This window comes from Littorina saxatilis, linkage group LG5, assembly GCF_037325665.1.
Source record: "Littorina saxatilis isolate snail1 linkage group LG5, US_GU_Lsax_2.0, whole genome shotgun sequence".
Lineage (NCBI taxonomy): Eukaryota > Metazoa > Mollusca > Gastropoda > Littorinimorpha > Littorinidae > Littorina > Littorina saxatilis.
In genome coordinates this window covers 26,180,690-26,295,394 of record NC_090249.1, presented here as the reverse complement: position 1 = coordinate 26,295,394, position 114,705 = coordinate 26,180,690, and the positions used below count along the sequence as shown (strand labels likewise).

Sequence of the window (114,705 nt, the reverse complement as noted above, 5' to 3'; positions counted from 1 at the left end):
TTATATTTTTTTCAAATTGCAAGCAACTTTTCAACAGGCATGCATAGTCTGTGAAAAAGTAGTCACTTTTCATTACTTGCTTTTCGTCATTATTTGAAAAAAAAGGAAAAGAAAAAAAGCTGTGGAATTATAAACATTACCATGACTTCAACTAAAACATCTTGGCCGAATAAGGAAGGGCTTCGCATTGGACACCTGAATATTAATCATTTATATAACAAAATGACTGATGTTTCAAATGTACTTTTTAATTCTGGAAAAAGTTTTCATATGTTTGGTTTTTCTGAATCCAGACTATCAGATAATGTGTTAGACTCTGACATCATTGTTCCAGGATATACTCTTATTCGTAATGATCCTGTTAAAACGAATGAAACAGGCATTACTGTTTACATAAGTGAATCAGTTACATATAAACGACTAGCTCATCTTGAGGTTCATGGAGTTGAATCAATATGGATTGAAGTTAAATTGAAAAGATCTCCGCCCTTACTATTAGGATTTATTTATAGAAACCCTTCTGAAAGAGTAAATTGGGCAGATAACTTTACTATTATGATGGACTCTGCAACACTGGATTCAAAAGAAATCTTGCTCTTAGGAGATTTTAATATTGATTTAATGAAGCCACATAAAAATTGGAATAATACAATTAATAGCTTTGATTTGCAACAAATGGTTCAGTTACCCACTAGGGTCATGGCTGTTTCTAAAACTCTTATTGATCATATTTATGTGTCAGAAAAACAAAATATTATTGAAACATGCGTTCCTATTTTATCCTGCAGTGATCATTATCCAGTTTGTCTTACCTGGTCAAGGAAAGGTATTAAAATCCCTAAAGCTGGACATAAAACTGTAACTTATCGTCGTTTCTCGCGTTTTAATAAAAATGATTTTCTCTCTGATTTAATTCACAGTCCTCTTTCTGAAGTCTATAGCTTTCAGAATCCTGATAAAGCTTTGGAGCATTGGTATAATATTTTTATTTCTATTTATGATAAACATGCACCATTAATTACGCACAGAGTTAGACATATTGAGAAACCAAAGTGGCTTGATCAAGAAACAGAAGATGCTGCAAACCACAGGGATTATTTGAAAGCAAAGGGTGATTTTGAAGGATATAAACGGCAAAGAAATAATGTAAGTTCCCTAAAAAGAACTAAAAAGAAAAACTATTTCACTGAACTAGTGTCATCTAAACAAGATTCAAAATCAATTTGGAAAGCCATTAATTTATTAACAAACAAGCGTTCTAATTCACACCCAACTGCCATGAAAAACATTTCTGCTGATAAACTTAATTTACATTTTTCTACAGTGGGAGAAAAAGTTATTCCTATTGATAGAACACAAGAAAATGATTTAAATACCTTAATAGATCATTGCAAATCAAAGAGAATAGAGGCAGAAATGCCGCTACAACACATGACTGTGTCTGAAGTTTACTTTGCACTTGTTCATCTCAAACAAACAGGAACCCGGGGTGTAGATAGAATAGACAGTAAAATATTGAAAATAGCTGCTCCTGTAATAACAGACACCTTGACATACATTTACAACTTATGCATTACCACTTCTTATTTTCCAACAGCATTTAAGCAAGCTAAGGTAATCCCTCTGTTTAAATCAGGTGATCCTTCTGATCCTTCTAATTACAGGCCTATTTCAATCCTGTCACCACTTTCAAAACCCTTGGAAAAACATATATATAAACATGCCTTAGCACATTTTGATAAAAACAATTTATTCCATCCAAAACAATCTGGTTTTCGCAAAAAGCACTCATGTCATACAGCTCTTATAAATCTAATTGATCAATGGCTAACCAACATAAATTCTAACAAATTTTCTGCAGCACTGTTTGTTGATTTTGCAAAGGCGTTCGATGTTATTGATCATTCTCTTCTCATTAGGAAATTGTCAATATATGGCATGCAATGCACCACCATTAATATTCTTAAATCTTTTCTTTTAAATAGAAAACAAATTACATTTACTAATGCATCATATTCAAATGAAAGTACTTTGAAATATGGGGTCCCACAGGGATCTGTTTTAGGCCCATTATTGTTCTCCATTTATGTCAATGATTTACCACTGTACATACATAATAACTGTGAGTTGTTTGCAGATGACACTACTATTCATTCTAGTCACCATTCCATAAATTATTTATCAAAAACTCTACAAGAAAGCATTGATGCACTCCTGAATTGGTCAGAGTTAAACCATATGTCTCTTAACCATACTAAAACAAAATTTATGCTAATAACCACAAGACAGAAACGACAAAATCTATTATCGAGCATTCCACCTCTTTATATTAAAAATCAAGTATTGGAAGAAGTGTCTCACCACAAAGTCCTTGGTGTAAAGATTGATAATAATTTATCATGGCATGATCACATTGATTACATCTGTAAGATTGCTTCCCAAAAAATATATCAGTTATCAAAAATAAAACATTTCTTGAATCTCCACTCGCGAAAGATTTTTTTTTACAATCACATCTTGTCAAATATTGATTATGCATCCACTGTGTGGGATTGTGCAAGTGCTAATGTTTTGAAACCTTTAGCCAGTCTTCACAGAAGAGCAGTTAAGCTTATTATGCTAAGAAATCACACTCCTTCAGAATCTGATTATACAAATTTGCAAGTATTACCATTTCAAAAAAGGTTAATGTATAATAAAGGTGTTATAATGCATAAAGTGATGTCAGGATATGCACCGGAGACATTACGTGATAATTTTATTTTGAACTATAACAGACTAAAAATCATCACACCGACTCCACGTATTGACCTTTTCAAATCAAGCCTTCTATATTCAGGTGCGGTCCTATGGAACTCACTTCCTATTTTTCTTAAGCATAAAACAAACACAGACAGCTTCAAAAAAAATTATATGTCGCACATAATGCAACTAAACATGTGCTGAATGGTTCAACAATTCATTTAAAATGTATGTGCATGTTAAACTAAATTATAATAATATGCAGATCTAAATTAAGATATGTTAAAAATTGACATATTTATTATTGGAAATTGTACTTAAAATGCAGCATGACAATTTTTTTATTTTTTTATTTTTTAAAATTTATATCTGTATATATATATAATGTATTATAAGTTTGATGTGATAGTTATTTGATTATATTGTTTTCTGTTCTTGTTGACCCTATATTAGGGCGAGGGCTGGATGTAAAAAAGCAATATTCTTGCTTATCTATTACCCTCGATAATAAAGATTTTGTCTTGTCTTGTCTTGTCTTGTCTCTCTCTCTCTCTCTCTCTCTCTCTCTCTCTCTCTCCCTCTCATAAGGCGATGTGGGAAGAAGATTAACCACGTTCAAGATGTTTCAAGCACTTATTTATTTTTTTTACAAAAACTGCCCACTCAAAATAAAATAAAAAGTTTTCCGTCCACAAATCCCTTCTCGACCCGCCGTACCAGATTTACGTGATAAGCCCATGAGTCCATGAAAACAACTGTCCAACAATCTTCCATCCGTTATCCCTCTTACGATCAGACAGCTACTTCCGTCGAAAGCCAAAATTAACTAGCGGATTAGCTTAGGACGGCTAGTCGATGTTTTTCGTACATTCAGTCTTTTTCTTGCTTGGAACCTGAATAGTTATTCCATGTACCCGTTGGTTACATAGAAGAACATTGATCCTGCTTTAATGAGACCTTTTTGATCGTTCTCTCACTAAAAGCCCACACCTTCCAACCCTGAGGGTTTTCTTTTAAATAATGGTGGATATTTGCTAGTTAAATACACTAAATTTAAGGATTTGGCTACTACCGTATCTTGGTATACAGAAGTGCTACCTGCCCCTACTTCCCATCATCCCTCTTCCTCCGCCTTTCTTTTTTTCACCGCCAAAAATCTGACTGAAAATTATATCAATAAATGGAGGTTTAATATACAGACATTATGAAAAGAAAATCTTGAATCGAGAGATCTCGAAAAAAAGAATTCGACTAACTAGCCAATGATGCCAATGATCCCACTGACGACGTTAACGCTCAAAATCGTTCACGATTGGGAAGGGTTTGATTCAAGATCCCAATGTAAGAACTTTGGCTTTTCCCCTCATGTCCATACGCCGCCAACCTCCGTACGAGGCAAAGAAGCTGTGAGAGACCAAGCCGTGGGCAAGACAAGCTACAAGAGAAAACGCCGTTTCAGCGCCGCATTGCCCAACAAATCAGTCCCTTTACAGTGTCACTTGGATCTCAAAGGAACATTTCCTTGTTTAGATGGCCAAACTTAAATAAACTAAATATAAAGAGTTGGCTACCAACGTACTATCTTGGTATACAGTGGAGCCCACCACCCTACTATGCCTCCATCCCCCCTCCCCTTGAAGAGTATTTGGCTCTTCAATGTGACATTTCCTATGATTTGAAATGAATAACATCATCCATGATTCGGAATTAAGACTGTTGGGCAATTTCCTTGGTAAAAGAGTATTTGGCAATTCAATGTGACATTTCCTATGATTTGAAATTATTAACATCATCCCAGATTCAAAATCAAGACTGTGAAACCACTTCCTTGGTGGAACCACTCTTGTTCTTGCTTGTGTGCGCGCCTCTCTATCTCTGCTACCATCAATTTCGTCGCGCACACATTGCAGCGGTTTCGGATCAATCTGAACATTTTCTTATTTAATAGCCAACTTTTAAGAGTATTCGGCTCTTCAGGGTTACTTTTCCTGTGATCTGAAATGTATAATATCATCCAAGAAATAAAATTATGACTGTGAAACCACTACCGCCTTGGTGGAACCACACTCATTTTTGCCTGTGTGCGCTCATCTCTTCTACCAACATTTTTTGTCGCGCACAGCTCGCGTTCTGTTCACAGTGCAATCTCAGCCGAGTCCATGAGATCAGTCTGCCCTCTCCAGTATAACTCTCCTGAATCACAGCTAATACCAGACGACAGTTCCATGATCGCCCGCGTGTCTGATTCACCCATGCGTGACCGTGACAAGTCAAACACGCCATAGAGCAAGAAAAAACAATGGGTACGGTCGTCTCTTTGTCGGCACGGAAAGAATAAATCCTCTCCAGCACCTTCACTGTTTTTGATAAAACGTGGTGTTTGGGCATTGAGTGTTTCTGGAGAAGTTGGTTGAGATTGGAAAGTCAGGTAGATATGTAACGTCATACAATTATAGCCCTGTGAAGGTACCCTCATGGAAATTCGGGTTGCTTTGGAGAAAGCGAGCTGCCATACAATAACGGTGGCGCTACCCATTTCTTGTCTCTCTTTTTTTCTGCATGCGTGTGTTCATGTTTTCCCAGGCGACTTTCGCTCGGTGAGGTCTTCATCGCCGTTTGCCTGGTACAGCAATTACCGTGATTTCTTCGGGGGGGGGGTGGGGGGTCACAGTGAAGGGTATTAGGGGCGTTTGTTGGTTTGATTTACATAGTACATATTATGATTTACATGGTTTGATTTATATAGTACATAGTATGATTTACATAGTATGCTACTGGAGTAAGGACCCTTGACTGTGATATTGCCGATATTTTAGTTTTGTTGAAATGTGAGTCTGGAATTCGTCTTTATAACTTCTGCAATGTGAGATTCCAGATTGTTTATTTTGTGTATCCATCTAAGAAACGAAGCAACGTAAGAGTTCTAGATATAGGAGACAAGTGCAACAAAACAGCGGTTAGGCCGTTATACGGAACAAATCTCCTGGCACCTGAGAGAATAACATGCATTTAAATGAACAAGCGACTATCATCCTCTGTTGTTTAATCTCTTGTGGTCTATTTTTTAAGACAATTACGCTTAAAAAATGTGCTTCTTGAACAATTACACAAAAACACCACACACACAGACACACACAAAAACAGTAACCTGGTTATGACTGCCAAGGTGACGCCGTCTTTTATGTTTGTAGATTTTCCTGTAAAAGTACACTAACCCCTGTGTGTTTGTGCGGGGTGAACATCAGGGATCACATCCTCAACTTAACGCCATGTGTTGTACATGTGTACCTTGTCAAGTTGTTGTCGTGTCATTAGCCTGTCCCGGGGAGAATAGGATTTATTTACCTGGTGACTTACTTTTTTCTGGTAGCAGGTTCATAGCTTGCGGTAATCACTTCTGGTAGCGAGGTAATGGATTGTGAATTCCTTTGTGGTACCACGTTGATTGCGGCATGGTTCGTAGAGTATACTGTGTTACAACTAAGGAGGAGGAAAAGACGCCGAGGTGTTTTGGGCTACAAGAACAAGGATACAGAGAAAGAATGGACATAGACCTATTGTCATCCTCGATCTTTTGACTATCGACCAAATTTCCTCGACCTTTTGGACCTCATCCCATTGGTCCTCTTTTGTTTCCGAGGAGATGTACGTTTGATTGTGTGTGCCAGAGACAAGAAAACTCTCCCCGACGGTATACCTCCTCCACCACATTCTCCTTTCCTCCTTTCATAACCTCAAAGGACGGGCGCTGTGGCGGGGTGGTAAGACGTCGGCCTCTTAATCGGAAGGTCGAGGGTTCGAATCCCGGCCGCGGCCGCCTAGTGGGTTAAGTGTGGAGATTTTTCCGATCTCCCAGGTCAACTTATGTGCAGACCTGCTAGTGGCTTATCCCCCTTCGTGTGTACACGTAAGCACAAAGACCAAGTGCGCCCGGAAAAGATCCTGTAATCCATGTCAGAGTTCGGTGGGTTATAGAAACACGAAAATATTCAGCATGCTTCCTCCGAAAACGGCGTATGGCTGCCTAAATGGCGGGGTAAAAACGGTCATACACGTAAAATTCCATGAACGAAGAAGAAGAAGAAGAATAACCTCAAAGAAAGACGTTGTCGTGTGTCTGTAACAGCATTGCAATAGTCTCATACTACACAACAAAGTTGTCTCCGGTCGCGTCAGCTGATCCTACAAGCAGATTCAGTTTCAGCCGGTCATTTTGTGCCAAAGCCTCGTGCCCCTCCTCGTAAAGTGTTTCCATACAATTCCCTAATGCCCCAGGATAAAGCGCACAGAACTGTTTCCATCTTCCCAGTTCATGGCTGTGGCAGTTTTAAGTGAATTCTGGGATGCCCCTTGGTCCTTGAAGTCAACGTCCAGCGGGTCGAGTTCCGACAGACGACGCCCGGAGATTTGTGGGTATGTGACAACGGACTTCACATCAGCACGCACAGGGATTTTGGTCTCAGGTTGAATCTGTAGCGGCGCCATGACTAACGTTCTGTACATTAGGAAAAAGCCCAGCCTTCAAAAAGAAAGCGAATTGAAGCTAGTACTTGAGAGTATCTTCCAAATAAGGATGAACTCTACAGAGATTTTCTTTGTGCATCCGCATGAAACTCAGTCTTCGGGGAAATAGCTCAGTTGGTAGCGGCGCTGGCTTCAAACCCAGTTGTTGCTATCGGCGTGGGTCAGAAGACTTGTGCGTGGGTTCGATCCCCACGTTCGGCTAGGGATTTATTTCCCAGAGTCAACTTTGTGCACACTCTCTTCGGTGTCCGAACACCCCCGTGTGCACGCATGCGCACGATAAAGAACCCAAGTTCACAGCGAAAGTCTCAGGGATGGAAACATGAATACACGCATGCAGGAGAAAGTAAGAAATGGGTAGCGCCGTATACTGTATGGCAGCTCGCTTTTCCCAGGGAGAAAGCAGCCCGAATTTCCACGAGGGTAACCTCACGGGACTATATAAATCTTATCCTGATCCTTATCCTTATCCTTCGTCCGCTGAAATTGTCGTAACATAGAACCTCCTTTTCGCCCTGTCATATTCATGTGTCGAAGGTCAGTTTCGTGGATTCTGAGATTAAATTGCAGCAGTGTTAGCAGCCTTCCTTTAAAACACGTGTCGAGTATCTAAACACGAAATGCATAAAAAGGAAAGATAGAGTAAACGCGAAAAATAGAAGATCGCTGTTACATGTATAGCTTTCAGGTTTTTTTCTCCATTAAAAAAAATAAATAACAGCAATGAGATAATTGCTCGGTGTATATAATGAAATATTTATCTTTTGTGTCCAAAAGTGGTATTTTCATTGTTACAACAGCAATGTGAATACGCCCATATCAATCAAAAGCGTGTAAAGATTCTAAGCTTATAATTAATTGTGTTGTATAAGATTGTTATCAGCATCGGCCATCGTGTAGGCTACAACATCGACTGGAAATCAGTTTAGGGAGAAGTGCAAAAGCCTAAAAAGACTTTCTCTTTCTCGAACATTTTGAGACAGTTGCCCGTCGTTAATTAAACGTCACTTGTTGCGCACAGTTCCAGTCATGCCGAAATGACGCAAAAACTCCAGTGAATTTTGCCCCCCTTAATGGTGTTAATATGTCCAAAAGACGGCGGGAAAACAGCCGTTCACGTAAAAGCTCACCGAATCGTGCTAAGACGAGTATTACGTTGGTGTTTCATCCCACGCACGCAGCCTTGATATAGTTTCTGATGTTTGGTAGTTTGTTTGTTTGTTTCAATGTTTGTTTGGTCATTTCTTTCGTTTTTATATTTAGTCAAGTTTTGACTAAATATTTTAACATCGAGGGGGAATCGAAACGAGGGTCGTGGTGTATGTGCGTGTGTGTGTGTGTGTGTGTCTGTCTGTCTGTGTGTGTGTGTGTGTAGAGCGATTCAGACTAAACTACTGGACCGATCTTTATGAAATTTGACATGAGAGTTCCTGGGTATGAAATCCCCGAACGTTTTTTTCATTTTTTTGATAAATGTCTTTGATGACGTCATATCCGGCTTTTCGTGAAAGTTGAGGCGGCACTGTCACGCCCTCATTTTTCAACCAAATTGGTTCAAATTTTGGTCAAGTAATCTTCGACGAAGCCCGGACTTCGGTATTGCATTTCAGCTTGGTGGCTTAAAAATTAATTAATGACTTTGGTCATTAAAAATCTGAAAATTGTAAAAAAAAATAAAAAGTTATAAAACGATCCAAATTTACGTTTATCTTATTCTCCATCATTTGCTGATTCCAAAAACATATAAATATGTTATATTCGGATTAAAAACAAGCTCTGAAAATTAAATATATAAAAATTATTATCAAAATTAAATTGTCGAAATCAATTTAAAAACACTTTCATCTTATTCCTTGTCGGTTCCTGATTCCAAAAACATATAGATATGATATGTTTGGATTAAAAACACGCTCAGAAAGTTAAAACAAAGAGAGGTACAGAAAAGCGTGCTATCCTTCTTAGCGCAACTACTACCCCGCTCTTCTTGTCAATTTCACTGCCTTTGCCATGAGCGGTGGACTGACGATGCTACGAGTATACGGTCTTGCTGAAAAATGGCATTGCGTTCAGTTTCATTCTGTGAGTTCGACAGCTACTTGACTAAATATTGTATTTTCGCCTTACGCGACTTGTTCTTAATTGTATTCCATTCGGGACCAATTCAGGCGTCCCACAAGAGCGCTCCATACGTACCACAACATCGCCAGGTTTTTCAAATCGCGGAAAAAAAGAAGCATGAATAATGTATGGCGAACAATGCTGATATCCGGACCACCAGCCTCGTTTATATCTCTACCATCAGTTCTCGAGGGCCGATAGCCTACCCGTTCAGACCCCTGCTTGTGGACCCGCTATGTGGTAGACCACCGACTACTCTGTCTGAGGAACAGGTGGCACCATTTTTCTTCGGCGGCGTTGTTCGTGTAATACAGACCGATTTTTGCCATTCTGAAGCGATAAGGCTGCGTGGCGATATCACGAAAAGCAGCAGGGAATGAGGAACGAAGTACTGATGGACACGAACGTTTGTGATAATGGTGATGACTGCTGGGGTATTGGGTCAGATACACGTTTTTAAGATTTAACTTTTATGTTGCACTGAATCAGTCATTGTCTTCCTTTTACACTATTAGCTGTGTCAGTTTCGGTATTGTAACAGTACTAGTGTTGCACTTTTTTTCCTATTCACTTGTTTTTGTTTCTGTCGGCTTGTTTGGTTATTTCATATTTACTTACAGGGGCGGACGAGGGGGGGGGGGGGGCACAGGGGGCACGTGCCCCCCCCCCCCCCCCGGAAAAAAAAAAAGAAGAAGAAAAAAAAAGATTTTTCTATGCTGATTCTATGACCATTTCTAAGTTCAAATGGCACCAGATGGCACCATTTTGCTTCTTTGGGCAAAAAAAATTTCCGGGGGGGCATGCCCCCGGACCCCCCTAGCAAATTCGGGCGCTTCGCGCCCATCACATTCACTTCAAAGTGCCCCCCCCCCCCTTACAAAGCAACGGATCCGCTCCTGACTTATATGTATTTATTGATGATCAGTTTACACACGTTCAATGGCCTATCAACCATAAAGTCTCACGCTAAGAAACTTCTGGTCAATGTAAACGTCAATGCAAAAACAAAAACTAATCTCATAACAGCTTCAAAACAAAATGCGTCATTGTTTCGATGGCTGTAGCCCCCCCCCCCCCCCCCCTCCCACGACTGTCGGACATAACTTGAATAAACGACAAGCCTCGCCAGCATCATCTAGGCACACGTCCTAATTTCAATACAAAAGATAATCAAATAAATAAATAAATGATCCGATTCGGACTTGTTATGTTCCTGCTGCAGCGTGGAAAGTTTCCATGTGTACTTCGCCTTGTTTATTCACCTCTCTCTCTCTCTCTCTCTCTCTCTCTGTTTTAAGCTTTCCGTGCAAGCAAAACTGAATTGTGACATTCTGGGAGGTTGGCAACGGAGAGACAAAAAATCTGTAAAATGCACCTGAAGCAGATATATACATTGTAGTGTCTTTGTCCCGAATGTGTCACTACCACTTCTGAACCACTGAACGAATAGATGTAAAATTCCACAGAGAAGCAGAAATGCTGTGCGTGTCGTCTTTGGGGTGTTGCACGCGGATGCAATTGTAACCATTGTCAAGGGAAGAAACTCCAGCGCGTTTGTGGTGGGGTGAGTGACGTGCCCCTCGTTCCTGTTTGAAAGGTCGATGTTGTAAATCAATACCGTGATTCAGAAACTGCTGACAGCGACTGAGTAGAAATGACAAGGCGGGGAAAAATGGAGAAAGAATGTTAGAGAGAGAAAGTGGGGGGGGGGGGTTCAAGAGGGGGTGGAGGTGGTGGAATGATGAGAACGGCAAGCCGGGTGGAAGGGGGGCCGGACTGGACTTGAGGGGGGGGCAGGCTGCGCAGGAGGTAGGGCTCTGATTGGAAAATCCATTCTGCCCAGATGTGTGGTTTAGCGCCAAGACAAATCGGGTCTGGACCAAGTTTCCCCACATAACCGTATCGTCTGAACATCGGCCCTTGGAACCGCTGTGACTCGGCCGAATGGTCCCCGCCGGCCATGTAAGCCGCCCCTTTTCTGATTCAAAAAGAATAGGGTCCCAAAACAAAGTCAAATTCGCGAGACATTCAGTCATCACAAAGTTAGTTTACTGTACCAGGCCCGGCCGGGAAGGGAGCACTGAGCAAAAAGTAATGCTACATTGTTTCTTGGAATTCAATCATGGAAAGCAACTAGGATAATAGTTTACGTGGGCCGTACGGTTCCTGTGTCAGTGTCAGTTGACATGTGAAAAGACAAGTCATACTCATCACCCAGTGAAAGTTCATGAGTCATCGAATCAGTGACAAACAGTCATGTCATCAAAAACACCACAAGCAAACAGCGGCTGACGGCCGAGAGAATAGTGATGATTACATGATGAAATTTAAATGTAATGTCCTCCTGTCAGTAGCAGTGGCCAATCAATCACAGGTCTTGTTAAATGATTACGCCATCAGTCAGCTAACCGTAAAACCTGTACAGTGGAACCCCCCTTTTAACTTGAGACCCCCCGATTCAAGTTAAGACTCCCTTCCTTTTAAGACCCTCTTTTCTCAGACTTTCTTTTCATAGGCCTTTCTAATAGATTTACCCCCATTTTAAGACGCCCTCCTTGTTTAAGACCTGATTTTCTCAGGTTTTTCGGGGGTTTCATTGTACTTTATTAAGACGTCAGCGCGTGGGAGTCGCCAGGGCGGATCAGGGTGGTCGACGTCCCAGAGGGGGGACCGCTCTACGGAGCAACGTGAGCGAGATAATGCTCTCCGTATGTTTCTTATGTGTGTGTCACATTCCTGCGCCCGTGTCCTCCCGGCCCGATGAATGGCATGGGAAGCAGGCTGTTCGCCTCCCCTGGCGTTGTAGATATGGGGGCGATGAAATAAGAACTGCTAGTGGAATAAAAGTACTTTAGACCCCCCCCCCCCCTCTTCTGAGAACCCCACCCATCAATTTAGACTCCCCCGGCAACCCCTTTTAAAGACCTTTTTACATTTAGTCAAGTTTTGACTAAATGTTTTAACACAGAGGGGGAATCGAGACGAGGGGTCGTGGTGTATGTGTGTCTGTGTATGTGTGTGTGTGTGTGTGTGTGTGTAGAGCGATTCAGAGTAAACTACTGGACCGATCTTTATGAAATTTTACATGAGAGTTCCTGGGTATGATATCCCCAGACGTTTTTTTCATTTTTTGGATAAATGTCTTTGATGACGTCATATCCGGCTTTTTGTAAAAGTTGAGGCGGCACTGTCACACCCTCATTTTTCAATCAAATTGATTGAAATTTTGGCCAAGCAATCTTCGACGAAGGCCGGACTTTGGTATTGCATTTCAGCTTGGAGGCTTACAAATTAATTAATGACTTTGGTCATTAAAAATCTGAAAATTGTAATTAGAATTGTTTTTTTATAAAACGATCCAAAATTACGTTCATTTTATTCTCCATCATGTTCGTGCGTGCGCATGTGTGTCGTATATAGTGTGCGTGTTCCGAGAAAACTGTTGAACAGATCGTGAAACTGTACATACGAGAAATTCTTCCAGATGATATCCCCTGATTTGTTTTTCATTTTTTCCAAAAACGTTTGATGATGTTCTATCCGGCATTTAGTGAAACTTGAGGCGGCACTGTGGCGATCTAATTTTTCAACCTCTGAAATAGATTGAAATGTTGGTCAAGGAATCTTTAACTCAGTCAGGACAATGGGATTGTTCACCACGAAAGCTTTTTTTTTTTTAAACAGTTGGTCATTAAAGTTGTCATTTAATTCGATTTGGAAGTGATTGCGATGTATTCGTTATCAAAAACAAAATAGAAACAAAATTTGTTTATGTGTGCGGAAGCAGGGTCAGGGTGGGGTTGCCGAGAATTAAAAAGTATTATTGCTTAGTCTAACTTTTTTTATGGGTGCGCCGGAAGCGGAGCCGAGGTGGGGTGGGGTGGGGTTAAGACTGAATTAAGTGGAGGTTAGGTGTGTGTGTGTGTGTGTCTGGGGGTGATGGTATGCTTGCTTTGTCTATGAATTGGAAAGTCCCGTCTTGACTTCATCGCTTATTTTCACCATCGTCTTTGCTCAGTTACCCGCAACTCGTATACTTTGAATGCGGTTATGTAGGGGTCATCAGTCTACACATGTGCACACACACTCTCTGTCTCTCTTTCTCTAACCTCATTCTAGCAATATCAAATGTAAAACAATGCAGGCTTTCTCTTATTACTTTTTGCATTTTTAACAAAAGTAAGTCATAGAAAAGTGTTTTGATTGGTACAGACTTAAACAAAAAATATTATATATGCACGTAAATGAACAAACAAACAAACAAATACTGCACGCAAATAATGAAGACTTTTGGAGTTTGCATAAAACAAGACTCTTAAAACGTCAAGTATTGACAAGATGACTGATATGTATTGTATGTGCAGTAATTGTTCCAAAGTTATCTGTTAAAAACAATACCCACACAGGCTGGGGAAAAGAACATACATGCACATCACTTGATTCCCTGGCATGGACCCATGCAGCAAAAAGAGACACAAGGATTCTATACACAGATATAAAGCAGCTAAGCTTGTTTCCACTTCATCCAATATTGTCTTTGGCCTTCTTTTTTTTTTTAATTGTTCTGCAAAATTCGTTTGTATACAACAGCAAGATTATTTTGGTAGCCACGCTTTGACTGATTGAATGGCGTTCTCTTCCAAAAAAAATATAAAAAAATTAAAAAAACACCTGTTTCTTAAATGTTGGTTGACTAGTTCTTTGGCAGTTTTAAAATCAGTCATCATATACCGAGAGGCCTGGTTGCTTAGTACGTAGAGCACTGGACTTGGGATCCTTGGGTTGTGGGTTTGAATCCAGCATACACTGGTCAACTTAGAGACAGTATCCATGCCTCCTCCCCCCCCCCCCCCCCCCACCCCCACCACTGTGGTATGTAAAAGACGTATGTCTCACGCTTTCTTTCTTTGCCGCTACTAAAACATGAGTAAAACTGAATGTACCAAGCTTCCGCCGGGTGCATGACAAGAACGATACATGGATAAGTTGATGTCTAGCTTAGCTTGACAGCTTTGTTAAACAATGAACATAATCTCGTGTGGAAGAAAACCGTCCCACGACAAATTCAAATAGCAGGAATCTTTCTTTCTTTATTTGGTGTTTAACGTCGTTTTCAACCACGAAGGTTATATCGCGACGGGGAAAGGGGGGAGATGGGATAGAGCCACTTGTCAATTGTCAATTGTTTCTTGTTCACAAAAGCACTAATCAAAAATTTGCTCCAGGGGCTTGCAATGTAGTACAATATATTACCTTACTGGGAGTATGCAAGTTTCCAGTACAAAGGACTTAACATTTCTTACATACTGCTTGACTAAAATCTTTACAAACATTGACTATATTCTATACAAGAAACACTTAACAAGGGTAAAAGGAGAAACAGAATCCGTTAGTCGCCTCTTACGACATGCTGGGGAGCATCGGGTAAATTCTTCCCCCTAACCCGCAGGGGGGGGGGGAGGAGGGGGGGGAGGAGGGGGGGGGAGGAGGGGGGGGGGAGGAGGGGGGGGGGAGGAGGGGGGGGGAGGAGGGGGGGAGGAGGGGGGGAGGAGGGGGGGGGGGAGGAGGGGGGGGGGGGGGAGGAGGGGGGGGGGGGGGGGTAATAGCAGGAATGTCATTCTGCCTTAAGTGCAGGTGGCTGATTACTCCTAAACATGCACACACACCTGGGTAGTGTAACTCTTCTGGCTGTTAGCTTTTCACTGGGAGGAAGCCACCTGAAATTCCCAGCAATGGGATCATACAATTATAAAAATGAAATCAAAATCAACAGTAATTTTTGTTCATACAACAGTAAGAACATTTATGCAGTTACACTGTATCACATATTTCATTGTCTCCTTTGCTAACAGAACAAAATGATGACAGTTTCAACGGTGATTGTACATTTGGATTTAAGAAAAATTTCAATTATAACACAAAGGGCATGTAATATAATTAAAGCATAATATGAAACGTTTTGGAATACCTGACATTAACAGTATTAGGTTAATACGTTAGGTTGATTTGATTTTATTCTAATTCATGATGAGCGTTCTACCACTTTTGTTGTTTGCAAACAGACGTCTCATAAATTGTCATCAAATAATGTAAAAATCAGTCAAAACCTCCTGGATACATTACATTTTACAAATTCACAATAGAAATAAGCATAAACATATGAAGACTGCATGTATAATTTTTTTCAGAGACAAATAATATCATCAACATAATGAAGACATGTATATTTTCACAGAACAAAAAATATCAATCTCATCCTCATCAGGTGCATGGCACAATCTTAAAATCTCAGGTTTGGAAAAGAAAATGGAAGTTGTACACTTTAAGATATAAACGTTTGTGAGTAGTAGTACCATGTGAGCTGTTTGCAAAAGGATTGCAAGGTAGTGTCCAACTGACATTTGGAAAAAAAAGAGAAAAAAATGAAAAATGAAAATCTGTCACACACAAAATTCAAAAATATATAAATACAAAAATACATGTACTGAAATGGTGACTAAGAAATTATGGGGTGGGGATACAAGAAACAACATCCGAGGGGAAAATATTCCAAGAAATGTGCGGATTGTACAGCAAGAAGTTATAATTATTTGCCAAGAAGTTCCTTAAAAAAAAAGTATGTACCAGGTACATATATATGGCCAAGATCATATCTCATTTTGGCAAGAATGGCTTGGGTCAACTCTTCTCCATGAATCTTTCATTTAACTTTCCTGATAACCTAAGGAATACACATTTGCGCTTAACAACTTCCAAACGACGAAAGAAAACACTTAGTGTACGAAAGTTCATTAAAAGATTCATACATGGAACAGCCGGCAGAAACTTAGAATTATATTTTCTTGGATACCAAAAGCACAGGTTTTGACATGAGTCTGGTTTATTTGCATATTGACTTCTGTTTTGGAATTTGAATTTCTGATCATCTCTCTATGATATGTAAATGACCTTTTTTTCCCCATGCTGTGCATGCATGTGTACAAGCAAGTAAGGTCACTGTGATAACACCACAGCACAGTCTAAAATCACATTGTGATTGTATTTCAATAATTGGTCAGGCAATTTACAGTGCGAGTGAAGAGTTTCAAGGAAAATAAAGCTGGGGTCTGGGGGGAAGCTGAGGAGTTTTATCAAATTAAATGCGACTTGTAAACCTTTCCTGAAAGACACTTTGCAAATATTGCACTATACATGCACAGAGTTACGTATTGTTTTACTGCAATGCACACAAGTATGTTTAGCACAGCGATATGACATAAAAAAAAATAGTGAGATTATGCCTGCGCCCCGTGTTCTTTCAGCAAATGTTGGGACAAATAATGGGCTTGAGTAGAATTCTGATCCACGGTGTGCTCATCTATCCGTTTACCAGACCTGTCAACTCTTGTAAACCCTCAAGTATAACAATTTGGACATTGTTTGTTTGTTTGTTTGTTTGTTTGTTTGCTTAACGCCCAGCCGACCACGAAGGGCCATATCAGGGTGGTGCTGCTTTGACATATAACGTGCGCCACACACAAGACAGAAGTCGCAGCACAGGCTTCATGTCTCACCCAGTCACATTATTCTGACACCGGACCAACCAGTCCTAGCACTAACCCCATAATGCCAGGCGGAGCAGCCACTAGATTGCCAATTTTAAAGTCTTTGGTATGACCCGGTCGGGGTTCGAACCCACGGCCTCCCGATCACGGGGCGGACGCGATATTGTTTGGATTTTCAGCTTAGCAAATGTTGTTTAAGAGTAGCATTGTCTTTCATTAAATCGGCCCCCTAGTCACGTTCATCACATTCACAAACACGGGAAGTAACTCAGTGAAAATAACCCAAACTAACCATCACAAAGATCGCTCTTTCTTTGTCTATTCTATGACATTTAATTAAGCTTTTAAAACACTTGAAGGCAGTCCTCCTGGGTAGGAGCATTATTTGTATCGCAGAATCTTATGGTATAACTTTAGAAGCGATCTGAGGGCCTTTTTCATTAGGTACTAGCAGTCAGGCCCGGCTTCGCCCGGGTGTTTCTGCTCTCCCCTCTCTCAGAAACCTCTCGAATCTTATTCCAATGTGGATAAGAAAAACGACAGTGTGAGCTCATACATTTGGATGTATAGGCAAGGCAAGTTTCTATTTGGTTCAACGTGTTCTTCGTGATTTGTTTACCCCTTCTCACACCCACTGTAGTTACCGTCTGATCAAAGCACGCATACCTCATGAGTGAGCGCGTCATACCTTTTTGAACAGGGGAGAGAAATCTGTAAATTCTCGTGATCTTTCACTGAGGCGATCGTTTCGTAAACATTATTCGCGATGATCTGGAAGGCAGGGAGGGGGAGCAGGGGGCAGGGTTAGTGTGTGTGTGTGTGTGGGGGGGGGGGGGGGGGGGCGGCGGGATGATAGCGGGCGGGGGGGTAACCCTTGAGAATGACACGGTATACCGGTTTGATGAGAGTTACCTCCCTTCCGTGGGTGACAAAGCATGACTTACCTCCCTTGCACTATATTGACTGTATTGATAGATGGGGAGGGTAATTATCCGAGGAAGGAAACAATGTCTGGAGAAACTAAAACCCAGGTGCACATTTGAGGGTCCAGGGCAGTGTGCATGCAAAATATCTTGTGCTTATCTTTTGCCATCTCTGAGGTATGGCGATCACCGACACACACACACACACACAGACAGACAGACACTCTCTTTTATTTATATGGATTTATATGGATTTGTATCCAGTTGGCCGCTGTCAGCGTGAGTTCGTCCCCACGTTCGGCGAGAGATTTATTTCTCAGAGTCAACTTTGTGTGCAGACTCTCCTCGGTGTCCGAACACCCCCGTGTGTACACGCAAGCACAAGACCAAGTGCGCACAAAAAAGATCCTGTAATCCATGTCAGAGTTCGGTGGGTTATAGAAACACGAAAATACCCAGCATGCTTCCTCCGAAAGCGGCGTATGGCTGCCTAAATGGCGGGGTAAAAACGGTCATACATGTAAAAGCCGTGGGAGTTTCAGCCCATGAACGAACAAACAATTAGGTATTATCCCTTTAAAACACACGCCCTCATTTTATCTAGCCTTTCATGCCATCACAGGGTAACACTGGGTTCAATATCAAATGTACACAGTTAATGCATTGACAAGAGCAAATTAATGCTCATCAGTCTTTCTGACAACAGCTAGTGAATTGAAAAAAAGCCATACGAATGGACGTTCTCTTGTTTCCCATACTTTCAGGGTAGAACCAAGATGTTGAATAGGGTACTGACAACATGACTTGTGATATACAATGCACTCTTCTTCATTGGCCCTTCATCATTTAAATAACACAAGGCCACACATGCACACAAAAAAAGGTGCTTCACACAACTGTGTACAAATTCAATGAAAACAAAGGGAAACAAATGCGCAGTAACTATAGCTTGGTCACTTTGTTGGATGATGTTCCTTGTTCATAGACAGCAGCCGGAATGAAGACAGTGCCGCCGCGAGGGGTGAAGAGAACATCATTACCAACGCTGTCTGAAATGGTGAATGGAGCATCATGGGCTTGACCTTGTGAGTGGTTGAGATCTTGTACCTGTGAGGTGAAAGGAGATAAGATATGATAAGATAAGATAAAAACATTTGTATTTTTAGACGGATCCAGATTACGCCTTAAAGGCACAGTAAGCCTCCCGTAAACCATCACAGATACTGTCAGGCTTTTACACACAGTACAAACACCCTTCCATTTGAACGCTCACCAAACGGGAACATCCTAGGTGCCCTACGTAAAGAGCGAGCAATTTTCAAAGAATTTATTTTTGCGTGGTTTATCTTACCCCTGAGCCATCGTGAACCCGTGTGATCCAGTTTCCCTTTTTCACAATGCAGTCGTCAGTTTGTAATTTGAATGCGGCTCGCTGTGAGCTTATCTGCAATAGCACGTTATTATGTACCTCTGACTTTTCACGAAACAAACGAATGTGGTTCATAAGAACTCGAGCGATGGCTTTTGACTGCCTATAAACCGTCGTCTGCTACGAAAACCACGACCTTGCGTGACCCTGCTTCCGGGCTTTTCTTTTTTCAAACTTTCAAAACTTCGAATTGTACTGATCTTGTCTTGATGAAAAAATAATTCTTTTATGATTTAAGAATGTTTGTGTAACAAGCTGTCAATTTATTATTTAGATTTTAAAAGTTAGGTCTAGCGCCAAAACGCACAATCATTGCTCCACGGCTATCGCCAGTTGAAGGGAAGTAACTCTTTTTTGACCTGAGTTTAGGATGGGTGCGATTGAGATGGTCTCAATCCGAAAAATTAATTCTTTGAAAATTGCTCGCTCTTTACGTAGGGCACCTAGGATGTTCCCGTTCGGTGAGTGTTCAAATGGAAGGGTGTTTGTACTGTGTGTAAAAGCCTGACAGTATCTGTGATGGTTTACAGGAGGCGTACTGTGCCTTTAACAATGAATACCCTTTTTTTTTTTAAAGAATGTCTTTGTTACAATGTATAACATAAGTTCTAATTATAAGATAACATATGAACAAAATTTATTAAAAAAAGTCTACAAATTTATATTGCTAAACTAGAAATAGTACATGCAACAATGAAAAGCAGTACATACATGTACAGGGAAATAAACTTAGCTAGCATGATGGATTTTTTTATTCTGTCATCATCATCATCCTGTCAATATCATCAGCAATGTCATCATCATCGCTTTAAATGCATATAATGTTGTTCCTTTTTGCCTTTTGGAATTTCATAGTCCAAGAGTTATGAACATTTTTTGTTATGGAAATTGTCATGCATATTCTTTACATATTTTTACATTTAGTCAAGTTTTGACTAAATGTTTTAACATAGAGGGGGAATCGAGACGAGGGTCGTGGTGTATGTGTGTGTGTCTGTCTGTCCGTGTGTGTGTGCAGAGCGATTCAGACCAAACTACTGGTTTATATATATTTTTTCTATATTTACAAAATTGTCAATTTTCAAAATCTAATTAATGCCATTGAAATGTGCTCCTTGTTCTCCTGAATTCCTGGACCATCATCCACTGTTTCTAACTTACCTGTTGAACCTTACCTGAAAATTCAATCCTTAAAAGGTATATTCCTTAAATTCTTGTGTAAGCAAGTGTGTTACTTGCCACAGATAAGCTCAGGCCTTTACATGGGATAAGAGCAGCCTTCAACTTAACTAAAAGCCACAAATCAACAGCATGGCTACTTTCTGAGCAAAGTGGGACTTGCTGTTGAATGTATTTCTTAAACGACACCTGTCTTCTTTCTTTTCTTCTTCGTTCATCATCATGGGCTGAAACTCCCACATTCACTCATGTTTTTGCACAAGTGGTCTGCACATAAGTTGATCTGGAAGATCGGAAAAATCTCCACCCTTAACCCACCAGGCGCGGCCGGGATTAAACACTCCACCTTCCGCTTAGGAGGCCGGCGTCTTATCCACTAGGCCATTGCACCCGACCCGGGCCCTGTGTCAATTTGCTATTTCAATTCAGCAAAATAGTCCCACTTCCACAAAATGCAGCCATAATCACATAAAACTGATTTTGTTGTACGTTTACAAACAAAAGGATGCTCTTATTCCATGTGAAAGCCTCAAATTATCTAAGGCAGTGAACACGACTGTGAACGCAGGAAGGAGGATAACTTTGTCTGCAGACACTCCCATCCCATGATAAAAAATAAAGAGAATAACTTTTTTTTTTAAATTGGAAAGTGTGCTGTTGGCAAGAATGCAAAATGTCTATGTACAAGAAAAAACACTGCTTAAAATCAAAATAATGTCAGAGTGTCAGAATATTCTAATTGCCTGAGTTGATTATATTTCACTCTAAATGATACACACCACATCATTGTTGTTTACACACCACATCATTGTTTAAAGAAACTCCACCGCCACTGTCTTTGCAATATAAACATTCATTCTATTAATAAAGCAAAGTGCCATAAAACAAAATGCCAAAAATAAAATACATAAAATAGCAATGCAAAAGGAAATCTAAAAGTGTAGGCATATGCAGGAGAAAACGTAAGAAATCTGAACTGAATAAGGTTGACATTCTAACATTGAATACACTTTTGGCATCAAGGAGAGTTAACAGGGTAATGTAAAACAACCTTGATTCATGTTTGGATAAACAAATCTTTGGTGTTGTTGTCGTCAAACAATAAATTACCATACCATATGACACAATGGCTAAATACTGCAACTTCATTCTCAGCTTTGTCATGTAAAGCATATCATTTATTTGATTCATGTGATAGATTATATTAAGGTTTTTTTTCTCTCTTAAGTTCTAGATCAAATGATAACAACCATTCGTAGCTGATGTAACTTAGGGAAAGACTCACAAGAAACTAGGGGGTGGCTGGTGCTGGTGGGGAGTGGTAGCAGGGGTTAAAAGACTTCAAAACATGTAAAATGGGAGTGGAGAATAGGAGAGGGTAGTTGGTCAGGGGAGAGGGGGGGGGGGTCAGACAGCTAGACACAGACTCTCCTGATCTTGTTCATAAATATTCATAAACTCATAGTCTCTGCAGCTTCTTTCTCTCTTCCACTCTGCCTGTGTATGCCCCGTGCTTGCATGCGCGTACCTGCGTGTGTGTGTGTGTTTGTGCGTGTGTGTACCTGCATGCTTGGGTGCACGCTAGCATGAGTATGTGCCTGCGTGTGTATGTGCATTTGTGTGTGTGTGTGTGTGTGTGTGTGTGTGTGTGTGTGTGCATGCGTGCGTGCATGCTTGCGTGTGTGCGTGCGTGTGTGTGTGGTCAGTACATGTATTTCTTTAAGTGGTTACCTTCCCACACTCAAAGACTTCTAAACTTTCGCTTTGCAGAACTTTGTTTACATCTTGGTGAAGGAGCCTCAAGTGTCCAAAATCAACTTAATATGAGAGGGAGAAAGTTGAGAAAATAGCAACAAGAAAGGGTGACATGGGATAGAACGGGATTGGATGGTGTGAAAAGAAGTTGGCTGAAGAGAAGGAAAAAAACAAGTCGCGTAAGGCGAAAATACAATATTTAGTCAAGTAGCTGCCATTTTTCAGCAAGACCGTATACTCGTAGCATCGTCAGTCCACCGCTCACGGCAAAGGCAGTGAAATTGACAAGAAGAGCGGGGTAGTAGTTGCGCTAAGAAGGATAGCACGCTTTTCTGTACCTCTCTTTGTTTTAACTTTCTGAGCGTGTTTTTAATCCAAACATATCACATCTATATGTTTTTGGAATCAGGAACCGACAAGGAATAAGATGAAAGTGTTTTTAAATTGATTTGGACAATTTAATTTTGATAATAATTTTTATATATTTAATTTTCAGAGCTTGTTTTTAATCCGAATATAACATATTTATATGTTTTTGGAATCAGCAAATGATGGAGAATAAGATAAACGTAAATTTGGATCGTTTTATAAATTTTTATTTTTTTTTACAATTTTCAGATTTTTAATGACCAAAGTCATTAATTAATTTTTAAGCCACCAAGCTGAAATGCAATACCGAACCCCGGGCTTTGTCGAAGATTACTTGACCAAAATTTCAACCAATTTGGTTGAAAAATGAGGGCGTGACAGTGCCGCCTCAACTTTCACGAAAAGCCGGATATGACGTCATCAAAGACATTTATCAAAAAAATGAAAAAAACGTATGGGGATATCAATCCCAGGAACTCTCATGTCAAATTTCATAAAGATCGGTCCAGTAGTTTGGTCTGAATCGCTCTACACGCACACACACACACACACACACACACACATACACACACACATACACACACACATACACCACGACCCTCGTTTCGATTCCCCCTCGATGTTAAAATATTTAGTCAAAACTTGACTAAATATAATTACACAGACAATTACCGGAGCAAAACACTTGACATTCAAGCATTCTTATGAACATTCTTGCATGCATGTATGTACATTCATGTGCATCCCAATGTGCATGCACACATGCATACATTCATACACATACATACAGCAGATACTTTCAAAGAGAATCAGTCACACACACACACACCTGAACCCCCCTCCCCCACACCGACCCCTTCACTTGTAAACCCTCTTTCTCGATTCCCCAAATTTACTTTCTCCTTCATTAGTTATTGAAGCAACGGCAATGGACGCAGTGGACCCTCCCCCTCCCCCCTTTTAAGACTCCCTCCTTTTTAAAACCTGATTTTCTCAGATTTTTGAGGTCCACTGTAAAATGGCAGTGCGAGAAAAAAATGAATTTGCAAAACAGGTGAATAAAAGCGCAAATAAAAACAATCTCCTATACCATTCCCAACATGAACATCCATTTCCACCGAGAAAATTGTCATGCTTGGTTCAACCACAATCACAATAACCATCCCTTTACATTCAGATATTGTCATGCTTGACACAACACTGACATCAGTTACCTCCTGGCGTCCATTCTATTGGTTAAAGTGTAGAAGTGGCTAGAAAGAAAAAAGATTCAGATGAGAGTGAAGTTGCAACAAGACAAAATCCAACACTGCAGGAGAGCTAAACAGAATAATAATGTCAGTATTCATGCTGGCCAGTTTCCAAACCAGTATTTTTTTTACAAGTGCGAATGTTAGCTCTCACAGAAAATGGTCACTCTGTTATGCCAAACCATGTCTTAACTACAGTGTAGTGATTACATTATATAGCTATTATGATGGACACGTGGGGGAATTCGGGAGCTGTGATTGGATGGTCTCTTCCGATCATCAAAGCATAATGCTACGGAAGTCGGCCATTTTTGCCAATATCCAAAAGCATATTGGCAATAACAAAGATGCATGGTTCCGGTTTACCCATCTGTACCACACGATGTTTCACTGATCGACAACAGCATACACTGACAACTTGAAATTCTTCTCGGGAATGTTTTTCAGCTTTACAAATGTCGATAGCATACCCTTTTCTGCTAACTTCCCGATGAAACAGGACTAAACCAATTATTTTCTGTCCCTAAACACCACAAAATGCCCAAAGTCGAAAGATGTAGTACAAACAGGGGAGTAAAACGGAACAGCCGTTTTTGTGTGCCTGTGTGAGCTCAGTTCACAGTTGCCGACTGACACAAACTTTCGCATTCGGCTTTTCTTATCTCGTAACTCCACACTAAATACCCCACTTCCCCTCTGAAGTATTGATGTACAACCCATGGCACTAACATTCATGTAGTCGTTTATAACTGAGGTTGAAAAATTCGCTTCATGACGAGACAAGTATAAATGCCATTCACCCAAACTGAAAACTTCGCTGCCGTCTGCTCGCGTTGTACGGATTAGCTGTTCTCTTCTCCTCCCCTTGTTGCATCCTAGTTCTTCAGTTGTTTCTAGTTTTCCGTTGATGTTGTGTTTTGGTCTTCTTCATAAGTAGTCTTGTTCAAAATTAAAAAAACTCAAACTTCTTTTTGTTGTATACGAATGAACTAATAAAAAGCTGTTTAACAGCTGTGTTGTCAAATCAAGTTTTTTTCCAAAGTCAGTGTGGCGCCTGCGCAAAATTAATGCGCATAAGAAACGGCGTCTGCTATCAAAACCTGAGATCAACGCATCGACGCAAAAACTGTCATTTTGTAAGTTTGGAACAACAAATAAAGGTCAGAACAGCTATATAATCGCTATTGTATTTTCAGCGTAGCAATAGGGTCCGATATTTAGACGAGACAAGTATAATGCCGACGAGTCGAAGACGAGTCGCATTATACTTGTTCGAGTCTAAATATTGGACCCTATTGCTACGCTGAAAACACAATAGCTGTTAATATTAGCAAGGAAGAAACTAACCAAGCAAAATACTGGTTGCCGACTTTATTCCGAATGTTTTGATTTTTTTAACAGGTAAAATACCAGAAATTTCGAGTTTTCAAAATTACATTGGAAACAAAACAGTGGAGTTAACATAAATTATGGATGTAAACTCTTCAGAAAAAAATATATTACGCAGTAGATTTACTTGAGGAAAAACTAATAGTTGTTCAATTCCAACCTGTAACCTGTAAAATGATTAATATCTAAAAAGAAGAATGAAAAAAATGCATAACAAAGAAAAGAAATACTGTACTAAATTCAGAAACGGAAAAAGATGCCTTAAATCAATCAAGATAATGCCACTGTAAGAAACTGAAGAAAAGCAGATGCAGAATTTCACTTTAAATCAGGACGTTTGCACAAACCTGCAATACAAAATCCGTTAGGACTGACAAATTTATAAGACTATAGTGCCATGACAAATTCATGGGACTTTCAACTGGTCTCTTAATTTAAGCCCAAAGAGTACATTCACTCTAACAAAGGGGATTGTGAACATAGATTAGGACGGCTTGACACTTGACAAAGAGAAAGAAGTTAAAAGATACAATGTCATTCATTCATTTCATTCATGCCTTTGACCCCGTCCGGGGCATAGGCCGCCAACAAGAGCTCGCCAGGCACTCCGATCCTGGGCCAATCTCTCCAGTTGTCTCCAGGTGTAGCCGATGTGTTTCACCTCTGCCTCCAAGTCACGACGCCAGGTGTTTCTCGGCCGGCCTCGTCTCCTCTTGCCCTGCGGGTTCCATGTGAGGGCCTGTCGCGTGATGCTGGTTGTCGTCTTGCCAATCCACCGGAAGCGTCTTTGCAGAATGTCCTGTTCTACGGATAACTGTTTTGTTCGCTGCCAAAGGTCTTTGTTGCTGATGGTGTCAGGCCAGCGAATTCGGAGGATTCTTCTGAGGCAGGTGTTAATGAAGGTCTGGATTTTTCTTGTGATGGCAACTGTAGTTCTCCAGGTTTCGGCTCCATACAGCAAGACTGACTTCACCGTGGTGTTGAAAATCCTGAGCTTGGTGTTGATGCTCAGGTCTGCTGATGCCCATACGTTCTTCAGTTGAAGGAAAGCTGCTCTTGCTTTGCCAATCCGGACTCTAACATCAACGTCCGTGCCACCCTGCTTGTCGACAATGCTTCCGAGATAGGTGAAATTGTCTACCTCTTGCAGTGCTTCACCATCCAGCGTGATGGGGGTCGTGTTGGCTGTTGCGTTGGTCCTAAGGACCTTGCTCTTCCCCTTGTGGATGTTGAGGCCAAATCGAGCGGAGTTGTTGGCCACAGTGCTGGTCTTCTCCTGCATTTGTTGTTGGGTATGGGAAAGAAGGGCCACGTCATCTGCAAAGTCCAGGTCATCCAACTGTGTCCAGAGTGTCCACTGGATTCCGTTCCGCTTCTGGGCTGTGGATGCCTTCATCACCCAGTCAATCACAAGTAGGAACAGGAAAGGCGATAGTAGACATCCTTGTCTCACGCCTGTTCTCACTTGGAAGGCATCTGTTATGATTTGAATACACAACTAAACTACATGCTAGCATTGAAAGCCCTTTTCCCCATTATTTTTCTTTGTTATTTGGTCACCCGTTACTACTGTCATGTTTTCTGTCAGATCAACCATAACTGGTAACAGTTTTTGTCATGAAAAGAATATATGCATATTTCCCACAAGCCCATAAAAACCACTTCTGATATTATGTTCCAGGATTCCCCAGGCTGGAATCCTCAGTAAAAGATCTGCTTTTCCAACAGATAACTTCACTTGAGTGTTAAATCTTGTACTTTAATTCAATCAGGAAAGACAATTAATTTGGTGACAAACAGGCTGTTAGAGTGCCAGTGAACATGTATTTTAATGAACTCGTTTTAAAAACCAAGTTAGGAGAGTAACAGTAAATGCCACACTCTCACAGATGTGGAACAACAATTCAAAGGTTTACTTAGTCTCACAAGAGTGGAAAAGAAGTCTTTGCAGTTGAATCTCCCTTTTAAGAATCATTCTGTTCATAACTTCTGTAAAGTTTTATTGATAACTCCATCCATTTTATGACATGATTTGTTCCAAATTTTGGTGGTCTTGAAAGGGAGTCCCACTGTGCAACAAAGAAACAACACTCGAACAAGGAACCCACCACTTCCACGCTCTCTTGAAGCTTTTCGAAAAGCTCTATCTGCTGCATCTGAACAGTACACATTTATGTTTTCTGAATCAATCATTAACACAGTCAATCTATGATAAAAATAGATCTTCGGTTTTGTTATGAAAAGATAAACAAATAATAATTCCTGCAGAAGAGCTTCCAAAAAAAGAACATAAGAACAACATCTGCACTATTAACGTATGATTAAAAAAGCCTTTCCTGCCTTTGTTTTCAACAGATGTCCAACAAATATATACTGGCTTAAAACTCTAACGTCTCAGCAGATTCAGTTAAAAGCATTTACTTAGAGCAATCAACCTCAAATGTAAAAGAAGTCCATACGAATTATTGTAGCTCGAAGGAATACACAAAATCTCACACAACAAATTCAGCTTGTGAGGCTAGGTATGATAAAGCTTGCTTATACCACTGCTGTTAAAGATACTGTCATTGCCATGTAAACTATTATGTGCACCAACACAGACTTGTCCAGGCTTTTACATGAGGTAAGAGCATCCTTCTTTTTTAGCAGATACCAAAAATCTTACGCCTGGCTGTTTCCTGTGTAGAATGGGAATTTGTTGTTGAATTCATTTCGCAGATTGACATATTAGTGTCATTAAACACTAATTTCTAAAAAAGCTCCCATCGTGCAACGAAATCAGCCAGGCTATGTACATGCCAAAGTGAAAGGATGCTCTTCTCTCATTCAAAATCCAGAATAATTTATTGTGGTGTGCCTGCTCGCTTACACACGGATAGTACCCTTAGCTATAACTTCTATAACTGCACGACTCTGAGGAAAAACCAAACATTTTCAAAACCAATGACTGAAAACCTACCTCTATATGGTGTGGTTCTCCATTTTGTACACTTTCTGCTGCAGAAGTTTCTTTTCCTGCACCGGGGTCCGGTCTGACGGTCAGCTCTCGTGACTTTGGTATGATGTCGGCATTCATGTATGCTGGAGGACCCACTATGCTCAACAGGACGGGCAGGAAAGCCAGACCATGAAAAAGTCCAAACAAGACCACTGTGGAGAATACCTGTCATGAAAATATACAAAAATGTGTCACTAATACAACCATCTTCTACTGCTATGTTTGTGGGCTGCAACCCCCACAAGCACTCGTGTGGGTTTGTTACACAATACAAATATGACCTCTTTTTTTCCCTGTCAGTTTCGGCGGTCATACTCAGCTTTTGGTTTTTGGATATTTGTTTGTTTAGGCATTTAGACACAGATTGAACAAAATTAATGGGTATTTAAAGGTTTCTTAAAAGGCAGTGGGTGGAAACAATGTAGCGCATATCACACAGGATGGAGTTCCATTTGGAGGTGGGGGACAGCATAGGAGAATGACCTGTGACTGAACGTTTCGTTCTTACATGGGGAATACGAAGAATCCTGGTATCTGCAGACGAGTAAGCTGTCTGGAGGGAGTATAAACAGTCAAATGATCAGAGAGATAGACAGAAGTTTGAGTAAAGAAACTATAACACAGAGTACAGCGCTTCCACAAAGCAATTTGCAATGATCAGTGAAAGAATTAAGTTTGGATAAAAAAAAATGTCAAACAGGTTCCAAAATACAATCTGTATTCAGCATACCCTGAAGAAGACGACAAAACCGTAGCTGGAACTGTTGGCTAGCAGAACAAAGGCCAAGAAAGTGCTGAACCCCCCGTTGAACACTGCTGGGCCTATGTTCCGTAGTGTGGCCACTGTCCTCTCTGTCACACAAAATGATGTAAATGTTATAGAAATAAAATGGCTATGTCCCGATGTAGCCCATTTAATTTAGATAATGATGACTTAATATTTCTATTTTCAGGGTTATACTGATTACTTTTACCCTCTCTGATTCTTTCTGCTCTCTTTGCACATCAGTAACCATGACGATTTCCCGCATTCACTCTGTGTCTGTGAACAGTTTCTCTACAGCTTATCCCCTTTTACATCATAGCACAAGTAAATGTACATAGATATACAGATTAACACATAACTAATGCTGAAATCCTTTCACAATGAAGTTGCAACTTCGACTTGAACCTTTTTCACAACAGAACACACAACTGACAAACAAAACTCTACAATTGACAGGTGTCTAGCCGGCGATGTAGAAGAAATGTTGTGCAACTATGAATAGCTCACGCTCTTTGCCGGCAGACAACTCTGCAGAGTGTGCTGTGAAGGGAGACTACTACATCTATCTATCCAACAAAGAATGCAAACCTTTCCGTGGTCCAGAAATGGTCATAAAGGTGTGACCGATGTGGGCAGAGTAATCCACTGCAAGCCCTACGGTCAGTGTGAGTAAGATACTGCTGGCCGTGTCAATTGACGTGCCCCAGAACTGCAACGTTCCTGCCACATCCACCTGCAAGCAAAATAACATCCTCCCTCGCTGTTATCATTCAATGTTAGATCAGATTCTTCATCATCATTGTTATCACCGTCTTCATGGTAGCCATCATCACTGCCATTGCCATCACAATCACCACAGGTCACTGTCATCTTTCTCGATCGTCAGCCTCATCCTTGACGTCTTCATGACTGTTGTTCCATCATCATCATCATTGTTATCACCGTCTTCATGGTAGCCATCATCACTGCCATTGCCATCACAATCACCACAGGTCACTGTCATCTTTCTCGATCGTCAGCCTCATCCTTGACGTCTTCATGACTGTTGTTCCGTCATCATCATTGTTATCACCGTCTTCATGGTAGCCATCATCACTGCCATTGCCATCACTGCCATTGCCATCACAATCACCACAGGTCACTGTCATCTTTCTCGACCGTCAGCCTCATCCTTGACGTCTTCACGACTGTTGTTCCGTCATCATCATTGTTATCAAAAGTCATCCTTCAACTTCCCTCATTTGATTCTACTTGTACAAGACCTTTCCTTCAGCATGCACATAACAGCATTCTCTCATCTTGTAATTCCTTTCACAATTCTCTCAGCCAACCTTAGTCATCATCATTGCCACTCTTGACACACACATTCCTAATCCTAGTTACTCCAAATGCACACCCTTACATTGGTGTACAGTGGAACCCCCCTTTTAAGAACCCCCAATTGGGCGGGGATGTAGCTCAGTCGGTAGCGCGCTGGATTTGTATCCAGTTGGCCGCTGTCAGCGTGAGTTCATCCCCACGTTCGGCGAGAGATTTATTTCTCAGAGTCAACTTTGTGTGCAGACTGTCCTCGGTGTCCGAACACCCCCCGTGTGTACACGCAAGCACAAGACCAAGTGCGCACGAAAAAGATCCTGTAATCCATGTCAGAATTCGGTGGGTTATAGAAACACGAAAATACCCAGCATGCTTCCTCCAAAAACGGCGTATGGCTGCCTAAATGGCGGGGTAAAAAACGGTCATACATGTAAAATTCCACTCCTGCAAAAAACACGAGTGTACGTGGGAGTTTCAGCCCACGAAGCAGAAGAAGAAGAAGAAGACCCCCCAATTTAAGACTCTCTCCTTTTTAACTCTTTCCGCCCTGCGCCCGACAGTTTGTCGGGCGCTCCTTAGCAGTGACACGCATCTTCTCTGACCTTGTTTCTGATCTAAATATAAAGGCAGGTCACGAGCAAGGGAGGTAAATCTGTTCCCACTTCCTTCTTCTTTGTTTGGAGCAATTTGGCGAACGAAAATCGTCCGATTGAGTGTTTTTTGAGCATTTTTCTTGCGAAATATGAGCAACCAACGCCGCTACTCGTTGAGGCAGGTTCTTGACGAGATTTTCCTCGACGATGACAGTGATTATGATGCCGAATGCGACGTTTCTTCGTCTCAATCGAGTGAAACAAGTGGTGATTTGAGTGCACAAGACCTGTGCGCGGGCTTCGATGCAAATATGAGACAGAAACATCCTGTGACTTGTTGGAACAACCCTGACAGAGTGGTGTGTTTACATACTTGTTGGTGTTGTGTTTGTGACTTGGAAGAAGGATTTCTTTGAACTTTACACACTTCAGAAGGTGCTGACTGCTACTCAACAGGTAAGAACATGCACTTATCATACAACACACAGAATTGTATGTGTCTACAACTATTAGTTGCAGAGTTAGAAGCGCTTTAGTGAAGTACCCATCAGATTTGCACTACAGTGCCAAAACCCTCCAGGCTGGAGAGGCTGCTGAGCCTGCACTGCAGTCAGGGCTGATAGGGTTAAGACCTGATTTCTTCAAATTTTTGGTTTTAAAAAGGGGGTTCCAGTGCATTTTTGGAACGAAACTCGATTAGTTTACAATGCCCACAGTATGCAGTCTTAACGATTCTGGGCATGGTTTCACGCTGTAGGTACTCTCTTAAACTTTCAACACAAAAGACATAAAATAGGAATACAAAAAATACTGCCCTAGGCTGACCACGCTGCAGCTTACCACAGTGAAGATGACACAAAAGAAGACGAGGAGGCTGGTCCACAGGTTGGCAATGAGAACACAGGTCACGATTAACACAGCTGCTCCCGCCAAGCCCAGGTTGCGATACAATTCAAGTAACAGTACCTGGAATTCAAAAAAAATAAATAGGATACTCAGCAAACTGTAACCGTTTACAAAATAGAATTTTTGATGCAGATCATTCATAAAATGTGCAGAACTGAGTAAATTCAATGAACTAATGGTTATCATGTTGGTCTTGTAAGTCAAGGGCGGGGATATAGCTCAGTTGGTAGCGCGCTGGATTTGTATTCAGTTGGCCGCTGTCAGCGTGAGTTCGATCCCAGGTTCGGCGGAAATTTATTTCACAGAGTCAACTTTGTGTGCAGACTCTCTTCGGTGTCCGAACCTCCCCCCGTGTACACTACATTGGGTGTGCACGTTAAAGATCCCACGATTGACAAAAGGGTCTTTCCTGGCAAAATTGCTTAGGCACAGTTAATAATTGTCTACCTATACCCGTGTGACTTGGAATAATAGGCCGTGAAAGGTAAATATGCGCCGAAATGGCTGCAATCTACTGGCCGTATAAAATTTCATCTCACACGGCATCACTGCAGAGCGCCTAGAACTGTACCCACGGAATATGCGCGATATAAGACTCATTGATTGATTGATTGATTTAAGAACTGAGTAACATCAAGTAATAAGTCAGTACCTGGTTGATCTTGTAAATCAAGTGATGTGAAAGGACTGAGTAACTTCCATGAATAAATCCTTACCTTTTTGGTCTTGTAACTCAAGAGATCTACAAAAACAGACTAACTTCATCTAACTTATGATTCTCCTTACCTTGTTGGTCTCGTACGTCAGGTAGCTGGGCGAGTATGCAAAACACTTGTGTGTAGGGAGGGCGTTACTTTCCTCATGCTGCGGCAGGCCTGACCCGTCCACTATGGATCTCAGACTCTCCATGGATTCTATCTCACTGGCAGAGTTTGACTCTCTCACGTGTCTCAGGGTCATGTATGAACCCTGCCACACACAAAGTTTATTTAAGTTATACACACCAGGGTTTGCTCTTAACTTCATGCCTGTCAAGTGGCCTAAATCACCAAGATTTCATCCTGTAGGTGGCATCAAATTCCACATAGAATTACATTTTCCACAACTCATGTCCTTTAAAGGCCTAATCTTGCCTGTGAATATGAATCTCTTAATCGTCATCATCATCATCATCATCATCATCATCATCATCATCATCATCATCATCAGATTATCATCATCCTCAGCAGCAGCAGCAAACAAATATTTATGACAAATCGTATTAGCCTTGTATCCCTCAAACTGATGGACTATAGCTCGGACAACAGATGACAATAAAGATGCATCAAGTGTTTCAGGGTTTCCTTGTGTGTGACATCAACAGGAAGCATTTGAGATGTAAGCTCACACACAAACACATAAAGGATTCATACAAACAAAACTTAAGAGATGTTAAATCATTGTTGTATGTTGTTGGATGTTGAGATATATGCATACACGACACATTAATTTCTCATTAAGATAATAAAGTTTTCTATGTTTACTCACAGTGATTGCAGTTGGGTTTGAGTTACTGTTGAATTTCACAAAACTTGTCAGACTGTTGCCAGAACCACTCAGAAATTGCTTCAAGTTGCTGGCATACTGACTTTCTGTTGCCACCACTCTGCCTGCAAATGATAAATAAGAAATATAAATCAAATCATTATGCCATTTAACATGAGGAAACAATAAACAGCTTTTATAAAATCAAGCTCTCTCTCTCTCTCTCTAAATTTTTCCTTTGCGGTCTGGCAGACAAAGACACTCAGGCACCGAAGAAAATTAAAAAAAAAATGAATGTGGAGAAATTGTGAACACTGCAGATGGGGAGGAGGGCAGACAGAGAGAGCGAGAACTCGAATTCAAAAACTTTATCACAGAAGGATAATAACAATAGCTCCATATGGTCCTTTCTTACAGCTAGTCTTTACAACACACACATTAAACGAAGAGCAAAACAAGAAGAGCAAACGCTCGATCGAGTCACTTTCGCAGTTCTGAATATTATATGAGGCATCAGATGGACAGGAAGAAATTGCTATTCACAACACAATGAGTCACGTTCACATAAAATTTGAGCCCGGTCACTTTTATAGTTTCCGAGAAAAGCCCAACGTTAAGTTGTGTGTTGCCAAACAGAAAAGGCTAGTTATCTCCCTTGTTTTTCTGATAACGTTCGTAAAAGGCTACAGATGTAAATACTTTGATGTAAAGAATAATCCTACAAAGTTTCAATCACATCCGATGAACTTTGTCAAAGATATAAAATGTCTAATTTTTCCTTTGACGCTGACCTGTGACCTTGAAAAAGGTCAAAGGTCAACGAAACCATCGTTAAAGTGTAGAGGTCATTGGAGGTCACGACTAAACAAAATATGAGCCCGATCGCTTTGATAGTTTCCGAGAAAAGTCCAACGTTAAGGTGGTGTCTACGGACGGCCGGCCGGACGGCCGGACGGCCGGCCGGACAGACTAACACTGACCGATTACATAGAGTCACTTTTTCTCAAGTGACTCAACAAATAATAAATAAACAAACGAGAGAGAGAGAGAGAACTTTGAACTTTGAACTTTATTACAGGAAAGATAGCATTAGGTCCGTAGGACCTTTCTTACAGCTAGTCCTGATCTAGGCAAACAAAATGGTTATAGAGAGAGAGAGACAGACAGACAGACAGACCAACAGACAAAGAGAGAGAAAGCAGTATGGGGAGAGAGAGAGAAAGACAGAAAGAGACAGAGAGAGAATGTGTATGTGTATAAGGGGAGCTAGGGAAGTACCTGTTTGATTAAGCCAGGTATGATAGTTAATAAACCAGGCATTGACAGTGCCGTTCTGTACGTAAGAGTTGACAGAAATATCGCGATGCATAGCCTCCAGCTGGGACCTGTATGCCTGGTAGTTAAAACCACCTGAAACCATGCCAACAAAACCATGATCAATATCGCATCAAAGATTCAAAGCTACCACAAATGAGATAAACTTTCTTTACCAACAGTTTCAGAAATTGGGAGGTCCAATACAAAGGGTTAAAAATGCTGATGAAGAAGTCAGTGGGTGAAGTCTTGCTGTGTGGTTACCAGATATCCTCACATAAATCCCTCAAACTTTTCTACCTCTGACACACAGCGCCAAGTTGCAGATCATCAAAAGGTATAAAAAGTTAAAAATGAGGTGTTTTTTTTATTATATATTTCTTTGTTTTTTGGAAGTTAACAATGAAAGTTTAGAAATGAAAAGATTATATTTGACTACTACAGCAAAAAGCAGTTTCAACTCTTCCTGGAGGCAAATTTTCTAGAGCTTGATAAAGATACACAGACCCGACCAGCTGTGCATGACAAAGCAAATTAGAAACTCCAAAGCAAGTGAAGGACATCGACTCACCACAGTACACAGCTGTATCAATTCCCTCTGTGTCAAACAGTCTCTCTTTGGCGTCAACAAACTGATATGCATAGGAGTCACTGGGTATGTATGTGGCCAGTTTGAACTCCTGTTTCAGCTGGGTGAAACTCCACACATTCACAGCAAAAATGATCAAGGTTACAATGACCACACATGTCTGGAATAAAAAAAACCACGAGTTTCAAAAATCAATTCAAAATCAACACAAGAGATTTCGAATCAAAAGAGAATTCCTCAGACATTAGTAGTAAAACAAACTCATCAAAAATTAGTTCTTTGAATTAAGCTGATCTGTCAAACGTACCAAGCAATCATACAAAAAGTCAGTTAATCAGTTGATCAGTTAAACAGCTGGTCAAACATCAATTGGTCAGTCCATCTACTTCCTATTCAGCTACCAATCATTATATCAGTCAATTGCTCTCAATGTGTAATCAATGAAATCGCAAACCGGACACCTTTTCTTGAGTAAAATAAAATGAGTATACTTCCTAAAAAGTTACTCTTTCGCAATTACTGCCTGGCTGGCATAAACTAACCTTTACCGGAAGTTTCATCAACACAGGTCCATAAAATTTGGCAAAAAACACTTGAAGTAGTGAAGAACCCTGGCTGCATTTGTTTGGCGTGTAGTCTTTGTGTTGATAACACAGAACACATGCGTCAAGATTGCGTCGCCTCCGACGCTCATCAAGACTGAGGCAGGCAGAGAAAAAAGTAGACACAAGAACAAAGAGAGCAAAGATTCCCAGCACAGCATACACACAGAAGGCACTGAGAGCTGGTATCACCTGAAAACAAAAAGAAGGATTGAGAGTGAAGTACAAAAACGACTGGAAGGGAGATAAGCTAATGCTCAACACTAAAGTATAGAGGGTTGTCTGCCTTTGGAAAACATTGTTCAATTTCATTCTGTCAGCAACTAGTCTTTTGCAGTCACTGGAGTTAAACTCTTTTCAAATCTGGCACAAGACGGCAAATAAATCTGAATTACATACTTTTGCCTCTGAATTTGACAAAGATACCCTAGACAGTGAGAGCCAGCTCTTCCAGGGCACATCAGTGATAGCTTTTTCAAGCTGTCTTACTTTACAAACAATAAGCTTCCAACAACTCTGAAATCTGTTAAACTCCACAATAGTCTCTTGATATCTATCTTCATAAGTCCTGCACTTACCCCGTGCATTTACCTGGACACTGAACAGCCACTTACAGTCATTCTGAGAATACGCTGACAAGACAGTGATATTTCTACAACATTGCCTTTCACGTCTGTCAAACGCGCATGAGCTGAAACTCCCACGTACACTTGTGTTTTTGCACAAGTGTTTTTTCTTTTTAACGTATATGACCGTTTTTACCCAGCAATTTAGGCAGTCATACGCCGCTTCCGGGGGAGGCATGCATGGTATTTTCATGTTTCTATAACCAACCGAACTCCGACATGAATAACATGATCTTTTCCCCACCAGACGCGGCGGGGATTCAAACCCTCGAACTCCTGTTTGGAGGCCGACGTCTTTTCCACTAGGCCACTGCGCCCGTCATACAAACATTTGAAAGAAGAAGAAAGAAGAGGACCATGAAGGACAGGAAGAAGCAGGCATCAACAAAAACAAATACTTACGGTGGAGGCGCCGACACCAAACGCCACAGCGTCAGTGACAGAGGTGACAGTTATGGACACACCGGCCTGTTTGAGAGTTGTGGCCATCTTGTTGGGTACTGACAGTGCATTCTCCTCAGGACTCAAGTTCTTCCAGGCTTCTACCACCACAAACATGTCGTCCACACCAATACCTGATGGAAAGAACTTATGATTGAAGGTAAAAGCAAAAGTAAGGTAGCCAACTGATTAATACAGTGGAACCCCTCTTTTAAGATCCCCTTATTTAAGACGTTTTATTCAGATTTCTGTTCATAACCTCTGAAAATTTACCTCCATTTCAAGACTCACTCTTTTTTCACACGTGATTTTCTCAGAGTTTTGGAGGTCGTAAAAGGGGGGGTTCCACTGTAGAGCAATATTCTAGGCAAAACATCTACATGTATGAAAAAACACCCACCCACACACACACACACACACACACACACACACACACACACACACACACACACACACACACACACACACACACACACACACACACACACACACACACACACACACACACACACCCACCCACCCACCCACCCCCACCCACGCACACACACACACACACACACACACACACACACACACACACAAAACACATAATTTGAAAACTTACGAGTTTTTGAGGGCAAAATTTACCATAATCGTTAACACACCCCATACCTACCCAGCAAGAGAAAAGGCATGATGGACTGTATGGGGCTGTAGATAAGATCCATCGCTGTAGCCAGGCCATAGGCAAACAGAAGTGCCAGTCCCACACACAGCATGCCAGCGAGGGAAACATAAATCTGAAAAATGGCACTTAAATTCTGATCTGTGTCCTTGCTAAATAAGAAGACAGGAACAGCACCTGTGCCCAATTTAAATCCCCTGTAATGCATGAAGAAAAAAAGCATATTATTCTTTGAATACTTTCTTTATGCAGAACATTGAAGAACATCTTCTAAGCATGCTGAAGAATCCTAAAACCACAGTCACAAAGCCTACAACTATTCACACATCACATTTATGACCGCAAACACAAAACAGAATCAGATTGTTACACAGTCTTACCCAATAAAATTAATACAGTACATATAGAATCCCCTTTTTAAGATCACCCCAAAGCTGAGAAAATCAGCTCTCAAAAGGGAAGGGTCTTAAAACGGAGGTAAATTTACATACCTTATGAACGAGTCTGAGAAACAGGGTCTTATAAAAAGGGGGAAGTCAAATCAAAGGCGATGGGGGAGGGGTGATGGGGGAGGGGGGAAGGATCTTTACAGGAAGATTTCGCTTTCGATCAAGAACGTACCTTTTGTTCCATGAGGTTGAATTTGCCCAGAGACAGAATAACGAAGATAAAGACAATGCTGAATCCAGCGGTCAGCAGACTGATGTCATCGTCCACTGCACCATAACCCTCATCATCAAAACTGGACATAAAGAAAATATGATTCATTACTGACAAACTGGACACACAGACAATATGACAGACTATTGATAAACTAAAGGAGCAGCACAAATATTGTCAATGTACTCTGATACCTGTGATGAAAGGACACCTTCGAGGAGATATTTGTTCAAGTGGTAATTTTGCTTACTGTGGCAAAACAATAACCATACCTGCGTGATGCGTAAACATATGTGGTAGAGATCCGGGGATGGCCATTTCTGGCAATTCCAATCATATTTGATTCCCAGTCCTTTACTTTCTGAAATGATATCAAAGAAGATGCACACTAGCATTGTGACACTTGTTACTAAAGGCATCAACAGGGAATAAGAGTGAGAAATATCTCCTGTTAATGCAGGTGTCTCCCCCACTCTCCCTCTCCTTCTCTCTCTCTCTCTGCTTCATTCCTAAACTGGTTTCAAACATTAACATCATACGTATCACATCCTGAAATGTAAGAAAACTGTGAGGCTTTCAACAGTCAACATATTGTATTGTAACAATAACAATAATATAATGATTACCATAATAATTAAAGTCTTTTACTTCGTCATATTCTGAATAATGAATAAGCCGCATTAAAAGAGTTTATTATAATCATCATTATTATTACTTTAATATAGAAAAGTGATAATAACCTGTGTTTGACCGGAAGTGACCCATGTGACTTGCGTTGCAGTGGCGCCCTCTATACGTCCATTAACTCGTGTGATCTTACCTCCCAGCAGTGTTGATACCTCATAACCAAAGCTGGGACTGAAAAATAATAATGCAAGCTACTCCTGTCTGTTATATTGATAATAAAGCCATTGTAATTGGAAAAAAATATACATTCAACATGGCTCCATATGTACTCAAACATGACAAGCAAAGAAATAAGAAAAGAAAATCACATATTGTCATCATTCTTTCTTCAAGATTCTTTATTTGCTCAGTATTGAGTCTGATTAAAAATAAGTTTTGTTTTTCTTTAATAATACCTGTGAAGTTATGAAAACGTCATTGACAGTTAACTGTGTATATCAAGTAATAAGCAGATAAACTGAAAAAGGTGAACAGCAAAGAGTGTCAAATCTGAAAAAGGTCTTAAAGACGTGTTAAACTGGGGGAGGATGGGGATCTTAAACATTGGGTTCCACTTTAACAAATTATAAAGCATCATCTTACCTGACAGGTGTGTCGTTGATTTTGTCTAAGATTTCAGGCTGAGTCAGACGACTTATGATGGTAGCGTTATAATCCCACAGCTCAAGCAAACTTGTCAAACGACACTTCCCTCCTACCCTGCGTACACACAAATATGATACATGAACACATGTTTTTGATGTTTAAGGCTAAAGAGGGGTGGGGGAGGGAGGGGGGGGGGGAGAGAGTGAGAGTTAGAAATAGATGTAAAATATTGAAAAATACAAGCACATGTACTTGTTCCATAACTCATATGCCACGCACGCACGCATGCACGCACGTCCGTACGTACGCATGCACCCACACACACACAGTTCAACAAAAACAGACTAGGACTTGTGCAAGGGTGAAAACTAATGTTGATCAAGAAAAAAATACTGGTTAAATGTTGAATTACAGAGCAGAAGTGCATGTTAGTGCACGCGTATATGGGTTTAATATGTGTGACTAATAATACACAGTATATAAATGACTCAAAAACAATAAAACCTTACTTGAGACAGAAATTGGAGAACTTTGAGCCAGAAACAGTTATCCCAACAGATCTTGAATAATAATCCATCATCTGAAACAACCAAAATGTAAACATGCACATGTATACACTCATTTGAAACATTCAAATAGCTGAAAATAACCTACACAGTCAGCATGTAAAACAGAAATTCCAAAGTAAATCCATGAAAAAGTTAATTAACAAGTTCCTGAAAACTTTTCGGACAAACAAACAGAATTAACAGAATACTGTGTCAAGAGGAGAAAATAAAGTTTCAAGAAAACAATAAAATGCAAAAAGGAGCCAAAGCAATGAACCCCATGGCATGCCATTACTGAACCCAAATTTACAAAGCTTCACTCACTGTTTCTGTTCTAATGTCTTTGAGTGGTGTAGCCTCTACGTACCGTGTAGCGTAATCTACCATAGTCAATATGTATTTGTGCCCTCGGTTAGATGCGGGTATGATGGGCCCTACGATATCGACTCCCACTCGTTCAAACGGTGTCCCTATCAGCGGCATGCTTTTCATAGGCACTTTCTTTGTGGCCCCTTTTCGCGAGCTGCGTTGACACGCATCACATGACGCGCAATACCGTTTGACGTCACCACAAATTAAAATTAGCAGAAAATAAAAATTAATAAAAGTGGACAACTCACTGCTTTGAGAAAAGTTGGTGTCAAAACATTTGTGCCAGACTCCAACACCATGGCAACAAACCGGGTCCTGTCAGGAAAGGTCTTGTCCACCCATGTTTTCTCGTTGATGATCCTGGAATCCTGCGGCACCCACAGGTCGACCTGATTGTCGGTTTCTTTGAATGTCTTGAGGCCGATTCCACACAGACCGCATATAATGAGGCTCAGGATTATGGTCAGGACTGGGTACTCTCCCACAAAGTGGCCAACACTGGAATCAGAGACAAGCTCTTCTGTAATCAAATGGATCAAGGGACTGCAGGTGAGAGGACCGAGAACAAGATAACAATAAAATGTACTCACCAGAAAACAGCAACATGAACAAATAAACACAAACTAGTTTCGACTTTCGTCTTCATCAGCAAAATCAAAAACAAGAAACTAACAAGTCGCGTAAGGCGAAATTACAACATTTAGTCAATCTGTCGAACCCACAAAATAAAACTGAATGCACTGCGTTTTTTTTAACCAAGACAAAACAGCTTCGTCAATCCACGCGGCAAGGAAGTCGCTCATTTTTTCAGTGCAACACGAAGTGAAACTGACATGCAAGAATAGCGAAATAGCGTACTGCGGTAAGCAGGGAAGCGCTCTTTTCTGTATTCTTTTTAACTTTCTGAGGTTGTTTCGAATACAACATATTATATTTATATGTTTTTGGAATCAGGAAATGATAAGGAATAAGATGAAATCATTTTTGGATCGATTTCTTAAATAATAATCGAAGTACTAATTAACCTATTTTCGTTAATTGTGATCACATTTTAAGAGTAAACATGACATATGTATATATTTTTAGATTCAAAAGTTAATGAAGAATACGATGCAACCAATTTTAAATCTGTTTGCAAAAAATCGATTTTAATGACAACTTTAATGAGCAAACTCATTAATTAACTTTTAAGCCTCCAAGCTGAAATGCAATACCAGAGTCCGGGCTTCGTCGAAGATTACTTGACCAAAATTTAAACCAAATTGGTTGAAAAATGAGAGCGTGACGGTGCTGCCTCAACTTTCACAAAAAGCCGGATATGACGTCATCAAAGATATTTATCCAAAAACTAAAAACAACGTCTGGAGATATAATACTCAGGAACTCTCATGTTAAGTTTCATGAAGATCGGTCCAGTAGTTTCTCAGAATCGCGTTATACACACACACACACACACATACATACCCCACACCCTTGTCTCGATTCCCCCCTCTACCTTAAAACCTTTAGTCAAAACTTGACTAAATGTAAAAAGGAGAGTAGACAGAGAAAGAAAATAAAGAGATTGAGTACAGAAGAAAACGGACAGAGTGTAACGTGACCTATTCTAAAAAAATCAAAAAATCTCAGCTTTTCTGTGTTATAAAAATTGTCTCTCCTATTCATATTCTTCCCTTGTTATTTGTACAGTGGAGCTCCTTTTTTAAGAGTCTCAACAAATCTGCGAAAATCAGTTTTGTAAAAGAAGGTAAATGTACAGAAGTTATGAACAGAACATCTGAAAAAGTAGGATTTTAAAACGGGAAGTCTTTAATGGGGGAGGGGTCCACTGCATCATTCATTGTCAGACAGAACTTAGCTAACTTCAAAATGTCAAAAATTTCAAATTCCCTTGTACATGTAGTCTGATTGTTTAATAATGGTAAACTTTCAATTATATGTTTTAAGCAAGAATGATTAAATTTAGCTTAGGTCCAGACATGGGGAGGGTTTTGGGGGGGGGGGGTGATTGGAGGGGTTTCAAGGTGTCAAAATGGAAAAGAAAGAAAAGAGACAAGAAGGCAAAGAAAGTATTAGCTCTTGTGTACAATGTGGAAGGGAAAAGAAAAAGAGCGAAAACATTCCAGCAATTTCCACCACCTGTCTAAACATATATGCATAAAATACTAACCTAACCAAGATAAATCATTTGTATAATTTTAAACCTTTATAACAACAGAAAGGTGTTCAAAGCTTGTATTCCTAGAAGCTTTGGAAAGTAATATTTCCGTATGGCCACACTGTCAATTTCAGCCTGGTGCTCTTGCCACAGTTGCACTATAGCATTATAATTCATGGACTGAATAATAGATAACTGAATTCGAACAGGCTGTGATTGACTTGGCTTTGGGGCAAGTTGCCAATATAATTGTGTTCTTTACAAAGGCCGCTATGAAAAGAACTCATGACTCTAGATGAACTGACGTAACAGCAATACGTGTAGTAAGAGGAGGAAGACAGAGAAGGGTGCAGGGCTATGAACCCCCTCGACAATCTCAATAATTCATTTTTATCAAGCACAGCTTTCAGTTACATTTCTTTAGAAAGCTGAGCTGTTTACAAAAAACAAAACAATTAACTAATTAAAAAAAAATCAAGTAATAAATGGTCCTTTTGTTTGTTTCAAATCTGCAGACTTTTAGTTTTACTTATTTTTGATAAAACATACGATGATGTACCATCACAGTGTCAGTTAATGAAGGCGACAAAGTTATTGAAACTAGCTCATACTTGTTTAATCAAGTCAGAACTTGAACAGATGCTAGACCTCTCAACAAGCAACTTATCCTCCTGTTCAAGATATCATGCTCTTGATGCTTCTTCCTTCTGTTGACAGCTGACAGATAACATCTAAAGAAGACAGACTGTGAGACAAGGACTTGGTTATCTTAGTAGGGGATAGGATCAAGCTCTGCTCTACAATAACAGATAAACACGAGAGAACTACAATCTGTTGACAACCTTTCAACTGTTAGTGTGGCCCGATGAGGAAATTATACGTATGGAATTCCTGTCATGTGTGGAAACAACATAATAGCTTCCTAGTTAAAAGATCAATTATCTGAGGTGTTTCCTTACCAGATTTCCTTTTGCTGTCAGGTAACCTCAAATTATAGGTTTGTGTTACTTGTCAAACAAAGAATAAGTGAAAGGAATATTGGCAAAATTAATTAACTGTATGTATATTATTTTTAAAGGAGCAAACAGTTGTTCAGGCCTGAAAGTGGTATTTTACTCGCCATGGCGAGTAGAAACGTGTAACTGGCAAGTAGAAATGTTCATCTACTCGCCAAATGCGAGTACAGTCGCTGAAACAAATTGTTGGTGTGGCTAGTAAGTTTGCTCTCCGGATAGTACATTTTCACAATCACTATAGCCAAAGGCGAGTACACCATTTGTTGGACTTTCAGGGCTATTGTTACATTTTTTTGTTACCACTATACAGTCGAACTTGCCCTGATGACCAACTTGATAACGACCACCTGCCTAGTACGGCCACCCCAGAGGGTCCAAACATTTTTTTCTTTCTATATTACTTCTTTTTTTTTGTGCCATATTATTATCTTTCCATGCACCCGCCTTTGTGAAGGAAATCATGAATAACACTAACAGGCAAAGTTTGACAGTGATATCCTCCACGCTTTTAGAAGCGCTAACCAGAGATCTAGCGTGACATAGCGAAGTGTGGTGCACGGACTGTGAATTCAGCTCACTGACCAGGAGATTTGACGTTGTAAATCGCAACGAAGATATCGTTACACTTAACCACTGTCCGGGGACAGAGAGGGGTTGTCACAGTAATCGACCGGGAGAAAGGAACCCTGAGTAAAGCACTTAACAGGTAAATGGAATAAGCATTTGAATATCGCTAGTGTTTATCGCATAAGTGAATCGACTAACACTGTAAACTGTAACCATAGGAGACAGATATCTAAGACACGATGTCCGCTATTTATGTTTGTGCAGTGCGTCATATAACCGGTCTGAAAGGAAGATAGCGGCCAGATGACAGTATGAAGGACCTGAGAAGCCGCCGAAGTATCATGATTCGACGGGATTTCGAGAAGCTAGTGCAAGGTTATGGTTGTCCGTATAGTTGGACCATAGAGGTCACAGCAGGGTTCCTGCAGGGCAGAGCTGATACAATTCAATGAGTTTTCAAGGACATTTTCAGGACCAAAAAATGCTTTTCAAGGACATGATTTTCCCCAAATTAATGCAAAGCACCAAGCTTACCTTCAGTTTTTCAAGTCTTCAAACTATTAGTCATTCCATAGTTGTTTCCCTTGCCAACTTCCGGGAAGGGAAGCAACTACGGGTGACTAGTAATAGTTAGTTCGAGAAACTGGATACAGTAGACCGAGGTCACCAGTAGAAGGAATTAGTATTTAAATACATTTCCTAGTGAACGGCCACAGACGCTGTGTAATTCTGTGTATGAACAGAGTTAAAATATACAAGGACTTAATTACTTAAGATATAATGAATGTTTAGTAGGCAGAGCAGACGGTGATTTGAGTCTGCCGGAATATGAACTATAACTATTTTTTGACTACACACGAGCCGTGAGTCGATACCCGTAAAATAGATATCGTGTGCCTGTGAGTTCACGGACTGTTTCTGTATTTCTCTACCTAAGTGAAGGGTAGAGAGTTTTGATAGTGCAATTGTGTACGAGATTATAATCTCGAGTTGTTTTTGCCTACAAAACTGTGAGTACCGGATTTTTGAATACCTAACATTTATGTTTATGATTGTGTGTATTTGTGTGTATGTTGTCATAGCAGAATAATACAGTGGATCATGGAGGGAACCTACATTTGCAGTTGTGTTTGATTCCTGTATGACAGCATTTTAGCTCATTTGCATTCATTCACAGTCTTTGACGACTACTTCTGGTCGGTTCCTTGTGCTGTCATTACAGACAGGTTTGACTGTATAAATGATCGGTTGATCAAATGGTTAACATGAACCCGGCAATAAAACAATGCAGCTTTGAAACTGTACGTCTGAATTGACTGAACATTTTGTTTAAAAACAACACTTGTGAAACTACACACTAACCCGCATGTAAACACACACACACACATGTGCATACACACACACACATGCACGCACACAGAGATGGATATCCACGGAAGGGAATGCTGGAGAGATGCCAAGACTAACCTCTCTCTCTCTCTCTCCGCGTCTCTCTCTCTGTCTCTCTGTCTGTTTGTATTTGTTGAATTTTATGCGTGACTATAATTTATAACTGTGCAGATACTATTGCTGTTATTTTAACCACTATTGTAAGGGGCTGTGGCCTTAGACAATTAAAGATTTGTTCTTGTTCTTGTTCTCTCTCTCTCTCTCTCTCTCTCTCTCTCTCTCTCTCTCTCTCTCTCTCTCTCTCTCTCTCTCTCAAAACACACACAGTCACAGGCAAACGTATTAATCAAACATTGCGCAAAACTCACTGAAAGAAAGCAGCTTCCAAGCCATTGGTGATGGTACTGCTCACTCGCTTGAGGCAATGCGGTTTCCTCACTCGAGTCACTGCATGTGCTTCAGTCGGTTCCATGTTGGTGTTGGCTGCTGTCTCGTGATTATGTGAGGCTCATTTCTCTTTCCGCATTCAGTTCTTCACCTCAACACTCTGTTTTCGCCGCATGATCCTCGAGTTTCTTTCTCGCGGTTACAGTCGGTGTCAACAAACAAAAAGTACAACTAAAGCTAGCGAAGTTACTTCAGCAATCACACCAAATGAGAACTTAGCCAAATTAGAGCGCAAGCACTGACTTCTTGAGTTCCGACCACAGAGATCTATTTCCGACTTATCATATTCGCACTTGGTTATCTTTCTGCGTGCACAAAAGTCACTACAGATTACCGTCACGGCTTACATTTAACTGATTTTCTATCGAGCAAGCGATTCAAACTGAAGGAAAAAGAGAGGGGTGCAGAAAAAAAGAATAGCCGGGGAGAGTGTGTGTGAGTGTGCGCGTGCGTCTGTCTGTGTTAGGGATAAGGCCAAAAAAAAAATAGGTGTGGTTACGGTAACATAGCCCAAAAAAATAGGGTAGGAAGGTAGGCAATCACTTTTTTTTTTTTTAACTTTTTTTCTAATGTGTACAAATTAAACCTACTTGACAGGGAAATAAGTGTGCGACTCGGGCGCTTTCGCTTTCATTGCGTTTTCTTTTTTTTTTCTCTTTTTTTTTTTGGACAAATGTAATAAAAAGTTATAGGGTCGGCCCCTAAAAATAGGGTAGGTCGGGTTACCGTAACCACACCTATTTTTTTTTAGGCCTAATGGTAACAATATTTCACATAGTTTGTATCTCTAAAGAGAGAAAATGTATCGGGTCCAACCAATTTTTCTCCACATCCTCCTCATATTTGGACTAGCCGACTAACTAATCAAGACTAACTAATCAACACTGGGTTTTTTCTGCACACTGAAGTCTACCACTGACCACAGGCGGAAGGTATCGTCCACTGGACTACTACTATCACAGTACATGTAGTCTTTCTTTTGCAACTGAATACAATGGGAAAGACTGGCCATTTAAACAATGCTGTTATAGGCATTGAAGCATGAGCATAAGAGCAACATTCATTGGCAATAGAATATCTTCACTACTGGGGGAAGAGAATCCAAAGCGGTGTTGTTTTTTCTTGAAGCATTCACACAAACTCATGCACTGTGAGTAGGTATGGTATTCATACACTTTTTTATCTGTCAAAATATCACTCAGTACTTGGCTTAGATTTTTACCTGACGTAATCTTTATAAGCAAGCCAAAAGACACGTGTAGATCTGTGTGTTCCACATTCAGTTACAAAAAATGTAATGTACATGTATTGAATTGAATAATTCTGTAGGTGTGATTTTATTTTTGTTGAGAAGCTTGGACCAGTATCCCAAGCCTCCTTGAACAGCAGATGAAGTGCTGACATTGAATTCCTCTGAATTGTATGGCAATGGTGTGTACATACGTGTATTCCTCTAAAGTGTATGACAATGGTGTGTCTTCCTCCAAAGTGTATGACAATGTGTATTCCTCTAAAGTGTATGACAATGGTGTGTATTCCTCTAAAGTGTATGCCAATGGTGTATATTCCTCCTAAGTGTATGGCAATGGTGTGTAAGCTGGGAAGTCTAGCTTCCTTAGTGGTGAAAACTTACTGCACATCCTCCGTTTGAACTGTATTCTTTCTCTCACTCGCATGCCGCTCACACATTATTCCATACTTTCTCCCGGTTTAATACCACAAAAACCAAGAAGTTTTTCCCCGAATCTTTTATTCACTTTGACAAACGGACAACACATGATGCATGCAACCAAGGACAAGATCTGACTTGCTACCTAACCAACACAAGATCATGAGGATGAGCATACGTACACACACACATACACACAATCACAATAGTATAGATCCAGCACAATACAACACCACATTCTAGATGCATCCTACATACATGTGTGACAGGATTTACAAGGGGCTTCAACAGACCCTGCTCCCAACCCACCCTCCCATCTCAGAATTTATCATCAGTCTTATCAACAATACACAGCAACGCAGTCACACAGGATGCACAAATCACATTCAATCTTAAAAGTCCTAACTTGCAAATGACAAAGTCAATCAACAGCGCGACATGATATGAGACCCACTATCAACCACCGTCGCACCCAATCTCCCAAATGCAAAAAAAAGCAAGTATTAAAAATCAATAATAAATACCATCACAAATAAATAGCATATCAGAGACCAATGATATTAAATCACAAATAAAAATATACTTATTTCAAGTATAAATATTCTCCACGGTCAAAACTGCCCAGCTCAGCAATCTTTCACACATCAGTTTTACAGCCACACACCCTCAATTAGCTGCCATGCTTTACTTCGTTATAAAGTTGTCATAAAAAAAATTGAGCCACGACTTTACTGGAGAATTCAGACTTTAACACACCGGACGTTACAACTTTTGGTAAGGAATGGATACACTGTAAATGCGTAGAAGTTTTATGTTTGTTTATTTTAAGTGTTTTGTTATTTACTTGTTTTTGTCCACTTATCCAGGCTTTTGCAAAGTGTTCTATGATCACAGAAATGTACTGCGAGACCTACAGGCGCATTCGTCAGTAAGATATAACAAAATATCTCCAAACCTATCTTTGCAAGACCACTTTCGTAAATGCATTGCATTAGAAACAAAACATTCCCTAAACTTCTTTTTACTCCTATTTTTTTCCTTTAGGTAACAAAGTTAAGCAAAATATCAAATCATTCATTACAGTTCACTTTCCTTATCCTTTAGAAAATGACACGTGTCAAATGCACACAACAGCAACCTTTTTTCCCTAATCAAATGCACCTGTAGGCTCACTCGAGTCGTCACAAAGTCCAAAATCAAACCTCCAGTACAACAGCTTGCATTCACAGACACACACTCACAATCACAACTGGCTGAGCTAGACCCGCCCGGAGGGCTTGGATGGTACAAACTTCAGCAGACCGGAACGCTTCCAGGATCAAGCAAAGGAAGGCGCATGGACCAGCCATGGCCCTCCGATACAACCAGCCGGAACAACCGGTCCACTCATCGTGGATATGGAAGTAAAAAATACATAATACGTGCAAAAAATACAAGCTGAGCCCCGTTATCTGCCGGGCTGCGCAAGCACCTTGTGAGCATGGCGCACACCCCTAAAAGAGGTGCATCCGACACCGGTGACGGATCGTGCAACGGTCAACTTGCGTCAAGCCCGGCGGCTGCAGCATAAGTAAAAACATAGGGTCACCGCTGTGGTGGTGATGGTAACCGCAAAAAAGATAGGCAAAAACCACTGACCGACGTGGTGGGACTAGGGTGTAAAAACGTTTGCTCGTGTCTGCCTTGGTCTCTTAAGCTGTTACGATGGAAATCACAACAAAAAGAAAACAGACGCTAACCTACACAGCACAAGTTTTCTTGGGCCGGTGGTTAGGCTGTTGATTTTTAGCATCAAGCAGTTACCCCAATGGCATCATTAGTTTTTAGCAAACTCATTAATCTGAACCTTAGAGCAATCTCTGGTGTTTAACTTATTATGACATGTCTCTCAAAGTGTTTTGATTCAAGTTCCCCTATTAAGTATGCAGACTAATGCAGTAATTCTTTCTAAATTTGTGCATGCAAACATATCAGTGTAAACATCTGAACTTGTACATATTTGTTCATGATATCACTGAAAGGAAAAGGCTACCAAAAGCACTCTATAGTCGTACCTGTCAAGAAAAAACACTTCTGGTTAGAACAGAGGCCAACTTGTCTCATTTGCCAGCTACACATAACCCAAAGTGATTTTTAAACAATCTTTTTGAACAAAATCACATATCAGGATACCTTGAATTTTTCTTCTGCCAAAAAGATGGACAATTTTGCAAATAATTAACTCAAGACCACACGTCTCGCATTTGACTGAAAGTGAAAACATTGCCAGCTTTGCTGTTTCCTTCAAGTCTTCTAAACTAAAATTACAAACTTGAAAACAGTTCCCCCCCAAAAAGTTGGCGCTCCCAAAAGGAAAAGAAAAATTGTCACATCAGTTGAGTACCTTAATCCTAAAAACTACCCTGAAAACAAAGATCCCTATTGAGAACAGTGTTTCTCCACATAATATAAGCAGTCACACAGCCAAAGCTTACACTACAAATAAAAAGTAGGAGACACATGATATCACTCTTACTCTCGTGATATACCTCAAAACTCGATGAAAAGCTTGGCTGCTTCAGTGCTTGTCGGCTTTACACTGTATTAATGGATCAAGCTGTTCCCACCCTACCATGCCCTAGTTTTTACAAAGGTAGCTCAACAGTGAACAGAAAACAGAGGACAGACAAGCAAGGGTAGCAGAAATTCAAAACAGAGAGACAGAAGTTGTGTAGTAGCAGTGTTAAGGAATCTTATCTTAACTAAGGTAATGTCAGATGCATCTGTAACAATGATTTCTAGGTGACGGCAACAATCCTAGCCAATCATGACTGCTCACAGTGACATGCACAAGGTTACAGACAGGGGGGTGGTTGAACAATGACGGTAATTCTGTGAGGAAGGTTTTCACATGTTCCTCACTTCCCCCCTCCCCTCCTGTGCCCTAGGTTATCTTTATTACTTAAACCTAAACACATAAAACATGGTACATGGACAAGTCCATCCCAACCCGAGACACGTCCCACCCGCTTTTAGAGGGCCTTTAAAACCACCAACAACACAGCGGGGGCTGAAAACAGAACACATTCTGCTGTTCTTTCTGCTAAGCAACGCTGGATGAAAATCTTCACCATGAACAGGCATGTTGTACAGTCAGCAAGCTGATTTGACAATGACAAAACTGATAACAGAAAGCAATCAGCCTCCAGCCTTCCCCCTACTGTTCAAAATGGTTCCAAAGTGCCCCGTGGTATTTAAGTTGAGCAGCATGGCTGCAGCCGGCCAGCAATGGAAGACCGGAGTCACCACCGTCTAATGGAACGGTTGTAGATTCTCCAGCCGGTGCTGGCCGCTCGGCTGCGCCTGCCGCGATGCCCACCCACCTAACGTGGCCCAACCCGGCCCATTTCCCGTCCCCAGCGAGAGTGGATCCTGGTCCTGCCCCACCTACGATGCGTTGGTGGCATGAACAATGACCAGTGCCATCACTCCTCCGCCTGCAATGACACAGACATACAGTACTACTAAATTTGGTTCCACATAAATATTTTACATATAGAAGTAAAGATAAGATACATGAGACATTTCAGAAAAAAAACAAGAACATTTAACCTCTACAAAATAATCATAGAAGTTTTCATAACACTATACAGAACAAGAGAAAATGCTTGTACTGATCACCTTCGCAATTCATACAATTAATCAGTAGCAAATTAACAGCTGCTCCAGCCCCATAAACTTTAAAAAAAATAGTCATTTCCTGTTAATCGTTTCCACTGTGACCTTTAAATTTGACCAGGAGTAGCCAGACTTCGGTGTTGTCTATAACTCAACCCTGTTGTGACCTTAAAAATTGACGAGGGTCATCCTGACTTGAGGCATGTCTAGAGGTCATCAAACCTTAAAGAGTGCAAAGTTTCAAAGATGTACCTTCAATAACATTCGAGAAAAACTAACGCTAAATTGTTCGTCACACACATTATCACCAAGATTCTCCTAATTACTTTGGCGTGTTAAAAAAAAGGACATTGCATGAAGCCGGTAAATTGCAGAAGTACTGAAGGGGGACCAAAACAATCCCCAAATAACCTTAAAATGGGCACTGACAAAAGTTCAACTCACCAACAATTTGAGAGTGAAGAGTAAAATGAGAAAAGAGGACATACCATAAGGTGTGAGGTGTTCACACGCCATAGTTTGTGGCCAGCCTTTCCCGAAGTGGCTGTGGGAACTGGTCCGAGAATTTGCCCCAGTTTTCCTCTCCCACCTGTGTCTTGAACCCATGGAGAATCTGCACATATGCATATATTGTGCGTCAGTTAGGATACAACAGTTCACCTGTCAACTTAGCTAGCTATTTTACAAACCAGTAAAAAGAAACCAGCACTCCATTACATACTGGTTGGTTGGTTACAATGTCAAGTCAAAACACTCATCAGACCTGGGAACCCCTGTTTTGCACTTGAGTATTCTTAAACAAACTTGGTGTATTTTCAGAAAAATGAGCGTACTCCAAAAAGCATTTGAACATCCATGATTAAAACATGCTTCACACGCGTCCGTGACAGCGTTAATTAAGTTTACCTATACATTTCAAACAAATGCTTTTTTCAATGTTGACTGACAAAAACTGTAATCATGTATGTGTCAAAATACTGGATCGGCTTCGGGATGGGCTTGTGAAGAAAAGTAGTCTAGGAATTTTTCTCGTCGTATTTTTTTCCCACTGACCGTACAGATCGTATTCTCGACAGTCATGCGTACAAAATACGGCGAAATTGTATGTGTTCCCAGGTCTGACTCATACAAACACATTAGTTCAGTAACATTTGCAACAGAGAAATGTCAACAGAAACACAAACCAGTAGCAGTGACCACTTTACCATTTCATTTCCTGTCTTTTCAGGCTAAAACCGGCAAAATAACAGAAATTTCCAGTGAACACCCATCTCATATTATATGGCAGCAGAACAGATATATACTGAAGCGACAGTAGCTGCATAATACAATTAAAAAAATATTACACACAACACTTTACCACAACAGACAAAAAAGTTAACTTTTCTGCCTAATCTCTTCTATGACAATAGCATGACTAAAATCTTGACAATGAAAAAGACAAAAGTGCTATCAAACTGGAAACTGTTTATGTTCTAGAACATTTTGAAGCCCCACAACAATAAACGACCCAGTGTGTTCTCAAACTGCTGATTGGCTTACCTTGTAGAACATCTCCTTGAGGTCAGGTTTGGGGTGCATCCACGACGCAATGGCATCGCAGAAGAAGATGAAATCCTGCACAACTCCAGCCGGGTTCACTCCGATCATGAGGCACACGCCACGGAAGGCAGAGTCCTTCTCCTCATTGTCGCGAATGTTGCGCAATGACGTGCACCTAGACCAGAAAACAGGGAGCATGGTTTTACTTCCACCTTGACAGCCACAGCATGTACAAATGTCTTGCTGGTTTTGACAATGACAAGGTTAATATCTTGCATGTTATCTAACACCATCACCGACAGACATAACCCATGATCATACTTGACCTTCATATCCTCGGAGAAAGCCGTCAACGGACACGTATGCTTTCACGGACCAACATGTGTCAAGTTGTAATTTTCAGAACGTCTATTGACGAAGGAAAAATTGCAGCTGTTCCGAGCAGACAAAAGAAAGAGCAGGCCGAAATGTGTAGTTCCTGCTCAAGCATTTGATACTTGAAACTGTAACTAACTGTAAAAACTGACCCTGTCACAAGCCAAAACCAGCAAGCCATTCACAACATATAGATTCAAGGTATCACTGCATCAATGTTCTTATTTTCTATCCTGACCCTAATTCACGGCTAACGCGTTGTTTCACTTTTACTTCCCTCTCTCCCTATTTTCTCAGTTATAAACCAAACTCAGTACATTTATTACTTGTGCAGTGTGACGATAAGGAAACTTAAAATAATAAGGCACACTTCACTTTAATTAAGAACAAGTATACTGAAAACACATCCACCTAAAGCCCTACAATACATAACACAATATATTTAAGCAAGTACAGACAGAATCCATTCCAGAAAAATACCACAGTAACTTTAAAACCGAAGGGGAAGTTTCATTATACAATAGAAGCTCACAATGAATACACTGTAAACAGTCCTTTAACATAAAATACACTGATCACCCAAAATCAAAGCTTAACTAGTAAGCCTTATCACATAAAATACAGAGACAACAACATTCAATATTCTATTCAAGTATAGCTTTATGGGAGCTGGTCTCCCTACTAAATGAGTTTACTAAAAACTTGTCTGTCTAAACACTTAATAGGGTATATGGGGACCCAGTTTACGTGCTAATCAAACTCTTGACTTATATTTTCTTTACTCCTTGAGAAAACAATTACATGCTAAAAAACAGTAACATAGTCATAAGCACATAACAAAGAATTTAAACTTGCTATTCGTGCGCTCTAAAATGTAAATAATTCAAACTAGGTGGCCAAATTTATTTTAAAAATTGGCATCAGAATAAAAGGCTATAAAAAACAGCAACATACAAGGAAATTTCCACAATAAATATAAAATAAAATAAAAACATGATTAAAATCACAAGAATATTTCATTAATATGGAAAAAAAATTATAATAAAAAGAAAAAAGAAAAAGTTACACACCACTGCCTGATAAACTGGTGTAAATGAGGAGCAACATCTTGTGGGCATACTAAACCGAGGCGACCAATTGTTATGGCTATGATAGGACGACGAGTTGACAAGACGCAGACGGGGAGCAAATATAAAGGGAAGAAACAGAGAAAGACATCCAATCAACAAAACATACATAAAAATCAGTCACATCTCTGGAATAAAAAGTGAAAGATGGTTAAAAAATAATAAAGAAAACAAAAAATAATGAATTTCATAAGATGCTGCTGTACACAAAAAGTGTTCTCTGTCTTATGTGTCTTCAGGAGGATTTACCCAAGTCCCACCCTCTTTTTTTCTCTCCTCTTAGTCTTACTCAGCGTCATTTCATCTGCAGCAGACTCAAAAGAAAACAAAAATCACAACACGAAACACAACATCCAAAAGTACTACTTACAAAGCAATTTTCACATCTTATCTTTTTTTGCCCCTGAGCAGCCCTTCAAGTTCCAACTTAAAAGTGGCCATTCATGATATCATCAACATAAGAACATCAGAAATGCATTGAAACAAAGAAAACCTTTTCCAATCAATCCAATCACATGAATGCATCATGCATTTCTGGCCACCACAATTTTCTTTTAACCCTTTTTTTTTGTCCTAGTTCCTTCAGAGCCAGAAACTTTGCACTGAACCCTGCTTATCAACACCATCCAGGGGAAAAGGAAACACTCAATCAGTCAGCCCTTACCTAACCACTTTTTTTTCCCCAGAGGAGCCTTCAAGTTATCTGGCAAGTCTAGCCGATGCACAGCTACTGAATTTTGTAAATAGCCTTGCAGCACCCATGAAATACACTTCATGTTTAACCAGAAACTCACAAATCAGGGGGGAAAGTTAGCTAGGTAAATTGTACCCCTCTGTGGAAGTTAATGTTTCTGTGATGCATTCATGGACACACAACATCAAAAAACTCTATTCCCCAAAATCAAATTTTGAAGACTTCAAATGGCGCTTACATCTAATGCACTTTCCCCAACTACATACAAAACAACAAGACTAAAAGATTTCTCAAAGCAAATGATATCTCGTGCATCCACAAAACCCCATCTAGCAAATAATGTTTGCTTTGGCTCAATTAAATCACATTGCATTGAAAATTTCCCTCCACAGCAATATGCCATGAGACACCAAGTGCAACACACACACACACACACACTTGACAACTCTGCTTCGTCCCCGAGCTAACTGAAATTTTATGTACAGCAGCAATTTTGGATTTGACTGCACTTTATTGAATTTTGTCTCTTCTTTAAGAGCTTCTCCCAGTCAGGAAAATAACCGCCGAACACACGACAGTATTACTCAGACATGACAAAACAAATGTAATTAGACACAAATATCATGTGGTGTGTTTGTAACACTTGGACTGTAAAAACATGTCACAAGACAAAACATGAAACCACGGTGACATTATGGCGTCTTGCACAGAGTGGGCAGGTAAAAGAGAACTAGATCAAGGTAAATAAATTGTAAAACATTGCGCCTCAACAAAACAAACCATATAGGAGTGGAAAAAAATGTATGCGAAATACAAGTATGAATTTCTGTATAAAATGGTGTATACTGAACCAAATGTAGCCAGGGAAAGCGCTTCTGTGATAGTACTCAATTTGGTTAATCTAGTAAAAGCTCCTCTTTAACAATTTCAGAAAGTAAATGTCAAGGCGACAATTTTTCTGTGCTTCCCTCTCTTATTTCAGAACCAAATGAGAAATCACACACCCTCAAATCTTGTTTCCAGAGAAAAGTTTAAGATACATAAATGCATCAAAACCAAAAGCACCATTACCATTTACGTCTCTGCGTCATTGATAGCTCAACAGAACCTTTCAAGGCCAGTTTCTTTTGGTTTCAAAAGGCCTTTCTTTTACAGCCCGGGCTAAGCTTGTTTTGAACAAAAGATAAGGAGGCACTCTTTGCACAAGCTGATGACACCTAATCTGTTTAAAACCACTTTCTGTTTATCAACCTACTCCTAATGGAGGAAGGGGGTGGCAAGGACTAGACCTACACTTGTAGCTTTTTTTCCCTTTTATCACTTAGAAGTATGGTTCTATCTGAATGGGGCTTGAAGCAAGAGGGCCATGTGAAGTCTTCCTACCATTGCAGACCTGAAAGGCGCAGTGAGGCGGGGCGCACAACTCACCTGTGTTCTCTAACAGAGTCTTGGGGGTGTTGGAGCGGTTGATGATGTCCACCAGTGGGCCCAGCACCATGGTGACAGATGGCTGCATATCCGCCCCTGCAACAGTCCACACCGTCATCACTTTTCTTTTTTTCTTTCTTTATCTTCGTCTTGCTATTATCCCATGGTTGGAAAATGTATGGTTGCTTTCTTCCAATGGAAAGCTAGCAGCAACAAGAGTAGCGCTACCCAGGTGCATGCATGTTTTTGGCCTTATCAGGCATCTGCACTTTTGTAAGGACAAGCATTATAAGCATTTCTTTATCAGTTGAAAACTCAGGTCAGACAGTACGAATACCAAGACTCTCACTGAATGGTCAAGGTTGGATTAATTGTCATCACTTCTGGCATCAACAACAAGAAATTCCCCATTTCTCCCACACTAATGACAACATGTTTGAGCATCATTCCAAACGTTATTATCCCACGGTTGGAAAATTTACTGTCGCTTTCTCCCAGTGGAAAACCAGCAGCAACACGGCAGCAACAGAGACATGGGTAGTTTCTGAATCATCACATAAAAGTTGACCCATGTCCTTCCTGGCTTCCGATTTAACCCAGTGACCCAAGGATCACAAGACCAGTGCTCTACCGATTGAGCTACCTGACCACCACGTTTAGCTGACAAGGTATATATGTAAAGCCAGTCCTGGCAGAGTGGGTACTATAAAACAATAGCAGACCAGATAAGCATGTGGACAAAATATCTCCACTGCACAAAGCATATTGGCATCCTATATGCTACAACTAGCCATTTTCCTTAGAAGCATTTCTTTATCAGTTGAAAACTCAGGTCAGACAGTACGAATACCAAGACTCCCACTGAACGGTCAAGGTTGGATTAATTGTCATCACTTCTGGCATCAACAACAAGAAATTTCCCATTTCTCCCACACTAATGACAACGAGTTTGAGCATCATTCCAAACGTTATTATCCCACGGTTGGAAAATCTACTGTCACTTTCTCCCAGTGGAAAACCAGCAGCAACACGGCGGCAACAGGGACATGGGTAGTTTCTGAATCATCACATAAAAGTTGACCCATGTCCTTCCTGGCTTCCGATTTAACCCAGTGACCCAAGGATCACAAGACCAGTGCTCTACCGATTGAGCTACCTGACCACCACGTTTAGCTGACAAGGTATATATGTAAAGCCAGTCCTGGCAGAGTGGGTACTATATAACAATAGCAGACCAGATAAGCATGTGGACAAAATATCTCTACTGCACAAAGCATATTTGCATCCTATATGCTACCGCTAGCCATTTTCCTCAGAAACATTTATCAGTTGAAAACTCAGGTCAGACAGTACGAATACCAAGACTCCCACTGAACGGTCAAGGTTGGATTAATTGTCATCACTTCTGGCATCAACGAAAAGAAATTCCCCATTTCTCCCACATTAATGACAATAAGAAGTTTGAGCTTCACTTAAACCAAATCAATTTTTCAAAATTTAACATTAAGATCAGTTGTCTGGAGCAAAAAGTCAAAACACTGCCTTACAAGTACATTTACTACCAACTACCCTAGCACACGAACACCAAAGAATACTGCGACATATCACTGTAATGATGACGCTGCATCACAGACAAACTCCTCCTCTATCATGAATTCTAGATAACCAGAACACTCACCCATCTTGATGGAGATTTCTCCAATGGCCCAGGTGGCGTTGTTGCAGACAGAGATGAATTCAGGGTTGAGATTCGCTGCCAGAATTGGCATGAAGTCAGCTGCACAGACAAAAAGCATCAAGATTAATAAAAACTTTTAGAGGTAGGGGTGCCGAAATAAATGCAATAACATGTATTGCCTAAATGTTCAGGTAACTCTTCATATCTGATGTTCAAATCTAGTCTTCATTTTACCAGATTAACTTTATCTCTCACTCACACTCCACACCCCTCCCCCTCCTCTTTTTGGCAGTAGCTGCTCATGTTCCATCTGGACTTCAGCAGTAGCTCCTCATGTTCAATCTGTACTTCAGCACCACATATGTAATTGTGTACTAACCCGGTCAGACAGTACGAATACAACCACAACTATCAGTATTTTTCAAGGTGGGTAGGTTGTCATCACACCTGGGTTTAACTTGATACACCGAACTAACCTGTCCTGAATCAAACCACTTTCTCCAGATGACACATAATACAAGAATACACCTCAACTGTCGAAAACGCACAACACACTCTCTTACCAATGCAGGGACGAACATGTTGGAAACAGGCTTTGGTCAGGTCTCCCAGGAGAGCAAAGGAACTCTGTCTCACTTCCGGCATCGGGTCCTGTAAGTCACAACACTCATACTTACTTACATATCAGGGATGAAAGCTGAGAATAACTCAAATCAGGCACAGTCCCAAACTAACCCCATGAAAGTGACGTCACATACTGAAAGAAGACCAACTGTCCGAGGTTCACTCAGTGAGACTGTAAACCTCGCACAGGGCTAGTAAATTGGGTTATTGTCCAGGAATATTAGGCTTGATGTTTAGATGACACTCACATGTTCAGCTTTGTCTTGTCAACATTTTTCCTCCTTGCTTTTGTGGAAATTCACAAGATATGCTGTGAAAAAATCTTTCAAATCAGGAATTCCGGGGATCCCGAGTGGAATTTTCATCCCTGAATCATCCATGGCACATTGAAGATTACATCTAACTGTAGTCTAGATAATTAAAAAGCTTGTTCCACCCTTCATTTAACCAGACACCTTTCACTAAAACAATCTTACTAACTAAAGCCCAAACTTATTTCTGCTCAACATATGCACACGAATAATAAAGTAGCACACACAAAAATGCATTTGCAAAATAAGCATAAGCAATATCCAACCTGCATGCACTGGTAGAGAAGCTTGAGGATGTTAGAGTTGCCCACCAGGGTCTCAATGTGGTGTTCCAGACCCTCAGCCAGGCCGCTCAACAGGTCCAGGGCCACGATCATGAAGTCCTTGTCTGGAGGGTCATACTGGTCTGGCTGGGACAGGTTGGCCTGCACATGACACACATTTGCAATACTGAAAAATATGCATATATGCTAAGGAGTGGCAATAAAAACCTAGACAGCGAACACTGTCAGCATACAATCAAAGCAGCAATGACTGATTTGCGACTTGAAATAAAATGACTTTGCACAACAGTAGAACCTGCCCTGGCAACCACCTATCAATAACAACCACCTGCTCATAACAACCATCCCAATGGATTCCAACAAGATTTTTGCTATACCATTCACCTTTCCATAGCAACACCTGTCTAAAACAACCACTTTTGGTCAGTTCCTTCGGTGGTCGCTATGGACAGGTTACTGTATTTTGTCACTTCCTACTGCACACACAGGTCATTTATCAGAGAAATTGCAGAATAAAGATAGTGATATGTCAATAAAATCTGAGGAATCGCAGATATAAAAATTTTTTATAAAGGAGCTTCAAAAACAGAAACAAGAAGGGCAAAGCCCATACGACTCACATGCTTTACCTTCTGCTTTACACATTTTTCCTACCAAAATACATGTGACCTTCATCCAAGGTCATGCAACACAAAGCTGTTAATTCAAGACATAGGAAGTACAATGGTGCTTATTGGCTCTTTCTACCATGAGATATGGTCACTTTTAGTGGTTCACTACCTTATTTTGGTCACATTTCAAAAGGGTCAAAGTGACCTTGACCTTGATCATATGTGACCAAATGTGTCTCATGATGAAAGCATAACATGTGCCCCACATAATTTTTAAGTTCGAAACAGTTATCTTCCATAGTTCAGGGTCAAGGTCACTTCAAAATATGTATACAATCCAACTTTGAAGAGCTCCTGTGACCTTGACCTTGAAGCAAGGTAAACCAAACTGGTATCAAAAGATGGGGCTTACTTTGCCCTATATATCATATATAGGTGAGGTATTGAATCTCAAAAACTTCAGAGAAAATGTGAAAAATAGCTGTTTTTTAGACAACATTTATGGCCCCTGCGACCTTGACCTTGAAGCAAGGTCAAGATGCTATGTATGTGTTTTGGGGCCTTGTCATCATACACCATCTTGCCAAATTTGGTACTGATAGACTGAATAGTGTCCAAGAAATATCCAACGTTAAAGTTTTCCGGACGGACGGACGGACGGACGGACGGACGACTCGGGTGAGTACATAGACTCACTTTTGCTTCGCATGCGAGTCAAAAAGCATGCACACTTCTCTATTTTCTTATAGAACAGACACTCATCACAGACATGGCAGAACAAAGACAGATGGAACACAAAAAGATACCCAGAAACCCCTAAGGCTAACTTACGTAATTCTGGTTGAGGGTCTGCTCCACCAGGTGGACACAGCGACGGTAGACTGGTTCACAGTAGGGAAGAAAACCAGACTGCAGAGCTGTGGCCACACTAGACAAGCACTGAAACACAAACAATCATAACCTTTATATATTTTTTGTCAAAACATGAAGATTGAAATACAAAGAACATAGCCTTTTTACTCTCGGTTGCATGCCAAAGGACAGAGGTTTCACTGTACAAATCATCTTCTGAAAGTGAATGGAACACACAGTAGTCTTCTGCATTACAGTACAATACACCACAACACCTTATTCCCATCCCAAACTCCCATGTCTATGCAATTCTTACAATCACTTACAGTTGTGCTTTCAGTCACAAGGCACATCAAACACTCTTTAAAACAACCTGCAGTGTGCTTTCAGTCACAAGGCACATCAAACACTCTTTAAAACAACCTGCAGCTACTCTAGCCATTACAAGTCAAACCCAAAACACATTGTCAGAACACCCAACAACCTCAAAAATAAGATCTCAGAAATTTAAAAAAAAATCAGGGGCATCAGAGATGTCTACATTTGTAGAGAATACATCCCTTTGCTCCTTACAGCTGGTCATTTAACACTCTGCTTCACTTGGTTTTGGGTTAAAGATAACCCAAATATATTCAGCTTTTCTTGCCATTTCCCCTTCTTAAAGGCTTCGACAATTCAGGAAATGAGTGTTAAATCAGTAAATCCTGATGAGAAGTTTCATCCATGAGAACCCTAAACACAATACAACCCATTAAAGTTGGCTACCTCAAGCAGTGGGAACAGGTCTTTGTCCTCATCTTTCAGCTGGTTCCACTTTTGTATCAAGGGTGGCATCAATAGGTTGACATAATCCTGCCCAAACAACAGTGTCATTGTAAAAACTGTAAACATCTACACACTGGATGGCCTTATCAGACCTGTTAACCCCCAAAACTGTAATAGTCATGTCAAAAATAATAATCTGATGACCAAAATAGTGATCAAGTGGTTACCAATTGCCAATATTAGCACCACCAACCTAATTTGAAGCACATTTGAAAATCAGTCTGGATAAAATGTAAAATTTCAAGAATAAATTTTGATTTAATTAATATACTTACCAACTTACATAGATAGCAATAACTTCGTTTGGTTGCTAAGACATTGAAGCACTCTTACATGGTAACATGGGGAGATAACTCTAAAACAAAACCCTCATGCCATATATGGCATGGTCCGTGGTGGTTATCTCCCCTTACCGGTGCTGTGCGCATGCGCAGGAAGTACACCGGTGATACTCATTCCGTCCTGAAACATACCCCTTTAAACAATTTGCGGGGCAGGCTGGGAGGGAATTCGATATGTGAGTTGGTAAGTATATTAATTAAATCAAAATTTATTCTTGAAATTTTATATTAAATTACATATTCTTACTCAACTCACATAGATAGCAGATTGCTAATCTAGGTGGTGGGTAAATTTACTCACAGTTAACATCTTGCCAGTATCTGGCCTGCAGCTACAATAGCTGGCAGACCGAAAGTTCTGTACTGCCGGACACCAGATACGTCCCGTAGGTAAACATATAAAAAGGCATCTTCTGATGTCTAGTAGATGTGTACTATAATAGCGGGTACTTAAAATATCCCGCAGATAGAAACTCATGACTACGTTCTTGCACGTTCAATGAGCTGCATTCATGACTTATGTAAGTCTCTCAGACTTGAGAACAGGTAAAGAAGAGGCCCACACTCTGACTTCTTGAGTCCGTGCTGCCTGAAGAGGGAGGACTGACTGCCCCCCCCCCCCCCCCTTTCTTGCCACCACTGTAGGTATGCCTAATCAATGTGGCAGACCATCTAGCTAAGGTTGACTTCGCTAAGTCATTGCCTCTACAAGAGTTGATGGAAATAAACAAAAGCCTTTGTTCTGATGATCTAAACGGACCAGTGCGAGTTAGAAATATATTTAAAACTCGAAATGTTCAATAGGCTAATATGGCTCTAGCAGAGCCAAAATATTGCAAAGTGGATTGAATTGTATTATCGGAGCTGGTTCCTCCGGTTTCTGATTAATAGTCAGAAATTTGAATTAAAACCTAAGCGCTATAGATCAGTCTTTCTCCAAAGAGATGTCTATAGCAAAACCCAGATAGAAAATGCACCTACTCCCACTTCTCTCAGAAGCTACTAGAGTAAGTATGACCGCTTCCCGTGTTTAGATTAGCAAGGCTAATTTTGTCAAGGATTAAACAATCCGATCTCAAAAACTCCAAAACCAGGAGCAAATCCCAAGTCGGGACTGGAGATTTGTTCTCGGCCAACCAAAGGGAGGCTCCCTTAATCACGCTGGCTATAAAGAGCCCAAGTGAAAAAATTGTGCGACCTAGCTGTTTCAGTGCAACTGATACCGCGTAACGTCTTAAAACAGAGATGTGGGAGAAAATTCGGAAAGCCAGAATAGGTGGTTCGCCACCTGCAATGAACGGAGAGAAGTGGAGTTCTTTCCGTTAATATTACGCCATTTGTTCCAAGCCAGTCAATGTGACATGAAAACTAAGACGCTGAACCCTTATGGGATCTCTAGACCAAATCCAGAGTTGAGGCAGAAGCCCCTGAGCGTCTCAATAAATCCCGTACAGCAGACACCCGTGTGGCTCGAGTGTAAAAAACGGCACCCTCTTGCCAGCCTTAAGGACTGGCAACCAATAATGAATGGGCCCATAAAATGCGACCGACAGGCCACTCAAAGTAAAATCGAGAGTATTATCCGGGAAACGGGGAGACGAACATTTAGCCGAAGGTGATAGTACCGAGAGGCAAAAAACTTCTATCAGCGGCTTCTCCAAATTCACCAGAAGGAGTAGAAGCGCGTAGTGAGATAGAGTCCAATCCGTGTGGACAGTCTTGGCCGACCGACTAAGAAAATCTGCCAAGTCACAGAGCCTCTCAGAAAGGTACTTCACTAGATCATAAGATCTCGTGGTGGTAACACCACATTAAAATCTTGCATGCTCGATGTGGCAGCGATGAGGAGCGAGATGCCCCCCCCCTTGCTTATTGAGATAAAAAGGCCACTGTGGTGTTGTCTGATTGAATCAACACATGTTCTCCCCTGACAAGGGGAAACAATTCCACAAGAAACAGAAGAACTGCTTCGCTGGTGGAGAGAGAATCAATGGAAACGCCTTGCATGAGCAATGATGTGAGAATCCAATGATTGGTTGTGTCTGTGAACCAGCCGAGAAAAGACACTAACATGTTCCAGCTCTTTGTTTGATTGCTTAGAATCAAAATAAAATGTAGCCACTTCCAATCTACTTTCCAAAGGTGGAAATAAACATAGGCACGATCTATGTAAGTGACCCAAGAAAGGACCTCAATAAAGTGGAAGTCCTAATTCCCCCTCCAGCCGCTGTGGAAAACACAAAGGCAAAGTGGAGAGAGATGACAAGCACAAAGACTCCAGTTGACAGAACCGTCAATAGTAAGAATAAAAACGTGCTATTGTTTGCCCACTTAACCCGACGCTAAACTGCGGTGGGTATTTGGCAAAGCGCCAAGCCGGGGAGAAGATAAACAAACCCGACCTCTGAATCGCCCCGAGGGGATAAAGTGATGGGTATTTGGCAAAACGCCATGCTGAGAAGATAAAAGCCAAAGCTGAGAACAGCCAGCTTAGTGCTTTTCTTAGATAAGAAAAGCCAGGCCTGCCGTGGGCTTTTATTTTGCTGTGAGTTTCTCTTTGTTAGAGAAGAGTCTGCGTGCAAAGAAGAGGATTCGAAGAAAACCCTCAAGCAAGGAAGAGAATAAAGTCTCACCGACAGAACAATACTGTCGGCCGAGGCCTTCTTTCCAGTGAACAGCAAAGCTTAATCCTTTGTAAGTGTGTCCCAACAGAACACAAAGGCAACCCGTGAGTACGTAACTGCACAAGGGAAAGAACGAATCAAAGTCTTGTTCAAAGACGATAATAGAAAGAAGTGCGGCCACAATCTTCCACAGCCAGGAGATCATTGTTCTTGAAAAAAGACAGTTTCTCCTTGCTATGAACATTAAGATGTATGATCGTCAAGTCCGGTGAATAGTAAGAAGAAAAGAATAAAGTTCTTAGGCTTGGTGTAACCGAGGCCTACGGATAGCGCTCAGCGAGTGATGCGTTACTTGCGCGGGTGACGCAAGCGAAAACAACGCCGCCTCGCTGCCCCCAAGGAAGTGGTGGCAAAGGAGAATCATTTGATAAAACTTCCACAAGTTCAAATGCCCCCGAGGGAGGATCTAAGAACTTAAAGTTCGAAAAAATTTCCTGAAATAAGGTTCAAATCAGCCGAATGTGACGCAAGCCACAGCAAACCTGAAGCAGGAGCCTCCCCAAATCAGTGATGCCGGCAAAGGCAGAGGTGGGGCAAAACCTCGTGTGAGAAAACTTTTATAAGTTGAAAAAGCCACGAAAGGAGACTCTAAAACTTAAAGTTCGCAGATTGTTCCTGAGAAGGAGCAAAATCAGCCAAAGCTGATAGTGAAGTAACGGCAGATGACTATGCTACTGCTAACCCCTCAGGGAAACAGTGCGTAGTAACCTCTGCGGCTAGTGCCAAACACGATGGCAGCTTCCTGTTCAGTAGTATCCCAACGATCGTTGAAAGGATAAGAACAGGAAACCAATCCCAGCAAGGCAACATCTGCCGAAACCGGAAAAGGTTGGGGAAAAAAGAAATTCCCGGAAGCCAGAACTTTCGGAACCGGAAACCAAAGGCTGATGATTGCCGACTGCCAACACCAAAGTGTTAACGGCGGAAGGCAAAACCATCCTGCTACCGGAAGCGACAGTCGCCGAAGCGGAAGTCGAACCAGCAGTGGATTGGTTAGCATCAGAACTAATTGGTACCAGAAACTGGAAACCGGAAGATCCTGTTGTCCTACTACCAGAAGGGATTAAGGCTGACGTGAGGAATGAACCTTATGGCTGGTATGCACTTCCGCTAAAGCGGAAACCGTTGCCGCAGGTTTGCGTCCTGCTACCGGAAACCGCAGCGGCCGAAACGGCAGAAGCGGAACCAGCAGAGGACTGTGTAGCATCAGCATCAACCGGACCCATTAAATGGCAACCGGAAGACCCTGTTGTCTGTCTACCGGAAGTAGCAGACGCATGCTCATCACACACTGTGTCATGTGTCCTACCACCGGAAGCCGCAGCTGCCGAAACGGCGGAAGCGGAACCAGCAGCTGACTGCACAGCACCAGCATCAACCGGACCCGTGAAATGGTATCCGGAGGACCCTGTCGTCTGGCTACCGGAAGTAGCAGACGTGTGCTCATCACACCCCATGTCGTGATCCGGTTGTCGGTTACAGGACAGGTTTGTGGAATCGACCTTACGTCCGGTGTGCACTTCCGCCGAAACGGAAACCGAAGTCAAAGGTTTGCGTACTTCGCCAAGAACACCGTGAGGTGCTGATGTCTGAGAACCAGACAAAAACTTGTCAAAAGGATCTGACAATTCCAACACCGTTGTTGGATCTGCGACCACGCCAGCGGACGTGACCGTCGCAGATCGCAAAAACACCGCCCGCGACGCTAAAGCGCCGAGAGGACTGGGCGGTGCTGGTGTCTGACATGCAGACAAAAGTTCGTTGACAGGAAAACCTGACGTCGAACTAAACACATCTGTCACCTCTGCAACAACGTTTGGTAGACGTGACGATTCCAACACCACTGTTGGTTCTGTGACTACGTCAGCGGACGTAACCGTCGCAGTTGGTTCTGAACAAACCCGCGCAAAATCTCAAAAACACCGCCCGCGACGCTAGAGCGCCGAGAGGACTGGGCGGTGCTGGTGTCTGACAGGCAGACAAAAGCTCGTTGACAGGTAAACCTGTCGCCGAACTAAACACATCTGTCGCCTCTGCAACAACGTGGGTAAACGTAACGGTTGCACAAGACTCGGAACGAACCCGCGAACGACAGTGCGTTACTTACTCCTGAAGGGAGCATAAGAGAAGCCTAACATGCTATTTGTTTACAATCAGCAGTAAACATTCCCTGAACCTCAGAATAACGATGCAAACGGTCAAGAGGATCCGCTTGCTTAACTTCATTATGGTTGTAACACCTAAGGTTATAAACCAAAACCGAGAAGTCAACTGAGGGAGAAGCGTTATCTATCAACAATAGAATAGAAAGCTGCGTATCAGGGTAAAGTCCCAAGCTAAAGACAGCTTCTCGTTAAGGAAACTTTAGAACTTTGAGAGCTATGAGTAGTAGAAGAAGTTCGTGTTTAGCGCCAGCTTAAATCGTTTTGCCCGATTGAGAACTAGGTGAGCGAGTCTGCTTGGCAGAGCTCTTATTTTCTCTTTATGTCTAGGATGTCGGCCATTTTGACAGTCAAACATGGCGGACAAAAGTTCAAAAGACAAGTGGCAAAACCTTCAAAACGCTAAGAAATCTTCTCGTTATACAAAAAATAAATGCTCTCACCAATTCCTGAAGAATTAAAGGTCGTTGATATGTTACCAAAATCCGATGGCCTTCCCTGAGAGAGAGACCGATGGCTTAAGAAAAAGCCTGAGCGCTTCAAAACACGTCAGCACCGTGTGTTGAAGAAAAAGGAATGAGTATTACCGGTGTACTTCCTGCGCATGCGCACAGCACCGGTAAGGGGAGATAACCACCACGGACCATGCCATATATGGCATGAGGGTTTTTGTTTTAGAGTTATCTCCCCATGTTACCATGTAAGAGTGCTTCAATGTTTTAGCAACCAAACGAAGTTATTGCTACCTATGTGAGTTGAGTAAGAATATGTAATTTAATGGAGTATTTCTTGCCCAAATTTAAAAAAAAAACAGTAACTAAATTACTCCAAAATCAAACACATACAATTTCCCACAGCACGAGATCACAGCATTTTCTAAAATGAATTCCATACAGCATCAGACAAATGTTAATTTCTCCAATGGTTAATCAGCAAGAGAGAGTTCAAATACTCAATTGAATCTCACTGTCAAAACATAATTTTGAGAGTGAAGGACAGAAACCTAGGTACAGCGGTTGATTAAACAAGTATAGATAAAGCATACAAAATTACACAAAACTCACAGGTTTGTTGAGATGATGACCCACAGAGTCAGCAAGAGTGCCAATGGCATCGTACAGAATCAGCAAGTTCTTGTGCTGCACAAAAATAATAAAAACATCACATGAGCTGACATTTAGTGGAAAAAGTAGTGCTTAGTCAGCTTCTCTCCCACCTTGAAACCAACAACCTCTGCAACCCTCTTCAGTCAGCGTATAGGGCTGGCCACAGCACCGAGACTGTTTTGCTTCGTGTTGTGAATGACATTCTTTCTGCTCTGGATAATGATGACCTATCAGTTCTGCTTCTCTTGGATAACTCAGCTGCGTTCGATACGATCGATCACTCTGTTCTGCTCTCTCGTCTCGAATCTGTTTTTGGCATTCACTCTACCGCTCTTCACTGGTTTAGTTCATATCTACAGGGCCGTAGTCAGTATGTGTCTGTCAATAATCTCTCATCTCCTCTCTGTTTCGGCGTTCCCCAGGGATCAGTTCTAGGCCCAGTTTTATTTGTACTATACACCACTCCTCTCTCTGCCGTCATCAAGCAACACGCAGTCAATCACTACCTCTTTGCAGACGACACACAACTCCAACAAGCATGCAAGCCTACAGAAATCCAAGCGGTGACGCACACTCTCCAAAACTGCACTTCAGATATTAAATCATGGATGACAAACAATATGCTCAAGTTAAATGATGACAAGACTGAATTTCTTCTTTTCTCTGGAGCTTCCTCTTCGACCACTTCCCTTCCAGCCTCCATCACAGTAGGTTCTAGTGACATTTCTCTCTCTGATAGTGTTAGGAATCTTGGGTTCATCATGGACTCCCACCTCTCAATGAAACAACACATCAAAAAAGTCTGTCAGACATGTTACTTTGAGATCAGAAGAATAGGTTCCATAAGAAAATTTCTCACTGTTGATACCACTAAAACTCTCGTTACATCCTGCATTTTGTCCAGATTAGATTACTGCAACTCCCTTCTCATAGGCTGCCCTGACTCCACTCTCCAACCCTTGCAAAAAGTACAACACTCTGCTGCACGTCTCATTTTCAGAGCACAGCATCGACAACCCTGCACTCCTCTCATGAAAGAACTTCACTGGCTTCCTGTATCTGAACGTATTAGGTATAAAGCTGCCTGCTTCTGCTACAATATCATCTCTGAATCGGCACCTGCCTATCTTTCTGAACTGGTCTCCCTCTACACTCCCTCTCGCACCCTTCGTTCTTCTGATGATGCTCGACTTCTCCGTCAAGGTCGCTTTAAACGCAAGGCTCATGGCTTCCGCACGTTTTCGTATTATGGACCTCAGTTATGGAATTCACTCCCCTTTCAATTACGTCACTCTCCATCCATTTCATCTTTTAAGTCCAATTTGAAAACTCACTTGTTCCAACAACACTACGGATAGTTCCTTAGTATAGAGTCTGGGGATGTGAGATGTGCATGATGTGTTGTTTGAATCTGACAGTGATTGTAAGGCTTCTTTTTAAGCCTACTGTCTATATGATACTTACCGAGACAGTACTATTCTTGCACATTATCTATTATAGGCCGAAAAAATTGGACAAAACGCTGAGTGGGTACAATTATCTCCCATAACCATGCGCCACCGTGGATCCCAAGCACTGTCCGAGTGCTTCCCCCTTACAGGATGTAGGTGGCGCGTCCTCTTTCTTTATGAGCTGCAGACCCTCAAAAAGCCCATAACATATCAAGAGGGGAGGCGGGAGGGAAACTCTAATAGTACTGTCTCGGTAAGTATCATATAGACAGTAGGCTTAAAAAGAAGCCTTACAGTCAATATAACACTTACCTCGACAGTACTATTCTTGCACAGAATACCAGAGTGGTGTGAGGGTGATATGTAGAGTATTAAACTCCTTAATCAAAATCACTTAAATCCAAGGATTAAGATACCCAGGCAATTTTCGAACAGTACTACCGTAAAAGAAAATATACCCAAGAAACATACCTTAGACTGACGTGACCATGCTAGCAACCACTGCTGTGTGGTGAACTCAATGTCAAAGTCCAGGCCACTCAAAGCTTGAATACCACTGAGTCTACGGCAAGTGGCTAAAGCGATGAGGAACAATTAGTCTTAAAAATCAGCAACTTGATACTGATGCCTGCCAGGGGTTCAAACTCATTGCTACGCAGGAGTTTGAGGACCAGAAAGACATCCCCCTTGGGAAATGAAACCCGAGGTTTAGACACCGCTGCATTGCTAATACCCGAAAGGACATTAGCGATGAGGGAGGACCTGATCAAGTGTTCAGTTCTGCGACCAGTAGCGGCCGCAATCGTGGAAGCGATGGCAGATCTGTATCCAAGAAGAGTCTTAGAAGAAAGACTCTTCTTTTGATACACTTCCACCAGGAAGTTGGCCAAGTCCTGTGTTGAGGGATAAAGCGGCTTTATCCCCTTGGACAAGGCGAAGGTGGCCCAAGCTCTCCAGCGTAAGTCGTAGAGCTGATTAGTTGATCGCCTCTTAGCGTTCAAGGAAAACTCTACTGAACTCTTGTGCAATCCTAGTGCAAGCAGTTTGGAGCGCACAAGAGCCATGCGGTCAAGCACAGACTCTCTGGACGTGGATGAGGGAGGCATGATCGAGGCTGGAGCAGACCTCCCCCGTCCAGATCCAGAGGTAGAGGGTCTACGTGGGTGAGACCGCGAAGATCTGGAAACCACGGAGCTGTTGGCCAGTAAGGCGCGACCAAAATCAGTCTTGGTCGTTCCTGCAGATATTTTGCCAGCACCCTCGGAATCAGAGATGTCGGGGGATAGGCGTAAGCATCGAGGAGCCTCCACAAGAGAGTGAATGCGTCCAAGTGGAACGCATTCATGTCTCGAAAGGGGCTGACGTACCTGGGAAGCCGAGCGCTGAATCGAGTTACGAACAGATCGATCAGAGGACGGTCCCACCTTGCCCACAGACGCTGTAGAACGTTGTGAGCGATGGTCCATTCTGTGGAGAGAACCTGATCGCCCCGACTGAGAATGTCGGCCAGGGCGTTCAGTTTCCCCGGAACGAACTGGACTGACATCCGGACCTGATTGGTCTGGCACCAGAGCAGAATCTCCTCCGCCAACAGGGAGAGGGACCGAGAATTGGTGCCCCCCTGGTGGCGAAGGTAAGCTAAGCATGTGGTGTTGTTGTCCCCGTTGAAAATCAGAGGGGCCAAGGACAGGCCGAATGGGAGGGCCCGAAACTCGAACACCGTGCCCTCCCAAACGAACCGGAGCAGATGTCGGTACCCCGGGGCCACCAGGATGTGGAAGTAAGCATCCTGGAGGTCCCAGACATGGCCCAATCGTTTGGCCGGATGGCCAACCGGACCGACGAAGGGGTTTCCATCTTGAACTTGCACCTGTGAAGGTACAAGTTCAAGGTGGAGAGGTCCAACACCGGCCTGAACCGGCCGTCCTTTTTGGGGACGGTGAACAGGCGGGAGCAGAACCCCAGAGAAGGCTGAGAAAGGGGGTAGACCGCCTTCTTCTCGACCAACGAGTTCACCTCGTCCTGAAGAGCCTGCCATCTGGCAGGCTCTCGAGGAGGGGGGAACGTCCAAGGTAGAGCGGACAATGGAGGTTGTGACGACAGCGGTAGAGAAAACCCCGACCACACCACCCTCAAGAAAAACTGGTTGGAGACCAGTCTGCCCCACATGCCGCGGGCCCGAAAAAAGGGAACCGACGGACGAAAGAGGGGCAACTTGAGGGGGCGTCAACGTAGGGCCGGGACTCACTGAAAATTCTGCTGGCGGGCAGGCGCAGGCTTGCGACCACCCCCCCTGGTGGTGCTGCTTCCCCTTACCTGTCTGAGCACCCTTCGTCTTGCTTGGGAACGCAACAGGTGCCTAAGAGGAGGAAGAAGGAGGCAGTGAAACTGGCTTCCTCTTCTTCTTCTGAGGCTGGGAGCTGGAGGTGACTGTAGCACTTCTCTTACTCCCCGCCGCCGTCGCCGAAGCAGCGAGGCCAACCATCAGAGAATCAGTGTTCCTCTGGCGTGTGGACTCCACCACAGAACGAACAGTGTCCGGATGAAAGAGGGAAGAAGGCTGAGGAAACGTGTTCCTCAGACTCTTCCTCATATCCGGAGGCACTATAGAAGTAGGCAGAAAATGATCACGGAACAGGGCCAATAAAGTGGACCCGTGTTCCAATGGCCAATTCTGCCGCAGACGTCACGCACGATCGCACGGCATGCAAAGCCCGATCCACTCGAACCGTGTCAAGGACCCGAGTGGAATCGGACTCTGCCCGATCGGGAGGGTCCAACAGTGTGGACAGCGTGCTCATCCATGTCAAGGCCTGTGAATGGGCCTCGACTGTGGAAGAAACGGTGGCCTCAAGATTGTGGAACGAAGCAGAGCTCAGTTCCGCCTTCTTGACCGAAGGCACCTCCCCAACGAACACATCACCGTCAGCCCCACCCTAAACACTCGAAGTCTGGAAAGGGAGAGTTCGAGAGTCAAAGGGAAAAGGGAGGGACGAAACAGATTGGACACGAGGAAACAGTGGAGGTGCGCCTCCCGAAGGAAAGCATGGCACTGAACCCGCGTCCTCCCGAGGAACATAGGTCGCGTTTGCACGTGAATCTGTACTCCTCAGGCGATGTGCTGCCGCTTCCACCGTGGCACTTAGACTAGGGTGGAACGCGAATTGCCGGCGGCCGGATCGTTCATAAAACGAGCCGCCGGCAGACGCGGCGTGAGCCTCCCGCGCCCGGGCCGAAGCGGACTCAAAGGACGAGAGGGCGTCTCAGGGAAGGACGTCCTGAAACTGTTCAAACGTCCTTCTAGCTGTGCGAGGACGAGCCTCCTGCCTCTCGTCCTCAGACCCCGGGTCCACGTCCTGTGTGTCAACACTAGACGACAGACGCTTAAGAGAGGCATCCGTGACGTCAAGACGCCGCGTGATGTCTGTCATGTACTGTTGGAAAGTACGAAGCATAGCTTCGGAAGTTCCATCAGAAACCGGCAAGGGTAGAGGTTCAGTGTTAACCTCAGGGCGACCCTGATCCTCCTCCCTATCGTCCTCCGACTCACTCTCCTCTTCACTTCCCGACAACTCCTCAAAAGCAGGAGTGTAGGGAGCTTGAGGGGGAAGAGCCGAAAGCGATGAAGCAGGCTGTGAAGAAACGCCCACAGAAGCAAGAGGCCGCGAAGACCCCTGCCCCAAAGACGAAACGTCTCCAGCAGCCGAAGGGGGAGAAAAACAACAACCCTGCGACTGTTGGGTCAGCCCAGCCAACGAACCCCCGCCATTTATAGACTGAACAGGAACCCATCGGGTCTGATCAGAAAAGAAATGGTCCGGTCCGGTCGGGGGTGCCGATCCGGTCCGGTAGGGTGGTCCGGTCCGGTGCCGTACCATCCGGAGGTCCCGTTCAGCACCGAACCATCGTACCCACAGAAGTGTTCGGGTGGTTAGGTCCGGACGTGGACATACCGTACCATCCGGACCCGTAGGTCCGGTGGTCCGGTATGGTCCGGTTCGGTGCCAGACCATCCAGACCAACAGAGGTGGTCGGGTGGTCCCGCACCGGACCATCCGGACCCGTAGGTCCGGACCCGTAGGTCCGGTACCATCCGGAGGTCCTGTTCGGCACCGAACCATCCGTACGCACAGAAGTGTTCGGGTGGTTCGGTCCGGGCGTGGACGTACCGTACCATCCGGACCCGTAGGTCCGGTTCGGTGCCAGACCATCCGGACCAACAGAGGTGGTCGGGTGGTCCGGACCGGTCCGGTAGGGTGGTCCGGTGTTCCGGTCCGGTGTTCCGGTCCGGTCCCGTACCATCCGGAGGTCCCGTTCGGTACCGAACCATCCGTACCCACAGAAGTGTTCGGGTGGCTCGGTCCGGACGTGGACACACCGTACCATCCGGACCCGTAAGTCCGGTATGGTCCGGTTCGGTGCCAGACCATCCGGACCAACAGAGGTGGTCGGGTGGTCCGGTCCGGACCGGACCACCGGTCCAGCACCGGACCATCCGGACCCGTAGGTCCGGTCCGGTCCCGCACCATCCGGAGGTCCCGTTCGGCACCGAACCACCCGTACCCACAGAAGTGTTCGGGTGGCTCGGTCCGGACGTGGACATACCGTACCATCCGGACCCGTAGGTCCGGTTCGGTGCCAGACCATCCGGACCAACAGAGGTGGTCGGGTGGTCCGGACCGATCCGGTAGGGTGGTCCGGTGTTCCGGTCCTGTGGTCCGGTCCCATACCATCCGGAGGTCCCGTACGGCACCGAACCATCCGTACCCACTGAAGTGTTCGGTCCGGACGTGGACCTACCGTACCATCCGGACCCGTAGGTCCGGTGGTCCGGTATGGTCCGGTTCGGTGACAGACCATCCGGACCAACAGAGGTGGTCGGGTGGTCCGGTACCGGACCATCCGAACCCGTAGATTCGGTCCGGTCCCGTACCATCCGGAGGTCCCGTTCGGTACCGAACCATCCGTACCCACAGAAGTGTTCGGGTGGCTCGGTCCGGACGTGGACATACCGTACCATCCGGACCCGTAGGTCCGGCATGGTCCGGTTCGGTGCCAGACCACCCGGACCAACAGAGGTGGTCGAGTGGTCCGGTCCCGACCGGACCACTGGTCCGGTACCGTACCCTCCGGACCCGTAGGTCCGGTGTGTTCCGGTTCGGTGCCAGACCACCCAGACCAACAGAGGTGGTCGGGTGGTCCGGTCCCGACCGAAACACTGGTCCCGTACCGTACCATCCGGACCCGTAGGTCCGGGGGGTCCGGCAAGGGCCAGAGGTACTGTCCCGCACCGGACCCTAAGGTCCGGTACGGTCCCGTACCATGGGTCCCGTCCGGACCAAACCCGGAGGTCAAGTCCAGTCGGGACCCGTGGGTCCGGTTCGATCCGGACCCGTAAGCCTGGAACGTTCCGGACCCTTGGTCCGGACCATCCGTCACCCGAACACCAGACGCTAAGGAATGGCGTGGGGTCAAGACGGTCCGGTCGGAGGTGTCGGTCTGAGCAACAGAAACAATGTTCCCGTCGCCCTGACCATTCGACAGAAGTACCACGTTCTGTCGAACACCTCCACGTCCAGTAACTAGTCGGCCGGAGCGTTTCAAGAGGGACAGCCACCAGTCACACGGACGTCAGAGGGAACCGTAGTAGCAGTGGTCGTAGGCACGAAGCCTGAAACCCCTGCCCCCACAGGACCGCCCTGAACGGGGTCAATTCGCATCCCAACCCCAGCGGGGAGGGAATTCAGAGACCCCGTCATCTCCTCCGATCTCCCCCCCCAGGAGGCCGAAACTACTGTCAAAACAGCAGCAGACGACCCAGCGAGGGAGTTCAGAGGAGGACCCGTGTCCCTCCTGGCTTCCACAGCGGTGGAAACCGAGGAGGGCACAGGAGAGGCACCGGAAAAGGAAGATTTTAATGCCAACTGCACCCGGTGTTCCCAGGCGGTCACCCATCCAAGTACTAACCGGGCCCGACGTTGCTTAACTTCGGTGGTCGGACGAGAACCGGTGTTTTCAACGTGGTATGGCCGTTGGCTGTCAAAACCTGAGTCTCTCCAGTAGCCCCTAGATCGGATTCACCAACCCCCAAAGAGGGTTGGGAATCGACCTGCCCCCGGATTCGAGCCAGGGGGGAGAAGGAAACCTTCCCCCCAGGCTCGAAACCGGGAGGAGCTGAAGCCTGAGACTGAGGGCCGGACAACGGCGTCGAAGGGGGGGAAGCCTGTTCCACTGAAGGAGAAGGAGAAAGAAGCTTTTTCTTTCCCCTCGACCTTCCCCGAACCTTCGACGGCGCAGCCCCGCCCGAAGTCCCAGGCTCAAGCCCAGCCTGTTTGAGCAAGCTCGCATTGAGCTTGCTCAAACAGGCTTTCTCCGCCCTCCCTCGCCGCAAACGCAAAGCGTTTGGGGAGGGAGAGTCGGAGCGCCGAAAGATCCCCTTCTCCGTGCGTAAAACATGACGCTGGGCGCCCGGAGAAGGGTTGCCCCCGGCAGACTCTGGTTCCGTAGAACCAGAGCCCAAAACAGGACGAGACATCCTACCTCGCCCTGTACGTACCCTTAAAGACCGAGAATTAACAAAATTCAAAGAAAATTTAGGTCAATACTCAAGTGAATGCGGCGAAACGAGAAGCAGACGACCGGTCACCACGAAGTAGGACGGGAGGCACGCCGAGTCCGCCACACAAAAACGGAGGCACAAGTTGAAGGAAACACAACGTAGCCTCAAGCCAGAAGTGGAATAACACACAATAATCCAACAGGTGATAGTCCACACAGAAAAGGAGCCTCTTAGTCCAAAATAATCCGGGAGCGTAGCAGAAACACAGCCGGTCTGACACGCGCGAAAAAAGAAAGAGGACGCGCCACCTACATCCTGTAAGGGGGAAGCACTCGGACAGTGCTTGGGATCCACGGTGGCGCATGGTTATGGGAGATAATTGTACCCACTCAGCGTTTTGTCCAATTTTTTCGGCCTATAATAGATAATGTGCAAGAATAGTACTGTCGAGGTAAGTGTTATATTGACTGTATGATTTTTGTATACATGTATTGTTGTCACGCGCTTTGAACTTCTGATAAGGCGCTTTATAAATGCCCGTTATTATTATTATTATTATTCTATTATTACCACTACCAACAAACACTGTCCACAAACTTTCCAACCCGATTACAGACCTGCGAATCCCTACATACAGTTATCAAAACAGCATCTGAATAATGCGGCCCACTTAATATCATAGCTACACATCTTTTTAGCCAAAATAAACTAAACTTCATCAGTGCAGAATGCTCCAAAAGAGCATGGGGCAGGCCTAGTCCCTGCCAAGTTAGTCAATATTGCTGTAAGATGACTGGAATGTGGCGTACCTGATATTTGGAGAAAGCAAAGACTAGTGTCTCGAGGATGAAGCCCAGGTAGGGCACCAGCTCGGTACAAGCCTCCTCCTCAAGAGTTGCAAAGGCTGAACAAGCTGCTTCCTGCACACGCTTGTTGCCATCCAACACTCTCTTCAGCAACTGGAACGTACACACAAAGAAATGAAAAAATCTGTTCTTAACCATTACCAACAAGAAATTTTGGTTCTCCATAATCTCCTCCCTGCCTTAGTCTTTCAAGTTCAACACCACTCATGAAATAATTCTGTTATTTATTACACTTACTACAGTACTTCATAGTCCCACATCAGCAATGCAAACCACATATCACCTGTACCATTTGTACTGATCCCATAACAAGCTATATCCCAATATAGGCCACTTGAAACTGTAATGATGCTAAGCCAAAGCAGCGTTCTTCACCCATCTATTCCAGCGTGACCCACCTCTGTCATGAGTGGCTTGAGGTAGAGGTCATGGGGCTGTCCAACCACCCAGTGGGCGTAGCGTGACAGGGTCCAGCAGGTGATGGACCGGACCAGAGCCTTACGGTCGCCCAGGCAGGTGATGAGGTAGGGCACCAGCTCCGGTAGGTGGGGCACCATGCCGTTCATGCAGCCCTCTGCGATGGCGCCTAGCACCAAGATGCCTGACTCCTTGATCTCCCAGTCCGCGTGGAACAGCGTCTCCTTCAGGATGGGCAGGAGGACTGGCAGCACGTCCTCATGGAACACGTTGGCCAGCACATCCAGGGCTGCCGCTGAACACTTTCCTGTGGGAGAGGAGAGGAGAGAGCGATTTCTGTTACTACCCTGGGATTATGTACACAAGTATTCCAAGAGGCATTACAGCAAGTGTGTAAAGCATACATTAAGTTTCAAAGCACCTAGAAAATTCTGTACAAGCAATCTGAAACTTGTTTTCATATATTTGAGAATCTCTGCAAAAGCATGTTGTGTCTTAGGTTACTGATAATGTACTGCATTACCTGGCGTTGTATTTTTACCATTCATAGTCAAATACTTACTGAGATTCCAGTCTGACAGACTGTCGTCATCATCAAAGCCATCATCAGAGCCCTCATCCTCCTGCACAACAATCAACCAACATTTAAAGATGAATGCTAAATCACTCTCACAGAACTAGAAATCTCTCGCTGTAGCTACAAATTAAAAATAAAATCTAGCCATCAAGACTCTTAAGGATGGGGAGGTAGCATTTCAGTGTCAAAATAATTTGCACAAGGAAGTACGGGTTCAAGCAGGAAAACTCCAACAGGAGAGATGCAGTTATAGCTGCAAAACAAAATCCAATCTTACCCCTTCTGCGCCCTCTTGGTATTTCTGACTGTGTGTACGACTCTTGTGGAAGCGAGGCTTGATGTCAGACTCTTTGTCAGGAATCATCTCGTCCTCTTCCACATCACCCTGAAAACAGTTCAAGGCACAACATTAACATCAGACTAGTTTTTAACAAGCCATTGTCAAACACACACTTATTTCCATGCAACAAAACAATCTGAATACAGGAAATAATGCTAAAAGCTGCTAAGCTAGATGCAGTTTCGCAGAACCCAATGCAGACTAAAATCAATGCAGCTGAAACTGGAACCAAACAAAAAGTATGCCTTTGTTTTCAAATTGCCATCTAGCCAAACTGTCACAAAAAGACCTCGAGCAAAATGGTGCCAAAGACTACCCACCTTGAGCAAAATGATGTCAATCTCTGAATACTTCATGCCCTTGACCAGGATGGGCAGCAGACGGTCAATGTAGGGTGCCAGAACCTCTCTGCACACGGGCTGCTCTGCCAACGACAGCCAGAACTCACAAGACTCCAGAGCCACACCGTCGTCATTGTCCTGGGTACGCTCCATCATGTACTGTTGACACACACAATAATATGATTTTGCACCACACGCCTTAATTTTTTCAACTATGTTTCAAGCAAGAAAATGGTCACAGGCTATCCTGCTTCATAAGAAAACTAAGACCTAAAATAAATATCTAACTTGCAGCAAAGCTGGAACCATTTTAGTGACAATCAGGAGAATTAGGATTGTACTTACTTTTAAAATGTACAAGGATTGCAAATTCATGGTTAGAGGAATTTGAACATAAATGAATCAATTATTTGTGATTGATTTGTGAAGAAATCATGTAGACAATACTTTTTTGAATTCAAAAAGTTTAAAAACTCGCAGATGCATGTTATTTCCCATCGCAGCACATATGACTTGCACAAAAACTATCTGCATCTTTTTCTCCAATACTTGTCCTGCAAGGAAAAATGCATACCCTGGTGTTGTACGATTACTGCATCTTTGGCAACTCTATTACAAAAGGTTGTTCAAAAGAAAAAATATTGCACAGCATATTCCACCCGTTGCCGTGTATGCTTTACATGTTTTAAAAGCAAGAGTGATCCCTGTATCCATATTAAGTGCTACACAGATATGCAAAAAGGGAGAACAAAAAGAAAAGAAGCACTGACCTCAATGATCTGAGCGATGTGGGGCACCAGACGGTCCATGCGCACCTCCACTAACATGACCAGGGCACGGCACACATTCTTCCTCACTTCAGTGTCCTCGTCTTTTGCCAGAAAAAACAGGTTCTGCACAACATCAAGTTCACTGTATACAATGTTCATACACACAAGATCTCAAAATTAATTAGCTTGACAAAGAATCAAATCAAATGCACAAAATATAAACACAGAAATTAGCAAACAAGAACTGCGGAAGAAGACCATAAAATACAACTTACCTGTATGAATGTATCGATGTGCACCATTAAAGCTTGTGTCCGACTGATGATGAACTGATTCACACATGCAATAGCATGGGATCTGCAATAGAATAAGACCATCTTTAGCCAATCTTCATCAACAATTAGCATTTGATAAGCACACCAATCAGCAATGTTGAAGAACAGATGAAATCTTCACTTAGGCCAAAGATTTAACACTGCGGGGCGGGGATGTAGCTCAGTCGGTAACGCGCTGGATTTGTATCCAGTTGGCCGCTGTCAGCGTGAGTTCGTCCCCACGTTCGGCGAGAGATTTATTTCTCATAGTCAACTTTGTGTGCAGACTCTCCTCGGTGTCCGAACACCCCCGTGTGTACACGCAAGCACAAGACCAAGTGCGCACGAAAAAGATCCTGTAATCCATGTCAGAGTTCGGTGGGTTATAGAAACACGAAAATACCCAACATGCTTCCTCCGAAAACGGCGTATGGCTGCCTAAATGGCGGGGTAAAAAAACGGTCATACACGTAAAATTCCACTCGTGCAAAAATCACGTGTACGTGGGAGTTTCAGCCCACGAACGCAGAAGAAGAAGAAACACTGCGAACAATCAATGTAACTTTCAAGTAGCTACAGACACAAGATTACCGAACTGAAGTTTGGTGTGAGGGTTTGGGGTCAGACAGGGATGGAACAAAAAGGTTCACTTTCTGTTCAAATAATAAAATGACCTTTGAGAACATTTCAGTCTTTCAATTCTGACTTAAGAAAAAAAAAATCTGATTTGCCTGTAACAAATGTTACCTTATCTTGGGGCTCTGGTGTCTGAAGAACTGCAGGAACTTGGGGATGAGGATATTGAGGGGTCGATTGACAGCATCACTGTCCAGTGTCTCTGCATTATCCTCACAGATCTTCTGCAGTGCTCCAAAGGCACCCTGTCATAAAACAAAATGAACTATGAAAACATTATGAAATGCTAAGTTAGAAAATTTTATGCAAAGTTCATTTTCAAGCCTTCGGCAGCTGCAAAAAAAAAAAGAAAGAAAAAGTCTAAAGCAAAGTACATGAAAAGGAAGTTTAGCATTCAGGGAAAATGCCTCCACAGATGTACACAAATATGACTGAGCTGTGCAATAGTGGAGGAAAATCAGCTCCTGTTCAAGAACACTGAAGCAACTGACATTAAGCTTATCTTCTCTTCAAGAAGAAAAGCCTGCAGAAAATCAATAACCACCTCCACTGCAAGGGACACTAATCATCTGTACCGTCTCAATGAAGGGCTCCCCTGATCGTCAGGGCTTTTCACATGCTGAATAAGCAATGCACAGAAATCAATAATACCACTACAGGCCAATGTAGCTTCCTTAGTTACTACCCCTCCTGTGACCTTCACAACAAATATCCTAATTTCCTACAGTGGAAGGCAAAATTAGGCACACACTAATGTGTTTATTCTTAGTTTTGTTGTTTAATTAAACTTTCACACACTAATGTGTTTATTCTTAGTTTTGTTGTTTAATTAAACTTTGAACCCTGAACACTATCTCAGCAATCCTTGTTCTCCTGACAAGCAGTCAACAAAGTAAACAAGTCCTTTGAAGCTACAGCAATACCCTCTGAATTATTATTAGACACTGTACTGTTATTTGGTGGGCATATTAAACAGGTCTCCCCACCTCCCTTTGACCACTGAATTTGTTTGTTTGTTTGTTTGCTTAACGCCCAGCCGACCACGAAGGGCCATATCAGGGCGGTGCTGCTTTGACATATCACGTGCGCCACACACAAGACAGAAGTCGCAGCACAGGCTTCATGTCTCACCCAGTCACATTATTCTGACACCGGACCAACCAGACCTAGCACTAACCCCATAATGCCAGACGCCAGGCGGAGCAGCCACTAGATTGCCAATTTTAAAGTCTTAGGTATGACCCGGCCGGGGTTCGAACCCATGACCTCCCGATCACGGGACGGACGCCTTACCACTAGGCCAACCGTGCCGGTGACCACTGAATGCTTTGACAAGATTTGATTGCTTGGTGCAACAGTGACTGTTTCTGTGAAAACCAAGATTTAGAATAGCAGCTCAAAAACACAAGCTTGGCGAGTATGGGCAGTTTAGTCAGTTCCCCAGACCTGGGAACCCCTGTTTTGCACTTTGAGTATTCTAAAACAAACTTGGTGTATTTTCAAAAAAATGAGCGTACTCCACACAGCATTTGCACATCCATGATTAAAATATGCCTCATGCGCGTCCGTCACACCGTTAATTAAGTTTACCTACACATTTAAAACAAATGCTCTTTTCAATTTTGCTGACAAAAACTGTACCGTATTTGAGGGACTACAAGCCGCGACTTTAAAAAAAAAAATCGCATTGCGGCTTATAAAAAGATGCGGCTAAAACGTTACCTAAACTTGAATAGCATTCACCTAATGGAAGTCGCCGCGGATTTTCATTTCGCTCGATTAGCAATTACCGGTACTTTATTGGCTCTCTACTCAAGGTTCGGCGCTTTTCTCTTTCTTTCGCGAATCTTCGTTTGTCAACAAGTCGTCGTGACAAGCATACAGAGAAACACCGGATGTATCAGGATCTCGCCCGCGCGAGATTTCATTTTTTTGTGTCTCACGATAGTTGGAGGAGCGAGAGCCGCCATGTTGTGTTTTTTTTGTCTGCAAAAGTCGTAAATCATCACAAAAAGGCTTATTCCGGGCTGGACTACATGTGTGTGTTGGTTACAAATTGTGTGTGTGATAATTTTCTTCAAACTTTTTCACTTTTCTTCTTTGTTTCACTTGTTTATTCTCGGAGCCGATTTCGCCAAATACCGTACTTTCGTTTGCCTGGTTGTTTTGATTGATTGACACGATCCGATTATATTTTTTCTTGACGGCGGCTAATATAGTGACGTAATCATGTGCCAAAATACTGGATCGACTTCAGGATGGGCTTGTGAAGAAAAGTAGTTTAGGAATTTTTCTCGTCGTATTTTTTTACCACTGACCATACTGAGCGTATTCTCGACAATCATGCGGACAAAATACGGCGAAATCGTATGGGTTCCCAGGTCTGGTTCCCCTTGGACACACACCTCACAAATGTTGTAGTCCTCTGACTCCAAACACTGACAGAGGTGGGGCAGGAGCTCGGGCCAGTTGCGCAGCTCTCCCTTGGCCACGATGGTGGTGACCAGGATGCCAATGGTGGCGCGGATCAGAGGGGACTGGTCTCCAATGTTGTTCAAACATTCCTGCTTGATGAAGTTGGTCACCTCCGGGGGGAACTTCTCAAAGTGTGCCCGCACATTGTTCTTCAAGATCAGCCCACTGAGGGAGCGAGTAGGGTCATCTGGAATGGTCAGACACAAAGGCTCTTTAAAGACAAATCATGATACAAAAGGTTATGGGAACTTCACACCACCTGATAAAGTATCTAACTTCACACCACCTGAAAATGTGCATCTCACTGCTAGTGTAATATTCAAATATTCCATTAAATACAACCGTTTTTGTGAAGTGTAAAGTACATGCAAGATAGCACATAAAATACAGATGAATGTAATTTAGGTCCAACTCCTGAATCAATAAATGTGTACACAACTTAAAAAACTTACCTTCAGTTTTGAGCTTCGTGAGAACAAAAATAAGGTAGTTGTTGAAGTCGGGGTATCTGTTGAGTTCTTCAAGGCGCTGAAAAATAAAAGCACAAACAAATGTTAATAAATGAAAAGCAACTTGAACATAAACTTGCTGTTTTAATTAGTCTGATGCCAAATAAGGAGCTCTGAGTATGCCTTTCACTAGTTTCAGTCTCAACAAGAAATACTAATTTAGAGGGCCCCAAGGGGGGTATCATCACGATCACGGGAAGGAAAATTTTAGCTTTCACGATCACAGTTACCTCGATTTTTGTTTTCACGATCACAAACACCTTGACGAATAGAGGATCATAGAGTGATACAGCTGTGAAAAATGTACGTTGAAAATAAAATGCTTTGCAATAATGCCCATCACGATCACGAAAACAAATGACGATCACGAGACTTGATTTTTTTGTCATCACGGATCACGGGCAAAGTCCCATCACGATCACAGAAATGGAAATTTCGGCAATCACGGTCACGGAAATGTCAAAAAACGCCAATCACGATCACGACTTTAAACCCTTTGGGGCCCTCAATTTAGAATTACTACCCTTTTTACTATCAAAATTGTATACTGCGTGCAGATGCCTCTTGGACTAGTAACAGACTCTTTGAATTCAGTTATTCAATAATATGCAAGAAACTTAAAACAGATACACAAGCAAATCAGTCTAGCTTACATTTGAACAAAGCAACATCAAGTGAAGTGCCACCATTTTCCAATGTTGGTCCAGTAAATTTAACTTTTAATAATCCCGAATCTAAGCAGAATCAAAGCAGTGTGCCTTTAGTTTGATTGAAAATAGGCTGGAATTCTACTACCATAGGTGCCAAACTCTATGCTCCTGTGGAATTTCTTCCATTTTTTCTTCTGAATTGCTCTTGTATCTCTACACGCAACACATAGTCATAGTGACATACTTTCTGCATATTTTGTCCTGCTCGTTTTATATCCGAAAAAGAATAAACTAAATGCTTAAACCTTCGTGTTACCTTGTAGCTTTACTTTCAAATAACAGTAGTAATCATGAAAACCGGGAAAATTCTGGCGCTCAAGCAAGTAAATCACTCAATCACTGAATCAATCTTTAAATTTTCACCGCGTCTGCTGGAATTGTAACCGTCTTCCAGAGATCAACCAACGATGGCTGTCGACAACTAAAGTAGCTTGACATTTTCCACCAACGCAAATAAACACAAAAAATCAGTAACTACTGTCGAAAACAGGTACACAAGAATAATGATTTTCGAAACGCACATCTAAATTCTAATGATCTTTTCGGAAACGAATTAACATGGCACGTGGGTTACACAGCCGTTTTGCGCCTAATTATTCAGCAAACACTCAGACAGTACACACCGATCGAAGCCTAACTAATGGTGATTTAACAAACGTGAACATACCTGCTGTACAGCCCTCTGTGTAGCTGTATCCGGAGATTGGGATTCTTTTAACAATTGTAATATTTGCCTCAGCCCAGTCTCCTCCGGTTGCCACGCCATTTTGGATTGGAATGAATTTCTTACTACTGCGTAGTAATTATCATGAGATAATTTCGCCAACGTATTAAACATTACACTACGAGTAGAAATAATAGGAAAAGATATCTTCGTGGACAAAAGCTAGTATATCATTACTTGATTTTATCTAAAAGATATTCGATGCATTTGTTGCCAAAAAATAGCGATCGGTGTAAAGAACTACTTTGTTAAAAAGGGGTGCTTTGGCTACTGAATATATTTTCATGCATTATCTCCCTTGCTGCAATTTTGACTGGGTCCGTGTGCAAAAAAGTAGGACGTTACATTACGTAATACCAGAGACATAGATAGATGTATGTATGTCTCTGGTAATACGTATAAATTTATTTTCAATCAACTGAAATCTTGCTCTGCCTCCCTCTCCACCCCGCTTAACCTTCCCCTTCTTAACTTCTATTTACTTCAACAATAAACAAGTCGCGTAAGGCGAAAATACAACATTTAGTCAAGTAGCTGTCGAACTCACAGAATGAAAGGGAACGCAATGCAATTTTTCAGCAAGACCGTACTATACTCGTAGCATCGTCAGTCCACCGCTCATGGCAAAGGCAGTGGAATTGACAAGAAGAGCGGGGTATTCGTTGCGCTGAGAAGGATAGCACGCTTTTCTGTACCTCTCTTCGTTTTAACTTTCTGAGCGTGTTTTTAATCCAAACATATCATATCTATATATATTTGGAATCAGGAACCGACAAGGAATAAGATGAAAGTGTTTTTAAATTGATTTCGAAAAATAATTTTGATAATAATTTTTATATATTTAATTTTCAGAGCTTGTTTTTAATCCGAATATAACATATTTATATGTTTTTGGAATCAGCAAATGATGGAGAATAAGATAAACGTAAATTTGGATCGTTTTATAAATTGTTATTTTTTTTACAATTTTCAGATTTTTAATGACCAAAGTCATTAATTAATTTTCAAGCCACCAAGCTGAAATGCAATACCGAAGTCCGGGCTTCGTCGAAGATTACTTGACCAAAATTTCAACCAATTTGGTTGAAAAATGAGGGCGTGACAGTGCCGCCTCAACTTTCACGAAAAGCCGGATATGACGTCATCAAAGACATTTATCAAAAAAATGAAAAAAACGTTCGGGGATTTCATACCCAGGAACTCTCATGTCAAATTTCATAAAGATCGGTCCAGTAGTTTAGTCTGAATCGCTCTACACACACACACACACACACGCACACACACACACGCACATACACCACGACCCTCGTTTCGATTCCCCCTCGATGTTAAAATATTTAGTCAAAACTTGACTAAATATAACAAGTCGCGTAAGGCGAAAATACAATATTTAGTCAAGTAGCTGTCGAACTCACAGAATGAAACTGAACGCAACGCAACGCAGCAAGACCGTATACTCGTAGCATCGTCACTCCACCGCCCGTGGCAAAGGCAGTGCACGTGGAATTGACAAGAAGAGCGGGGTATTCGTTGCGCTGAGAAGGATAGCACGCTTTTCTGTACCTCTCTTTGTTTTAACTTTCTGAGCGTGTTTTTAATCCAAACATATCATATCTATATATTTTTGGAATCAGGAACGGACAAGGAATAAGATGAAAGTGTTTTTAAATTGATTTCGAAAAAAAAAATTTGATAATAATTTTTATATATTTAATTTTCAGAGCTTGTTTTTAATCCGAATATAACATATTTATATGTTTTTGGAATCAGCAAATGATGGAGAATAAGATAAACGTAAATTTGGATCGTTTTATAAATTTTTACTTTTTTTTACAATTTTCAGATTTTTAATGACCAAAGTCATTAATTAATTTTTAAGCCACCAAGCTGAAATGCAATACCGAACCCCGGGCTTCGTTGAAGAGTACTTGACCAAAATTTCAACCAATTTGGTTGAAAAATGAGGGCGTGACAGTGCCGCCTCAACTTTCACGAAAAGCCGGATATGACGTCATCAAAGACATTTATCAAAAAAATGAAAAAAACGTTCGGGGATTTCATACCCAGGAACTCTCATGTCAAATTTCATAAAGATCAGTCCAGTAGTTTAGTCTGAATCGCTCTACACACACACACACACGCACGCACGCACGCACGCACACACATACGCACATACACCACGACCCTCGTTTCGATTCCCCCTCGATGTTAAAATATTTAGTCAAAACTTGACTAAATATAAAAAGGGTTCCGAGGCTAAGCCTGGTTTTGCCAAATCAGTCACCGAGTCGCCAAAACTGACTGAGAAAAAAAATGGAGAAAAAAAGTCGAGTAAAGTGAAAAGAATATATTTAGTTAATCTAAATCAGTCACCGAGTCGCCAAAACTGACTGAGAAAAAAAATGGAGAAAAAAAGTCGAGTAAAGTGAAAAGAATATATTTAGTTAATCTGTCGAACTCACAGAATGAAACTCAGGGCCGGACCCAGGGGGGGGTTCCAGGGGTTCCGGAACCCCACCCCTGGAAAAAGCATGTACCTTGCTTTGACTTTTACTAGTTTTAGCACCAAAACAATGCTGCTCTTCACCCTCAAAACAAGGCCCAGAATGCACCAGATTGCACAGATTTTAACCGTTTTTCAAAAATTTTCCGGGGGAGCATGCCCCCGGACCCCCCTAGTTCGCGCGCCTGCTTTGCAGGCGCGCGCTTGTGGCTTCGCCACTTCGCTGATTTGCCCCCCCCCAAAAAGGAGGACCCCCCCCCCCCCCCCCCCTTACAACTCATTTGGTCCGGCCCTGAAACTGTACGCATTGCATTTTTTTCACCATATGCCAAGGGCCGCACCCGCGTCGGCGGCCGAAGTTGAAGCGGCTGACAAGTGTCGCCGAATCAACTGAGACGGTTTCAGTCACTGACAAGTTTTTCAGTAATAGGTTTCAGTTTGGGCCCAGGGGGCTAAGAAACCACACAGCAACGAAGTTAATCCAGTATTAACACCGATGAATGCAGACCGTAGGCCTACTACTAATCACAACTGAATCGAGTCATTGCAATTGTGACAAGTGACGTACCACAGAGTCACGCGGCAAAATCAGTCCATGCAAAATACCTTTCAATTCTGAATTAACGAATCAAACTCAGTAACTGAATGAATAAAACAAACTGAGCCAATCGTTTCAATTTACCCACTGCTTTGATATTCATTAAATTATAATATAACCGTCGCCATAATTTCCTAACAAAATCAGTCTTCCGGCGTTTCATATTATTATACGGTAGTTCTTTCATCTGAACAGTTAACAAAAATAATGAAATTCATCGCCTATTTCCACGCAATTACAAAGCCCACACACTCTATTCAGTTCTCTTAAAACATGCAAAAAATCACTCTTGATGTATTGGGAGTTATTGATTACTTAATCTAAAAAAAAAAAAATTAAATCCATCTTAATTCATTGCCCTGGCAAACAAACTGAATATTTTCTTAAAACATAACTCGTGTTTGAATAAACGGTAATTACAACAAACACTGTTTGCACCAAGTTGTTGTCTTCTTTCGTGCAAAGGCTGAGGCTGCCCGCAAAGCGTGCGGAACTGCGATCTGCGTGTTCAGTGGTCACTTGAAGCGACAGCCGGTGTAGCACGATTTAATCTTTCAGTTTAGCTTCCTGAGCTTGTTTTTAATCCAAACATAACATAATGTATATATATTTTGTTGGATTCAGAAGAAGATAAAAAATACAATGCAATCATTTTAAAATTCATTTTGCAATGAAATTGATTGAAATTTTGGCCAAGCAATCTTCGACAAAAGCCGGACTTTGGTTTTGCATTTCAGCTTGAAGGCTTAAAAATTAATTGATGACTTTAATCATTAAAAATCTAAACTTTTTTTATACAACGATCCAAAAACAATTTCATCTTATTCTTCATCATTTTCTGATTCCAAAAACATATAAATATGTTATATTCGGATTAAAAACAAGCTCTGGAAATTAAACATAATAAGGTGTCAAGATGGCGGATGAGTAGGGACGTCTGTTGTTTGCTCTCGCAAGAAAATGTGAATTGTGTTGAGTTGCAGTGCAATGTGGTGTTGTGTTGGCGTGTGGTAGGCATGTGAAGGTGTCTGGACTATGCTTTTTCATATGTGTGCTGTCTGCGTTGCCAGGTTGGTGTGATAATGGCCATTCTTTGGTATTAACGGTGTGTTTTACCTTCATATCGGACTGTGTTATCGGCATCGTATTCGTATTCGTGTTGAACATGCATTGCACGTGCTAGTGTTTATGACGCTTGAGACACACCCTTGCGTTGCGCTGTTATTTGTGGCACAGGCGCAGGGAAAAAGTATTTTGAAGTTGTAGGTCTACATTGAGTGATACTTGTTGAACCGGACTTTACCAAGCTGTCAATGTCGAAGCGGCTTGCTTCGCCCCTTCAAGACCCCGAGAAGCGAGTCTGTCCCAGTGATAGCTTCAGTGATCCGGACCCTGACGAGACGATCATCACCGGCACCCCCGACATGGCGTCCAGCACACCCAATCCCAAGGGCAAGGCCAATCAGGAGGAGCAGCGGCTGAAGGAGAAGCTCCAGACCTTCCTGAGCGATCCAGACCTCGTGAAGGCCCTCTCGACAGCAGTTGCAGCACAGGTGATCAGCGAGTTCCGCAAGGAGTTAGGCGAGCTGAAGGCGGAGGTGGCGCACTACAGGGGTGAGCTGGAGAAGCGGGACGACGAGATCGACCAGCTTCGGGACAAGGTTGACGACCTCGAGCAATACAGCAGGAGGAACTGTATCCGCATCAACAATGTCCCGGAGCTGGACGGCGAGGATACTGATAGCGTCATCAAGGCTGTCGGCAAGGCGGTAGGCGTCGAGCTCACCGACGCCATGCTCGACAGGAGTCACCGAGTTGGGAGGAGACCGGGACCAGGTGACACTTACAGCAGAGCCATTATTTGTAAGTTCGCCTCCTACAGGTTCAAGTCAGCTCTGATGAGGAGCAAGAAAACCTTAGCCAAGACCGATGCTAAGAAGATCCTCCCCGACCGCGCATGGGCTGCAGCTAGGACGCCGACCCAAGTCTTCATCAACGACGATCTAACTCAGGTGCGTTCTGAGCTTGCTGCCAAGGCAAGAAAGTTGAAGAAAGACAAGAAATTCGAGGAGACGTGGGTACGGGATGGGACAATTTTTGTGAAGCGCGGTAGTGCAGTCACCAGAGTGACCACCATGCGCAACCTGCTCGCTTTGATATAGGCAACCTAGATGCATTGTCTCAAGTTTCCTCACATAGTGCGATGTATTGTTTAGAATATGTATAGTGACTAAACGAGTATCCACAATATAGCCTATATACAATATATATATAATATACAACATGCAGTATTGCATATTAAATATTCTGCGCTTCTATGTACTATGTACTACACACTATGTTGATGATGGTTTCATGAGTATAGTTAAGCCATGGTATGCACATCTTATGATAAGTTTAAACATTTATAAAACATGCAGTGAAAAACAAACAAACATCCTGCGCCACTTTGTACTCTTTTGATAATGGCTCAATGTGTACAATTGAGTTGTGGTATGCACACAATAGCGTACCATAAAAAATACTATGTCATATATCTCAAGTACATTGTACCTGATTCGATGATAAAAACAAAATGATGATAAAATCATGTACCTATGAACATGTACCCGTTGCACCCGTTGTGTCAAACAACTTTGCCTTTGCTCATTCGGCGCCTCGTTTCCTTTTGCCACCAGCTATTTGTGCACGTTTTCGCACGAGGACTGTTCACGTATTTTCACGTGTCTTTTAAGCTGGTCTGCGTGTCTCTTCAGGTGTGCCACGCCTGCCCTAGTTTGTGCACGTATTAAAAGACCACAGGCCAAACGACACAATTTAATGCGGTCAGCATTTTACCCTTTGTCTTGCATGTGAACATTAAATGTTGTTCAAGAGAGCAAGTGGCAGTACTTTCTCTTCTATTATCTCTGGTTGTTTTAGTTATTTTTTTAGTTATTTTTGAAATAGTTACCTTTGATTGATACCTTAGTTTACCCTATATTTTACATTAACACGCGAGACTGCGTGTCTAAATATTTTGTTTTCGATTGTTTTTGATTGTTGACTTTAACTGTCGACGTTGTTGATTGTGTGTCTGTTTGATTGTTGTCCACAATGACTTTATGCCTGATGCAAAAGGATGGGGCGCACGTGTCGGGGAGATTGTCTCACACCCTTGGCTCTGCCTTGTTTGATTTTCTGCAACGAGCTGTGACCTAGATGGGTGGGTGTAGTCTGTCTCAATACAGAGCCAGTGTGGGAAGTTATCTCCCTGTTGCGTCAGCGCTATCTGTGTATAAACTATCTTTTCTTAACAAGGGAAATATCCAGTCGCTTATGATTATTCTCGTTCGTGGTAGTGCTGGCTTGTCTCTTGCGTTGTTTTTGTTTTTATTTCCTGCCCGGAAGCTTACTCGTAACGACCCAATGTGTTGTTACGACATTGCTGTGAACTTTGCTGGTTCGATGTGGAAATATGCCACCTCACTCATTTTTTGTGCTGATTCTGTGAATTTTACATCTCAAACCATATCTATTGCAATTTGCTTATTGTTGTTTATGTGTGGTGATATCCATCCTAATCCTGGACCAAGCACAACCCGAGGGGATGGGATCTCTATTGTTCATGTAAACACTCGCAGTCTTCAATATAAGACACCGTTCCTTGAGGCCGAATTGGGGAAGTTTGATATAATAACTGTATCTGAGACCTGGCTGTCGGACAAAGTTGACCAAGACTGCATCTGCTTAAAAGGTTACCACCCTCCAGTTAGACGTGATAGGCCCGGGGATTCCCACGGCGGCGTAGCCGTTTATGTAAATAGTAATTTGATTTGCAAACCGAGGATCGACTTGTGTATACCTGATTTGGAAGCGATCTGGATTGAGACTAAGTTGGGTCAAGATACTCTTCTCGTTGGTGTGTTTTATAGACCACCGAGTGCAACCGTCGACCATTGGCTTCTTATCAACGATTCCGTTCAACTTGCCATGAATACCCCACATAAGTTTATTATCTTTGGTGATCTCAACGCTGATTGTACTGTTAACCCCCCGTTTCATCTGCGGGAATTAATGAACACAAACAGTTTATCTCAGTTGATATCAGAACCCACTCGAATAACCGATACCTCGTCAACTATAATTGATCTGGTATTAACTCCGTGTCCTAACTTGGTAAAAAGAGTTGGTGTTCTACCACCTGTATGCAGTGACCACTCGTGTCCTTTTGTATATTTGAATTATGACTTACCGTCGGGTGGTTCATTCAAACGAACACTATATAATTATTCCAAAATCGATGTTGACAAGTTGTTGCAAGATATGGAAAGTGTAGATTGGAATAATATAGTCAATTTAGAATCCATTGATGACGCCGCTGAAATGTTTTCCGATAAGTTAATGATGATAGCTAAAGAATGTATGCCTGTAAAGGTAGTGACAATGAACGGACACGATGCTGTATGGATCACCGAGGAAATCAAAAAGTTGATTAGGAAAAAGCAATATATTCACGCATTAGCCAAACGTCTGGATACTGTATGGTGCTGGTCTCTTTTCCGACGGTTGAGAAATAATTTGACTGATGTTATAAGAAAAAGGAAAGAAGAGCACATTAGGGAACTAGAAAATAGAATATTGTCACCTCATAATTTTGGCAATAAAGACTGGTGGAAGGTAGTCAACTCTTTTTTGAAAAAGAAAGGAATGAGTACAAATGAGATTCCGCCGATTGAAAGCAATGGAATTGTGTATTACTCTGCAGAGGACAAAGCCGAGATTTTTAATGAAGCATTTCTACGACAGTCGCATATACAAGGTCATGATGATGACGTTCCACCAGTTGAAGAAGAGCCCATCTCCATTAGTCCTCTCGTGATAACTACCGAAATGGTGTACGCTGTTCTAAACAACCTCGATGTTAGGAAAGCAGTAGGTCCTGATTTGGTTCACAATAAACTTCTTAAACTTGCTGCTTGTATTATTTCAAATCCGCTTGCAACCCTTTTCCAGAGATCGTTGGCTGAGGGAAAGTTTCCGAAAATTTGGAAAGTAGCTCATGTGAATCCCATTTATAAGAAAGGTGAAAAAGAACACTGCAGTAACTATCGTCCGATCTCATTACTCAGTTGCATTGGAAAAGTATTGGAAAAATGTGTTCAAGCCCATGTTTTTCGATATCTCACAGAGAATGATTTATTAACGGTTTCTCAGTCAGGGTTTATTCCTGGTGATTCAACTAGCTTTCAGTTGTTGAGTATGTATGACGATTTTTGTCAATCCTTAGATAAGCAGTTGACGACTCAGGCTGTTTTCTGTGATATATCAAAAGCCTTCGACAGAGTGTGGCACAAGGGTTTGTTGCATAAATTATATGCTATAGGCATAAGAGGTGTTTTATTAAAATGGTTTGAAGATTATTTGACAGGCAGGTTACAAGCCGTTGTTATCCAAGGCAGGAAATCGACATACGGACGTGTTTGTTCAGGTGTTCCCCAAGGTTCTGTTCTGGGGCCCTTGTTGTTCCTTGTGTACATTAACGATATTGTCATTAATATCGAATCTGTCATTAAACTTTTTGCTGATGATACCAGTTTGTATTTATCTCTAAATGATGCAAACACGCGGACACAGATCTTAAATGCAGACTTAGCCAAAATTGCACACTGGGCGGAAAAATGGAAAGTTAATTTCAATAATTTAAAAACAGATTTGATGACCTTTTCTGGAAATAGAATGCCTGAAACCCTTCCTCTTGTATTTGATGGAACAGTTCTGAGAGAAAACCACGTTCACAAACATCTTGGTGTACTGATTCAGAGCGACTGCAAATGGGAATCACATGTTCAGTCAATTATATCTAAAGTACGTGTTCTTCTCTCATGTTTTCGGTCCTATAAGTATCGCCTTAGCCGAAAGGCACTTGAACTTATGTATAAATCTTTTATTATTCCCCATTTTGATTTTTCTGACGTCATTTGGGATAACTGTTCTGACAGATTAGCTACTTTATTAGAAAACTTGCATCTTGATGCCATAAGAACCATTATAGGTGCAGTTCGTGGCACGAGTCACCAAAAATTGTACGATGAATCAGGATTTACAACACTGAAGGAGAGGCGAAAAAGACACAAATTGATTTTGTATTTCAAATTAGTTAATGCACGCGTGCCACCATACTTACTAGAACGTCTGCCTCCTCTCGTTGCTTCTGTGAACCCTTACCATAGACGAAGACCACTTGACAGACAGACTCCCCACTCTCGAACTGAATTGTATAAAAAGTCATTTTTTCTGTCTTCGACTTCCCTGTGGAATGAGCTTCCAGATACTGTAAAACAACTTGATTCTATTGGGTTATTTAAAAAACGTATTAGTTCTGATGATTCTGTTGTTCCCTCGTATCTATACACATCTGATCGAAAATCAGAAATTATCCATTGCAGACTGAGATTGAGGATCAGCAATCTAAATAGTGATCTATTTGACAGACATTTAATTCCCGACCCGTCATGCACTTGTGGTTATCCTGTTGAAAATGCGGAGCACTATATTTTTCATTGCCCCTTATCTCTTCAAATACGTGAAGTCACCTTGTCAACACTGCCCAACTATGATTTGCTAACCGCTGGTGATTTTCTGTATGGCAATAGAGACAAGTCAGACAGCGAAAATGCATTGATATTTGACCAGTTATTCAGGTTTATCTTATTAAGCAAACGTTTTGAATAATGAATGCATTTATCTCATCCACCATGTGCAGTACTGTTTACATTTCTTTGTTCTGGTAGTATTCTATTTTCAACCATGTGGAAGTCATTGTATGCGTGTGTGTGCGAGTGAGTGTGCGAGCGCGTGTGAGTACTGTTGTTAGTTTAGCATTGGTTTTTTTGTTTGTTGTTTTTTGTTGGTTTTGCCTTTTCACTTTTATTGTTACATGTTTGTCTACCATAATTTACCATTATTATTTTGACATTATTTCAAATTTGTTATATTAAAATCGTCCGCCAAATTTCATTTGCTTTTAAGAGTACGCTCATAAGCTTAGCTTGTTGTGCTCCATGTTCCTTATTTCATGTATGCGGTAATAGTACCAATGGAATTTACTGAATAAACTTGTTTAAACCAAACATAATAAAATTATGATTACAATAAAATCTTATTCCTTGTCGGTTCCTGATTCCAAAACCATATAGATATGACATGTTTGGATTAAAAACAAGCTCAGAAAGGTAAAAAGAATAGAGATATAGAAAAGCGTGCTATCCTGCCAACCACTACCGCGCTATTCTGGAATGTCAATGTCACTGTCTTCGCCATGAGCGGTGGACTGACGATGCTACGAGTTTTTGGTCTTGCGGAAAAAATGCAGTGCGTTCAGTTTCATTCTGTGAGTTCGACAGCTTGATTAAATGTTGTATTTTCGCCTTACGCAAAGAGCATAATTGTAAAGTTATGATGTTGCGCTATATAAATGCTCATTTATTATTATTATTTATTATTACGCGACTTGTTACATTTAGTCAAGTTTTGACTAAATGTTTTAACATAGAGGGGGAATCGAGACGAGGGTCATGGTGTATGTGTGTATGTGTGTGTGTGTGTATGTGTGTGTGTGTGTGTGTGTGTGCGTGTGTGTGTGTAGAGCGATTCAGACTAAACTACTGGACCGATCTTTATAAAATTTGACATGAGAGTTCCTGGGTATGATATCCCCGGACGTTTTTTTCATTTTTTTGATAAATGTCTTTGATGACGTCATATCCGGCTTTTTGTCAAACTTGAGGCGGCACTGTCACACCCTCATTTTTTAATCAAATTGATTGAAATTTTGGCCAAGCAATCTTCGACGAAGGCCGGACTTCGGTATAGCATTTCAGCTTGGTGGCTTAAAAATTAATTAATGACTTTGGTCATTAAAAATCTGAAAATTGAAAAAAAAAAAAATTCTAAAACGATCCAAATTTACGTTCATCTTATTCTTCATCATTTTCTGATTCCAAAAACATATAAATATGTTATATTTGGATTAAAATCAAGCTCTGAAAATTAAATAAATTAAAATTTATGATCAAAATTAAATTTTCGAAATCAATTTAAAAACATTTTCATCTTATTCCTTGTCGGTTCCTGATTCCAAAAACATATAGATATGATATGTTTGGATTAAAAACACGCTCAGAAAGTTAAAACGAAGAGAGGTACAGTAAAGCGTGCTATGAAACACAGCGCAATCGCTACCGCGCCAAACAGGCTCGTCACTTTCACTGCCTTTTGCACTAGCGGCGGACTACGTTCAATTTCATTCTGTGAGTTCCACAGCTTGACTAAATGTAGTAATTTCGCCTTACGCGACTTGTTTTTCTTCTTATGGTTGTGGTTGTGGTTGATCAAGTTACGTCATCCATCAATGGATGAATTTTTGCCCATTGAATTATTGTCTCGTCTACAGGCTTATACCGGCGGTATACGTAGTTTGTGCCGGGTCGCCCGTATAATGTAAGTCTGAAGTCTTAAATCTTGTTTTTCTTATGCGGAGTTTAGTTTTGCTTCTTCTAAATATGTGTTTTTATTCGTGTATGAATTTATTTTCTCTTCACTTTATTAATGAGCACAGCTGTCTTTGTCAGTGGTGTGCTTTGCCATGCATTGGGTAGTAGTACAGTCGAACCTGCCGGCCTGGAGACCACCTGCCCATAAAGATCACCCAAAAGAAATTATCCTCGCAACTGACACAGTTCTCTTCAGTGACACGTAAGCCCCCGTCTGGACCGCTAGCGGCTGCAATCGCTAGCCTGTGACATAAGACTGGCGGCTTCTCTTTGATTCCGATAAGAGTTTGGCCGCTGCTCCCCGTCCCCCGGCGCGTGGCTGAACAAAGAAACAGTGGAGCAACTGTGACAACTGTGACTTAAAGGCCCACTGAGTCTCCCACCCCCCCAGATTACGTATGTGCACCCCTAAGGTGATACAAAGTACTCGATTTTATCCAATCTTAACAGATCTTTTCAAAATATCTTATCACCCCACTCCCGTTTTTAACCAGCTCCCGATTTTTTTGATTTTTTTAAACTATCGTATAAACCAAGTCATGTCCAATATAGGCAATTTAGACCTGACGGACAGTAAGCCCCTTAACTTTTCCAAATGGTTTACAGAACGATTTAAATCTTCTTACGAAAACAGCAGTTCTAACCTTATGGAACACACGTATAATATCATTTAACAGCATTAAATGACACACAGTTCGTTTGGATGGCTATTTAGCTTGCATAAACCACACACCAGATTTCGTGGTTTATTTGACCTTTGAGCCATTGTGGACCCGTGGCACACACTTTCCTTGTTTTTCACAATTTCGTCGTCAGTTTGTGATTCGAGTCAATGCGACTTGCTGTATCTGCAATAGCACGTAATTGTGTACCTCTGAATCTAAAATGCAACAAACAACTGCGAGTCACACGAACTTACCGGCGGCGGTTAGGTTCTAAGGAAGCAAGCCGATATGCAAAAAATTCGTCTGCTTGGGGAACGACGACCAGGCGTGACTTGCTTCCGCGCTCCCTTTTTTAAAACTTTCAAAACTTCGAGTTGTACTGATCTTGTCTTGATGAAAAAAGAAATCTGTTATGATTTAAGAATGTTTGTGTTACAAGCTGTCAATTTATTATTTAGGTTAGGTCTAGCACCAAAACGAGGCGTCCGATTGTGGTATCAGACAATCCGGCTGGCCACACAAAAATACTTGAAATTCTTTGAAAAATGGTCGCTCTTTACGGAGGGCACCTAGGATGTTCTCAAGGGTGTTTGTACTGTGTGTAAAAGCCTGCAGTGGCTGTGACCAAAAACTGATGGTTTACGGAAGACGACAGAGGCGATGAAGCAAACTTGTTCCGGGCATACTAGTCAGTTTGCAACCGGAACTCCTGATTCGCTTCAACAAAAGGAAAACTGCACTGTCCACCTCCAATACAGCAAAGTTGTTCGGAAGGAATAATTAGAGGATGTTGTAATTTGTTTCGAACTGCGCTGGCAACAAAACCGCCGGTAGACTAAGCCGATACCTGCCTGAGTGAATGATGCGAGAAAGAACTTTTGACAAGATAAAGAAAAACAGGAAACTAACTTTTATACACAGCCGGTGGTCAGATATATGCTTCATAAATAAAACTTGAAAAACTCACGGTCCGCATCAGTGTTTGCGTTCTTAATTCATTCTTTTGTCAGACTGTGTTTTTGTTCATGTGCTGATTAGAAATGTACGTGGAGAGCCCCAAAGGGTTTAAAATCGTGATCGTGATTGGTGTTTTTTGACCTTTCTGTGACCGTGATTGCCGAAATTTCCATTTCTGTGATCGTGATGGGACTTTGCCCGTGATCCGTGATGACAAAAAAATCAAGTCTCGTGATCGTGATTGTCATTTGTTTTCGTGATCGTGATGGCCAATATTGCAAAGCATTTTATTTTCAACGTACATTTTTTCACAGCTGTATCACTTTATGAGTATGATCCTCTATTCGTCAAGGAGCTAATCCCGATTGAAGGAAAGCAACAACACATTCAGAAATATGATTTTGACAGCGATTGCTTCCCTTTAAGAGAACCAATCACACAAAAAAGAGATCCAAACAGAATGCGAATTGCAAAAGTCTGCCAAACTTCATCCAATGGAAGGGCTTCGTGCTAAAGGTTTGAGTGCATTCAGTCAAATTCGAATTCGAAGATCAAAAATGGCGCGCAGCGGCACTGTCATCGAACTTCTGTTATATTTTGTGGATTCAAGCCAGACCAAAGCAGGCGGCGAGAATGCCTTCCTTGGTGGAAAGGTCAGGCGACGGGTCCGTCTTTCCGAAGACGAAATGTCAAGGTATGTCATCAATCAGGGCCGGACTAGGTAAGTACTAGGGGTGGGTGGGTTACAGATGAGGGTCCAGGGGGCAAAGCCCCTTGGTGGGGGTCCAGGGGGAGAAGCCCCCTTGGTAGTATAGGGGTTTCAAGGGGGCAAAGCCCCCTTGAAGCTGAACGTTTTTTGATGTTTCTGGAGGGAAAGGAAGCCTCTCCTTAAACGAAAAAGGTAAATTCGACAGCAAGCTGTATAGGCAATGAAGAAGAATTGAGATTGTAAGGACTCGTACTTTTCATCACAAAAATTGTTGAAGAAAAATGTCTTTCGAAAGGGGGTGAGAGGTGCGATTTCTCCTCGGATTTCATGATGATCCAGATGCAACCCCCCCCCTCCCTCCCCCACAAAAAAAAGCGTTTGGGAGGTACATGCTTAAGCCAGGAAGGGGGGGGGGGGTTGTTCAACCCTTGTACCCCTCCCCCCCTAGTCCGGTCCTGTCTATGTTGCTCTATGACTGTTCTGAATGTAGGCAAAGATCTTGACATTGTCGACATTGCCACGTCCGGCTGTCACTCGCTCAGTGTGACCTCGACTGGCTCGAGTCTGATGAGTCTGCGTGTAGCCAAAACCGAAACTAGAAATGTGTTTTTCATCCCAGCAACGTGGACACGCTTGGCATAGATTCTAATTGTCGCTTCTTTGCATTAAGCTTGGATTTATTTTAGCGCCTGTAAACTTATCAACAATGGGTTAAATTCAGGAACTATGGCGGTAAGACGTGCCAGTTTGGGTCACTTGATCCTCATGTCAAAGTCGACCAAAGTCATGTTCGTTGGGGATTTTGTTATTATAGACTCTACCATCACACATACATGTACTTTAATTTCAATCCACCCAATAGTTTTTGAGAAAATGGGTTTAAAAGATTTAGCTCTGGAAATGTGAACTTGTGCAAGTATATATTCATATGTGTGAGTGAGGGTGTGGGAGTTGAATGTGTATGAGTGCAGGGGCGGATTAGGGGGGGGGGGGGTTACAGGGGTTCCCCCCTTCCCCGGCTGTAAAAAAAAAATAATAATAATAATACTAACTTTAAAAGAAATAATGAGTGGCTGCTGACACCAGTTGATCATGTTTAAAATCAAGGATAAGCCATAAATTGTTCATAAAATAGCTAAATCTCTTCAGCTTCTGGGGGGCAAAGCCACCCAGACCCCCCCCCCCCCCCAACGGGGCCTTGCCCTGGACCCCAGGTTGTAACCCGCCCCCCCCCCCCCCCCCCCCCTCTGGCTTAACTGCTCCGCCCCTGGAGTGTATATTCCTGTGAGTGTCTGTATGAGAGAGAGAGAGAGAGCGAGAGAAAAAAACCAATGAAAACAACATTCTTGTTACTGATTACAAATCATGATATGTATTTCTATGTGTGTATGAAAGAGAATTAAAAAAAAATAATAAAAAAGTGCAACAGTTGTCACTTTGTGTTGAATAAACAATAGATCCAGAGGAGCGAATTACTGTGTGGTTGTGTTTACTTTGACACGTGCTTTCTGTACATGCAACTCAGTTTTACCGTGACCGTGATTTGCCACTGGTGTTCGTGATCGTGAAAACAAAAATCAAGGTAACTGTGATCGTGAAAGCTAAAATTTCCCTTCCCGTGATCGTGATGATACCCCCCCTTTGGGGCCCTCTACGTGCGTGTATGCGTGCGAGCCGCGCGCGTGAATGCGTGCGCCACGGTGTGTGTATATATGCACGTGCCACAGTGTGTGTGTGTCAGTGTACGGTGTGTGTGCAGGGCCGGACTACCGGGGGGGGGGGGGGGGGGTTATGGGGGTTGCGCAACCCCCCCCCCCAAGCCTATACATGTACCTCACTTATTTAAAACATTTTTAATTATTGTTTATTTTATGCCGTTTCATGCAAGGAGCGACCATTTTCCTATCTCAGAATATGACCTACCCATCAGCTTCAGGGGGCTTTGCCCCCTGACCCCCACAAGGGAACATCCCCCTGGACCACCTCTGACACCCCTCCCCTCCTCTTAGCCTAGTCCAGCCCTGGTGTGTGTATGTGTCTCGTGTGTGTGTGTGTCAGTGTGTCTGTATGTGATGTGTATGTGTGTGTGATGTGATGCAGAGATGTGTATGACACATGTATGGTGTGTGTATGTGTGTGTGTGTGTGTGTGTGTGTGTCGGTCAGGTGTGTGTGTGCCATTGCACGGTGTGTGTGTGTGTGTGTGTGTGTGTGTGTGCTACTGACTGAGTACGGGTGTGTGTGCCGTGTGTGTGTGTGTGTGTGTGTGAGACTGTGTCAGGGGCCAACTAACCAAATGCCTACAGTGACCCGAATGTCTGCTGACCGGCGACGGAACTGGCCCCACTGACTGACCTACTAACTCAGTCCAGAGACATACTCTACTCAGTCGAAAGTTGCCGAGTCTGCTCATCCTATTACCCTAGTTTAGTCCCTCTTTAGGGCAAGGGCCAGATGCAAAAAAAGCAAATCTATGCTTATTCTTGTTACCCTCGAAAAATAAAGATTTGTCATTGTCATTGTCATTGTCACCCTTGAAAAATAAAAAAAATCTTTTATCCTACATACGTGAGAGAGACACCCGTGAGATAATAATCGTTCAAATCACACGTGTGTATATCATGTAAATCAGGTCATGTCAAGCAAGTCTGGCAGGGACCTGTTTTTCCACTGTTTATGATGCCAAAGTCACCGCCGAGACAAACGTCATTGTAGAAACACAAATTGCGCTCGCTCAGAATTGCCCTCGTCTTTAGAACTAACACGTGACGCCACACTTCCAGAGTGACGTTTCTTTGCTTTGACGACAGGGGCGGACGAGGGGGGGGGGGGGGGGGGGGGTGCACAGGTGCACCCCCCCTCCAGCAACAACAAAAAAAGAAAAATCAAGTCTTTAGTGATTTTAAATGGAAATTGTGAATTTGGAAAGCTGATTCTATAACCATTTCTAAGTTCAAATGGCACCAGATGGCACCATTTTGCTTCTTTGGGCAAAACAATTTTCCGGGGGGGCATGTCCCCGGACCCCCATAGCAAATTCGGGCGCTTCGCGCCCACCACATTCACTTTCGATTCAAAGTGCACCCCCCCCCCCCTTACAAAGCAACTGATCCGCCCCTGGTGACGTAATAGATTGCACGAGGCCTTAGAAGGAGATCGAGGTTCTAAAACAAGCGTCTTCAATTTCAGTAGCTGCCTCGAATGCAGGACATTTTCAGTCAAATACACGTAAGTACAGTATGTAGGATAAACAGAATACTACATGGCTTGCTGCCGTTTCGTCAGACCAGACTATGATTTACACTCGTTGCTTTTTCAAATAGTGAACAGCTCGCTTTCGCTCGCAGTTCAATATTTAAAAAAACAACTCGTGTAAATCTGGTACGACTCAGCGGGGATATAGCTCAGTTGGTAGCGCGCTGGATTTGTATTCAGTTGGCCGCTGTCAGCGTGAGTTCGATCCCAGGTTCGGCGGAAATTTATTTCAGAGTCAACTTTGTGTGCAGACTCTCTTCGGTGTCCGAACCCTCCCCCCGTGTACACTACATTGGGTGTGCACGTTAAAGATCCCACGATTGACAAAAGGGTCTTTCCTGGCAAAATTGCTTAGGCACAGTTAATAGTATACCCGAGTGACTTGGAATAATAGGCCGTGAAAGGTAAATATGCGCCGAAATGGCTGCAATCTACTGGCCGTATAAAATTTCATCTCACACGGCATCACTGCAGAGCGCCTAGAACTGTACCCACGGAATATGCGCGATATAAGCGTCATTGATTGATTGATTGATTGATAGTATTCTCTATATCTTAACATATCTCGGAGATATCTCTTGATTTTCTTTTCAACTGATCAGTTCAAACACGTACACAATCACACGCCGGTGTAACACGAGAAAATTACTCCCACGAGATTTTTACTCCGGAGTAAACATTTCGTACGAAAAAGTTACTCCCTTTACGAAATAAGCACTCCCCCATTACACGAGAAAGTTACTCCCCAAGACAGGTGAGTTCCGAGTAAACATTTCGTACAAAAATGTTACTCCCCTGACGAATAAATCTAGTATATATATATACGACTTGTGTCTGTCTGTCTGTGTGTGTGTGTGTGTGTGTCCGCGATGCACGGCCAAAGTTCTCGGTGGATCTTTTTCAAATTTGGAGACCGTATTCAGCTACACCCCGGACACAACCTCATCGATGAGATATTTCAACACGTGCTCTCAGCGCGCAGCGCTGAACCGATTTTGGTTTTTCTCTGGATCCATTCCCAGTAACTCTTCCTTATCTTCTCCAGTGTTTTCAGCCGCGTTTATCTCCCTTCCTCCGTGCGGTGCGCCGGCAAAGCCGGCGTACACCCGGCATAGCCGGGTCCCCGGCGCAGCCGGGTATTCGGCTCGACTCCTTCCCGGCGCAGCCGTACCCGGCGAAGCGGGTATTCATCTAGTAACGAATAAATTACTTCACCCCAACACGAGCAATTTAACTTCCCATGCCAGGTGTACGAAATTTGTACTCCCTTGGAGTCCCCTGTTAGTCTTGGTGGTGGAAGGGGTGGAAGGAGGGTAACGCGACATTCGTGTGCGCGAGATCACTTATTGGCATTATCCCTTCGCCCGCATCCCATTTTTGCGTACGAGATTTTTTACTGGAAGTAAAAACAAGTCGCGTAAGGCGAAAATACAACATTTAGTCAAGCTGTCGAACTCACAGAATGAAACTGAACGCAATGCAATTTTTCAGCAAGACCGTATACTCGTAGCATCGTCAGTCCACCGCTCGTGGCAAAGGCAGTTAAATTGACAAGAAGAGCGGTGTAGTAGTTGCGCTGAGAAGGATAGCACGCTTTTCTGTACCTCTCTTCGTTTTAACTTTCTGAGCGTGTTTTTAATCCAAACATATATCTATATGTTTTTGGAATCAGGAACCGACAAGGAATAAGATGAAATTGTTTTTAAATTGATTTGGAAAATTTAATTTTGATCATAAGTTTTATATTTTTAATTTTCAGAGCTTGTTTTTAATCCAAATATAACATATTTATATGTTTTTGTATTCAGAAAAAGATGAAGAATAAGATGAACGTAAATTTGGATCGTTTTATAAAAAAAATAATTTTTTTACAATTTTCAGATTTTTAATGACCAAAGTCATTAATTAATTTTTAAGCCGCCAAACTGATATGCAATACCGAAGTCCGGCCTTCGTCAAAGATTGCTTGGCCAAAATTTCAATCAATTTGATTGAAAAATGAGGATGTGACAGTGCCGCCTCAACCTTTACAAAAAGCCGGATATGACGTCATCAAGAACATTTATCGAAACTCTCCCAGGAACTCTCATGTAAAATGTCATAAAGATCGGTCCAGTAGTTTAGTCTGAATCGCTCTACACACACACACGCACAGACAGACACACACACACACACACACACACACACACACACACACCACGACCCTCGTCTCGATTCCCCCCGGCCCTCTATGTTAAAAAACATTTCGTCATAACCTTGACTAAATGTAAAAATGGGGAGTAAAAATTTCGTGGAGGGAGTAATTTTGTCGTGCCTTGGGGAGTTCTTTTCTCGTACGAAAAGTGTACTCGGAGTAAGAATTTCGTACGAAATATTTACTCCGGAGTAAATTTTTCGTGTTACACCGGCTTGGACTTTCCACGCCGCCGACCGCACCCGCCACATGGTAGGGTTAACCACTATCCAATGAAAGTTTCTCTTTTATTCGATTCAAGGCATTAGCCCAATGAGGATCGAGAACTGTCGGGGTTTCCCCCGGAACTCAAAGGAAACAACGTTTGCAACACGTTTCATTCCCGTAGCAGACAGCGCAGTCGGTGGTTGTTGTGGAGTTGTTGTGCAATCTCCAAGTTCTGCAAGTTTTCATAGAGACGGAAAGTTGTGGTACCATTACAAATCTGTTGAAGAAATTGTCGATAAGCATGACTTGCGTTGTAAGAATGGCTGCATCCTCGACAAACTTCCCGAAGGAACAGCGCAGAAAGTGAGTTGCGGAGTCAGATTGTTCTTGCGTGCGGATGATGAAATGTAAAGAAGTGGTTGCATCTGATGCGCGAGACCTCAAGGTAGTAGTCCGTCTATTACAGGGAATGAAAGCATTTTTCCCAGCATTTTCTGCCATGCAGCATTTAATTTTTCTGTGAGAGCACTCAGCAGTGCATTTCTGTTGTAAAAGTTTAGCACGGCACGCGAAATCGCATAGCCACTTAGCATTTTATTTATGTTCTTACTCATTTTACTCCCATTCAAGTTTACACAACTACCATGCAGTGTTCACCAAACCGTTTGTTGAAACCATGTTCAGAAACAATCGCGCGGGCTTAAAGACGATTACATTTTTATATACACTGTTTGTGTGCACACCAGTGAGATTGCACAACAATCATGCCGGCGGGATCGTTACTAGTACAAGTTCGTTGTGTAGGTCAAAGGTCATTATTGAGCTGTGTCATGACATTGACAGGTGCCCGATGTGAGCTCATACTATTGTTTCTAAATAATGTTGTTTCTTGTGACCGTTTTCAATTACTGTAGTTTTGGGCACCGGGTATCTAAGAAATAGGGTAACATTTGAGAATAATCAATCATTCAATGTGAAGGTTTCCCAGAACCTAACAAAAAGTGGTTTCTAACAAAACCTGTTGATATGACTTTAGTTTAAAGTATTATGTCTATCAGGTGTCTGTGTTTTGGGTCAAAAGGAAGTCCAAGTTGTGACAGCAGTTTTGGGGAGAGCATTGGAAGTTGTTTCAGGGTACTGAAATTCTAAACAAGTGATACAAATCCAAAAATAAATAGACTGCCAACTCCCAAAATTCAGAATCAAATACATTGAACAAGAAAGGTTTGTCTTGCTTGTGTATTCCCAGCAAACTTCTGGACAATTTGTCAGATAAGTTTATTTTCTGTATTATAGGTGTTTGTCTGTCTGTCCACTTTAAAGACTGCTGGGTCGAAGATCCAGTGACCCTTATGTTTTGTTTTGTCATAATTAAACGTTCCATTAACATATCTTTCTATTTTTTTTAATTCTAAATTAGTGATAATTTTATGAAGCAGTTGCATACATTTGTGTGTTTAAATGCAAATTGTAATTTTTGTTCAGAAGACAACTTAGACTTTTTAGGATTAACAATTTTGTTTATACTGTCCACAAACTTTTGTGCATCATTGATTCACTTTGCTTTTATGACTTTCGTTTAACATTTCAAAGAGAAGCAATTAAATCTTATTTTCAAACAGATTTAAAAAAAATATCTTTTACTATAAAAGGCCAAATTTGATTTTTGCATGCAATTCATCGCTACATTTTCTTGTGTTTCAGAAAAAAGCACCAGACACCAGGCCACGCCCTGAAATCCAGCCTAAGGCAGGCAGCAGCACAGAAACGACTGACAGTTGGACTTAACAATTGTGTCAATAAATTAAAGAGGTGTGTGTCATGTATGCAGACAAAAATTAAACCAATAATTAAGTGCAGGGGTTAATGCTAATATCATGAACATTACTTATAATGCAAATTGTGTCTCAGTGTACATCAGCATGAAAGGTGTGGACATGCACAAAGCAGATCTGTAAAGATGCAACATAACAAATACATGCATTTCCACCCTTGACTCCTAAACTCCACCATCGATCCCCACCCCTCACATAAGCTCAAACCCTCTTTGTACAGTGGAACCCTCCTTTGAGGGCCTCCACAAATCTGAGAAAATCAGGTCTTAAAAAGGAGGAAGTCTTAAAATGGAGGTCAATTTGCAGAGGTTATGACTAGAAAATCTGAAACAGCAAGGTCTTCAAATGGGGGAGGTCTTAAATTGGGGGGGGGGGGGGGGTCTTAAAAGGGGGGTTTCACTGTACATGGTATTGTTATCATCAGATTACAGATGCATAGTAGGATAAGCCTATTTTATGGGAACCAGACACTAGTACACGTACGCCAATGTATGCAGCATATGCACACAGAAACTGGACAGCTATTCACTTAAACTGTTGACGCTAACAAGCTTCTTTGTTGTTGCAGGAATCCAGAAACAGTGATGGTGTGCCTCATGCTGCGAAACCCTGCCACACAGGGAAAAGCCAAGGACCAAGTGGGGTGCAACATCCAACAGACTCTACTGCAAGCGTTCTGTGCAGAGAGCCGCATCAGTGTCATGCAAGTGCTTGAAAATGCGGCGCTGTCGCGACTGGTGGGACAACTGGCGGGGAAGCTGAAAGTGGAGGATGCAGATGGTTGTTGGCAGGACGGTCCCGTTGACTGCAGCATACTGATTATTGAGGTGAGGATTATATTCACTGAATTTGTGTTGCTAGCAACAAATCTCAAAAGTCTGGAGTAGTGTTAGACCATCTCATCAACATGCACAGACAACACCGTTGACTGCAGCATTCTGATTATTGAGGCGAGGATTATATTTGCTGAATTTGTGTTTCTAGCAACATTAAGACGCGCAAGGAGGGAGGTTAGATACTGAATTTTATTCATCATGTTTTGTAAAGTAGGTGTTGGAGGTTGAGAGATACGGAAATTTGAACATCGCCAGCATTACCTGTGATTGATTTCACGGAATTAGTGTAACGTTATTACGTAAAAGTGATTGTGTGCAATTGTTAATCCTTTTTTTTTTATATAGAATTTTCTTCATCTCTGTGAGGTTGACAGTGCGACAGAGAATGACAAAGAATTGAAGATAACAGTTATGCAGGAAGCTCTTTATGTTTTACAGCAGTCTACAGTTTTTTTGGCATAGTCAGAGGCCTTACAATTAAACAGTCTTTTTCAGACAGAAGATTAAACAGTCTTTCTCACACAAAAGACTGGCTCCATGACTGTCTATCACTTGAAACAAGGTTTATAATCTGCTTCTTGTTTGTAGTCTAAACAACAAAGTGACAATGGGTGAGATGAACAAAGTTAAACAAAAACAATAGAATTCTGTACTAACCATTACAAGGTCAGCACATACAAAACTAAATCAAATGTTTGCCTATGGAGGGTTCCCTCAGGACTAACAAACAAACGACACAGAGTTTGTCGACTGTTTGTAGTCTGCAATTCAGTGATCTTGGATTACTTTGAAGAGTTTGTTTGTTTGGTTTTGATTTCTGTTTTCTTCTTCTCGTTACAGCATCCAGAAGGTTCTCCGAGTGCAGAAGACCTGGCCTGGGCCACCGCCTGTCAGGACGGACACCTGGACCTCAGAACCACAAATAATTTTCCCACTGGTTGACCTCTCAACTGGCATTTCCGGAGAATCCAAGAAAACGGTAAGTAACTAACAAGCGCTGAAGCAAAATCTTCCAACGAAAATATTTGTAGAAATAGGCAGAAACCAAAAATTCTGACCTTTTATACTTCTCCAGAAACAGAAAAATATTTTAAAAGTTTGCAAAGGAAAGACAACAGGTTGAAGAAAAACGATTAAAAAGAGATTAGGAGTTGTCCAAGAATATGATAGGGCAATACCATAGTAGCATTTAATAGTAGCATTTATTCATTTAAGGTTATCTATTTTGGTTGTTGTTGGTGTGTTTGGTTTTGGTTTTTTGATTTCAACCATCATCAATCTTGAGCTCAATATTCATAAATTGTGTTGTGTTTGTGTTGCAGGACAGCAATCTGTCTGACAAATCCAAAAAAGAGGGGCTGCCACTGTTCTAGCTTAGCTGCGCGGGCTGTTCGTCGCTGTTCATCTTGCTTTCTGTGTCAGGTGTTGCTTCATGTGGAGCAACAGTTGAAACTACTGTGACTGTGCATGCACTGTGAATGCACATGCCTGCATGATTAAGCACACAGGCAAACAGATTTTTAGCTGCATACAGAAAACAGTGTACGTATGTGACTTGTTCAGATTTATGTGTTGACATAAAAGTGAATTATGCACATTACAAAAGAAAAAAAGTTTTAAAAAAAGTTGCCAGAATTAAAGAAACAGAATAAAGCAAAAAGATGAAAAATAAAGTTTTAAAAAAGATATACAAGATCTGAGACTTGAGCAAACAAAGGCCATTGTGCAGAATGTAACAGTCTGACAGCTAGAAAGTCAAGAAGCGGTTATAGGAGTTATTTCCCTTCAGCTGGGCTCCTTCAAAGAACTTTCCTTCATGGAATGCCACCTTGGTGTTCTGTGCATGGAACAAAGCTCGTGCTTACCAGTGTTTATGTATTCCTGTACATGGTACAGTTGGGAAACTTGGTGTTGCACATCATGTTTCCGACAGTGTTTTCTGCAACACAATATCAGAAATGAAATGTAAACTTTGTGCTGAAGTTTTGGTTGTACATTGTTCATCATTGTCTGCGTTTTCTGGTGTCATGGTTCATATACATGAGCCTGAATGAAATGCAGTGATTGTGGTAGTGTTAAAGAGGTGTTTATTTTCTTTCTTGTGACAATAAAATACAAGATCTGTATTAAAGAATGTGACTAAGAGGAGAGTTAATGACAAACCACACGTGTTGATTATTCACATAGTAGTGGGTTGAAACCAGTGACAAAAATAGTACAGAGTGCTATTGTCTTTACAGCTTTTTAAGTTTCACAGTGTAGTACTTTTTGCTGTGTGTATTTGTATAACCTTGACATGAAGTGCATTTATTCATAGTCTACATCCTTCTGCTTTTCTTATTCTCTTGCTGTTCAGTGAAATGAGTAATTTTGTGTAATGTCCCTGTGCATGTATTTAGACTGGTGAAAGTGATTTTTTAATGCAGGCGCATTTGTCATGTTTTTTTCTAGTTTTTTTCATATATACAATTACCAGGTTCATTCACTGTGCATGTTTGATTAGGGCGAAGTGGTGAAAACCTTTTAATGTGCAGATTTCTTTGCCTATTTGCTTGATTAAATTTGATTCTGAAAAAATAGCAGTTTTCTGCCTATTATACTGCAGGTTTGTGCGTGTGTGTGCATCTGTATGCGCAACTGCAGAATTTTAGTGGCTTTTGTTGTACTGAATACTTAAATGCTTAAAATAAGTGTGCCAGTAACAGTCACCCTCATAAGGCAATTGTTCAGGTTTTCATGCAATGCATAGGAGTCCGATGGTACCAGAATAGTTATGACGGACAAAACCATATTCAGTACAACAGACATCATTTTATTTGGCTTTGTTTTTGGACAGGATGTCTGTGAGATATGGCTAAAAATGTATAAAATTAATCTGACAAAATCGCAAATGGACATGTACATTCACAAATTAATCCGCCTCAGTCAAACCAATGAGACCTCTGATAGAAGCTAAATAAAAATAAAAGGACAAAAACAGCAAATAAAAAAAAAGAAAACGATCATCAACAATAATACATTGAAACAAGAAGGGCAAAGCCCATACGACTCACATGCTTTACACATTTTTCCTACCAAAATACATGTGACCTTGACCCAAGGTCAAGGTCATCCAAGGTCATGCAACACAAAGCTGTTAATTCAAGACATAGGAAGTACAATGGTGCTTATTGGCTCTTTCTACCATGAGATATGGTCACTTTTAGTGGTTCACTACCTTATTTTGGTCACATTTCATAAGGGTCAAAGTGACCTTGACCTTGATCATATGTGACCAAATGTGTCTCATGATGAAAGCATAACATGTGCCCCACATAATTTTTAAGTTTGAAACAGTTATCTTCCATAGTTCAGGGTCAAGGTCACTTCAAAATATGTATACAATCCAACTTTGAAGAGCTCCTGTGACCTTGACCTTGAAGCAAGGTAAACCAAACTGGTATCAAAAGATGGGGCTTACTTTGCCCTATATATCATATATAGGTGAGGTATTCAATCTCAAAAACTTCAGAGAAAATGGGAAAAATGTGAAAAATAGCTGTTTTTTAGGCAACATTTATGGCCCCTGCGACCTTGACCTTGAAGCAAGGTCAAGATGCTATGTATGTTTTTTGGGGCCTTGTCATCATACACCATCTTGCCAAATTTGGTACTGATAGACTGAATAGTGTCCAAGAAATATCCAACGTTAAAGTTTTCCGGACGTCCGGACGGACGTCCGGACGTCCGGACGTCCGGACGTCCGGACGGACGGACGGACGGACGACTCGGGTGAGTACATAGACTCACTTTTGCTTCGCATGTGAGTCAAAAAACCCCACTCACATTCAAGGGAGAAAATTCATGCGGTGTGAAGCCTGAGAAAAGAAATACACAGACTTCATTTAATTTTGCTTTTTTTGTGGACAGGATGTTTGTGAGATACGGCTAAAAACGTTAAAAAAATAAATCTGGCAAAATCGCAAACGGACATATACATTCACAAATTAACCCGCCTCAGACTAGCCAATGAGACCTGCAACCTAGTTCAAAATGGTGTCCCAGAACCGGACGCGCTCTCCCGCAAGGTCTACTTTGGCGGACAGAGATGACCCGATGTCCAGGTAGCTCTGACTGTCCAGCGAGAATGGTGGCCAGTTGACCCCGCCCACACTCTGAGGGGTGGGGTTCCTGTCACAGAGTAAATAAGAGAAGACTTACTCTCAAGTTATTCAATAAGCCTAGTTGCCGTTTGGCGAACATCATCACGTCATGGGTTAGCCTCAGTAAAGCTTTAGAGAGACAGACACACACACACACACACACACACACACACACACACACACAGACGAACACACGGACAGACAGATAGACAGACATACAGACAAAGATATGTGTGAAAGCTATCTCTGTCTGTCTGTCTGTCTGTGTGTTCGTCTGTGTGTCTGTATGTCTGTCTCTCTCTGTCTGTCTCTATCTCTCTCTGTCTCTATCTCTCTCTCTCTCCCTCCCTCTCCCCCTCCCCCCCCTCTGTGGTATATATATAGCTCTCTCTCTATCCCCATCCCAGCATATAACCACATCATGTCCCAAAATAGACGCTAGTTCTGGGGACAGAAATATTAAGTTAGCATAGGATCTCTGCCCCCCCCCCTCTCTCTCTCTCCCTCCCTCTCTCTCTTCCCCCCCCCCTCTCTCTCTCTCTCTCTCTCTCTCAGTCTCTCTCTCTCTCTCTCTCTCTCTCTCTCTCTCTCTCTCTCTCTCTCTCTCTCTCTCTCTCTCTCTCTCTCCAGTCTTGTCACTTAATACATGTAGAGTTTAAAAGGCACAGCTTTATGTTGTAAACAGATTGTCAGTCAGTTCTTATGATTCGAGGCCGAACGGATGAAAGAAAGCAATACATACTTAACCTGTTATCCTTGTGCAAGAAAATCAAATCAATTCAATTCTTTTTCCGTTAAAGACGTAACTGCCACCGAAGATAGAAACCAACCAACCAGCCACTGGCAAAGCAACAAGACAGTATAGAAACATAGTGCTTGCTGCCGCTCGAACCGAGAAAATGTTTCCTCTTTAGTTTTGCTGCGCTGGCCGCAAAACCCCTCCGCGCGGAGGTGTTTCCAGACACATCGTACGTATGTTCATCATGTACACCTCCCCTCTGACTGACCTCGTCGACAGACATTCCGTTTCCCACGAAATGTTTGCTGACGACACTCGGCTTCAGAACTCAGCGACTCCCTCAGAATACGACCAGATGACCACCTCCCTTCAGTCTTGCATTGCTGACGTTGAACTCTGGATGTCCAACTAACAAGCTTAAACTTAACTGTGACAAAACAGAAGCCATTCGTTTCACCAAATCCTCCTTCTCCTCCTCTTTCTCTCTCCCTCCTTCTATCACGTTAGGCAGCAGCACTATTGATTCTCAGACTCCGTCCGTGATCTTGGCATCAGTCTTTCTTGATAGTGACCAGTCTCTCCATGAAACACCATGTTATGAAAGTCTGTCAGTCCGCTTACATCGAGCTTAAGAGAAAAGGTTATATCCGCCCATACCTTACCGAAGATGCCACCAAGACCCTTGTTTCCTCCTACATTCTTTCTCGATTAGACTACGGAAATTCTGTTCTCATTGGCTGTCCTCAGTCTGTCATCCATCCTTTGCAGCGCGTTCAAAATTCTGCAGCCCGGCTTGTCTGCAAAGCCCCTCGGTCCCAGTCCTGTTCCCCCTTGCTTAAAAAACTTCATTGGCTCCCCGTAGAGCTGAGAATCCAATATAAGTGCTGCTGTATCTGCTACAAAATAATATCTGGCTCAGCCCCATCCTACCTGTCTGACCTGTTCACACTCTATACACCCTCACGATCCCTCCGCTCCTCTGTAGACACTAGAATATTCCGTCTATCTTCTTTTAGTCGCAAACAGCACGGTCAGAGAGCCGTCTCCCACTCTGCAGCCGTTGCGTGGAACTCTCTCCCTTACTCTATCCGACACTGCCAAACTTTTTGTTCCTTCAAATCAAACCTTAAAACAAACTTCTTCACACAGTATTTTGATTAATTTTTATTTCAATATGGTGCATCATGTTTTTGATCAGGTGTTTGAATGTTTGAATGTTTTGCCTGTGTTAGTATGCTTGCAGCTTGTATTGATGTAGTGTTTCGTTGTTCACTTGTGTGCTGAATGCTGCTGCACATGCTTTTTCGCTTTGCTTTGTATGTATATGTATGTTTTTTTCATTGTAAAGCGCTTAGAGAACGTAAAGCGCTCTATAAATCTCCCATATTATTATTATTATTATTATTATTATTACGTAGGGTGTAGAGAGCACCACCTGAGCCTCAAATTAGTTAACCGCAAATCCGCATGAAAAGCAGGTCCAGTTTACCCGTATTTGACGAAGTTGGTCCACAAGGTTATCATGTTTGAAGACACCGTCTTGTCCTGGGGTGACCAGCTGTAGGGGAAGACGTGGGCAAAGAACTGGTCATTGACGAACGGCTGACCAAATACAAATGGCAACTCCGAAGCGTGTGTCACACCTGTCACACACACAGAGGCGGTAGTCTGTATTTAACTTCATCTGCAATTTGACTGTTGCTTTACCTTATGAACTAGAACGTAAAGTGTGAAGTTAAGTAAACTTTAGTAATTAGCACATGGGCAGATGCTTGTCTAAGCCACATGTCTGTTAAATAAACTCATGTTTTAGACACTAAAATTTAGTACGCAGTATACAATTGCAAGTGACCAGCTTAAACAATTTTTTTCAGACAAAAGTTAATCACATAAACGTTTATTTAGTAGTAGTGGTCTTGAAGGGAAAAAAATACTCACCTGCCCAGGCAGGACGGTTGGTATGGGTGGCATGATAGGTAAATTCATACAAGTACTGTTTGGCGTGACCAGATCTCGTTACGCTGTGTGCAATGAAGTCAAAGTCGGTCCGAATCTGCAAGAAACAGAAACACCATGAAAACAGACAGCATGGCCGGCCGTATGCGACAGTACTTGAAAGGTACCTTCCTTCCCGATCCCGCGTAGACAATCCTGTAAACCCTGACAGATCCGTTCGAGCTCAGTTGCATCTTGGGGTAAGAAATCCTTTCACTGGGTCAATTACCAAAAATCTAATGCCTTGTTGCTTTCCGTGAAGAGTGGATGTTTCTTTCGGAATCAATCTACCAATAGAAGAATTCTGGAAATAACTCTGTCATCGATTTAATGAGCTTTGGAAGAGTTATATTTCTGGAAGATGAGGCAAGCTTATTCTTTATAGTCTGCTTTGTTGGTGTACGCAATGCTTAACATAGGAAGGAGTGTCTGTTTTTACTTACGAACACCACTATCAGTAACATTTTCGGTAGTGCGAGTAGACTGATCTTCATCATCATCATCATCATCATCATCATCATCATCATCATCATCACCATCATCATCCACACCATCATCATCTACACCACCACCAAGACCATCACCACCAACAACATCATGTATTTACCTGTATAACGGCGTCCCTGCATTGCTCGGGTGTGGTCAGGTGCCGTGAGGTGATATACTCGGCGATAATTTTGTTGGCTACAGACTGACCCATCCTGAACCCAGGTCAAAAATGAGTTACTTTTCTTCGGGTCTCATTCTATCTGTGAAAAGAGGCTCAGTTTGTTAACTCGGAGGCTGTCCAGAAGACCCCAAAGGGTGAAAGGACGAAACACACGGGTAACTGAAAAGCTGAGTGGTGAGAACCGGCATACCTTGGACTTTCGATACATAAACCAACA

The 114,705-nt window shown here is 42.2% G+C and overlaps 4 protein-coding genes and 1 non-coding gene across 7 annotated transcripts; 1 reads left to right on the top strand and 4 right to left on the bottom strand.

Moving 5' to 3' along the window:
- Positions 1–17,778: 17,778 nt before the first annotated feature.
- Positions 17,779–46,148, bottom strand: LOC138966708 (patched domain-containing protein 3-like). 2 transcript variants are annotated; one of them, XM_070339021.1, is made up of 20 exons: positions 45,913–46,148; positions 40,663–40,912; positions 40,004–40,074; positions 39,492–39,608; positions 38,963–39,080; positions 38,495–38,583; positions 38,184–38,304; positions 37,554–37,677; positions 36,860–37,032; positions 35,772–36,023; positions 35,212–35,389; positions 34,605–34,736; positions 33,330–33,451; positions 32,589–32,771; positions 31,737–31,862; positions 29,575–29,719; positions 28,951–29,072; positions 28,182–28,385; positions 23,798–23,836; positions 18,822–18,958 (listed from the first exon to the last, which is right to left on the bottom strand). In XM_070339021.1, exons 1-19 carry the CDS (start codon positions 46,014–46,016, stop codon positions 23,813–23,815), a joined length of 2,655 nt encoding a protein of 884 aa, XP_070195122.1. In that variant the 5' UTR covers positions 46,017–46,148; the 3' UTR covers positions 18,822–18,958; positions 23,798–23,812. The 2 variants fall into 2 exon arrangements, with proteins under 2 accessions (XP_070195121.1, XP_070195122.1); XM_070339020.1 differs by lacking the exon at positions 23,798–23,836 and having other exon boundaries at positions 17,779–18,958.
- A 1,573-nt stretch (positions 46,149–47,721) lies between these two features.
- LOC138966707 (transportin-1-like) lies at positions 47,722–84,709 on the bottom strand. Of its 2 annotated transcripts, XM_070339018.1 has the most exons (22): positions 84,594–84,709; positions 83,160–83,235; positions 82,638–82,894; positions 80,344–80,477; positions 79,558–79,639; positions 79,283–79,405; positions 78,492–78,671; positions 78,109–78,216; positions 77,817–77,877; positions 77,236–77,561; positions 76,781–76,930; positions 67,920–67,994; positions 61,609–61,695; positions 60,823–60,930; positions 59,363–59,521; positions 58,725–58,812; positions 58,162–58,260; positions 56,484–56,579; positions 54,305–54,380; positions 52,860–53,034; positions 51,806–51,930; positions 47,722–51,136 (listed from the first exon to the last, which is right to left on the bottom strand). In XM_070339018.1, the coding sequence occupies exons 1-21, from the start codon at positions 84,690–84,692 to the stop codon at positions 51,823–51,825; spliced, it is 2,667 nt and encodes an 888-aa protein (XP_070195119.1). In that variant the 5' UTR covers positions 84,693–84,709; the 3' UTR covers positions 47,722–51,136; positions 51,806–51,822. The 2 variants fall into 2 exon arrangements, 1 of the variants encoding a protein (XP_070195119.1); XR_011455744.1 differs by lacking the exons at positions 47,722–51,136; positions 54,305–54,380.
- On the bottom strand, positions 75,331–75,449 carry LOC138967860 (5S ribosomal RNA). Its single transcript, XR_011456037.1, has one exon. It is a non-coding gene; the product is annotated as a 5S ribosomal RNA (ribosomal RNA).
- A 19,660-nt stretch (positions 84,710–104,369) lies between the features above and the next one.
- Positions 104,370–109,537, top strand: LOC138966706 (growth arrest and DNA damage-inducible protein GADD45 beta-like). The gene is made up of 5 exons (XM_070339017.1): positions 104,370–104,634; positions 105,976–106,083; positions 106,675–106,933; positions 107,783–107,921; positions 108,265–109,537. Exons 1-4 carry the CDS (start codon positions 104,573–104,575, stop codon positions 107,882–107,884), a joined length of 531 nt encoding a protein of 176 aa, XP_070195118.1. The 5' UTR covers positions 104,370–104,572; the 3' UTR covers positions 107,885–107,921; positions 108,265–109,537.
- A 1,427-nt stretch (positions 109,538–110,964) lies between these two features.
- On the bottom strand, positions 110,965–114,518 carry LOC138967716 (bile salt-activated lipase-like). Its single transcript, XM_070340370.1, has 4 exons — positions 114,426–114,518; positions 113,762–113,876; positions 113,313–113,466; positions 110,965–111,112 (listed from the first exon to the last, which is right to left on the bottom strand). Exons 1-4 carry the CDS (start codon positions 114,516–114,518, stop codon positions 110,965–110,967), a joined length of 510 nt encoding a protein of 169 aa, XP_070196471.1.
- Between the last annotated feature and the right edge of the window lie 187 nt (positions 114,519–114,705).

Coding starts and splice junctions, on each gene's coding strand:
- LOC138967716 (XM_070340370.1), bottom strand. CDS start 114,518: ATGGGTCAGTCTGTAGCCAACAAAATTATCGCCGAGTATATCACCTCA. Junction 113,467..113,761: donor CAACCGTCCTGCCTGGGCAG/GTGAGTATTTTT, acceptor TGTGTGTGACAG/GTGTGACACACGCTTCGGAG. Junction 111,113..113,312: donor ACCAACTTCGTCAAATACGG/GTAAACTGGACC, acceptor ACTCTGTGACAG/GAACCCCACCCCTCAGAGTG.
- LOC138966708 (XM_070339020.1), bottom strand. CDS start 46,016: ATGGAACCGACTGAAGCACATGCAGTGACTCGAGTGAGGAAACCGCAT. Junction 38,584..38,962: donor TCACTTCCGGTCAAACACAG/GTTATTATCACT, acceptor ATATCATTTCAG/AAAGTAAAGGACTGGGAATC. Junction 32,772..33,329: donor CAAACCCAACTGCAATCACT/GTGAGTAAACAT, acceptor TGTGTGTGGCAG/GGTTCATACATGACCCTGAG.
- LOC138966706 (XM_070339017.1), top strand. CDS start 104,573: ATGACTTGCGTTGTAAGAATGGCTGCATCCTCGACAAACTTCCCGAAG. Junction 104,635..105,975: donor CCGAAGGAACAGCGCAGAAA/GTGAGTTGCGGA, acceptor CTTGTGTTTCAG/AAAAAAGCACCAGACACCAG. Junction 106,084..106,674: donor TGTGTCAATAAATTAAAGAG/GTGTGTGTCATG, acceptor TTGTTGTTGCAG/GAATCCAGAAACAGTGATGG.
- LOC138966707 (XM_070339018.1), bottom strand. CDS start 84,692: ATGGCGTGGCAACCGGAGGAGACTGGGCTGAGGCAAATATTACAATTG. Junction 79,640..80,343: donor CACCAGAGCCCCAAGATAAG/GTAACATTTGTT, acceptor ATTCTATTGCAG/ATCCCATGCTATTGCATGTG. Junction 61,696..67,919: donor GTCATCATCTCAACAAACCT/GTGAGTTTTGTG, acceptor TTGTTTGGGCAG/GATTATGTCAACCTATTGAT.